Genomic DNA, 144,179 nt, shown 5'->3' with positions numbered 1-144,179 from the left:
ATTTTAACTAAAACTCTAATAAAAAAAATGTTATTTACATGGTTTACAAGAATAAGAGAAAAATAAGGTCTAATGAATCTGTTAAATGTTATACAATTTTATAGTAAATATTAAACACTATAATTAAATGTTATAGTAATGATGAAGTTTAAAAATAGTAATATAATTTTATAGTAAATTTTAAACACTACAATTAAAGTGGTAAATTCCCTCAATGTAATATAAAATAAAAATCATGTTAGCGACAATAGAATAATTGTATAGTCGCACCAATGGCAAATTGATACGTAAAATAAATTTAAAAAAATGCATAATTAGTATCTTCCAATAACAGTAACTTTATCGAATGAAAGTATAAAAACTTGATAGATTAGAAATGCAATAAGAAAAGAAAGAAATTTGAGGTGGTTTTATGTTTTATTTTTCTGATTTTAACATTCTGAAGACAGACATACCGTTGAGATTCGATGAAAGGGACCCCAGAGATTCCTCTGTCTTCCAGTCGACACTAATACCAAACTATTTTTTTATCTTTTTAAAATGTGAGTGTGACCATGTTACAGTGATTATTAAATAATAACAATAAAATAAGAAATTAAATAAGCACCCCTCGTGCACTACAGCACAAAATCTAGACTCTAGCCACCACAGCTACCCTATTGCACTTTGCATCTTATGATTTCATTTTTCAAATATAAAACAATAAAGTTGAGAATTTAGAATTAATAATACTAATTAATATATTTTTTTTATTCTCTTCATATTGATTCTCCGTACTTTAGCTATTCAATTTGTGAAGTCGAAGAAAAAGTGAGGTTCCATAGTCTCTGGAAGCCAATTTTTTGGAAGATTCTCCATCTCCACCATTACTTTATTTATTTATTTCCTTCATTCATTCTTTCGTAATTTGATGCATTATCATTACGAAAACGACAGCTACAGTCACAATCTCAAGTGGTAGGACTGTGCCACTTTACTTTTTGTTGCCCTCTTCCACATGATTCCTTAATTTGATTAATTAACGTAATTTTATTAATTAACTCACACATTAGTTCATGCGTGCAATCATTTGGTCATCTCTATGATTTCTTATTTTTTTAGATTTTTCTTTCAAATAAAAATACTTTTAATTCTATATAAAAATATTTAGGATGAAATACAATAGTAGTGATGGCTTCAATAAGCCCTTAAATATCTTTACTTCAAAATAGTAACACACACATTGAAACTTGGATGATCATGTAAATATTAGGATGATCATGTAAATAACACATAACATTATTTTACGTCATCATGCACATATCGTCATTTTTATTATTACCATCGATAATATATTATATCATTATGTATATATTGAGTTCATGAATATGAATATTTTAATATCACATTTAACCACATATCATATTATGACTAGATTCAAAACATTCTCTAAAAGACTCTAAAATTATAATATCTTAGATGTTATATGACGCAAAGGATATGCTACTAAACCATATGAACACTAGATGACATTGAAGTTGAAATATCTTTGATAATGTAAGTTTCATGTTTATCATTGTTAACCATGATATTATCATGACTATCCTACATCACCCATCTAAGACAAACCTTATAATATACATATATTTAAAATAGAATCCAGAATAAAGAAAAAGACGAGTATAAAAATGAGGTAAATATGTATATATTCATTTACGTCCATATACCTAATTTAAAAACCTAAATATTATCGATATTTATATTTGTAATTGTCCTCCTTTATTAATTTATATTTTTAATTGTATCCCATGTATACAAAATTAATAGAAAACATAAAATGCAGTTAATAACTTTTCACAAAGTAAGACAGCTTAACAAAGAACATCAAATTTTAAAAACAGAGTATATACATCTAATAAAGAGATACATATAAAGTGAGAAGAAAGACAAAAGTGTGATATAAAGTGATCGAAAAAAAAAAAGTTTATATATAGTGATTATTGTCAAAACTTATATAATAAGATTATTCTGTCGGAAAAGTTAATGCGTATCTCACTCCACCATAATGACTAACGAAACCCCGTCAAATCATGGTTCTCATATGAACCATCCTTTTGGAAGCCCTAGTTGCTTTTTCTTCAAGTATACATCACATCGTGCAATAAACATTGCTATATTTTTAGTTTAGAGCATGATGCATAAGAATATTCTAGTCGATTTTGTTGAAAATGAAACTAAAATTTCAGACGCAACATTAACGTAGTACGTGGTTTTGTATGATTTTGAGAAAGTTGCGACAGAAGAAGGGTTCCATACATTAACGAAAGCAATCTTAATTAAATGTAGCATAAGGCGGCTAGAGATCAATGCTAAATCTTGGTCTTTCCATTTGATAGCCAATGAAATGAATATTAAATGCAAGGTATCAGTGGTTACTGCAAGTCAAACACAAATACAAGAATCTTTCTCATTTTTTAGGTTTGAAGCTGCGGCTGCATAATCATGCAACCCATTTGAAAACTATCGTCCCATAAACAGAAATAGTATATAGTATTTGAAACAGAGGACCCCATACATGTGTGCACAGTTGAAATGGTCGACCATAGCAAAAAGGATTTCTGATGAGAAACAGAGGCCATTCACTTGTAGTGGACGGGGAAGGTTGGGGGCAATGCCCATTTCTTGCTGCAGGCTCCATTTTTGATGGTGCGCATGCATGTCTACCAATTTTTTTTTTTTTTAATTATTTCTTTTTCATGTACCTTTCAACTTGTACCTGTTTGCACTACAGAAAAAGTTCTTAGAAATATCTTATTGTTTATTTTGGACCTTGTGAAAGGTTTATTTCATCACTGAAGTAACACTTGTGAATTAATATGGAAACAAAAGAAAGTGTTTTTATATGGCCGCATGTGCTGCTGATATAGTTTCCCTTTATATTATGTCTACTCTTGAATATTTTTAAAGCATTCAAAAAACAAGCTTTTCTGTGGCACGGTAAAGATGATTCAAATATTTTAGGTTTATGAGACAAAGTGTATCACAAAAAAAAAAGGGTTTAAGAATAATGAAACTAGAACCTTGATATATGCGTAAAAAGAAGTGATTTTCTTATATATTAAAATAGTTTATTGACAAAAGTAGATGATTATTCAAGAGTAAATTTTGATAAGGATAAAAGTTAGCTCAAGTTTGTTTATGTATTTAATTAAGTTTTTTCTTTTTTTAAGAAGTCATATAAGTAAATAACTTAGAAAGTCATAAATCAACATGCATAAATATCATCCATCGAGGAAAAATTTTATTATCTAAAATATTATGTGATAATCAATTACCATTAATGATAATCAATTATTTAATTGAAATGAAGATTTTAGAAGAGATTTTATGATAATTAATTTTTATTGTTGATAATCAATTATCATAGTGAAAAAATGCTTTTAAAAAAATTTATCTGATAATTAATAATCTCTCAATATAATATATTAGTTTTGACTTGACATTTTAAATTCTTGACCTAATTTTCAAATAAGAAGTCTATATATTTTAGGAGACTTATTTTGAAAATAACTTTTTATTAAGAGATTTAGAGTTCTGACGGTTAAAGAAACTCTATGTATTTGTGAAAATGGACTTTGAAGAATCTAGTGTGGGTAGAGGGATAGCTTTCCTCAATTAGATTCTTGTGTGATTGAGTATTGCTGTTCATACTAGGAGAAATTGTTAATCATTTATGTGATTCAAATGAAGTGTTTAATTCCATGTGTAATTCAAGGAAGGTGCCTTCACTGTTGCATATAAGAGATTTTGCACTAGTTATGTTGGAAATTACACTTCTATTTTTTAATTGAAACATAGTCAAACGAGGAAAAAAAAATGTAAGAATGCTGGCTTGTTCTTTATTTCATTCAAAGTATAATAACAAAAGATTAAGAATGTAAAACAAAGCCAGACATGATGTTTGAACTAGGAATAGGAGATGGTACTTTGACACTAGAATATTTGTTACACCTATTTGACATTATCTCTCATTATTCTTCACTCTTTTTTATTTAAGCCAATTTTTATTAAGACAATTTTAATTCTATAAAAATTGTCAAATAGAAGTTAAATGATGTAAAAGAAAAATTTTCCTTATACATAAGAGCTAAAAGACTCTTTCTTTGCTTGTAGAATCATCACATAATATGAATTCTACTAAACTGTACTTATAAAAATGAATTGTACTTAGAAAACTACATTGAACCAAAATATAGTTTGTTTGACTAAATTAACTAAAAATTAGTTTAAATAAATTGAAACTATTTTTTTTTTGTTCTACAAAGATGTAATAATGCACTAGATTTGTTTTCTACTTTGAAACACAACACAAACTGGTAACGTCAGTCGTAACTAAAGTTTGGTTAGATTCGACCAAGACGATCATGGTCGAGTCAGACTTGATCGAAAATCGATCGAATTCAGTCCACTCGATCACGATCGAGAATCGTCCAAATATGGTCAGGATAGCCACGATCGAAACTCAGTCGAGTAAGTCTTGATAAAAATTTGGCTTAGTGGACCCGCTAAAAATCGATCGAATTCGACAGGGACAACATTAACCACTCTCAAAACTTGATCAAGTCAGTCCCAATCAAAATTCAACAAAATTAGGTCAAGATGCCATAGACGAAACTCAATCAAGTTGGCCTCGATCGAAATTCGGCCTAGTCAATCCCGATAAAAAATCAACCGAATTTGGTTGGAATGACCACAACCAAAACTCAACCAAGTCAATTCTAACCAAAATTCGACCAAATAAGGCTAAATTGTCCCCAACAAAAAATTGGCCAAATTCGGTCGAGACGACCATTTTCGAAACCTAGTTAAGCTAGTCCTAGTCAAAATTGGTCAGAATCAATCAAATAGATCCTGGTTGAAAATTAATAAAATTCAGCTCGGGCAACCACAAATGGTTGGGACAAATCCAATTGAAAACTGATTGAATTCGACCAAGTTAATCCCGGCCAAAAATTTGAAAAATTCGATCTAGTTGAACACGACTGAAACTCGATCAAGTTAGCCTCAACCGAAATTCGATTGCGTGGACTCTTGTCAAAAGAATTCAATAAATTAGTTTTAGACAAAAATTAATGAATTTGACCAAGTCAATTCCTACCAAAATTTTCTAAGACGATAGTAACCAAAATGAACTATATATTTAAAAACTCTCACATAAATAAAAAATATAAATGAAATTAGTTTTAAATTAATGAGTAATTAACTTAATTATAATTTTAAAATTCAGTTTTCTAAAACTGAATTATAAAATGTAAAAAGTTTAATTTTTTATTTAATAAATTATAATTAATTAATAGTTAAGTACAATTCAATTAAAACCATTAAGATTTAATTATAATATTTAAAAATATTCAAATAAGTACAGTTTTATATTTTAGTGAAAAAACTAGAGCTCTCAAAACGAGTAACCCAACTCGATCCAGTCCGGCTCACCATGGGTTGGTCGCTTAGTGAGTCAACCCAACCCAGCTCATTTATTAGTAAGCCAGAAAAATCTGAATCCGGCTCGACCCACCACAAGTTGGTGGGTAAACGGGTTCTCTCACTAGCCCATTTAATTAGAGTTTTTTTTTTTAAATAAAAAAAAATTACAAACTTTCTATATTCAAATTTAAACAAATTTCACTCTAAAAAAATGATGTTAAACTCAAGACAATTCAAAATAATAATAAAAAGTACAATATAAACCAAATGCCATCCAAAAACAAACACAAAAAACATACAAAAAAAATCTGCAAAAAACATACAAAAAAAAATCTGCTCCTTGAAGAATTTCAGTGAAGAAGTGAGAGTGACAACATTCCTTGAGAGTGATTTATGAAAACAGATGTTACTTTTTTGGTATAAGTGAATAAAGTATTTTATTTTTTAGAGTTTTATAAATAAAATAATAAATTAAAAAAAATTAGGTAAATGGATTGACAGGCCAACCTGACCCACCACAAGTTCAATTCGCATGAGCCGGTTTATATGAATCGAGTTAAAATCTGATTCACATAAAAAAAAATTCAACTTTTTCATACCCAAACCAGCCCGAATATATGGTAAATCGAATTGACTCGTGAATTATGACCCTTTTGATGGTTATAGAAAAACTTAAAAGATCCTGTTAGACTTTGCTTTTTGTATATATATTTAGTCGGGTAGAAATAATTCCCAATAACACGTTTTATCATTATATTTAATATAACTCTCTTTTATATAGGAAATATTTGTTATTTATATTCGCGCACTATTGAAGTGCGATTTTCGAAGTTTAACATAAAATTAATCAATGTTATTTTTATTTATAGTTTTATCTGATACTTAATTTACTATTAGTTTATATACACATACCTTTATTATCATATAAACTTTAGAAAATAAAATAAAAAGTTTTATAAATATTTTATTATTAAAGTCAGGAAAATTTATTACTTTATTTTATTTTATTTTAGTTTGGAACGGATGAAATATAGTTTATAAATGCTTTATTTTATTAGTCACAAATTAATCTTTGAGCTTAGTTCTGGCAGGGAAAAGCTAGTGCTTTGTTTATCATTAATATTGATGTTGTAACTTATTATTATTAAAAAATTATTAACTAATGACTTGTGACAAAATTATATTTAGAAACTAATTTTAGTTAGAAATAAATTTTAGTTAAAATTTATGAATTAATATTGATAACCAATTTAGAAATTACTTCATAACATAAACTATTTTAATTATTAATGTAGAGACTGATTATAATTTTTGAAATTATATTTAAAGATTACTTTATAGTAGAAGTTATTTTAATTGTAAATGTAGAGACTGATTATAATTTCTGAAATTATGTAATTATTAATAATTTTTAGTTTATAAATTGATATTTAAATTAGTTATTATAGTGATTAATTATTATCTTTTTTCACTAAAATTATTAATTATTTTAGCATTTTTTTGTAATATGCTTTTTTTTTTTTTTTTTATCTTTCATGAAGAATTTCTTATTGTATTCAAGTTATGACATCTTTATTAATGGTTTTACTTATAAAAATATCAAATTTTCCTCTCAAGATAAACGTCATATATGAACTAAAAACAGGTGAAGCACTTTGCCATTAATTTTTCTCACATCCTCTGTTACTAAAACCAAATTAGGTTTTTTTGTTAGATCTTTGACTCGGCCAAGTAGTTTGCTATTCCAATTGACTCTGGTTATGTATATATGACTAAGTTAGTGTTTCTGAGGATTTAAATGGTGGTTTGTAGTTCCTTTTCGTAATACACAAGTTAAATTTTTTCAAATTCGAGTAAAAACAATTATATTTGACAAAATTTAGCATGTTTATATATAGAAAGGTTGACTTACAAAAGCTTTGCTCCATTGACTCGACATTTGACATCATAAGATTCGTTTATCGTTTATAGCATATTAAAATAAACATTAGTAAAGATAGTTCATAAATTAATAATGAATTAAAAAATAACTTGCCTCGTCATTAGAAAATTATAGAAAAGGTGATATATGACGGATAATGTGGACTATGTACCATTATGGTGTAAATTAATAAAAATGACCATTTTCATTGAATGAAGTTTCTTGAATGACACAATTTTGCCAATCATTCTACATTGTGATCTACATGAAAGTGTATCCAATTGATCTCATTTCTTCCTCTCATATAATCTCTGTGTACTTGATCGAGGTTTATAGGTTTGAGAAGAATATTTTGTGTAGAGGTGAACAAATAGAACTGAACACTCCAAAAATTTGTACTAAACTAAAAACTAATTTGTCTAAACTGAACTGTAAAACAATTCAGTTTGTCAATTGTTTTTTGTTTTATCAAACTGTACTGAGCTATACTAAATTGTATTAAACTACAATATAAACTGAACTACTAACTATACTAATTTTAAATTGAATTGTACTATTTTAAACTCAATTATACTAGTTTTTAAATTGAATAGTATAACAATACGTGTTCTTTTTAATTGAAATTTATATTAATATTTATTTTATTTTATTGATAAGTTACAAATTAATTTTTTAATTATTTGATATTATTATTTTCTATTTTATTTATATTTTTTTATTATTATATGTGTATGAAAAGTATTTTATTTTTTATTTATTTATTTTATTTTATTTTATTTTTTATTTTTTAATTTTTATTTTTTTGTTGGTTTAAACTCTTTTTTGTCGCGAAGTTAAGTTTTGATGTTCAGTTTAGTGTCCGCTTTTAAAAATGTCCTTTAGTCCCTATGATATGAAAAATGTATCAAATCAGTTCTATTCGTTAACAAATCACAAGTTTTTGAGTAAATGATTTGTTGTTCATAACACCTTCCGTTAACAAATCACAAAATATTGAATAAAAACTTGTGATTTATTGTTCATTAAGTGTTGTCATGAGGACTGATTTGATACATTTTTCATATCATAGGGACTAAAGGTTGACATTTTTAAAAGCGGAGACTAAACTGAACATCAGAAGTTAACTAAACTGAACATCATAACTTAGCTTAGGGATCAAAAAAGGGTTAAAACCTTTTTTATTTTATATGTGTATATAATTTATTTTATCTTTTTATCTACTTATTTTATTTTAAAATAATTTTTTTATTTATATTTATTTTGTTGCCTCGTAAAATTGTTTTATTAATCAATTATATATTATTTATTATTTATTATGTAAAAATTAAACTAATATTTATTAATTATTATAATATAATAAAATATGATACTAGAAAAATTACTCTTAATAAACATTTGTTAATTTTTTTGTCATTTGATATTTCTATAATATTAATTATTTTTTCTATATTACTATTTTTTTATGATATTTCATTATATAGCCATTTAATAAAATTTAACGTTAAAAAATATATTTTAGTTTTAGTCTGTACTATCATTTAAAATAATAATATTGATATTTATTTTAAAGTAAGTTGATTTTTAAAATAAATAGTTATTTTAGTGTGTGTGCTTACACACATTTTAATATCATTAAAAGTTTTTTTAACATATTTTTACATATTTAATAATATGTTAAAAAATATGATATATTTAAAGTATTATTTTTTTATATAGTCTTTTTTTTCTTTTGTGATTTCTATTACTTAATCATTTAATGAAATTAAATTTTAAAAAAATATATTTTACTTTTATTACTTAAAATAATATTATTTAAAAAGTAATATATATTTATTGATAAAAAAATATAAAAATTTGTGATAAGAAAACTTTTTGTCTTAAAATATTAATTATTAATTTTTTATGTGAACGATTTTTTTTATTAATATTTTATTATTAAATAATGTTTTTTTTGGCAAGGAATTGAACGAGAACTAGAGAAGAAGGAAGAGTAGATACAATTTTCCCAGTTAATATAAGTTCAGTTTTTAAAAGTTTAACAGTATACTAAACTTTTAGTTAGAGTGGGTTAATTTTTTTTTAGTATAATATAGTATCATACAAATCAGTTATTTTTGCTCAGTCCTAATTTTATCTAAATCACTACAAAAAATCGTGTAAATTGTGTAGTTATTTTTGTGTACTATGATGATTTTAATCGTCATTATTTGTTTGTTATGATTTTAAAAACCACTGTATATAATTCTCATCTTCATAAAACAAAATGTGACCGTTTCAAATGAACCGCCACATAAACCACCACCAGAGTTTGTAATGTATAAAGTGATGTTTTTGGGATATAAAAATATTTAATTAAAAAGATAAATCCAATGTATATTACAGTATTTTTAACCGTCGTAATTAAACCTTTATACAATTTATAATTCATATGTACTATTTGTAATCCATCTATAATTTCTTAATTAATTTCTACATAAAGAACTCAAATCTTGACATGATATGGATTCATAATATTCCCAATGGACGATGTTTCAAGCTTGGTCTGCTCATGTTCCAAACAATCCATTATAACATCCTTATATATAGTGAAAAACTTTCGCTCATGACTAATCATCGCTACAAAATCGAAGCATCAAACTAAAATCAAGAAAACCACATATCATCTAACTATTTAACCATCAATATAAAACTTTGACCAAACTTCGCAAGGACAAACAGAAAAAAAAAAAAAAGTCTCTATAATAACAAAAGCCGAAGTAGTTTATTTGCAAGCATTTTTATGCTAGCTCATTTGTTTGAGCAAATTAAAAGTTCAAATTCCTACCTGATTTCATTTCATACACGGAATGTTAATGAGAAATGATATCTTGACATACATTATTTTTTTACATTCATTTGATATTATTTTTTTTTTATATATATATTTTTTGAAAAATTACAAAAATTTACTATTTTAAGATCATTTTATTCTTCTTAAATGTATTGCAGGAGGAATAGGTCGAAGTTCTCAGAACAACCGCGACCTATTCCTCCTACAATTTATCACAGGGTTGACTTGGTCAGAAGTTGCAGGGGGATTAGGCCGCGGTTGTTCTAAGAACCGCAACCTATTCCCCCTGCAATTTACTATGGTACTGACATGGCGTCAATGTCAGAAATTTGTAGGAGGAATAGGCCGCGGTTCTCCTCTGAACTGCGGCCGGCCTAAACGTTCGATTTATTTTCAGAAATGTCATCGTATAATATTATGTTGCGGTTTCTGATGAACTGATACATAATATGTGCAATAAAAACTCTATTTTTTACGAGTATATGCTATATTTTTTCTTTTATAAATTTATAATTTTATAATTTTGATTTGATTATTTAAAGAAGAAATTATTTTGTTCAAGGAGACGGTTAAAGATTTATCAATGTTTAGTAGTAAAATTGACTAATATTTTCTCGAGACAAGATAAAAGCCACATCACTCGGATAGCAATAATATCATCTTAAGTGAAAATTCTAATAATAGTGATTCTGATTAAAAGTTTTAAATTTTAGCTTGACTTTGTTTCTACCTATTTACTGTATGGGAGATGACGACAATGTAGATGAGTCTTGTTTATATCAACTGATTTTGAAAATTTTTGTGGAGTGGGAGAAAGAATGATCTTGAGGAGATTTGAGTGAAAAATTATTTCACTCTCATCACAATTACCATTTTGCCCTTAATTTTTTTTTTACTTTTCCACTTATCTAGTTTGTCTGAATTTGTTTTTGTACCTTTACTACATCTTAATTTAAAATAATTTTTTAAGTCAAATTATTACTTAATCTTATTTGAATTAATTCCCAAAATTTTATTTCATCTTAATGTCTAAAATTCATATTTCAATTTATTATATTTTTATCAATATTATTTTGTAATTAAGCTGTAATAATTTACATAATAGGAAGCAGAACAAGAGGTGAATATCAAAAGAGACATGTATCAAAGTGAAGTTCAAATTATTAATATCAACCCCATTATATTTATTTGTACAAAAAGAACATGCTGGCCCACTCTAGAGCTAGGAGGCATAGAATAAAAACTATTTGACATATATAAGCACTACATTTAAATATTATACACACCACATAATTAGTCAAATCAACTGATCACTGAGAATATCTACCCATTCAACATCATTATAAATACCCCATGATCCCTCCCAACTTGTCATATCATCTAGCTTCTCACATTTTCTTCCTAAATCTTTTCTAACTCAATTTCCCTTTGATTGTTCTCTCTTTATAGTCATGGCTACATTTCATGCCAAACCAAGATGTGTTGTGATTTTTCTAGCGCTAGTTGCCTTCAATGGTTCCCTTGTAGCTCATTGCAGGCAAATAAAACCATTGAACAAACATTCCTCGAAAAAGAAGGACACTGAAGAGCTGGAGTTTAAAGCCAGTGCTACTATTCCTACTACATCATCATTAGTTATATCAAAACATGATGTTGAAGGTTTTGGAGACACAAATGCCTTCCGACCCACAACACCAGGGAGCAGTCCTGGTGTAGGTCACCGAAAATTTGCAGCAGAAGATAAAGATGTGAAAGCAACTGTAGCAGTTCAAAGCCCTGATGTTAAATTTCACTTTACTGAGGGCACAGAAAGTGGTTTCAAGCCTACAAACCCTGGTCATAGTCCAGGAGTTGGTCATGCTCAGCAAAACCAAATTGGGCAGTAAATTAGCACTGTAAATAAGCAATTCCTGATAGGGTTCCAAAACTAGTTCAGCTGCACATCAAAGTATATTGTTCTCCTAAGTTTCATTCCATATTTCAGCTTCTGTATTATTCATGCATGTTGCATGAGCTTAGTTTATCATTGGTTGGGTTCAATAGGTTCTTATGTATTGTTCAAAATGCTTCTCAGCATTTGCTCCATTTACAATTGTTGGGTTATAGTGACTCAAAATGCAAATTAATAAACTTGTTACTTTTAGAAACCATTTCTTCTGTTCTAGACACAAACGCTGGTGAGTGCCTTTATGTCACTACTTAAACCCTAGAAATGGAAAGTATAGTTAGGCTGAAAATAGAAAGTATTCTATATTATTTTGTAGAAGACAGAAGACACATAGTTATTAAAATCAATAATAATATGATATTATTAATATATGTATAATAAATGTAATCTGTCTATTTCAATATTACAAAGATATATTTATAAAATTTAAAATAAACTTCAAATTATTATTGAGTTAATTACGATCAAAATCATAATAGTTTGACTTAAGTTTAACAATAATTTTAACATTAATTCCAGTTCAGCTCTTTTGTTCGTCAAGTTTCTTTGAGATCAAAGATTGGAAGAACTGTCTAGTTCATACTATAGATTAACCAATTCTTTATTCGCCTCAGCTATTATTTTTTTTTTCTAATTTATTACCTTTACCTGAACAACTCGATCGTGTTTAATGGGTCATAGTATTATTAACACTACAGTGCAGTGGAGAAATACTATTATGTGCACTGCATAAACACTATTATGTGTCGGTCAAAAAGAAATATTGTCCAAATTTTTTGAGTTGACTGTCATTGTGCAGTTTGTATGCACATGCACAGTATAATATAATAATGCACTTTAGTGTATATGAGTACTTTTAGATAGTGGTTTGCTTATGGTCATCAAGGTTAGGGGTCATACAAATGGGTAGGCTTAGTAAATATGTTCATATATCTTACAAGATAGACGAGGCAGAACATTAACAGAACTGTGATTTTAGGGATACAGATTTAAGACCCAACTTATCATTTTCAATAATTTCAAATAAATTATTCACGTAATCAAAGCAAGATCAAGGGTAAATAAATCACTCACAATATATACATTTAAATCACAAATTATAACTTGATTTCAAGATAACAACATGATCAAAATCTTCGACTCATCCGTGATCAAAACATAGTTAGTTGCAGATGATTGATTTTATGCGTAATATAGGATATAGGTTTGTGTTGGAGATCACTCAAAAATTCATAAACACTTTCTTTATTTTATTAGGTTTAACTAGGAGGATTACTAACGGGACAATGAGCTATTAATCATCCACTAACTTATTTATTTTAGTTTTAATTTTAATTAATATATGTAAAATTAACATTAATTTAAATAAATATAAATATATAATTAAATAACATTGATCTTATTTATTTTTAATTAGTATTTGATAAAATAATACTAATTTATTTATTAATATTTATTTTAATATTGATGTTTGATTCTAATCTAAAAAATTTAAATATAAAAATCAATAAGATTAATGATATTAATACAAATATTTATCTAATAAAAAATTAAAAAAAAATTTACGTTTTTTGTTTTTTTTTTAAATTAAGTTAATTGAGATTATATATAGGTAAGTTACCGATTTTCCCTTTATTAGTGTGTACCACCGAAAAATTCCTTGTTTAAAAACTGTAAATATCTTTTAAATGGTGACTTATACTCCCTTGATCCCATAACTTAAGGTTCTTTCATGAAAACTAATAATAATAACAAAATACATGTTAATTTTTGAATTAATGTAGTACAATAGCCTCTCAATAAATGCATTAAATTTACAGAGATAGATATGATATTTAATTTAAAGATATATGCATTATAGAAATAAAGATTATAATGCTTTACTGAAAACTGAGAGTTTATAAAATTTTAAAATATTTAAAAAAATCTAAAACTACAGTAATTAAGGAAAGGGAATAGAAAGTGTATCACAAAACTTTGCAACCTCTTTCTGGACCTTTATATTAATTTTCTTACTTAAAATTTTCTTACATAAAACTAGAAACAGTTAATTTTATATCTTGATATTACTTAATATCGATTATGTGGTTTTCTTTATACATTGTTATGTGCAACACTACACTTTTGAGATATGTAAGTTCTAAGAAAATCACAAAAGGAATCACACGAGTAATAATAGGAACTGGTTTTATCTAACAAAGCAACAAGGGTGAGCAAGGAATGAATATAGCCATAAAATCAGAACAACATATATAACAAGATACACCAGAATCTTCCTTCATGAATTTAATCATAGACAAGCCTGAGAACACTGCAAAGTCAAAAGTAGGCTACTACAATGAGTATTATCCTTTCAACTTCCTTCTAATATGAGACATTAATGAATGATTAAAGAATGACACCATGCACGTGGAAGCTAGCTGTGAACGGAGTGTCCTACACCAGGGCTATGTCCTGGAGTCGTAGGCCTAAAATCCTTAACAGCACGAGCTGGAGGCGGTGCCGCCAGAGTAACACCAACCATTGTTGATGGCGTTAGTGGAGCCACGTTTTTTAATGTTGCTGAAATCCCACCATGCACGTAATTATGGACTTGGTTGTGTTTTAGATGTCTTCCTTCGGTGGAATGGAATCGCTGGCAGGAAAGGACGAGTGAAAAGAAAATCATAGAGAAAATGAATTTGTTTTGTGCCATGTATTTAGTTTTGAAAAGAAAGGAGATTAATTAGGTTGGTGAAGTAGCAAACAAATATTTTCTTGGGAAGAAATAATGAGGAAATTTGCTTGACTTTGAGCTATAGGAAGCAGGAATCTAGCAGTTGAGTTGTTTGGAAAGAAGGTCATGGTGACTTTTTATAGGGCTGAGGGTGGCTCCTATATGCCACTGAACTCCTAGGTTTTGAAATAATAATAAAAAAATAATAACACTTTTAGCTTTTAATACTCTATCTTGGAAGAAGTGCGCACGCAGGCACATACCTTTCCAACCATCACTATATTACTTTACATTCTCTCTTTTATCGTTAAGCAAAGAAAAGAGATATAATTTTTATTTTCATCACAAGAGATGCAAGGATACTGAATACCAGTTGAACAATTTGAGTCATAGTTATATGCAAATTGAATAGGTAAAGTTCATTACAAAACTTAATCCTGAATATCACTCAAGTTGACAACTGATGTAGGTAAAATCCAATTTGAATCCGTTCTGCAAAACATTTTTAATAATTGCAACTATTTAGTGTATTTATGGGAAAACTTTCATGAACACTTATAATATTGATCAACATTTAAGGTATATTTACACTCTGTTTTTGGAAATGTAGTGAAAGAAAAGACGTACATAAATTATAAGAGGATTGAAGATTTTTGTTTCTTCGCTACTATGGAAAGAAATCATGGGAAAGCCACATCATTAAAAGTGTAATTACAAAGATATTCTTGTTTTCAGTGTGCCATCTAACATTGGGCGAGAACCACATCATTAAAAGTGTAAAAATGTGTAAGATTGTTCTTATCACAATATGGACAACCAGAAAAAGTGTACTTTTTGAACATTCCAACCTGGGAAGTGCATGTATAATGTCGGCTTTTCATTCAATAATAAAGTTGCAAATTGGAATATACCATAAATTATATGAATACATATAGTTTTGTTGAAACTCTAGAACATAAAGAAGCCAAGTTGGTTCTGTTATCACTACTTCCATTTCAGAACAATAATCTTTTATTTTATTTTTAAAGAATAATTCTTTTAAATTTTGAAGTTATTATAAGATTAATAAAGAATAATTATTGAAAATATATAGAAAAGTAGTTGAGAAAGGATGTTGCAGTAGCACAACTGTCATTTTATTACCTTTCCTTATATTTTATTGAGAATGGGAGAAAGGGACAAATAGCCACACCATGGGAGCTGAAGGTTGGTGGAGTGCTCAGTGTGTGAAGACAAAAGGAATAATTCATGGATTTTAGAGAGCATGCACCACGACTTTGGTAGAATATATAACACCATAAAGGTTCATACTTTCTCTATAATATTCAGTAAGAAAGTATATAATGTGTATTATGAAGTTATTTCTTTTAATTAAAATATTACAGAAAAAAAGTTTTGTAAGGGCATGCATGTTCCTTTTCATAATATAAAATAGTATGCTATTGAGACAAATGACCATAATTCTAAATTAGACTTTTAGCTCTAAGAGAGAACTGTGTTAACAATGGTTTTGGGGGACAATTCTCCCTTTTTAAGAAAATTTTACTTTTAACAATGACTCTCAAAACTTACACTGCTATTTTTATCATAACAGGGAGCTTAGCACTACTGTTAAAAGGGGTCGTTGAAGGCTTTTCTTACACTTGTAATAATATCTTGTCTTACTACAAATTTAAATAACTAATTTATTGAAATAAATATTAAATTTATTTGGTTATTTTTCATAAAATTACTAATTAAAATTAAAAGCATATTATAACATATTTTAAATTTATCAAGATAAGTATATATTTATAAGAAAAATTAATATTATCAACTGTTAAAATTTGTTAATAATATCTAGAATTTGTCACTAATTTTAAATTATTAACGATTGATTATAAAAATTTATGTGCAGTAGTAATTATTGAAAAAAAAGTATTTGTAAATTTGTTACTTATTAACAATAAAATAATCGATCGGTAAAATTTATAGTAATTATCGACAAAAATAAATTATTAGTAAAATTATTTTGGTAATTATTTCATCTTTTTCTTTATTTCTTTTTCATCTTCTCCCTTATATCTATGTCTTTCTTTTTTTCTTATTCCAATACGTCCTTACTTTATAATAAATTTAGGCTAACACAATTTATATACTTGTTTTTCATCGCTATGGCCATGCACAAAAAAAGAAAGATAAAACCTTCTTTCCATAAAACTTTTTCTCTCTTATTTCTTCAAATTGTAAAAAAAGCATCATCACCATATCAATTGTTATTGCAGCTTCCCATAGGTTGGGGAGACGGTGGGTGGCACCACCATCATGTGCTATTGCTTCTCATTGAGATTGGCAAACATGCATGGTGTATCTGCGGTGTAGAACATGCCACTGAGTTTATGTCAAAAGGTGTTGAAGTGACGACATCTTCGGAGCATGAGTGAGGTGTTGGAGATGGCAGTGCTCGTGTGGATGTTGTTGTGAAGCAAAGGGCAAGGAGGACGAAGTGGTGGTTAGCGACATAGTAGAGCTAAAGAAACAGATGTGGGAAGGTTTTACGGGTATGGGTTTTAGAGAAGCCCTTATCAAATTGGACAATCATATTTTGACAACACTTTTTGACAACTTTTTTTACAATGAGATACGTGTCATCATTTTATTAGTCTATTTGAATTTATGTTTAAAAAATATTTAAAACGGACCAATCACAAACTGTCACGTATGTATTGTCAAAAAGTTGTTAAAAAAAGTTTTTCCTATCAAATTCCCTATCAAACTTCTCCCTTCACATACGAATTATATATATTTACCCCTTTAATTTCTTGCAATATTTGGATGAAAAATTTGTTGCTTTTTATCAACAGATTTTATCGAAGACAAATGTTGGTAATACAAATTTTATAGATAGATTTTACTGATAAATCTGAACTACATAATGACTGCCAAAAAATATTCATCGGTAATTGAAATTTTTATTAATGGTGAAAATAAATTTTTTGAAAAAAATTGTTTGTAATTGAAATTTTAAAATCTATCAATAAATTTAAATTATCGACCACTTTATTTCTATTGTTAAAATTTCGTTGATAATTTCAAAAGCTATTATGGAGATATATAAAGGTGAAAAGAAACTTTGTCTCCATCCACAAGTCTATTCCAAAAACCCACCAACAAGAGGGGTCAAGGTCTTCCCACCTCGACGATCGTGCTTTAAAGAATGGGTAGAATTGGGCAACTCTCTTCATGCTTCCTCTTGCCCTTCCTTCTGTGAGCCTCTTCCTCTCGATTGGTGGGAGTGTAGAGAACGATGGTGATAGGAGAAATGTTGAGATTGGGCACAAGGGAGGTCATCGCCCCATCAGTAACACCAACCAGTGTCGTTTTCCTTTGGTTCCCTATGAAGATGGGCTTTCACTCATAACAGTCCCAGAATGACTTGCACCAATAAGATGCTTGTCCAACAACTTTTTAAAGAAGTGAGATTCCAAAGATTAATGCAAGCCATTGTAACTGTAAGACAAAAGAAAATTTAGCTAAGTTAAAAATCAACCAAAAACAAAACTGAACAAGGAAAAATTATTTACCATAAACATCTTGACCCAGTTTACGTTATTGAAAGCAATTAAGTAGATCTTTGGTCAGGAGTTTGGAAAGAAGCTGCTCCAAAATTTGATGAGTTAACCATTCTTCGGAGGTCATCATTGACGACTTCCAAGGATCCAACTAGGCAGAATTTTGGTTTAACACATGAAATTTTGGACAATTGTTTCTATTGAAGAATAACTTGCGACCCTTGGACAAAATGACGATATTAAAGAAGACTTCCTTAAAGTCTTTATAGAAAGCTAGAAAAAGTTGGAAGAGGTTCAGATCGGTCTTATTTATTAAAGAAATTCATCCCTTGCGAGTGATCAGACGAGTGTTGTTTAAGAGGTTTCAACATGATTCACAAGGTGATAAACCAGTCCATCGCCAACAACCATATTTTCAAGGGTGAGTCGAGCAACAGTAAACCCTTTTTGCTTGTGGTCTTTACTCAAACCTAAGGTTTGGATGACCTATATATTATATGTATCGCCCATGCATATCGATCAAAACAACCCGATTGGTCATCCAGGCTTGGAGAGACAAATCAGTCATAACCAAAATTAGCTAATCATCTAATTAAACTAAACAAGCTAGTAATCATGTTTAAAAAGAATTGACTGGTGATTAAGGGACCCTAAAAAAAAGTCCATAAAAAAACTATAAATATAGATCAAAGAATTTATTGTTATAACTTCTACAATACATTTACTATATTATTAATTACTTAATTGGTTGAATTTGTATTATAATACTAAAACACCTTTAATAAATACTTTCGATCAAAACTTACTTAAACGTAGAAATATAGAGACACTAGTGCAGCAAAGGGAAACAACCGCGGTTGTTTTTGACTATACGTTGCGGTTTTAGAACCGCGACATATACGGGCGAGGTAAAAAGTTTGGGACTTTAGGCCGCGGTTCCAACCGCGGTAATAACCTGAGGATATAACAGCGGTTCTTTATTGAACCGCGGTCAAAAGTATCCATTTTTTTAAAAAAAAAATAAAATCGTCTAACCTTTTGGCCACGATTTCAACCGATGTAATAAACCTGCTAGAACCGCGGCCTATTCTCCTGAATTTTTTAATAGCAGCTCTGTTTTTGTGATATCCAGTATCACAAAAACAGACCTGCTTATCAATGCAGATTCAACAGATTCAACACAATAATCAATATTTACATCCAATTTCGATCCTTACGTAAATATTCTGACTTTAAAATAAAAAATCATACTCTCATAAAAATTATACAATCATACAAAATCTAAGGATACAAAATTATATGATCATTGAATCACATATTCAATCATACAAAATTATACAATCTAATAAAAGTAAAATTTAAACATTAATATAAGAACTTGATAGTGTGAAAAGCCAATAACAATGAACAACCCGCGATCAAAACGNTAGAAAATTCAACTCTAAAAAATTCAAACCTGTAAAAATATACAAACAAATATTAGTTTTAGAAATAAAAACAAACATCAAAACGTAATTTACCTCTAAGGGGTAGAATCGAAAAAACCAATAAAAAGACGTTTCGAATGATTTTGATCGGTTAAAACTCTTTCCCAACATTGACAATGGCCACGACACCGAACAAAAATGGTTTTAAACAGTGAAAAATGATTGAAAATGGAAGCAGAGGATCGCGTGACGAAGAAGGCTCTGAAACTATTTGCGCGTGAAGAAGAAGGAAGATGATGACACTAATCCTGTGTCTTTTATTTTTGTAACTTAAGCAGGGGAATAGACTGCGGTTCACCGCTTAACCGAGGCCTATTCTCCTGAAAAAAAAATTCAAAATATATCTAAAATGACATTTTTGAAATTTTTTTCAAACTTTATGCCGCGGTTCACCGCCAAACCGCGGCCTATTCCCTTAAATATTCAAAATTTAAAATTTTGCAGAGGAATAGACCGCGGTTCCCCTTAGAACCTCGGTCTATTCCCCCTGCAAAATTCTGACATTCCCCAAAAGCAGTTCTGAAAAAAAATATTAGGGGAATAGACTGCGATTCCCCTCAGAACCGCGGTCTATTCCCCCTGCAAAATTCTGACATTCAGTAAAAGCAGTTCTGAAAAAAAATTTCAGGGGAATAGACCGTAGTTCTGAGGGGAACCGCGGTATATTCCCCTGCAATTGTTTTTTCTGCAAAATTCTGGCTTCTTGCCAAGTCAAATCTGAAAAAAAAATTGCAGAGGAATATACCGCGGTTCTGAGGGGAACTGCGGTATATTCCCTTGAAATTTTTTTTCAGAACTGCTTTTGCGGGATGTCAGAATTTTGCAGGGGGAATAGACCGCGGTTCAATGAGGAACTGTGGCCTATACTGTCGATATAATTTCAAAAATGCCATCACATAATATTATGTTTCGGTTTCTATTATAATGTGTGCGGTAAAAGATCGATTTTTTACTAGTGAGAAATCAACATTGAAGTAGACTATCAATAAAATTATTTTACATAGACATTTGACTTCACAGTCTAAAATTTAATTTATAAATAAAATTTTATATTTAATAAAATTTATAAAAAGGTTTGAAAACGCTACTCCAATATCGAACTATGGAGGACCAAGAGATGTTTTCTAAATATGAGATCCAATTACATTGATTCACTTACTAAATCTGGCCAAAGAAACTTTTAACACTAATATTAAGTTGACCAAATCGAATTAAGACAGACATATTTACTCCCATTTATCCTTCTTGTTTCTTTGCATTGATATGAATGCTATTTCAGATAGTAAATACAATCTACTCTACTTTTCAGTTAGTCTACTTTTCCCAGAACCTTGTATTTTCTTCGTGTGATTTTTTTATAGAGGAAAAATGTGTTAACATTACTGAGAATCTTTAACTCAGCAATTAATGAATTAAACGTTTTTCTATTAAAAAAGTACAACAATGTAAATTTTAATGTAATTTAATCTTATAAAGATTTTAATCTAAGCCGTCTATACAGTACTGTATATTATAATTATTCTTTAATCTTTATTCTCCGTACCCTAACTAATATTTTAAGTGAAGAGTCAGACGTGAGGGTTCCCAAATCCTAGGAGCCAACCAATTGGAAGATTCTCCATTCCGACCATAACTTTATTTATTTGCTTCATTAATTTTTTAACTTGTTTTTGACGGCCATTGATTACAGTGATGACCGGAAGGTGACAATTTCAAGTGGTGGGACTCTGAGATATGCTGCTTTTGACTTGACTTGTTTTTGCACCTTTTCAGCACAATTTTTTATTTCATTTCTTCGTTCATAGTTAAATACTCATTCAGTGCAAGATCTTTCGATGAACATAAAAATAAAAAGTCCCAGTCTTTCTATTTATTATTACTACTATTATTAATATCATATATTTATCTCCTCACAAGAGTTCTTCCTCGTTTTGAAATATCACGTTAATTTTTTTTTTCACTTAAAACTCCCAATATTGGAAAAGTTTATAAACTATTATGGGAAACCAGTTTGTAACAAGATACTAAAATTTGGTCAAATCATGTTTCTTAACTAAACCATCTATTTTGTAATCGGTTGTCGGTTTCCTTGGTTTCACGTATGATTTTCTTGAATTATTTGAGTTGTAAATGAAACCGAAACGATAGATATATAGCATTATAACGCACTAAGCTAAAGCAAGTGTTCCACTTTGAATTGTTTGGAAGGATTTTTTATTTGTTTTTTGGACGTTGAATACAGGTACATTAAAGGAGAATTTCAAGTGAGACAAGCTTGAAGATGAATGGCTATTCTTGGTCTCTCTCCAATGAAATGGACTATAAATGCAGTGCAGCAAGTAAAAGAAAAATACGAGTACAAGAATCTTTTCTGTTTGTTTATGATTGAAAGTTGGTGTTCCATAAAGAATAGAGAGGACCCCATGAAGATATATTTGTTTCACTTAAACTTGTCCACCAAAGTAAACAGATTTCTGAGATTAAAGAGAGGCCATTCACTTGCACTATGCTGATTAACTAATATTACTACTATCTAAATGGAGGGAAGGTGGGGAAAACCCATATCTTTGTGCTGCCTCCATTTTCATTGTGGCCGAGTTCGAAAATTCTTCTTTATTAGTTTCTCATTCTTCAACAATTCTTGTTTTGTATAGAACTAGAAGACTTACTTGATGATCATTTTACTTATTTTGACCAAATGGAAAGGTGAAAAAGTAGGATTGAAAAGTTGGAGACCAAGTGGTTTGACAATGTTAGACAAATAATATTAAATTTTGATATATCAGGTTTTAGTTTCTTAGAATTTTGAAAATGATGTAAAATTAAATTTATCTAATATTTTTAGAGTATATAGAGTTGCACATATGTTTAGGAACTACAAATTTTGAAATAATTTTTTCATCTATTGATTTTGCATAAAGATATATTTGTGATTTCATTGTTAGCTTTGTTTATATGTGTTTAGTTTGTTGATCGATGTTGTTATAATTGTAATTGATTTTTCTTCATAATGTTATGTATATGGTAGTTGTCCATAAATAATGTTAATCTTCAGATAATATTTTGTTAGCAATTGTTATTATACTTATTTTCAATTTAAAAGAGTGTTCGTCTTGTCTATCTCTTATAAATAAAAAGAATATAACATCTTCCTCGTGAAAGGTATTTTTCCTCTGTTATGTCTTTTTTTTTCTATTATATCAAACCCTTACGTGTGTCTATGGTTTAGAATTTAATTTTTTGTACATGCAAGTGAGCGTAGCATCAAACCCTTTAATACACACCAAATAATAGACATTTGATTTTTCTCAATAATTACTTACAATTTCACTAATATACTTTAATAAATTGAAAATTGATTCTTAACCCCAAAAAAAATAATGAAAGAAATATAGACTAAGTGATAGAAGCTTCCTCCACGTCTGTGATGGAAGAAACTCCTCAGTCCAGTGTGGCAGCGAAATTGGAAAACGTTTGCAGTGGATGAATCGCACGAGAGGTGTTTGATGAAAGGTTTGGTGGTGTTTGGAAGATTATGCAGTGAGGAAACTAGCTCAGATGGCTTTCCTAGAGGGAAAGGAGCTAGAGGAGGCTCTTGCTAAAGCAAAAGAAAGCATGAACCTGAAGGGTTTAGCAGCTGGAAGTATTTCAATAGCATAACACTAAATTCTCATTCAAGTTGACCATTACAAGTGGTGGTGCTCCTCTTTTAAAAGAAGAAGAAGAGCTATGAGGTGTGCAGAGCAAGCTATCAATTGAACATGTGCAGAAATGAAGTGTGAAAGGTGTGTTTCACGTGCCAAATGTGGAACATGAGCTGCACTAGATTACATGAGCTATACATTGTAAAAACACGTGAAGAATGCATGGAAATGGTGCTCCACATGTGAGTTTCGGCCAGCTCCTTTGTTGCAGTGGAAAATGGCATAAGTGTGGCTAGCTTGGTATTTTCCATGTGCAAAATGTGTTTAGCAAATCCTAGCCGTGAGTGATGCATTATTCTTCTCTTTGGTGATCTACAAAACAAGTAAACATATTTAGTTTTTGTAGAAGAAGAAGGTTTAATAAAAAATACTCCATAGAAGTAAAGTAGTGAATGCTCCCTCTTCTTCTTGTATTTTCTTCGACATGGCTCTTGTTAGAGATCCAATATGAAGCTTGGATGGTCCACCATCACTAAGCCCAAAATACAAACTAAAAAATAATAATAAAGTAACACAAGATAAATAACTAAAGATAAAAGATAAGTTTAAGATAACTAATAATCTAAGATATCTAAGACTCCCTTCAAGCTGGTACATATAAATTGTATGTACCAAGTTTGTTAAATATAATCAATTCTTAGTCCCATAAAGACCTAGTAAAAATATCCACTAATTGATCACTTGAGTTAACAAACTTAGTCTTGATATCTCCAAATACAATTGCTTCTTGAATGAAATGACAATCAATCTCAATGTGTTTGGTTGTCTCATGAAATACAGGATTATAACTAATATGAAGAGCAACTTAATTCTCACATATAAGTTGCATTTGAATGACATCTTGAAATTGTATTTTTCTAAACAATTGCTTAAGTCAAACAAGTTCACAAGTGGCTGAGGCCATAATGCCATATTTTACCTCTACACTAGATCTGGCCACAACACTTTGTTTCTTGCTTTTCCACGAAATCAATTTACCAACAATGAAGACATAATATCCTAGAGTAGATATTCTATTAGAAGGAAATTATGCCCAATCACATCTAAATAACAAAAAACTGGTGTATGGTTATTCAAACCACATAACAACCTTTTTTCAAGTTAATGTACTTTAATATACGAATAACTACATTCCAATGATGTTCACACAAATAATTAAGAAATTGACTTACCACACTAACTTCAAAGAAAATATCAGGACAATTAATCATAAAATAATTCAATTTCCTAACTAATCTTCTATATTGCTTAGGATTTGACATAGGCTCCCCCTGATTTGTAGGAGTTTGGTATTAAGACCCATGAGTGTGTGAACAAATTTTAAATTCATCAACCCAATTTCCTCAAAAACATCCAATGTATACTTACTTTGAGATATAATAATACCTTGGTTGGATTGTACCACCTCAATACCCAATAAATATTTAAGTTTACAAAGATCTTTGGTCTGAAAATTTCAACAAAGATGTTGTTTAATCTGGAGGATTCCATGGTTGTCAATGCCTGTAAGAAGGATGTCATCAATAAATAAATGGTACGTTTAACCTTTAGGCTAGGTCGACCCGTTTCAACCTTTGGGCAGGGTTGACCTGTCTCAACTTTTACCGGCAAACATGTCTTGAACTTTGGCTTGTGCAAGCCTATCTTGAGCTTCATCTTGGATTAATTCGTCTCGATATTGGGCTAGCCTTGACCTGACTTGACCTTGGGCTCGACTCGGCTATCTCGACTTTCGTCCCAACCAAGCCTAACCTAAACTTCGATTTTGGATGGTCTATCTCGACCTATGCCTCGGGTCATCCCATCTCGACTTTCGACTTGGGTCGGACTATCTCGACCTTCAATCCATGTTGTCCCATATAAACTTTTGGTCTAAGTCGACTCGTTTGGACATTCGGTCTTGTGTAATTTGTCTCGACCTTAAGCCCAATTCTTCTCAACATCCAGCCCGTGATAGTCTGTCATGACTTTAAGGCCAATCCATCTTGATCAACCCATCTCAACATTTGACCTTGGTTGTCCATGTCGGCTTTCGACCTAAGCTGACTTGTCTCAATCTTTCTATTTGGGTCGACCCGTCTCGACTTTCGATCAAAGTAAACTTATCACGACCTTCGATCTGGATCAGTGTGCCTCAACCTACAAACAAATTGTTTCGATCTTAGCCTGAGATCATCCGTCTCAAACTTGACTAGATTAGCACATCCTAGTGTTCAGCCCGGGCCAACCCGTCTTGACCACCAGCCTTATTGACCCATCTCGACCTTCAGTTCTAGTCGACCTGTCTTAACCTTATTCCCGAATTAGCTTGTCTAGACCTTTGGCCTTATTGGTCGTCTGAACTTTTGACCCAACTCGACCTTTCTCTACCATTTGCCTTGCCTGCCTGTTTCAACCTCGGTGTAGGCCAGTCCTTCTCGACTTTCAACTTGAGACGACTTCTTTCGACTTTTGACCTAGACTGAAAGTATTAACTTTAAAGGTTAATTAAAATCACCTATACCCTGATCTAACCCAGAGGGATTTAGAGATTGAGGCAATTTTTTTCCCACCCTCCCTAGATATAGATTTATTCAAAGAAAGGTTAGGCTGGCAATGGACAGTGGGTCATATTGAGAGCTCTAGGTTTGGATATGTAATATCATACATTACAAGTTCAATTAGAAAATTGGCGGTAATGTTTGACACTAACAGGTATTGTAAAAAATTGTCAGTAAATTACTTGTCACATATGTTATCCACAATTTTCACAATTATAAGTGTATTTAATTGGTTAAAATCACCGATAATGCAAAATAAACCCCCCCATTAAAACATAAATTATGGGGACATAATGGGGAATATAGGAAGATACACTGGATTACGAGAAAGTTCAAAAGAGTTTAGGGAACATGGAGTCAAAATATTAATGCCTTTAATCGGCACTTCTGGGAAAATGAAAATGTATGCTTCAAACTCGGTATAATAGGTTGTGGAATTGAACTGTGAGTAAAAATATGAGAACTGGAGAAACATTACGTGAGTAGAGTACACCAAAATGAACTCACTATGATGGAGGGATGTGAGAAGATATGTGGAGGATAAAGCCAAAACAGGTTGTATGACAATATAGTGTGAACAAGAGTAGGAGACAGGGCAAAAGCTAAATGTTTCAGTGGACAAGTGACAAGGGTAAACTTATTGATAGAAAAGTTTTCTAGACTGTATTGAGTGTCTGAACAATGGGAAGAGGAAGTTTGTAAGATGAGAATTTGGAATTTAAGGTGTGAAAATTGTGGTTCACTTAGAAGAGAGAACTATTTAAATGCATGAAGGTCTCTCAGATTCATGAAGTCTGTACAGGAACTTATCAAAGTGGATTTACCGGATGTAGTGGATAGTTTTCATAGAAGTGGTAAATGCCTTAGTGGAAGTAACAAATCTTTTATAATCGCCATCCCTAAGGTAAAAAATCCCTAAGATTTGGAAAAGTATAAACCTATACCTTTGGTGGGTAGTATATACGAGATCATACAAAATCCTAGCAAAAAGGCTGAAGAGAGTATATAAAACAGTAGACCAAAATTAGTTTGCATTTCTAAAGGGTAAAGAAGTGATTGACAGTGTGATAGTAGTCAATGATGTTGTGGATGAAGTAAGAAGAAAAAAAGTGTTGTAAAGGTTGATTACGAGAAATATGATTGAGTTAGATGAGGTTGATTACGAGAAATACATTTTGACAAATCAAAGTCTTACTATCAACGCAATGCTTTGCATGGAGAGTGCTATATAACAAAGTGGTTACATGTGTCTGCATAGTAGAAGACACTAGATTTGGTGTCGTGTGGATCTAATGATGAATAAGCAAACCACCTTAATAATGTAGAAAACCGTCACTTTTATCATTTAGGATTACAGTGCCTGAATAACAAAGCAAGGAGTGTGAAGAGGCATGTGGGTTCGATTCAAAGGAGTTATATTATCTTTAGTTACCATAAGTCTGATACGGAGGAGGAATTTACATCATGGAAAGTATGGTCCTAGATTACAAAATAAGCACTGAAAATAAAAGTTTTACATATTCCAATTGGCCTAAATCTAGTTATGTAACAGGTCCTGCGAATGATAAACTGGAGGGTTCGTTGTGACAATTTATGCAGTAGGTTAAGGAAATCAGACACCTCAACATCACGCAACAGCGGGATAAGCAAGGGAAAAGAACATCCAAATGACAGGCCTAAGAAACCAATGTGTTTCAAAATGTTAGAGACAGTATAAAGATTGCATATAGGATTGGTAGGGTAGGCAGATAAGGAATGAGCGAAGGGCAGGATAGAAAATAATAAATTGAGGTGAGTATATATAGAATAGCAAGGTGATGACCACAATGAACTGTAAGCATTGTTCAAATGGGTAGGAGAAAGGTTCGACGTATACATACACATAGATATTTTCACATTGATAAAATATTATTTATTTTGAACCAAATTCTCATGAAATTAATTTTAGTATTATTTCAAAAAAAAATTTATCAATTAAAATATTTTATATGTATATAAATTCACGTCCGATTTATATCAACATGACAAACGTTAACACAGATTATGCAGGTTTGAGTGTGTAAAATACTATGATTGAAATGAATTGTCCAGGCTACTTGGTGGTGTAAAAGCAATACCAAGCTGGAGGCCGTACAATCTTGGCATAATCCATTTGGCCGATGCAGTACATGAAAAAAACTGTCATAATCAAGGAACTGATATCTCCATAAAATCGGACATCCCGAGGGCATTTATGATAATGCAGAGACAGGGAATGCCATGGGTAGGTACAGGACATGAGCACAGGAACCTACCATGCTATTGTGGGGCTCTAAGCTGCAACTTGCAACTAGTCTTCGATTTGACCATTAAAATTATGTTGTTATAAAAAAGAACTAGAATGCAGACTTATTTACTTGGAGAAATTGAGGACAATCAGAGAAACTGACATCAAAAGTGACATTGGGGTTGAGCATAGGATGGAATAATTATGTAAATTAAATCCTAAGTCTTTAACTCTAAAATTAATTATGCCATGTAATCCATAGATGTTTGAGTGATAAATTTTGTATTTGTTACTTTGCATAGAATTCCGAGTTTCATCTTGTACGAATTTGTTTTAGTTTTTCTGTATAATTTGACTATAACAAAGTAATAAGAAAATAAATTGGTTGAACTGACATGAAAAAGAAAATAGATTTCTTTGATGCACGTACTGCAACATATTGCATGTTTTTCTTTCATAAGCCAATGAAAGACATATAGATGCAACGCAAATACAAATGGACAAAGAGTCATGCATCAAACAGTTGTGCCTATGCATAAAAAGAAACGAAATAAAATAGGTGCTTAGTTTTTCTTTATGTTATGTGTGTGTATGTCAAACTTTGTTGACTTTTCTTTAATACAAAGTCACTTGTAACAAAATTTACTACAATAGAAACTTAAAAGGACATTTGGGCATAAGGGAGAAGAGCTCAATTAGGGAGTTCTCTGAGTAAAATTAAATATCCTGGGGATAGGTGTTACAAAATTTCATCAAAAGTGTAGTGTTTTTTTTCCTATTGAGTGTTCCTTAATAGAAAACCTACTAGCTAGTACTAGTTAGAAATAATCTAATGAAAGAAATATTATGTTTCCACGTATGGTAAGACATTGTCCGCTTTGGGCCAAGCTTTCACAATTTTGCTTTTGGCACCATTTTGAAAGGCCTCTTATCATTTGAGGTATCTATGTGTATATATAAACGCTTAACCAGCCCTTCTTCTACTCGATATGCGACTTTGTTTGCACTCCAACATCCTTCTTCAAACAAAGGATTATGGTCTCCTTCCTCTCTCACTGCGGAAGTCTTTTCATTCCCGAGTATGCCATGGTCAACACGGAGTAAACCGTGAGAGCTTGGCCCAAAGTGGACAATTGTGAAATTCTATGTGTATGTCGAACCTCCCCAACACTATTAACATGTTCAAGGTCTTATACCATGTGGAGCAGATGTACTCTAGTGTAACCTATAGGTGTACTTTCACAACACAAATTGGGTGTGGTAGTTTTGAAGAAAGAAAGAGTGAAAATCTTTTGATCTGCTATTCCATGGAGGTTGTGGAGAGGAGGAAATGAATTTATTTTTCTACAGGGAGTGTTTAATTGTGACAATATGGTCTTTAGTTTTGTGTTATTTATTTTTCTACAGGGAGTGTTTAATTGTGACAATATGGTCTTTAGTTTTGTGTTATTTTACCTTGAAGATGATCGTTCAACTTTTTCTCACCTGTGGTAGTTATATGACATTAAGGACAAAAATAATTAGATTAATTGAACTTTGTATGGTAAATTAAGCTTCGAAAAAACTAAAACTGTTTTTAATAAAACTAAAATAAGTCATTTTGTTGGTCCAATTTTAAATATTGATCGGCTAAATTAGTAATTAGATCATGTTCAGCAGCACTGCTGAACTGAACTATTTTGACACTTAAAAAATTGAAAACGAAGACAGAATATGAACGTTTTGTTGTATATAGTAGTATTATATTAGATTATTTTCAACAACATGATATTAATTAATTCATTTCCTTGTTATATATCATGGTTATATTACTTTGGCAACATAAATAATTTTTTATTAATAAAACTTAAAGAGTATTTCTCTATCTTATAAATAAAGAAACATATAATATTATTATATATTATATGAATTTGTGTTACATTTTATTTAAATACATTACAACTCATTAAATTTAATAACGTTGACAAAATTTAAATTGAAAGAGTGATTTAAGCTGAAGTTCGAAACAGTTGACTCATGATAAAATTTTACATAGGTTGGTTCACATCAAAGTTTGAGATGAGTTTAAAGTCAAATCAAGATATTTTGATCCAAAGAATAATATGAACTGACTCAGACCAAAATTTGAGTTAAATCATCACAAGTTAAAGGTCGATTTGAATCAGCTTAAATCATGAGTTTATACGAGTAAACTAACATTGAGAATAAAGTTAAATTAACTAAGTCTGATCTAACCTTATTTATCTTAATATTAGACTAACTAATGTAAGCTTATCCATGAATTGGTTCAACGCATGAGACTTTTGACACAATTTTGATCCTTTGAGTTTTTTTTTTTTTTTTTTCATGTAAACCTTTTGGTCATGTGAATTTTTATTTTTGTTTGCTTTGATACTAGGACGAAGTCCAATGAGGCAACAACTCTAGTTCTACTTTCCTTTTATAATTTCTTAGCTTTGAATATGTGATTTTTTTTTTATAGTTAATGGATGTGCATTTGAAGACTATGAACAGTGATGTAAAAGTTGACAATGATATTGAAGATAATAAAGTGGTAAGTAAACTTGAAATCCGGCGAGATGATAAAGCTCCCAAGGTTTCTTGTGAAAGTGAGTGACAAGAGAAGAGAAACATTGAAGCCTTATAAACACAAGCATGTAGGACCCTCCACATGCTGTGAAACAATGAACTAAGGTTATCATATTTTGTGAGTTTTAGCAAACTCTAAAGTGTTTGAATACTCAAACTTTGACATATCGGCATACTCACACAACACAAGTCGACCTTTGAGTTAAACTTAGAGTGTCGACAAGCCAAGGTCCTGTGTACTCTGGTGTCGATTTTAGAGTGAGTCAAACATCTTCAAACTCAAAAGTCAAATCGGGCCATTAGCTTTTGTTTTATGTTTTTATATTTGTGAATGAAAAAGGTTGGTTGAGCCGCAAATCTGAGAGTGAATGGTGGAGATCCTAAGTTGTAGACTAGGGCATAAGCTAGATTCCCTGTTGTTTGGCAGCATGTTGAAGACAAGAGGAATCAAAGTGCAGGTGATGAAAAGAGTGAAATCCGGCACCATGTGCAACTCTGGTTTCTACTCAGTCTTTGCGTAGTTGCTATTGAGACACTATGCAACTTGCATTTAAAATTCCGAATATACCACACTCATTCTTTTCATTCTAATTTACTATCTCCTGCACGTGCGAATTTTGCCTTTTTATTTTCCTATTTAATAAGGACGATCTTCAGAATTTTAACAACTCATCATACGACCACTACCTACACAGCTTTATTTTACAAGGTTTCAAACTGTTGAAGAAACAACTTGATGTACTTTGGCGTCGGAAAGTTACAAGCTATATAAAAAGTACGTCTTTAAATTTCCTGTTAAACTACTTTTCTCACTTAACTCAATTATCTTCAACATTCATCGTATCAAAATCAATGTTACTTTAAAAACATGAATTGCGTGTGTCCTCTTTCATATGCCAAACTCTTTTTGCTATATATGACGATTTTTAAACTTAATACAATTTTTTTTTATTGAAATTAATAATTAGCACTCAGAATATTGTTTAATGTTATTCTTATAATTTACAATAATAATGTATTTTATTTAACAAATTTTGTCATTCTATTGCATTTTTAATATAATAATGATTTTTTTCTTTACTATATTAATAAATCTAGACATTATTGTAAGTTTTAAGTTTCTCATATTTTAGGAGAAAAAAATTATTGTAATAATAAATTAACTAATATAGATTTAATAAATTGAGAAAAATTGAAATAGTATTATGTTTTATCTTTTATAATTAGTTTGGATGTTTTAATTAATAGATATTAACTTTTAATGTATAAGGGAACTGAATTTTGATTTAAAAGTGTGTCATGTATTATTTGATTATGATTTTAATTTAGTTCGTGATTAGTTATTTTTTAATAATATTTTTATGTAATGAGGAATAATAAATGTGTATTTAAGATGTCAAATAACATATTAATACCTAGTATGAGCTTTAAAATAAATACACATTCTATGTTGTCAAGTAGTGTTTTTTTCTATTATTCTTTTGTTACTTTAAATTTAAAATTAAAAATAATTTTATAATTTTAAATGAAAATATTTTAAAGTCCTAGAAATTAAAAAGAAAATATAAATAGAAATTTAAAACCAACTTTTGACCTTTTTTCAATTTTTCTTTATTTTAATTGATTTACTTTTTTAAAAACAGTCCAAACCACCTTAATACATCCCATGGCTGCCGCTGTATTTTTAGAAATTGGAAGCGTGCTTTCAATTGTGCAATGACTGCCAACATAGAAGCAAAATAAAAAGGAGAAAATATTTGAAGCATACCCTCCATATATCTGCTAGCAGTTCATTTTCTACTTAAAACAAAAGGCAGTGAAATTAATTTTAATTAACAACTATATTTAATTGAATACGTTAAAAGTCTAATATCAATCAATTTATTATATATAGGTGAATATAAATTTTATATTAAAAATTATTTTTATGAAATTACTATTTATTAAATATATTATATTCATTGTCACGTTATTATTAAATTACTATTTTGATTATAATAATTTTTTTTTGTAAAACACCTCGTATCTGCTTTATATTTGCATATGTATTTTTCTGAAAAAAAAAACAATTTTGATAACAGATAAATTCTGAATAAAAATCTTACTGCATGTTTAATAGAGATTTCCCATTTCAACCTCACATTGTTTTTTTCCATCCCTAAAACGGAATTTGAAGACTTTGTGGTAAAATAGACAATTTTAGTAAGAACTCCACTTACAACCCCTTAAACTTTGTCAAGATGTTATTTAATTTTTCATTTCTCCCCCACAACTTTTTGGCTATATAATTCTTGTTATTTTTTATAATATATGTTCTAGTTGTTTTTCTCTTCATTTTTTAGTACATTTTCCTTTTTTTATATCCCGATGAAGATATTATAAAAAATATATATGAATTTATATTTTTAAACTTTTTACTCTCAACTATTCATGACTTAAATATTACAATAAAGTTGCGTGTATAGACAAAATAACTTGCAACCTTTAAATCTCTTTCGCTTCTCCCAAAGGAAGTCCTTTTACCTTTTTTAGGTTGTAGAGTAACAACCTATTGACATCTCTATCTAGTAAGCACTATAATTTTAGATTTTCATTTCGCCATATCACTTAGGAAAATGATATTTTAACAATTCTTATTTAACAATTTTTTTACAACAGGATACGTGTCACAATTTTATTGGTCTGTTTAAATTTATTCTAAAAAAATATTTGAAACGGACCAATCACAAATTGACACGTATGCGTTGTAAAAAAGTTGTCAAAAAAAGAATTGTTAAAGAGACTTTTTCCTATCACTTATATTCTTACTCTCTTTCTTCTTCACATGTTTCATTTAAATCGAATTGGTGTCTTCATCAATATGTTTATAGTTTTTAACTTATGAGTGATGTTCTATAAACACTTTTATGAAACAAACATTTTATCATTTTTTTTATCTTTCTCTTTCTATCAAGTTATATCCTATCTATATTTCTTGTTTCAATCTTTTTCCTCTCATAGTATTGAATAGCGTTTAATGTACACTAATTTCTTTCATATAAATTTTTTGCCATCTTTTTCTCTCACTATCACTAACTACTTTTCTTTTTCTATCTTATATTATATTTTATATATGATACGTCGAATTTTTTTTCTATTACTTTACATTACACGCGTGTATTTGTTGTTGAAATGTTAGGCCTTATGTGGAATCTCCATGATGCTTTACTAGCCCTTCATTCTTTTCTATATTTTTTTCCACCTTAGAATTTGGAGCACATACATGCTACACCTTTTCGGGTCTATAAATACTCTTTGATATAATTGACCTTTCAAGCAACAATCTCCCTTCTCTTTTCCTCTTCGAGCCACGGTTTCTTTTGCCTTCTTTCTTTACTTTCTCATTCTCACATTATTCATGGCTCGTCTCACTCACATTTGCGTGTTGTTTTTAGTCTTGGTTTTGTCCCATGAACTACTCGGTACTGAGGGAAGGAGTTTGAAACAGAGCATTCAGTCACCGGATGCAAACAAGGGAATAAGCATTGTAACAAGCACAGCAAAAAGAGCTATTGCAAGCCAAAGCTACCGTATCATTCGAAGCCTTGCGGGAGATGTTGAAGCTTTTAGGCCTACAACTCCTGGCCACAGTCCTGGAGTTGGCCATTAACAAACAGTTAGTACATATGCATTTGCAATAAACTACATGTTATCATGTCTGTTTTTTTCCATTCTACTGCTTTGTCATTTTTTTTTTAATTAGGTAGGTTTTCTGTTCTTTGTAACCACTATCTACTTGTTCCCATTGCTTAGGTTAAATATATTGTTATGCATGCATGCATGTTTCATTACTCTTTCTATGTTGTTCTGTGATTCATCAATGGTATAATTTGCTATATTCTACAAATATATATACTGTTTTTACTTTATCCCAGTTCGTATTTATAAACTTAAAGGACAACGCAAAAAAAATGAAAATATCAATGCATTGGTAAACGAGTTGGAAGCACCTTCATGGTAAGCCTTCTTTGTAAAATGATCTCATTATCACGGAAAGTATGTCACGTCGATTCACCTTAACAATGAGAATATATCAATCAACGCAGATTAATTTAGACAAAATGGTTCGAACAACTGAAAAGGAAAAGTACTTGAAACCACCTTTAACCTAAACTATTCGTTGGAAAAAATAAAAAACCTAATTTTAGGGTGATTTGGGCAGAGTTAATGGAAATGTTGGGAGTCAAAATCGATATACATCAACCACTATAATTCATTTTTACCGATTTTCACTACCAATCAAATTGAATGAACTTCTAAAAGTTTAGGTCATGTTACTTAAGCCGCTTCTTTTCTATTTGGATTGGTGCATTAGTACAGTGGATCTACTGTGCAAAGCTTTGACCTAATAGAAGTCCAAAACGTACACTGATGCAGTGTCAATTAATATTTTTATTGTATAAGATATTTTTCTTATTGAAGAAAGCGTTTCTGAATTTAGATATTTATTGGAAAAAGAAGCCTGGATGAAACATGCCAACCCTAATGAACAATATCACATCTAGCATATCGTCTGAAAAAACTACTGTTAACTTTATTCATGATTGTTGGATGCTCTATTACTATTTTCAAAACAACAGAAGATTCAAAATGATATAAGTATTCAATTATATGCTCTATCTGATGGCTTCATTCCGGAAGCACGGAAACAGCTTACCAATTGCATATCTATAACATAACTCTATAATAGAACACACACATCAGTAACAATTTACTTTTTAGGTGAAATAAAATATGGGAAGGTCATTATTATTGATCGGTGGTAATACTATACCACTATTCTTATTTATCTGAGAAGAAAAACTAAATTCATTTAAGTTAAAGAAATTGCTATAACTATATTAATTTTTATTAACCTTTAATATTTTTCTAATATATTTTTTTCCGTAAAACGAAAGGGTAAACATTAATTGAAATTAAAGTATTTTATAAAAAAAAAAATTCACACATAAAATAAAAATGGCCTTTGTAAATAAGATGGATGCATAAAATTAATATTGGTTCTTAACAGAAAGATGTAAATTTTAAGAGTAATGAAGATATTTAAAGTAATTAATTTCAATTTTTAAAAAAGGTCATATCATGTCTATATATATATATATATATATATATATATATATATATATATATATATATATATATATATATATATATATATAAGGAGAGAAATAGTACTTCTAACAATAAATTTTCAATCATTCACTAAAAGCATGTTAGAAATCATAAGTTCATCTTAATTATTCCTATCTTTAACCTTGCCTTTCTGATTTAAATAAATTTTCAGATAATAGAATATATTTTAAAAAACCTCTGTTAAAGAGTATATTAATATTACGTATCGTATCTAAGAAACACTTGAATGCAAGAAATTTTAGATTTGAAAATGTGATACAAATATGAAGAGGATTGGTTTAAAGTTTTCATCAAAAATCTTGAAATCTTATTGAAATGAATAACAAAAATGTTTGATTGCAGCACTTTTATTAGTATAATCAAGAGATTTTAAATTTCCTAAACCCTTCTTGTTAAGAATGACAAAGCTTAACAACATATTAGAAAGAAAATTCAGTCTTAATAAAATTATGAATTAATGATATTATAAAATCTCCGATCTAGTTTAGCTCAAGTTTAATCGGGAGTCAATTACAATTTAATTTCTTTATAAATTCTACCAAACCGCAATCCAATAATGGAAGAGGAGAATCAATCAATTTTTAAGGTTTTGAAGGTTTCACCGTGAGAAAATGGACTACGTACTGAATATCTTAGTTCACTAATTTTCTAGAGAACTTCAAACACAAAAAGCCATGAAAGATGTATCAAAATGGGGGTAGATTCAAATGTATGTGATGTGACTAACAAAAGGAACAAGTATCATCCAAGAAGACATTTCTAGATATATATTTGAGTTAAAATTTTAATGGTTTTCTAAAAACAATACAATAACAATGATATATGAATTCAATTAGCGTAAAAACTTTTATTACTTTCAATTTAAAATCTTAAATAAATATATTTATAAATCTTTTCTTTAAAAAGTTCAACTTTCTCGTCTTTATACAATAAAAGCTTAAGTTCATACTTAAATTCTAATTAATTTATAAGGTTAACTATATTGTAATATCAAATGTGGCATTTAGGAGACGAATTAATATGGTAGTTGTTTTATTTTAGCACGAGTAAATATATGCACATAATTTCAGGCTAGAAATGGTACATTGTACGCAATAATTTTCCAAGGTAATACTTTACATAATTTCATGACAACTAATCCTTATTTCGTAAGGATTTAGGTTTCACCTGAAAATGAGTATAGCATTTTTGTAATATATTATGTAGACTTTTATATTTTCTAAATGAACTAACTTAGTTCACGTTATTTACCAACTTATATATTATAATTTACATGTGTGATGATTAATTAAACCAACTTTACATGTGAATATATATTATGTTTTAAAACAAACAGCTAAAACCACACTTACTTTTATCTCTTGAAACAAATTACGGCTGTCTAATCATCATGAGTTATATATATAGAGCATGAATAATTATGAGTAAGTGTTTTGTTTTTCACTCATAAGAATTGAATAGGGATGTCAAGGTTTTGAACAACTAATACACAACCTAAGTAGATTCCTTTTCTTTATTTTTTATGTTACAACACATAATCTTTTTTTTTTCATCATCACTTTTTCTCTGTGCATACCTACTATCATTAGGTGCTTGCTTATACATTATTTTCCATAGAGCATTGATTTTTTGGAGATGCATTTGTTACAGATGTCCATAAGCAAGGAATTAGAATAGCATAGCATATTCTTTCTGGTTTAGCACTGCTAAATACTTCCACAAGCTAGGTAATAGAATAGCATAGCATATTCTTTGTAGTTTAGCATTGTAAAGACTTCCAAAAGATTGGAAATAGAAAAGCGTAGGAAATTGTTTCTAGGTTTCAGAGATTCATGCATTAAAAAACGTTAGCAAGTACAAACTGCAGGTGGCTGCTGAAGTGATTAATTTATTATTCCTAGCACTTCCATACAAATGATCACCCAAAGTGTGAGGAGCCACTTCTTGGTTTGTTTATTTATTAAACATAATCAAGGGAATCTCTGATTTAATTTATTTTGTTTCTTCTTGTTTATATTCTCTTTGTACTACTTTATTTGGCTTCTCTAGTTGCAATGCAAGGTTAGGTTTGCCAGCGCGGTGAGGGCACGGTTTTCGCTAGTCAACAGAAAGAAATGGTAGGTCATCATAGCAATCTTTGTTTATGTGTGCATTAATTCCAAAAAAAGTTTAAATTATTTAACATTAAGCTATGAGCATACAGCGAATCCCACATGAAACGGCCTAAAATTGATTTGCAAGTGGAATCCTTAGTGGGAAGGTGCATGTGGACGGAATAGTGACAAAAGTACTCATAATCTTTCAAAATTTAGGGTTCAGGAGCATCCCTTGCGTTGTATGAAGAGCAAAGGACGCTTTTCAAGCTCATAACTAACACCTTCATAAAGTTCAATCATCTTATGCAGTTTTTTTTTCTTTCATCAGCAGTTCTTGTATGCAGTTGTTTATCACCAACCACAAGGAAAAGTTGAGATAGAATTAATACAAGTTTTTTCTTTTCTCTTTATCATTTCACCCTATAAGTTTGAGATTATTTTTCCTAATATAACCAGAACTTAAAGGTTGAAGAAAAAAAAATATCTAAAGGCTTCTTTTTCATACACATGAGTCATGAAATCCAAAGACTGCGTGCTTAAAAGAATTCAAATTCCTTCACTCAAACCAAGAGTTTAAGTGCGCACGGGAAAGAGTGACAGAAGTAAAATATTGTCAATAAAGAAATGGTTTTTTAATATCTATTTTTAAATTATACTTATTTAATATTTCTTTCTTCTCTCTATATTTTATCTTATCAGACCCATCATATTTATGTTATTTTCTTTTATGCAAATATTAATTTTTTTATTAATAATATCTTGCATGATGATGGAGAGAGAGAGAGAGAGAGGAGACAAGAAGAACAATACAACTAGACAATGAAAAGAAGATACGAGTTCTTTAACTCGAGAGGTTGGGCTGAAACAGTTAATATAGTTCACAGGATGTCTGGAAAGAATATTTTCCCAGTGATGAGGAGTGAAAGACATCACATGCTGTGGTCTCCCAAACCTTAAAACCTTTTTTAGATTCCAATTTGCAGTTGTGGAGCCTCGCATATAAATACCAAGCTAGATGGAGAAACATTGCAGTGTCGATCATCTACCTATCTTCCCTCTTCCAACATCTCCATTTCTCTGAAAAACAATGGAAAACACTAGACTCCGAAACATTGCCTTGGTTCTGTTGTTGTTTTTCATTTTGCACCACCAATCTGTGTTTGTCGAAGGCAGGCACTTGAGGTCTCCGTTGTCTCATCAAAATCACACCATGAGTGGTGATGGAATGAGTGATGATGTGGTGCACCAAGAAGGGTCAAGACGTGTAGAATATGAAGTGGATGATTTTAGGCCCACAACGCCAGGCCATAGTCCAGGTGTTGGCCACTCCATCAACAATTAACGACCAACCGCATCCAACTCTGCTTGCTATTTCATCATATATCCTCCACATTCTGGGAACATCCAGTAAATACGGAATCGTAAACGTTTTAGTTCCCATCAAATTACTGCACTTTTTCATTTTGTACTAAACCACTAACATTTATTTATTTTAAGCTAATTACTTGTTACTTGATGGATCAAAAAAAGAAACTGAAATTGTACTTGTGTTTTACTCATTTTCAGTGTAGCATGCATGCAGTGTATTTTCTCTTAAATTTATGGTAGGTAGGTAGCAACAAAAAAAGAAAAAAAAAACAAGTACAGAAGCGAGTAATAGTTGTATTTCGTTGATGTTTTATTGACTGAATGCAGTTTATTAATTGATTGCCCTTTTCTTCGTAAGTTTTGGCCTTTGACGATACAAACTCAACGTACTTCTATTCAGCCGTAAGATAATGAAAAGTAAAAAAAAATGTTATTAAAACTTATATTGAATTGTTTGACTTAATAGTCTAAGACATTAAGAAAAAATATATATAGGTTGATATCTTAATAGATTAATATATTAATACATTTATATTAGTAAAACATGACATATGATGATAAAGCATTTGCTTTGATCTTTAATGTTTCTTAATCTATGAATATTATTGTTATTAAGTATGAAATAAAATGAGTAAATTAACATACTATGTTAATAGGAAAGAAAAACTTTGATTATTATTGAGAAGAACACTTCATATCATTAGTAGAAAAATAGTTTTCTATAATTACTTATTATGATAGATGAAAATCACTTCTCATAATTGGTTGACCGGTTGGTGATATTTTCATAATCAACATAAGATCTGTTATGACATAGTTATAGACACTAGTTATAATATACAATGCAGTGACAAATTCTTAAATAAATTCAAAATGTATTATCATTGTTAACTAAACACCTGTCATAATATATGAGATTGGTGAAAATTTTTGACAATGTATTATGTCTGGTTCTGAAAAACCTGTCACAATATCTCTTTAAATCTAATTTTCCTATTTTTCTTCCAATTTCAATCCCCGATATAACTATAGAGATTCATCAATTAATGTTTACAAGCTCTCAAGTCCTAATTTCTCTTCTCTTGCACCTCTTCTTCACTCTCGTTTGTGTTTATCACTATCATTTAATCATGCATTCATCACTCTCGTTCATCCCTAATCTCTAAGTTTTATGTTCCGTCGTTCATCATTTCTGATGACTAAGCCATCGAAGTGAAGTTGATTCAATTGTTCCGAATTTTGTCAATCAACAAAATAATAGATTCATTAAACTTTTTTCTTGTTATAGGTCACTTTTTAAACTTTATTAACACGAGCAGATTATCAATATTTTTTTTTTTCAAACTAGACTTGTTCTAGTGCACTTTCTTTTTGTGAAAGACTAGATTTTCATAATTTTTTTTTTCTAATTTTAGAGGTTGTTTGCTTTTGGAATTATGTTTGTTTGAAGAACCAATTTTGGCATCATTTTTTCTCTAGTTTTATAGATTTGTATATTTATTTATAATAAATTATTTTATTAAAAGTTTATATTTTTTTATAAACTTGTGTGAATATAAATTTAAAAAATATATTTAATTTAATATTTATAAATTAATTGGGAATAAAAAATTTTAAGAGTGATTATAACAAATAAGATAATTTAAATATATTGTAGTTATGGTAATAGAAAATTGATTAAAATAGAATATTGTAATTAGTGTTGTTTTTTGTAAATATATTTTGATAAATGTATATTTATTTGGTTAAAATAATTTATGTAATAAATTTTTTGAATAATTTGATTTTTTGAATTTTATATTTGAATTTGAATTTAAATTTGAACTTTTGAATTTCATACCTCTTGCATTATAATTTTTTATAAAATTCAATTAAGGATGTTAATATTTTGCTATATTTTAAAATTATAATTTTTTTCTAAATAAAACTTTTTTTAAAAATTTCAATACTTTTTTAACATTTTCTTTAAATAATTTTTTTTTATAAAAAAAACTAAATGTTTTCCATTTCTATTACTAATTTTTAATTTTACATTAAATTTATTTTCAAATTTTCCACCTAAAATAATATTATTATTTAATTTTGTTTTTCTAACTTATTATACAAAAAAAAATTATTATATAAAATATTTTAACCAAATAAATATACATTTATCCAAAATTAATTTTACAAAAAAAAAACCATAATTATAATATTTTATTATGATAACTTTTTTATTACCATATACATATAAATTATCTTATTTATTGTAATTACTCTTCCAATTTTTTAATTCTCAATTAATTTATAGATTTTAAATTAAATATATTTTTTAAATTATATTCACATGAGTTTGTAAAAAATTATAAGTTTTTGATAAATTAATTTATTATAAAAAAAACATACAAATTTATAAAAGTAGAAAAATAATGTTGCTAAGGATTAGTTACTAAAAAATCATATTTTTAACGGCAAACACCCTGCAAAATTAAAAAAAAAAATTATATATTATGAAAATTTATTCTTTCGCAAAAAGAAATTATACTTAATCAGTAAAAGGGACTAATTTGAGAAAAAAAATTCTGGATATTTTAATCACATCAATAAACTTCAAAAATGATGTATAACATGAAAAAAAAAGTCGATTTATTAAAGGCTATAAAGAACTATTTACATTACAAGAATGTTGAATATTAAATGTCATTAAATTACGTCAAAATATATTATTATAATTGGTCAAACCGAATTTAACATGACACAAAAACAAAATATAAAGAATAAAATACGTCAAGCTCACTTTATTCATGGATTTAAGAAATTTGTAGAAAAATAGTTAATTTGTTATTTTTATCGTGCTTATTATTTAATCATACGGTGGATTGGTTTTGGTTCTATATATATCCTATATTTGTAAGGCCATGTGGTTACACAAACCTAAGGACAATGGGAAGTGAGAAATGCATTTGTTCAGGAAGAAATGAGTCTACATGTAGTAATCATTCTGAGGTACAATTTAGCTTAAATAGAAATAGAAGTTGTAATTATTTATAATCGTGTTGAAGTGTTTCAATCCATAATGTTGGGTAGAGGGATTGAGGTTGAGTCTATTTGTACAAATTGTCTTCTAACTCTAACTCTAAGCTTACGTTATAATATGATTTTTAAATGTTTTTGTATTTTTGGTCCACCCGAGTGTCACTTTCAGAAAACCCTTTAAAATGTTTAAGTTAGTATTTGTTTAAATAGTTTAACAATAAATACAATAATAAAACGTTTCCAACTACTTGAATATTTGATAGACTTTCGTTATGGGTTTTTAATTAGAATTGACCTAATTACGATCCATACAATAAACAGAATAAGAGTAACAAATTATGATGTCGTGGATTGATAGAGATGAGAGAGAAACAAATTGGATGAATGTGAATTAGAGTTACGTGAGTGCTTATGATTTTTTCAATTGGAGTTACTGTATACATAATGAGTAAGGATGTGGAGGTTTATTGTTTTTTTAATTTTTAGAATGAAAATTACTCAAATATCCTTGACCTTAAAACTTAGAATTTATAATATATGAGACTATTTTTGTTTACTAAAAATCAGTACACTTTGCTAAAATATACCAATTAAAAAAAGAGTTTACGTGTGTGTGTATATATATTGAAATGTATTTTTTTTTAATTTATTTAAAAAATAAATTTCAACTTTAAAAAAGCTATTTAATTTTTATCTTTTTTTATTTATTTTTATTTCTGAAAATTATTATTCCAGAAATACTAATTTATATTTGGGCATCAGGGTTGCGTTGTTACTTTTGCCCAAGAATAGTGCTCTTTATTTAGGATGAGTTTAGGACTTCATTGTGGGCAAAAGAAAAATACAATCTGTAGTTCACAGATTTTGAAAAATAATTTTCCGTAAACAAAATTCATTTTTTTTTCAGCAACCGATTAAATGAAAATTATCCTTATTTTTCATTTTCTTAAATGGACAATTTACTCCTTTATTTTCATTCACACAAAAGTAGCTACTAAGGTAACTAAATTTATGTTTGACATGAAAATAGTAAGCGTAAAAAATCTTTTGTAATATTCTTGTAAAATGTAATTTTTACGTTTGAACGTTATAACTCGAAATTAAATTCACTTAGACGTAAAAAAAAAAAAAATTATATTTGACTTTTATAGGTAAGACATAAATTTTGTTTTAAAATTCCAGTAATGGATTTTTGTCTTCCACCTCTCTCTGTGTGGAAAAACTATGATGACTTATATATATATAGTTTACCTTTTAAAAATTCATAGAAAATACAGTAAAATTAATTATTAGTTTATATTATATGTGGTAGTTATTTAATTATAATTTTAGATAGTGACATTAAGAGAATCTTAATTTTTATTTGATATTTATTTCAAATAATTAAATAATATATGCAAAAAATGGATGACAAACTTACAAAGATGTGTTTATTTGTCTTAATACATTGAATGATTAGTTTTACTGAGTGTAAAATTCTTTTTAAAAGTTATGGTAATTATTTAACTTATCTTTCATTATAAGTCCCATTAGAAATTAATAATAATCATTCCTAAATATGATAAAGTTATCTCGTTTCATTTTCTTCATAGGAAATCTAACAATAAATAGAAGAACTCCAGGGTAAATATTACAATTTTCATATCACTCAATTAGTATATAACTCTTAACATGTGTGGCTGGCTCAAACATTTTATATGAAAGGAACATACAAAAATAAGTTCAAATATTTATATTCTAAGGTTAGATATCTTTTAATTCTTAAATTAATTATTTTGTGTATAAATTATATAATATTTATTTTTTCTTCCTTTTTAGTAGAATAAACATATATATTAGTTCAACAAATGTGGTTATAGTTCAACAAATATGGTTACTACATCATTCATGAAAATTGTCATTGAGGCAAGAATAAATTCATGAAAATTAGATAGAGAGAACACTTTTAACTTATCCATGAATTGTATTATACTTTTAATACTACTATGTAATAATGTTGTATCAATGTTTTAGGTCTTCAATAATCTATCACCTATACCAAAAGAGGATATAATCCAAATAAACAATAGAGAGCAGGCTATTTCCTCAAGCACATAGCTTAGGTTTTGATTATTTTTTTTTTTATTTTAAGTTAGATTACTCTTTTAATTCAATAGAAGGGTTTGGATTTTATTTTGATTTTAGAAATGTTTATTATGTAGTGGAAATTTTCTAATTAGAACGTATATTATGTTCTAGATAATTTCTGATTTACATGTTTTGGTTTAAATGCCAAAACTAATTTAATTTAAAAAAGCACAAAAATCTACATGATATATAATGTAAATTTATATCTTATCGTGGACTATCAAAAGTAAATTCATGTCCAACTATACACTACCAAACGTAAATTTATGTTTGATTACACATGGCCAAAGGTATTTATGTTTTCTTGCTTTTCAAAATGTTTCAAATTTATGTCAGAATGAAGAACTCTCACATAAATTTTTGTTAGGGTTATGAATTGTGTGATGTAAATATAAAGAACATAGTCCAACGTAAATTTATATTTTCCACAATTATGTCTGACATTGAACAAATGTAAATAAAAAAAAAAAATAAGACAGGTAAAAAGCTTTCTTTGTGTTAGTTTTTTCGTATTAAGAATAGAACTGGTTGAAAATGTAAGTATTAGAGAAGTAAGAATATAAGAAAAATGAATTTCCAAGTATGTTAATACAAACTATTAATGTTAAAATTATTTAACGTGTCTTATCAAAATCAAAATAATCAAACATTCCTTTAAATAGATTCAATACTAAGTTATTAATTAAAACAATTTTATAAGTTATAAGTTTTAAATAATGTTATTAATTTTTTATATAGATATCTAGGCAATAATATGAAAATAAATTATATAATCAAAACTAAAAAGGGCCTAGATACCCTATATATACAAGAACTCTAACTTGCCCAATGACTATTGTGTTTCGAAAAACATTAAAAAGAATGTGTCAAAGATTTAGAAAACAATCTTTAGAGAAATAGAGAGCTAAATCTAAGAAAGAGACAATGAAGGTGCATTATGGAGGTTGAAGATAACCATTTATCCTTTAGTGCTTAGGATTAACTATTTCCTCATTCATTGAGGTTAGACCTAATGTATTTTTATTCTTTGTGATTTTAACTATTTAATATTTTATTTATTCTTTTTCATTACTATTGGGTTATGTTATTTTTCTTAATTATATAATTATTTATTGATTATTTTATTGTATCTGATTAATTGTTTTCTAGAATGTTATATTTATCTTATTAAAAATTCAATTTTTCCATTATTTTAAAGTTCTTAATCTTAATAAGTAAATAATCATAATTTTTCTAAATAGTTAGTCTTTTTGAAAAATGATATCTAGATTTTTCACTATATGTACACTTGCTAATATCTATAACAAGTTTTTAGCAACATAGGTTGAAGTTCAAAAGACAATAAATTTATGTTAATTTTCAATTATTATTAGTTTAATTTTTGTTATTTTCAAGATTTCGTCCAAGTTTTGTATTATAATTTTTGTTAATGTATAAATAAAATTTAATTAGAATTTAGAAAAAGGAAGTAAAAATACATTTAAAATATTTCCAAACTGACACTTATTTTTTTATATTATTTTTAAATATATATTTTAATTTTATCAATTTTGTTTCATTAATATTTGCAAAACTTAATATATATTTTGGTTGTGAATAAATTTTATTTGATACTCTAATTTAAAATTTATATATTTATAAAATTTTTAGATATTTGACTTTAAAATAACAAAAGTATATTATTTTGATCTTAAACATTTAATTATTTTATGTTTTTTTAACATTTTTTATAAAATATAATTAATTGATATTAAAATATTAAGAAAGTTGATATAGATATGGGTACGAGAGTCCCAAATGAAGATGAAATAAAAATATTACCTATTAATGTATGAGTGTGAAAATGTTGATGAATTTTTTTCTTATGAAATAATAAAATTTATATATTATATTTTAAATAAATAGAGTCATTATAGTTTTTTTTATTAAATCATTGTAGTGTGCCAAATGTACCGTCTCGACAACTTACAGGGAATATTGACGGCTCCCACGTATCAGAACAAGGCTTTCCAATGTGTTTTATCCTCACTCGTACACTTTCTTTCTGGTAAAACTTCCCAAAAGGTTAACCGTGGAGTTCTTATGGATTATGTTACCAAAAAATAAATGCATTTTGTTAATATGAGTAGTCAAATCAATCCCTTTAAGTTATCCTTTAACTTTATACAATCTCTAGATCCCTCTCATATGTTCGATTCTTTCATGTGCCCCTTTCACTGGAAACCAGGAGCCGTTCTTTGTTTGTGTCTCTCGCACGTCGTGCCTCTTGCACCGACGATTACTCCCTCAGTGTCCGGGTATCACATGCCAAACTTGGGAGAAGTTTTTTTGTTAATATATATATATATATATATATATATATATATATATATATGGATTCATTTTGTTCGGAATGGAAAAGGTTTGCTAGAACCAAATGCAGTTTGGAGAGGAATGAATTAGGTCCATTGAACATGAGTGGGAAATGCTAGTGATGAATCCACTGAAGTTGATGATGAGACATGTGAGGCCACAATAGCTAGATATACCTTCCCTTAATTAAGGGTATACAATGCCTAAACATGGGTATGTTAGTTTAAGTTAAAGCCGCACACCTGTAGAATCCAACCCCACTTCTGTTGCTCCTTTTCAACTGGAACTATCTGCTAACCACCTTATAATATCAACTAATACAAATACTAAAATCATGTCATATGCTTTAAGGTAGCCAGATCCTCACGAAATTCTAAGATTGCCTCAATAGTGTCAAGTTGGTAACAGCCAGCTATAAAGTTCTCTTTATATTGACCTCGTTTCTGGGTTATGCATTGTCAATTTTCGTTTTCTTTTTGTGTTATTTCAAGCACATTGTTTAAGAATATATACTGAATCTAGCTAGATATATTCTGTAGGCTTGAAATATAAAAACAAAGAGAAAGAAAATAGTTAGGAGTAATGCATAAGCCAAGGTTGTAAGTGCATAATACAACTGAATCAGTAATATTAACCTAAAATAAGCTAATAGCCCGAGCATCTCACCTAACTATCACATATCATTTAGACCTAAATCTAACCAAACATTCTTGTTCTTGATGCTAGGGATTTTGCTTTTCATGTCACCTTTTGGACCATTTTCTTGATGTTGAAACCATGCCCTTCATCCAAATGCAATTTGTTTCGTGCTTCTTTGTTTCATTTTAAATTTTTCTTCCTAAATAAGCAAAGAAAAGATAAGGCCCAGATTTGTTACCCAACACAAGGAACAGTGTCAAGGTTTTGATGATAAATGGCATAAGAGGCCTTATGCATTTAAAAATAGTCTGCCATTTGCTAACACTTACTCTTATTATTTAATTTGTTCATTTTCTTTTTTATTATTATTATGTTGATTTAGTTAAAGTAATAAACTTGAATAAAGTTCTATTAATATTCTAGATTCTGTTTTACTATAAATATGATTACAAGGGGGTTCCCATTATATCCTATAAAAGTTCTTATGTTATTATTCTCTTTAATGATTTTGGGAAGAGAAGTTGACAGAATTCTAGTCATGAGTGTAAATAGAAAAACTACTGTTTAGATGAAAATAAAATGTGTATCACTTTACAATCTCAGAATTTTAAGTGTGAGAAGAAACTACCTATTAAGTGAATAAGATGTCTAGTAGTACATAATCCTAGGTGTGGTAAAGAAAACTATTACATGTCCTGGGATTAATCTGTTTTTCATGAATCATGTCAAAATATTGTCATTAAAAGTCAAAGAGTAACTATGTAACAATTTTTCTTTTACTATTTATTGTTTTATTTTTATTTTACTTTATTGCCTTCTGAACTTAAAGCATTCAATTCAATATAATTGTGTGCTTTCTCTTAGAGTCCTCTATTATATTAATAATAGTTTATTATTAGTTATAATTAGGTTTTCTGGAGTAGTAGTACCTTGTTTTTCCTCTATTATTTAATAATCTGTTTTTATTATTATTATTATGATGATTAGGGTACACACAAATAACTTGAATAAGGTCTTGTTAATAGTGCAACTCCTTGTATAATTTGCATTTAGTAGTGAATAAACCTATTTGAGAGGTTTTCTAAAAATAGGATTTTTTAAATAATGAATTGGGATTGGTCTGAAGTCATGAGTTAAATTGAAACCTCTAAACACCAAAATATATATATATATTATTGTCTTTATATTTAACAATTTCATCATAATTACTTATATCTCTTCTATACCAAAACATCACTCGAGACTCTCTAACCATATTGAACCTCTTCAAATAAAAGTGATTCCTAACATGTTTGTAAAACGATCATTAACACGTTTACAAGGATATATGTATTGAGAAAACACAAGCAATCACTTCAGCAGCTTAGAGATAGATCAGGAAAAATACTCACTAAGGATTTATGATTTTGCATTTTCGTATATAGCTTTCTATTGTATTTTGCTGCTGCTTTTGAATTTTATGTTGTGTATTAAAGATGCCTGTAGTCTGAATTTTTCTTTCTTAACTACGTTTTAAGTTCCTAGACAAATTAGAAATTTTCAATTAAATTTTTAATAAAATTTTATGGTCTAATAATTTATATTTTTTAATTAAATCTTTGTTAACAAATTTTTCTGTTAACGGGGTCATGTATCTGTTAAATGGTTGAACTAATTATTATTTTGTCAAGTTATCTTACTTACCTCTCGCCATATGTTATTTTATTATTTAAAAAAATCATAATTCAAGATTTTATAATTTATGATTTTATAGTTCTATAGTTTTATCATTTTATAAGTGTTTCGGGTATTGGATTAGGGATTACCATCAAAACATTCCTTCACACTTTTTCCAAGCCTCCTAATATTGTCTTCAGTTTTGGTTATACAGTTCTTCAAAGTCTTTAACACTTTGTCTCCAAGCTTTGTAGAGGTGTATTTGTCAAAGATACTCCTCAAGTCAGTATTACTGACCCTTTGATTACAACAGTAAAATCTCAAATTCGTAATAAATACAATCACCTAACTCCTTTTGAGATTGACTTATGATTTTTATAGACTTAATTATGGCTCAATACCTCATAAGCATATTTTACCTATTAACTTGATTATTAGTAATACTTAAGATTTTTAAGTGTTTATGATCTTTTGGTCATCTCGATATCCGACCCAATTGATGTGGACTCTCATGCATTGGTTCTAAACCACTCAGTTAATAGATAACTAGGTGGTCATGACCATACAATATAATAAGTTTATAGTTCTATAATTTTATAACTTTATAACTTTATAGTTTTATAAATTTATAGTTCTATAATTTTGTAATTTTATTTTTTTATAATTTTATACTTTTATAGAAAATTAAAATTAAATTAAAATAAAAAAAAAAATTAAATTCTATGAAATATTTATGTAACAAGATAAATAAATTGTGTGATTAAATATTGCTCCTAAAATTAATCTATCTTAATACAAATGCTCTTAATTATCTTATTTATCTTAAAAGCTTTAATTTTTAAGACAAAACTAACTATAATTATAAATAAAAAAATAAAACTCTAACAAATGTCAAATTTTAAAACTAATAAAAGTATTCTCAAAAATTGAAAAAATAATAGAAGACATAAAATATATTTAATTTAAAAAATAATATATATCACATACTTATAATTTTCCCTCATAATTTTTGGAAAATAAAGTTTTATTGTTTATCAAATCATACATTTAACAAAAGATCGGTGTGATTGTGTTATGGATTGTTCAAGCCAACAATATTTTCATCAAATAGCTTTTCTAAAAGGTAGGGTCTAAATAGTAACTTGGGAGTGCTAATAATAATGCCCATACAAAATAAAATAACAGATACTATCCTTCTAAAAACAATAAGGCCCATTTTAAAGTTATCACTGTTTTGTCACAAGAGAGCTCTGGCTAATTATGAAATGTTTACAGGTCTCTCTTTCTTATACCATTTTGTGTTGCTCTATTTTATTTTATTTTATAAAAGCCTCTTTTCTAGTAACTAATTTCTGGAACGTAGATTTATAATTTTGTAATGTTTTGAAATTTGGTTTGATAAATTTGGAAACTATTTTGAAATTGTTAAAGTCTCTAAAAAGAAAATAGTTATGTTCCGGAGTTTAATTCTGAAAAGTTAACATTTAATTATATTCCAAAATTAGTTTCTAAATAGAATAATTTTTCAATGATTTTGAAAACTAATTTCCAAAATAAAGTTAATTTATTTATGGTATATAATCAGCATGTTTGCTAAATAACTTGATATAGAAAATAAGAGACTATAATGTTTGTGAAGTAGAAATGAGTGACACAGTAATATAATATATTTTAAGAATTAAAAAAAAAAAATGATAGTACCTCCCTCCCTTTTAGTCGTGTGGTACGAGAGGTGCCTTCCACAGTCCCAGCAGTTGGGAAATTATTGGTACTTGATAACCCTCTATGACAGACATTTAATGTGATATATATTTTGTATAAAAAGGACCATAGTGGTTTTCTCTTTTTTAAGATTTTAAAATAGTTTTGAAATTTATATAATGTTTTCGCATTTCATTATGCTATTTTTAGATTGGAACAACTTTGAATTTAATTGGATAACATTAGGGGATTTTACAATCACTTTTCAAATTTAATTGGTACATCTTAGAATAAATTTTCAAATTGATAAATGCATTGTTGATTACATAGCTTGAAAATGCATTTTTAAATCGTGGAATCGAAAATACATTTTTACATCATACAACTTAAATATATTATCAAAGTCCCTCTAAAAAAGACATATTATATATATATATATATATGGAGTTTGCTAATTTATATAGAATGGTTTTTCAGTTGGTACATTTTAGCAAAGTGTATCAAGTTTTAGGTTACAAAAATATTCCTATTAAAAAAACAACAACTTTAAATCTAAGGATATTTTAATAATTTTAAAACTTAATTTAAAATAAAATAAATAAAAGGTAGTTATCAAAAATCTTGATTGGTCCACGTGTACAATAGAAGTTATTAGCTTTTATTATATATTTTTTAAAAGGTAATTGTTTTTTAAAATAAAAAATAAAATAGAAGTTAGTTGTTTTTTTAACCCACGGATTTTATAAATCCATACAAACTTTATAAACCTAGACGGGTTCTATAAACCCAGAAGGGTTCTATAAACCGGTTCTATAAAGTCATAGAAATAAAAATTACAAAAGATACCTTTAAGTAATGAAAAATATGTTGCTTATGGATGTGATCCACCCATTTACGTATCTATAAAAATTATATCTATTTAAAAATATTATAATTAAAAATATTTCTTAAATAGTGGAAAATAACTACCTTTTTTTTATATTTTATTTTAAAAAACAATTAATGAATAACTACCTTTTTTCTTTATTTTTTATTTAAATTAAATTTTAAAATTACTAAAGTATTCTTATATTTAAAGTATTTTTTTTTTAAATAGGAATATTTTTATAACCTAAAGTTTGATATATCTTGCTAAAATATACCAATTGAATAATCACTTTATGTAAATTAGCAAATATATATATATATATATATATATATATATATATATATATATATATATATATATATATATATATATTGAATATTAAATGCTATAAGTTGCTCCAGTAAATATACATTGGGTATTGGGCTGCCTAGGATGTAGGTCTCTTGCATGCAATAACTCAATCTCATCCAACAAGAACAGATGAGGATAAGACTGTTGAAAGCCAGCAGGGTGATCACGACCAAAGAGGAATCATCATGTCTCTATATTCTTCTTGTTCAACCTCCAATACCACAAAACAGCAACACATACAGGAGTTTCAGTAGTAACACAATGGGAGTTTCAGATTTACACAGTTTTGATTGTTGGGATCGTATCATCATTATTATGTCATTAACACGTCTTATTAAAAAATGACTTTATATTTAAACAATTGAGCAATATTCCTTTAAACAAGTTTGAGCAAACATCATGGGTATCCTATCGTATATGGTAGTCTGGAGATGATATTTCCCTTCTCTACGTAAAAAAATCCTTGAAAGTTTTCATGTTTTGGGACCATCAATTTCCTTTCACAATTGGCAGAAATTGATTTGTCATGTACGAGTAGGAAGACATTGACCTTGGCAAGAGTGGTGCCAAACAACTACATCCAAATTTAGCATTTGTGCACAGTTGTAGACACAGGTTAACATGTTTGTAGGTGAAGAATATATACACCAATGAGTTGCAGTTTGAGATGCAAGCGGTTAAAGTATTGTTGGTCGTCTCTGACTCTACACAGGTAGAAATCTTCCACTGGTTCAGTCTATTCAGTTGGACCATCATGCAGTTGGATTATTTAGATGCATGGGTGGTCCAAAATCTTTCTCAGGACCACTTTTGACAGCATGCGCAGACTATGACTCATGCGCTACAACCCACCCTTGTACTGTTTTTTAGGTCTAAATAGTAAAACCATTTCATTTTTTCAAACTCATCTTATTCTAACATCGTTTAAACTCCATCCCTTGCTAAATAAATAAATAAATATATATATATATATATATATATATATATATATATATATATATATATATATATATATATATATATAAACACACAAAAATTTCCTTAAAAAGGGTCTCCTGTCATTTAAAACCTAACTAGCTCTTTTTTTCAACAAAAAAACGGTTGATGTGAGTTCTTCCGAACATACTTGAGCAGTTGAAATTGAATTCATTGTACCTTCTGATCATATTTCACGTCTCCTCTGACTTTTCTTCCTTTTTGTTTTCATCACGTATATCTTTATTTAAAGACAAATTCAAGATAGTTGGATGATGTGAATAATTTTTCAAAACAAGAATTTGAACTTTGGTTCATCACTTTGATTCCAATCTTATGCTATTCTAAAATGAAATTTTAATATTTCACGTTTTTTTTTTCACTCGTATTACAAAAGATTGTAGGTTGGTTCAGGAGTTGTAATTTTCATATCTCAACAAAAGTTGAAAGCTGACTTTATATAAAGTGCCACACAAATCCGGTTTCTCTATGTGACACCAACAACAAGAAGAGCACTTTAAGGCTTTTTATTTTTGACATATAATCTTTGAATCATACTCATTAAGATAGCACATCCTGTGGTCAAAGATCTTTATACTTCAGGCTATTTTGGTGAGTTTAGATCCAAAACGTTATATCATCCCCATTTAATTTAGGATAATGATATTTAGATAACATTTTTTTGACAACATTTGAACATTGATTACGTGCTAATCTGTGATTGGTCGTAAATTACTCTATAATCAATAATAATAATTATAAACACTATTATGGAATAATTTACGACCAATTACAGATTGACATGTAATCAATGTTCAAATATTGTCAAAAAAAACGTTGTCTAAATATCATTATCCTTTAATTTATATATTGTTTTTAAAACAACGTGCAAACGTTGCTTTTATTGCATAATTCTTAATTTTAGAAGAAAAAGAAAAGATAAGAGATAATTTGAAAAAAAAAATATGTAAGGAAAAAGAAAAAAGGGAAATCATTATTTTCCTGTTGGTTTCATGTGAAAGAATTGATGATATGAAATCTGAGATATATTTTAAAGGGATAACATCAGTAACTTCACAATCACTCCTCCCTAAAGTGATAAAATCTAAGAAGTCAGTGGATGCTATTAAACAAGGAACTTTTTCTTTTTATTACATGTCATTATTATTATTATAATAGATACTATTAATGAAAAGCAAGATACGAAATTTGAATTTTGTACAACAATCTTTACTGATATCATACTGAAGTTTATCTCTTATAAAAAAAATATATAATTTTTAAACAAATAATAACCATGAAAAATTACTTATTATAATAAGGTACTGGAAATATATATCAATAAAAATAAATCATTTAGTTATTTTAATATATATTGGCATTAAACGTCCCAATCATATTGGCCACTTGCTGTCTTTGCACTTTTCACAAATGACATGAAATTAAGTTGTCGTGTTTGCACTTTATGCTTTTGGGTGTTCTAAAGGGCTATGTGTTGAGTGAATAGATAGTTCTGGAATAAGCCCTGAAATTTATGGTGGTGTGTGTGCTGGCTCATTTTGCCCACTCATCCCTCATCCATAAAGAATCAAACAACTTTCTTATATAGTCCATTTTTTCTAATTATTCTAAACCTTTTACCTTACTCATGTCAAAAGCCTTCGTTTCATTGCTTACTACCATTTTTTTCGTTGATTAGTGAAGTGTTTCCCAAATTCATGCTTTCAGATTCGAATCTACTCATTATTTAGGATCATAGATCACTTTTTTTAGTTCTCTTCTATGTAAATCGACCGACCAGTGAATCTTAAATTTAAACAAACAATGAATGTGTATGAAAAAACTGATTGGAAACTTCAAAAATATGTTAGAAACTAATAAGTAAAATTTGATTTAGTGAGTAAAAATTATTTAACCATGTGTTTCAAATATTAACCGTGTGTAGTGTTGATGCAGTGTTAATTTGTGAAAAGGGATTGAAATACGCTCCTGAGTGGCTATAGGAAGTGATGCACTATTTAGAATTTCAACTTCAAAATTTCATCATAATCTAGGTGCATCTTATTACTATTCTAATAAATAACTTTTAAGTCTACTTTCTTGGAACAATTTTTCAAAATTTTAGGGAAACAAGATGAACAATAATTTAGACTTGATATATTTTTTTAGGTATGAATACACACTTTTTTAAAAGTGTTTCGGTTGGGTTTGGAGGTCCCATGTAACCTTCCTAGTGGGGACGTGTTGGAGGCCGGACGGTCATCATGGTCTTCTTCAAACTCGAAGTTGTTCGTTCTCCCTCTTTCCTTCTTCTCCAAGCCGAGCGGGGCGGGTACCTGCCAAAGGCACTCCGACGCTCAAGTCAGCAAAAGTGGTGTACATCATATATATAACGTGTCTAAAATCATACCTGAGACCCTTATTTATACTAGCTGTAATGGGCTTTTACCTTTCGTGGGCCTAATGACGGTCTAATCACACCTTAACCTCCATTAGAGACTTTAATGAATTATTATCGTTTATAATCTATCCATGTGGTTGGCCTAGAAGGTCGTCCTGGCGGCCTGGATAGTCGGCCTGATGGTTGGTCGGCTTGGAAGGTCGGTCTGGATGATCGACCTAGTGGTTGGTCAACCAAGGTCGGCCTGGTGATCGGTCGGCCTAGATGGTTAGTCTGGATGATCGACCTAGTGGTTGGTCAGCCTGGAAGGTCGGCTTGGAAGGTTGGCCTGATGATTGGTCGGCCTGGAAGGTCGGCTTGGAAGGTCGGCCTGGAAGGACTGCACGGACGACCATATGGGAGGACCGTATGGTCATTGGGAAAGACCGTACGATCAGGTGGAGGGGTCGTACGGTACAAAAAGTAATATTTCGTTCCTTCTAAGAGTGAAGGAGATCATGAAATCCGCTTTTGAGATGCAAAGAATAAATACAACGATAATACTCACTCTTAGTATTAACGTTAAACAAGAATATGATTCTCAGGAATTGATTTGTGTGTTAAGAGAATGACCGAATCTAGAGAAAAAGTCTCCAAAGCCTCTTAAATTTATGCTTTCAACAAAGCACAAGATCCCTTTATATAGATGTTGATCAGGCATCTTTCAAATCCAACAGATACCAGATTCTAATTAATTACATTTCTTCATAAATGATTGTAACTTTTCATGAATGCTAACTCTTCATAAATGGTTGTAACTCTTCATGAATAATTGTAACTATTCATGAATCTCAAAATTTTCTCTAATACTCTTAAATTCCAACAATCCTCCACCATTTGAGAGTATTCTATAATTACTTAACACAGACATCAATTTAATAGTTGCAATCTTACACATAAATGAAAGTGTACATAGACTTGAACTTTCACTTAGTAGAATACACATTTCAGGAATTCGTATTTTATTGGTGTTGAAACGATTGAACCAACATAATACATAATGAAGTCTTGAAGATATTCTACATATAAGATAAACTACATATTCTTGTTATACTTGACACAATAGAGCCATGCGTCCATATCTATTCATAAGTGCAACAAAGTCATGCCCCTTTGACTTTTTGAAGCGGCCAAACATCGCACTTACATAGGTTGATTTATTAGGTAAACATGTTTCCGTGACAAAACATAAATTCAAGAAATCAATTAAGAATTAGTCAACCTCCTAAGCATCACAATTTTAAAACACTCTTGAAATAATTATTTGTGCTTTCCATCATCAAATAAGAGATTTAATCTTATTGAGCTTAAGACTCAATGTCATATTAAGCGTTAAGTTAAGATTCCCTTACTTGTGATTAATCATGGGCTCCATTCCTATTCCAATTTTCATTATGAAAATGGAATATTTAGCCAATGCCTTAGTAAATCCATCAGCCAAATTAAACTTTATTCGTGCGAAATCTATTGTGATAATTTCATCTTGGATGAGTCCTTGGACATAATTATGTCTCACACCAATATGTCTTGATTTGTCATTGTATACTTGACTATAAGTCTTTGCTAATGTTACAACATTGTCACAATGTATTGTTATTGGTGATATTGGTTTTGGTAACAATGGTATTTCGAACATGAGATTCCTTAACCATTCGACTTCCTTTCCTGCTGAGGCTAGAGCTATAAACTCTGAAGCCATAGTGGAATCTGTAATGCAAGTTTGTTTCTTGGATGACCAAGAAATTGCACCTCCCCCAAGGAGGAAAATCCAACCACTAGTTGAAGAGTGATCTGCATTTGTAATCCAATTTGCATCAAAATATCCTTCCAAAACTGATGGATAACCATTATATGTTAATCCATAATTAATAATTTTCTTTAAATACTTAAGTACTCGACGTACTACTTGCCAATGTGATATACTAGTGTTACTACTATATCTACTCAATTTGCTTACTGCAAAAACAATATCTGACCTTGTACTTGTCATTTCATACATTAAACATCCTATTACCCTTTCATATTCCAATTGTGAAACTGTTTTACCACCATTAGGTAATGTCTTTAAACTAGGGTCCACAGGGGTTGAAACAAGAGAGCATTTAAAATTACTAACCAGGAATTTCTTGCTTGACGCATCTTCAGAAATGTATTTGCTTTCAAGTTGATCCAAAGTTTTTTTTTTTTTTGCAAAATCCACATATTGATATATGTCAAATAAAGGATCAAACATACCGTTCAGAATGTGACCACGACATACATAATCATCATTCTCCCATTTGTTCCTTTTTCGTTGTTCTTCCAATGTCTCAGTTTCGCTTTCTTTGGGTTGGGGAGAACTTAGAGCATATGCCATGTTTAGAGGCGAGAGAAGGAAATGCATCTTCTTTTGCCATCGTCAGAAACCAACACCTTCAAACTTGTCTAATTTGTGAAAGTTAGCAAACATCTCGTGAATTGTTGTTATCTTAGAGAAGATATTGTTTTTAGACTGTTGGGACAATTTTCCAAAAACTTAGGGAAACAAGATGAATAACAATGTAGACTTGATATATTCTTTTAGTGTGAATACACACTTTCCTAAAAGCAATGTTTCGTCCCTTATAAGAGTGAAGGGGATCATGAAATCCGCTTTTGAGATACAAAGAAGAAATACAACGATAATACTCACTCTTAGTATTAACGTTAAATAAGAATATTACTTTCAGGAATTGATTTCTGTGTTAAGAAAATGACCGAATCTAGAGAAAAAGTCTCCAAAGTCTCTTAAGTCTCTGCTTTCAACAAAGCACAAGATCCATTTATATAGATGTTGATCAGGCATCTTTCAAATCCAAGAGATACCAGTATCTAATTAGTTACATTTCTTCATGAGTGATTGTAACTTTTCATGAATGCTAACTCTTCATGAATGGTTGTAACTCTTCATGAATAATTATAACTCTTCATGAATAATTGTAACTCTTCATGAATCTCAAAACTGTCTCTAATACTCTTAAGTTCTAACAAACTTCAATCTATTCTTATATCTAATAGTAGAGTACTTTGTCTATACTTGTTGAACATATTCTAATGTTCTTTGATAGAATGATTGGACATCATTAAAATTATACAAAAGTGGATTGAAGTTAAAACTAGGACATATTGAAGTTGAAACTAAAGTTAATATATAGTGGTTATAACATTTTACATCATCCAAATCACTTTTATAGTCGGCTTGCTCAATAGTTATCATTCATTGCATGACGTAATAGTCACACTCATAGCTCCTAGTTTGTTTATTGCATTAGACCAGTTGTTTAGATAAATTAAATGATAACATAAAAAGTAAGTCAATGATATACTATAAATATCTTGACGAAAATTTATGTGACCTTTTAAGTTGTGACAGTTGATCTACCACTCAATATATTATGTCCATTAAAGGCACTAAGATAAAAAAAAAAACATTTAGTGTTAGGAAACATTCAATTGTATATTGAATGTAAATTTATTATTAGGGTTTTCTTAAAATAGATTTACATGTATAGTATACTTTTCTAGTGAGGGAAAGACTTTTTATGCAAGGAGCAAAACCATACAGCGGTATAATCTGATACTGATAGGACTAATAGTTGTCTATGACGACTGCATTGAATATTAGTTAAAATATGTACCTTGCCAAAACTATAAGTTATTAAATAATGATAGACTTTTATATATATATATAGGAAGGTAAACTTGATTTTGTATTATGAAATTAGCGATGTACATTTTTGTTTATGTTTTCTTATTACTCGTTGAGATCATGAAATAAGGGTCTATAAATCCATATGTTTTATCATTTCCCTCTTCCAAACATAAATCATGAAATACCTAAATTTGATATTAAAAACACATTAAATAATCTAATGAAGTAAGGAATAAAAAATGTTATCATATTATTTTCGATAATAGATAAATTTAAAATCATAATTATATATTTTATAATTAATTATAAAATTCTCATCAAATCATTTTCTATAATAATTAATTAAACTATAACTATCATAAAAAAAAATCTGTCATAAAATCATTTTTTCCACTAGTATGAATTCTCTTCCTAAAACAGAGCTACATATTGTTTTTTTACCAGTTATGATAAAGAGAAAGAATGTAATAAAATATGAAGTTGTAGCTGTTAAAAACCGAATATGGGATGAAAATATAAGTTGTAAAAGAGCCCCACCAATCAGGTCATTATTCCATTCATAATAAAAATGTTTTAGACTAAATTTTTTAAATAGCTTCTTCTCTTTATCTTATCACATCGCTAATCACTCCACAAACTAGGAGAAATAAATATTATAAAGACTTTTCGATTCATCAATAACTCATATGGTCCCAGAGCTGCTTCTTATAAAGACTTTTCTATTTATGATACCTCCTCCTTCTCATCAATGCTTACACATTCACTACATTACACCTCCATTTTCTCCTTACATTTTATTTGGTTTAATTATTTCTTATTTTTCACCAATTTAAATTTTTTAAATTGTTTTTATTTTTTATTATTTAAATATAATGCTGATAATAAACAATTTTTATCTTTTAATTATAAAAATAAAATGATAATTTTATTTTAATCTATTAGAAAAATTTATCTATCATATCAGCTAAATTACTTACAAATTTATTCATTCTACTTCTAAATTCTTTAAAAGAATAAACTAAAAGCTGAGTTACATTACATTACATGCGTGGTTGGCTTACGATAAGGAGACATACTGAATGCAGCGTGCAACTTTGCCAGAAATGAACGGTCACATTAAATAGACTTTACAACAAAATGCTTAGCCCTTTGGTTTTGGCTAATAAATAAATAGTTAATATGTCTACTTAGGGGCATAACACGCCAATTAAAGAATGAAATTAATATATAAGTTAATAAATGGTTTTGGCTAAATATCATTATCCTATTTATATACATATATTAGTATTACTATTATTAACTTTTTAATATGTCTTTTATATGTATTTTATATGTATGAGTATAAAACATTTAAAACTTCAGAACAAATATAGGGATATAGGTAACAAATAATTAGCATTATAATAATTTTAAATAGGCATATAGTTAGAAATAAATGTATTTCGAAACTCAACAGATAAAAATAAGTCACATAAATGTAAAGTTGCATCATTAAATGTAAGCATCATATTAAAAGCAAGCATCTACCAATAAGTTCTTATGCTTTTGTCTTGTTGTAGTTGTTTTTGTAGTTTGTATATATATTTTTTGGTCTGCCCATATTACAGTTGTTATTGTTGACTGACTTCTTCTTAATAAATATATAAGTACATATGCCGTTTTCTCTCTATAAACCTTAAATGTTTGCCTTGGCAAAATTTTACATGAAAAAACAACTTTTAATGTCCCTTTGTATGTCTCAATATTTTTGTATATGTAAAAGGTTACAATTATAATTTTTTTCAAGTTACTTTCAGATATATGCAGAGGGATGATATTTTCCCTATTTCAAACATTATTAGCTACTGTTTCTTTAAAATAAAAATAAGGGTAGTTTTTTTTCCCTATTTTTTTAACCCTGTTTTTCATTTTCATTTCTTTCATTACTGTAAAAATTATATTTTACATCAATTATATAAAATTAATTACATCAATTTCGAATGTAAATACTATCGATAAAATAAGATTAATATTTTTATATCGATTGTTTCAACAACTTATCTAAGTGAAAAACAAAATATTAAGAAAGCTTATCCATTGTTGATGAATCATCATCTTCCTCAACTTTTTCCAATACTTGTCCTTTACAACCTTTTGCCAGTTTGCTCTTCAAAGATGGTCTTCTTCATATGAGATTCCATCTACGTTACCACATAAACATGCGTAAGGTTCCTTTAATAAAAATTCCATCTTTAAATTTAATATAATTTATAAAAAAATTAAAATTATAAAAATTACCTAGGGTTCCCTGCATCACAAAGAAAACCCCTTTGTTGATAACGAGTAGCATTGGTGGCGATCATGCAAACCCGCGACGATGACTTAGAAAGAACAACATCTTGGTTACCCCAACTGCGACCCAGCAAAATAATTGTTTGAAGAAAAACTGTGCTTTTAAAAAAAAAATCATTTTTAAAATCTGACTTAGCAATAAAAAATGATTTTTTAGATATCAGCAAATAAATAAACACGTAGAAAAAGAGAATTTGTAAAATTAATTTTATATTGATTTAGATAAAAAAAATTTACATTGAGTGGTTAATCTCTAACTCACATTAAAAATAAAAATATAAGATTAAATATGTTTTTAGTTTCTGAATTATCAAGCGATTTTAGGTTTCATTTATCTTTTGAAAGGTTTATTCATTTTCGTCCTTTTAGTTTGAAAACTCGTATTTTTAGTCTTTAAAAAGTAACAACGTTAAATTTTTTGTGAGGTAGCAAACGGCGAGCCACGTGTGATGTCACCTTCCCTTATTACTTTGTGCTACATTGCTTTTTTTTTTTTTTTTTCAAATCAGATTAAGTGATTGACACGTTTTCGTTTATGAAATTAGATTAGGGTTTTGAATGCCAGCAACGATGCATCCCTTCACACTGACCAGACTGATGCCAACATCTCTCGCCCCGTCTCCATCACCGACGAGTACCTTTTCCTTCCTTTGTCTCGTTTGTCCCTCTCACATTTGTCCTCCTCCATTGAATTGGTAGCAGTGATGGCTTTGTGTTTTGTGTGTTCTTGCTTTAGGTTTTGTAATCCTTTTTACCGTTTTGGGCATCAAGTCAAAAGAGTTTAGTCAAGGCACAATGGCACAGGGCGCGAGCCTCTCTCTCTTCCTTCGCTACCCCTCAACCTCAAGACTCATCCTCCAAGAGGCATTTCCATTGGACCAACAAGGTTGGAAATGAAGACATCCAAGTCCCCTCCTCCTCTAAAACAATGTCCAAAATCATAGAGGAAGACACACACACACAAAAGGAAAAGACAAACAAGAACAAGATTACAAGGGTCTTCTACTTCCAGGCCCTGCAACTGTTTGGAGTATATAACTCAAGCCTCAAGTAGTTAGAGTTTTACAAAATTCTGTTAATTTTGTCATTCACTCACACTGTTCGGTCATTCACTCACACCATTCGTTAACCGTTCGGTCATTCACTCACATTATTCGTTCAATTTCTCTTCTCTACTTGTCTAATAGCAACCACTTCCCAAAGAAGAAAGCTTCAGGTCGTGGCAATCTCAAGGCTTCGCTTTGTCCTCACCGTCTTTGGCAAGAACCGCTCCAACCTTCCCTTCGGCCTCAGTTCTCGAGTGGTCGACACCCTCTTCGGCTACCGTCGCGACCATGTCCAATGCGCCTTCCAGAAGGACCCAACTACTGCAATGACAAAAATTGTGGCTTTGCCACAAGAAAAGAACGTGGAGCAAAAGAATGGGAAATCCTGAAGGCCGTGGAGCCAATTTCAATGGGTGCAGGTGTTCTACCAGTGGGTAATAACAGCGATGGAGGTGATGTACATGAGGGCTAGGTTTGAGAGAATTGTTGATCCAAGGACTTTGAGGCTTTCTACATGATGAATCCTGACAGCACTAGAGCACCTGAGCTCAGTAATTGTTGAACATCGAGCATCATCAGTTGCAACAACTCCCACATCTGCTGAGAGAACCCTAATTTTTTTCAAGTAAAAAAACCCCCCCAATCTGATTTCAGAAAAAAAATACATGTGGCACACACCTAATATGATTTCAGCAAAAAAAGAGAAACGTGACACACACTTAACATGGAAGCTGCCATCACACGTGGCTCACCATTAGCCACCTCAGAGAAAATTTAACGTTGTTGCTTTTTAAGGACTAAAAATATGAGTTTCCTAATTAAGAGGACGAAAATGAACAAACTTTTCGAAGAGGGACGAAACTCAAAATAGCATGATACTTTAGGGACTAAAAATATATTTAACCCATTAAGATTACAAATAGGGATAAGAAAAATTTAAAATATAAAACATTTTTGTTAAAGTCACAAGAGATAAAAGACATTTTTCTTGAAATTCACAAGATGAACACTTTCTTTGAGTTCCACAAAGGATGAAGACATCTAATTTAAATCACATAAAAGATGAAAAAACATTTTTCTTGAATCCACAAAAAAGTTAATATCTTCTTTGAATCACATAAGGATGAAGTTTTTCTTAATAATAAGAACAACATTCAATCACAGAAAACCCACTAGTGAAAGTTAATGCTCTACTTATATTATATTTTTGAAAGTCTTTCCATAAGAAGTTCTCAAGTACTCAAACTTCTTTAACTTTTGTATTTTCAAATGAAAGCCTACCATTTTATTTATATAAGCCATTTTCGAAATTTGGTCTAGAAATTGAAGAGTTAAGTCACAACTGTCATGGATAATAATCGATTATCATAGAAACTTTTCTTAAAATAATTTTTTTTGCTATGATAATCTATTACTAACAGTGATAATCGATTATTAAAGAGACTCTTCTGAAGAACTTGATTTTAATTGAGTAGTGATAATCAATTATCACATAACTTCTTGGATAAATAAAATCTTTTTCCGCGTGATATTTGTGCATGTTGTTTTGCCTCTCTAAGCAAAGTTTTATACACAATTTATTCACCAATATATGACTTATTATAAAGGCTTAATGTCATATATAAATAAAACAGAAGTCTTCCAATATCTTTTGTCATTATTTAAAGTTCTTGGACTTGCTTTTATCTTCATCAAAGTTTACTCTTAAATAACGATCTTCATCGTCTTCTTTTGCTAACAAACCAATGATGACAAACAAAACAGTGATAGCTTGCAAAAAAACAAAAATATGAAAATAGAGCAGTGAGCCATTAGAGTTGAATATGCATGCCACCAAAGTTCAAGGGGGGAACCAAAGAAAAATATGGATAACAAACTAATAGAAAAAAATCTCTTTAACAACTCTTTTTCGGTAACTTTTTTACAACATATACGTGGCAGTATGTGATTGGTCCGTTTCAAATATTTTTTTAGAATAAATTTAAACAGACCAATAAAATGGTGACACGTGTCCTGTTGTCAAAAAGTTGTTATAAAAGAGTTGTTAAAATATCATTTTCCGCACTAATAATAGTGCTCGAGAGAATGTCGAGGAGAAAATATTTCTATTATTAAAGTGAATGGAATGGTCTATGTAAAGCGAAAGCAAAACAAAGATATATACAAGGCAAAGAAAAACAGAAACGTTTACAATAAGAAAAGTAGAAGAAGAGATCTATTATCTCTCTATCAGGAGGAGGTGTATGCACTAAAGGAGGGCATGCGTGCCAGGGAGATGGTGTATGCACTATGGAGAATGTGTTGTTGGAAATTTATATTGGATAGAAATGAGAGAAAGTGAAACAGCATATAAGAATGAAAATTCATTAACTCATTGTTTTAAAATTTTAGGTTAAGAGTGTTATCCGTACACTGAAATCTTATTGGTTTGTGATTCTTTAAATAAAACTCTTTCCTTCTTAATACCTTAATGTTTTAGATTGAGGGATGTCACATTGATGTTGTGCTTGAGATCTTCATCAGTACTTATCTTATATCTGTATTTTATACTAGTGTCCCTTTCTCTCTGTCTCTAGTTCCAATTTGCTTTGTCACCGGTAACCCCAAATTCTAATACTTAGACAAACCTGCCACTAGTTCTCTGGGCCACCACAAAATGTGACGACGACGACAACAACACATGCTAGAAGAACAACAAGCGATGCTGATGAAGATCTTCTTTCTCGGTTTGAGTTTGTTCTCATTTCTTAGTTGATCCAAGATGAGATAGAAATCATAGAAGGCCATTGTGGCTGGGTCGGTGGTGTCTAAGGCAGAGGAGGGCCTATACTCAAGGTGAATTTCCCAACCTCTTGTGCTTGAAGAATATGAAAACCCTGCCTTAATATATTTTGTGTTGTTTTAATATTACTCAATATTCATTCTAATATGATCAATGCAACTAGTAAATATACCATAATTTTTTTTTTATCTTTGAATACATATTATATATTAGAAAATTTATCATAATTTATACATTTTATTTTACTAACTAATATACAACTTTCCCATATAATATATGGTTATTCAAATAATATAATATATGAAAATATATTTAAAAAATATGGTCTATAATTAATAAATTACTACATAAAATATGGTTATTCAAATACTATTTATTTTCCTAAATGGGCATGTCAGCTATCAAACTAAAGTATAGATGTATTGTTCTTGAAAACAATCTACAACATTGGTATTTTCTTTTATTAATTTATAAAATTTCCTTTATAACATGAGTCGCTCTTAGTTTTTTAAAATATATAATATATTTTTTTTTCTTTTTAAAATTGGTTTTGTAGTAATCAGCACAGATAACAGATAACCAAACATAAAAATTTCCAGAAACAAGAAACGAGAATCTCCACCAGATCTTGCACATATATAATTTATAACATTAATATTAATTAATTGGGAATTCTATTTACTATAATTTCAAATGTAAAAATTTGCAGCATTCGAGTAGAGACACTGACCACGTTGCTTGCTTCTTAATCATGTCTTCAATCTTAATCACATGTTTCCAATACGAACGATAAATTAATTGCACTTTGACATTGGACAATAAGATATACGATAAATTAAATGGATTGGCTTCTTATGTTTCACTCACTATCAAGAACTCTAGCTAGTATCTTCTTTTGCAGTTTTATGTACCAACATTTTTTAATTATTGGTTGAAAAAAATATAGGTTTATAAAAAATAACCAGTTTTAATTGATCAACATTTAACGGTCATTTATATTAATTTTTGGAGGGTGTTGTTTAATATTTGTATTTTATATATAAAAAAAAATCATTTACAAACTATCTTTAATCACATTTATTATAGATGGTATATTTGAATTAACTCAGAGTATATTGGAAAAATAACATCAAAACACAATGAGTGAGTTAAAAAGCAATACAAAAGGAAGAACACAAGACTTAGGTATGGCAATGAAATGATAAGTCTTCTCAAAAGTCAATTTTAATTCTCATCCTTCTAATGATTGGATTTTTGTTTCACAATAATGATGTTATCTTTATTTTATCTATACCAAGACTTATAATCTTTTACATCACCTCTTTTAAGAGACATTGTTTGTGAGACAAATAACAGGTCAAAAGTCTTTCATGGATACAACATTATCCACCCATCAAAATTAAAGTGGGGTTTATATATAAGAAACTATGCATCTTCACATAATCTCCTACCAACAATTCCCACAAAAATTCCTATATACGTATACTTCTCCCTCATTAAACTTATAAGCTTATTATTCACTGCAAATTACCAATAATAATATATATATAATGATAGTTAAAAATGAACTTTACACCTGTAAATTATCGAATGAACAGTGTAAGGTTGTGGCAGAGAAAGCTGGAGCTTGGTTTGTCTCATAATTTATCATTAAATAAAGGTACTAAATGATACCAAAAAACTTTTAGTAAAATAAGTTAGGAATATGAAAAAAAAAAAAAAGTGTTTTGTTTGTTTAACCTACGTCTTTCTCTAATCGGGATTGATAACTAAGAATTTGTTCTGTAGTGAAAAAGTGTATAATAAAAAAATGTTTGTTATTAAGTAGCACGTTGGCTTGCTTACCTCAAAAGGCATTTTAGTTAATGCTTTTGAATAGGTATGAAGCAGATCGAGGATATAATAAGTAAGGAAATAGAATTGCATGTATAGTTTAATTAATGATTCTGCTTATGATTAATTAATATAGTTAATGAGATTTAATCTAATAAAGTATTTAGTTGATGATGGTCCCTCTAGACTTTTGGCATGGTACTTAAGGACGATGCCTTTCAAAGTTTGGTTGTTATCACATGCCCCGACAACCATCACTCAACTCTTTCATTCATTTCTTAGCAAAGCTAAAGTGAAAGTAGGGAATTTCACCTTTCACCATGGAAAGTGATCAGAACAAATGGATTTCAATGAAACTTGTTTAAACACTAATAATCGTTTTACCATGATATCTATGGTGAGAATTAACGATTGGTGAATCAATTAACAAAGTTGAATAAAAGGAAAGAGGAAAGAGAAGAATAGTAATATTTAAAACTTATGAAGTTAATGTGAGGAATGTGAGATAATAGAAGAGAATGAAAAAGAAAAGAAGAGAGAGAATAAGAGGGAGGAAGGTGGGTAGCACGTTAATTCATTATGAAAGAAGGTTGTCACCCTCACTTTCACGATTCACACACAATGCCAAAGGCAAAAAGTGTATTCATATCCTCTCTCTCCCTTTTCCTTTCCACCATCTCTTTCTTTCACACACAAAAACACAGTATCTGCCATGCATCAAATTCCATGCCCACTCTCAAAGCATGCTCCCAAAGTAAATTAAATATTCCCATCACAAACTATGCTTCATATATGAATAAAAAAAGGCATAAAGATCAACCCAAGATTTTTTTCACAAGTTTTTACTTCATTTTCTCATACTTAGTAGATAGAGTTAAGTATTTAGAAGAAGATGCCATAATAATATATTTGGTTTTGGAAACCAGTTATCTCCTATCAAAGATATCTACTATATTCTTTTTATATATAAAATGGAAACACTTTTTTAACAAGAGTATCTTTTCGTTATGAACTAGAGATTAATGTTTGAAGAAACCAACCATTATTCAAGAGTCTAACTTTCTTACCAGATATTCTTGGAGTTTAAAAATGGAAGATCCAAATGATATACCTTAAACAAAGCAATAAACTTTCATGCATGGGTGTAGAGAAATTTCACACAAGTGAAAATTTTGTCAACGAAAGTATAATTTTTGTGTATTATCAATTACTTTTTTATAATAATAATTATTATAAAAATCAATAAACTTATAATTTGTGATTCAACTATGTTTATCATCAGGAAAGAATGACCTACTATTGAAAAGAGTTGCAATTAATAAGTAGAAAATTGATGGCATGCTATTAATTGGTCCGGCGTTTTTATTTATTTATTTGATCTAAATTTAATGGTTAATTTGAGTGAAAAAGAAGTTGGTTGGTGTAGCTACTGAAACCAAGTGGAAGGCTTTACTTGGAGGAAGCAAGAAACTGGACAACCTCGTCGTTTTGCTTCTTCTTATGTTGCTCTGGCCCTTTCTTACCTTCTTTCACTCTGTTCGAGATTTGTCATAGCAACAACAGCAACAATATTATTATTATTATTCTGATTGCACACAAAAGCATAAGAAAAAAAAAATCCTTTTGCAGAAAACTCGCATTCCCCATTTCCCGCTCTTCAATTGTATGAAACTATCTTCTTCTTCGTCTCACAATGCTTCCAGCTTTTGCAATTTAGTAACCCAGTTTTTCAGATTTCATTTTTCTCTTTCTCGTTTCGCGAGAAAGTTGAACGAGAAATGAATAACAGAACACGCACCAATCTTCACTCAGTGAAACCTCCTTTAAATGAGTCTAAAGTAACTTCTTCTTCCTCTTCTTCTACTACATTCTTCTTTTTTATCTATTTTGGAAAACAAAAAACTTCATTTTGAAGCATAGACTAGAGCTTCTTTAACTGTTTGGGAATGATTCTTATTAACTGATGAAAAAAGGTGTGCGCTTTTGATCCAAATCTAAACTGGGTTCTTCAGCTTCTCTTACGGAACGAATACCTTATTATTTTATTTATTTGTGGTGTTTACTTTATTTAACTTTTTTGAGTTGGGGGGAATTGAGTTTTATGATGATGATTTACTTATTGGTGAATGTGGAAAGCAGGGGAAGATGGAAACTGGAGGGAAGAGAACAATGGGTGGGCACAAGAATGGGCGCCGATCCAATCGAGAAAGGAAGATGGCTTTGATTCAAGATGTACTTTGAATCTTCCTCAAATCTTGTTTTCACATTGTGTTCCCTTTTTTCTGTCATGGAATTTTTTGGTTCGTTCTGCAAAATCACTAGCCCTTCGTGTTTTCAAGTGCAGGTAGATAAGTTGAAGAGGAAGCTCAGACATGAAGAGAATGTTCATAGAGCTTTAGAAAGAGCATTCACTAGGCCTTTGGGATCTCTGCCTCGTCTTCCTCCTTATCTTCCTCCTTATGTTAGTTTCTCTCTCGTTGTTTAATCACACACACACATTAAGTGCATATTTTACTGTTAATACACATTCCAAGTCAATTGGAATGGAGACGTATGTAATAGGAACTGAAATGAACATAAGTCTGAATTGTTTTAACAGAAATCCAAACACCCCATCACTTAAACACGATGAGTTTGTTCATCGTATCAATCCCGATCAAGGAACTGGTTCCTTTTTCCAGCGGTCAGTCAAATATTAATTTCTCATGTCGAGGGATTGGTTCCTTTCGCTAGACCCAATTCCCCTTGTTTGAATTATAGTACTTACACACTATTTTTTTTTTTTTTATCATTAAAAGTTAATATAGTTTTTGTAAGTATTACTGGCATTATTTTTTAATTAGTATAAGTTTTATCTCAATTATATGTGGAATAAAGTTTTGCATTGAGTTGAACTTTTGTTACTATTTTTACCGTTGTTGTGCTGATTTATGAATAAAAGGAGAGTAATGAGGAATGTGTGGGCCTGTTGTAGACATTGGAGCTGTTGGCTGAAGTAGCAGTGTTGGAGGAGGAGGTGGTTAGACTTGAAGAGCAGGTTGTGAACTTTCGTCAAGGTTTATATCAGGAAGCTGTGTACATTTCCTCCAAGAGGAATGCAGAGAATTTGAATGACCCTATTGATCAAAACACCATCAGGAGTTCCAAGCATCAGAGATCAAAATCTATGTCTCAAAGTGAGTTCAATTCAACTATGATGGGAAGGCCTCATCCTTCTCTTGCCCGAAGTGCTTCCAGCAGAAAACTACTGTTCTCTTCTGAAACTATCAATGAACACGCTGGGAAGCTTGTCCATGGAAAGCAATTGCACAGAAAACAAGATTCATTCTCATCTATCCCAGAAGAGGGAAGGGGAAAAGAGAATCGATCATTTGGTAACTTTGCGAAGGATAAACAATCACCGGAAAAGAAAACAACAACCAAAGTTACTTCTCCAATAAAGAAATCTCCGCTCAAGCAAGAATCAGCTGAGAAGTGCATGGATCACTTGAGGTTACAGGTAACTAGATGATAACCTCACAAATACTATTTCAAAGTTATTTCAATTAGTCAATTGAGGTTTGGAACTGCTTATTTGTTATAGCTGACATAATAAGTGAATGTTTCTTCAAATTAAGCTGAACCAAACATGTACTTAGTGTTTATTGTTCTGTCCATTCAACATCATTGTTTTCTGTTTTACTTGCCCAGTTGGACTGGAGATTAGCAGACCATGAAAGGGCTCAGAGTTCTTCAAGTTCATCAGATGATAAGGTGTCAGAAGTTGATATGACACCCAATAGAGTTTCAGAGGATATTGTAAGGTGCTTGAGTAGCATTTTTGTTAGAATTGGTACATCCAAGGAAAAAATTGGGGAAGCAAAAACACCTTCGCGCTCTGCATCAGCTTTCAACCAATTCAGCAAGGAAAAGGATCAACTTTGTGATCCTTATGGTATCTGTCCAGAATCAAAAACAAGAGAAGTTGGTCCATGTAAAAGATTATGTGAAGTCAAAGCCTCCACTGTTGATATGAACCGGGCATCGAATGCTGTGTTTTTGATCCAAAGATTAAGGTAAGTAGTTATCGACTGCTATTAAGTGTTTTTGATTGAGGAAACTGGGTGTTTGTCTAATCTTACCGAAAAATTCAGGTTCTTACTTGGGAAACTAGCTTCTCTCAACTTGAAGGGTCTTACTCATCAGGAAAAACTTGCATTCTGGATAAACATTTACAATTCCTGCATGATGAATGTAAGACACCTTTGTGCTACTGGTTTATTGCATCTCATTAAAATGCAAGGCAGATGAATTGGGTCTTTTTGTTAAACATGTTGAGAGCAAACATCTTAAACGACTTGGGTTTCAATGTTGTAGGCATATTTAGAGCACGGCATCCCTGAGAGTCCTGAAATGGTTGTAGCATTAATGCAGAAGGTACATTTATTTGGGCTATATTCTCAACATTCATTATTATCATTACTATTGTTGTTATTGTTGCTAATGGTGACGTTGTTAAACTAGAATATTCAAAGCAGTAGAAGCATTGCTACAAAATCTTAATCCTGAGTCCTATGGTCACCTACCAAGAAATACAATTGACAGAAAGAAAAAAACGAAAAAAAGGAGTCATTGGACTCAAACTGACCATGTGTCCCTTCAAATACTATAATAGGTCCTAATGATAGGTCTGACATTAAACCAAGTTCAGAATGTTTCTCTGAAATTGGTTCATTAGCTAAATGAATGTAATGCTAAAGGACATTTCAAATTTAATTCCATTATACCTGTTTCCTACAAACACTGTCTAAGTATGTGATGTCCTTTCTATATATCTGCGTAAATAAAATGTCCAAGTTAATTAACTAAGAAAGGACAATGCATGTTTCAGGCAACTATCGTAGTGGGGGGCCAGTTACTCAATGCAATTACACTGGAGCATTTCATCTTGAGACTGCCTTATCACCTCAAGTTTGTAAGTGCTAAAATCTTGTGCTTTCTTTTGAATTCAGAGTTCATAGAAAATAAAGTTGACTTTCCTTCATTTTTTTTTCGTTCCTGTGACAGACGTGTCCAAAAGCTGCAAAAAGTGATGAGGTTAAAGCACAAAGCCTATTTGGCCTGGAATGGTCTGAGCCCTTAGTAACATTTGCACTTTCCTGTGGAAGTTGGTCTTCACCCGCAGTATGTTTTTCTATCTTAGTCTACAAGATTAAATTATGTGTTTTAGCTTTTGGTGACAGTCTAGATGAGTTTTTCCATAAACATTTCTGAAGGTGAAAAACAAGAAGGAAATGAAAAATTCACAAGTTAAAATTAGCTTACACAGTTAAAAATAAAAATTCAGAAAAATTATGTGAGAGAGCTTCTATAGATTAACTTACACAAGTTATTTTAGTTTATGAAAAGAAAATAACTTCAATTTTCTCTTCATTTTTCTCTTTCTGAAGTATTTATGGAAAAGTTTGTCAGATCCCAAATGCTTATGGAGAAGTTGGTAGGTGACCAATATCATGTCTTCTGCAACCAAATTTTCTCAAATCAATTTAGATTTGAAAATTTTCTGGCACAGATTGCCATTATCAGACGTGTTGATTCTATAGTAAGAAATCGGGAATTAATTAGTTTCACATTGCAGACAGTAATTATAAGGTTAGAAATAGAAGCTGTGATTACAAATTTCTGTCTTATACATCAAGACGTGATTTTGGTTCTACAGGAAATAAAATCAATCACACCATAATAGCGTATTTGGAAGGTCGTTGGGAAAAAACACCTTTTGGATACGGAAGTTATAATTAGTTTACGAACATCACATCCGAAACATGAAACCAAGCCCCTTATAAGAAAGAACATAGTGTTCTTCCAATTCCACTGTTCCATTTTACATGTAGGAGTTTGACAATGTGTTCATTAGTTAAGATGCATTTCATTCACCCTTCATTATCTTCACTCAAGAAAGCATATATATTACATGCCTTTTCTATTTCCATAAATATACGTTTTTAATAAAAAAAAATCCTTTTTGTTTTATTAAGCAATGTGACATGGCAAATCTTCTCTTTTTTCCTTTTAGGTGAGAGTTTATACAGCATCACAAGTTGATGATGAGTTAGAAGCAGCAAAGAGAGAGTATTTACAGGCTTCAGTTGGTATCACAAAATCAAACAAGTTAATAATCCCCAAGTTGTTGGACTGGTATTTACTGGACTTTGCAAAGGACTTAGAATCTTTGTTGGACTGGGTGTGTCTCCAACTACCTGACGAAATGAGAAAAGAAGCAGTTGAGTGCCTTGAAAAAAGGGGAAGAGATTCTGTATCACAGATGGTACAAATGATGCCCTATGATTTTAGTTTCAGGTTACTTTTACACCAGTAAGTTCTGAGAAGTGTTGTTCAGGTTACTTTAGTTTGATGTGCTGGGTTTTTTGTTTGTACATTGGTGGTTCACACAGAAAGTACATAAGCCAAAACACGTAACGTTTTCTCATTTGGGAATGGGTTTTGGCATTTGGGTCATTGCTGGTTAGTCATGCTTTTCGGAGATATACATAGAAATGGAGAGTTTTTAAATCTTAGACATTCATTTTGGCTGCAACTTTCTGGGTTTATAATAATATCGTATGTTGCTTTATTACCATGGCACCAAATGCCACTACACCAAATAGAACAACGTCAGCATACCATGGATTTTGGTTGGGGTAAGAATATACACAAAATCGACTAAAAAAATTAATTTATGATCAGTTTTATATTATTGTTTAATCATAAAGTTACAATTATTGATTTTTATTATAAGTATCCTAAAAGTCATATTAACTATTATAGCTAATTGTTCATCCGTATGTATGTGTGTGCATATATATATATATATATATATATATATATATATATATATATATATATATATATATATATATATATAGTGAGAGAGAGAGAGAGACTTCATGCATATGTAGTGATTCATTATGAGCTAGCTTGTATACATACACTCAATTATAAAAGAGTAATTTATCATTTAAAGCATACATCTTTAATTCTAAAAAACTACACGCAATTTAAAATAGGCAACTATAAAAATAACCGATATTAGCTTTTAAAGTTGCGAGAAATTTTAGTATAAAACAACAATTCATCGTGTATGCTTTCATTAGTAAATAAATAAGAAATGAAATATAAGGAAAGAAAATATCTAGAACAAAAGGAAAAATAAAAAATAAATATATTTTTTTTTAGTTCAGAAGAAAAGAGAGAGCAATAATGTTTTTATTAAGGAGAAATAACAAACTGTCGGATATATCCGTTATCGATAGCCTTAGATAATTCTTATATTCATACTGCTTTCCCTGGAAATTCAATGGTTAATCAAAGTAACATGAAAACTCAGGTTTATTTTACAAAAGACCGCTTAAGATACCTAAACAATATCTAGATCTAAACTCCAGGTTCATGATTTTTGGAATAAAAAAATGATCCATGTTAACTATACTCTGTTGAGTATCAAATTCTCCGAGACATTATTTAATGAAAATTGTTACATATAATAATTGTACAACTCTAATATCCAATCGAATAAACTCAATTTTTGATAAAGTTTAACTAATAAAAGAATACACTGACGTAAGTGTGTTAACAGTACTCCACTTAATAGTAATAGTTTAAAAATTAACTAAAAATTATTAAGCTGCTGCTTTCTAAAAAGCAAGATTTAGCTAATTATATTTTCCGTGTATTAAATGATCTTCAAATCCATATCCTTATAATAAATAATATATGATAAATCTAGTAATCGATAAACTCATTCAATCATTTCTCATCTGGTAAGCTTTCCAACAGTACATAAACACAAGTGCAACAACTCTTCCCTGGGATTTTCACATCATACTGGATAAAAATTGTCGATTTTCTCATATGCACATCAAATAAGATCCCATCTTAAATTTACATGCATAGCCGAATGTGTATACTGATCGTAAAGGACGAGAGCAATATTTACGAAATGCTCAACACAACTACATTACAGGAGAACAACACGCTCTGTAATCACAAGCAATGCATCATAGGAAAAAAAGGAGAGCCCACAATCGCATCAAAACTCGAAAACAGTGTTAGCAATAGATGATAAACCTTACAATCTCTCCAGATGTGGCGCAATATTTGATACCTCATAGTCTCTTGTATACTTTCTCTACAAGGTTGTCTCTATTTGTAATACTTTCAGCGGGGATAGCAAAGGTCATATATAACAAAGATTATAATCCATCTCAGACACTCAACCAAACGGAGAAGGAACTGGTCCTCCTCCGGCAAGAGCATCTGATCTCTTGATGCTTCCCATTCCGCAGACAATGCATCCAGGTGCAGTCACGGCCGAAAATTTGGCTCCACAGAGATCACAGACATCATATCCAATGGTTGACAGCCTGCTTAAGGTGGCAGCACAGAATTGTGAGGGATCTTCCAAAGGATCAATGGACTTGTTTGTCAAACCCCTCTGAACACACAGGTCGATCAGGCTTCTAAATTCCTCCTGCTTGTTTGAAGGTGCTTTAGACAACAGCAATTCTAACATTTGCTTCGAATAGGCGTAATTTTGTACATCCATGTTTCTTTTGATGGCAGTTCGAATGCAATTTATTCTGTGCTTAGCTAGAAGTGGCAGGGAACCAAGATGACGTGAAAGTCTAGCCATCTCATCTTTAGCACTTATTGCACTCGGACCATGGACTTTCTGCAGACGTCCAATTTCCTGCAATAATGAAGGTAATACAATTTATCAACCATCCACTGCATTACTAAACTATAGAGTCGAAGCAATTTTGAAGGTTCATGTCTAAACAGAGAAAGTCAACATTTGTAGACTGCAGGGTTAAAGTCTTTACTGCACAAGTTTACAAAAATTAGATTCAGCTTAAATAGTGTATATAATGTTTATTTTCTGTCTTGCAGCTTATATCCAACTAGTACCCGATCTCAACAAACAAGCTTGTGATTTGTGAACTGTGCTGTCAAATAAATAACAATAGATAAGGAAAAAAACATGACATTTTCTTTGCATATATTCAGATGAACTGCTTAGAATGTATAGTACAAGCCCAATAAGAGTTTGGATTGAGCTGAATATGTATCAAGCATAGGAGGTGTATCATTCAAAAAGTTTGAATCAATTGGACTTAGCCCCTTTAACCTTATAATGTACAGCGTAACCTGTCTTATTTTACCCTGCTTGGTACTTCAGCTATTCAACAGGTGTCACCTGACATCACTTACAGCGCATCAGGAGTCTTAATATGGTTTTTATGCTTATGGCCTAGAGAAAAAAAAGAAGCTTGTGTATATTTTTATAAGAGGTCCATCCTATCGTACTTGCGTTTAAAATTGAATAATTGTTCAAAATTGAATAATTGTGTTTAGTACCCGGAGAAGAGTGACTGCTATCTTGTATTGAGCACAGATTGTTGCTTGAGCTTTTATATCGATTCCACGAGATTGTTCCTTAGCTAAGGCAAGAAAAGCTTCATCAAAGCAAGACAATGCATCTGAAAGATTATTTTGCTCCAGGTGAGCGAGTCCAGTCTTGAAACATACAGAAGCAGCAGCTCCACGGGGAACCTGTCAGAAGATTCATGACATTTAGATTGGAAACAATGTATATACCGCCAGGTTCAGAGAAAAGCTAATTCCCTAGTTGTGTCATTATCCAAAGAAATAATCTATCATGTCCATAAGCACACTGGCTAAATCAAGATCTTTTCTCAGGCAAATTGTACTAATTTCTTCTCCAGCAACTGAAAAATTATGACATGAAAATTAAAAAGGGTGTATTCCATTTTGTTTTATCTAGATGTAAGTTCAATCCAGAACATCTAATTCTCGCATAACTACCCAATTCTTCCCTTGACACTCATGAACGAACAAATATTTCAGAGAACCATGGAACCTCGTGTCATTCAGATATCGCTGCATGTTTATTTTCTACATACCTGTCCAGGATGCACAGCAATTTGTTGAGAACCAGTTTGTGGAGGCTTCCCTGAATCGGGAGACTTTGGTGCTCCAAGTATACTAAGATCAAGAGGTTGGCTAGAAATTTGAGCCTGAGTAGCCTGTAACTGAGAGTCAGGTATGACCACAGCCTGAGAAGAGGATCGTGGTGGGACACCACCATCAGGAAGTCCTATGGACTCGATTGAAACAACAGGTTGTTGAATGGTTTGAGGGGGAATACCACCTTGAAGACTAGCATCAGCTTCAAAAGCACCAACTTGATTAGGTGTTGTCTTAATATTTTCAACCCCTGGAGTGTACTTAGAGAGAAATGTTCCAGCAGGAGGTAATCCCGCAGCCACTTGAAGGGATGGAATTGTATTCTGAAAGAAATCCTCGGGAATAGGTCCTGCTTTAAGTCCCCCACTCACAACACCACTAGTTGGCTGTGAAACGAGTTCAGGTTGAGTCAATGTATCTGTACCAAAAATGTCACCGGGAGTTGAAACAGTCGAAGAATCTGACCCTGTAGTTGCTGGAGGCAGGGACAAAATCTGGCCAAGATCCTGGCTTCCACCACCTGAGGACCTGGTCCTTGTAGGTGGAGCTAACGCTTCACCAAGTTTAAACTGTCTAGTGGCTTCCTTAATCTTATTCACATCCACAGTAGAAGAGGCAATTGGCTTGTCCCTTATTTTTATGTGTAACTTTTTTATTTTGGATACTCCTTCTTCATCACTACTGCTGCCATCGGCAGCAGTTCCATACATGGATTTCTTAAATTCTTCTTCTGCTTTGGCCTGTTCATCAGCAGAGGAACTGACAAGCTGTTGGTTAAGGCTTTCCAGACCCATCAATGAATCGCCTTTGGTATTATTACCAATCACATTCGACGGATGATTAGATAAAGATTTAACAGAAGATGCTTCAGGTCCATTTATTTTATTATCATTACCTTTAGGCATGAAGACCTTAACCAAACCATCTTCTCTCACCTCTACAATATTGCCCCTTCCTTTGATTGAGCCTAAATACACACCAATATGATCTACAATAATGGATGGTATTGTACCATCATCCGTTTTCATGTATGGTGTCACCTCTGCAGCAAGCTCCCACTGAGGTATATCCTTCGCAGCAGTAGGTGTTTTAATTTCCCAGTTTCCACCACCCCATTCAGGCCCTTTAGGAACCATACTCTCAGCGGCAAAGTTGGCAAATATACCTTGTGTCCATCCAGTTGATCGAACTCGTAATATCCTATCACAATATCTCCTCAATTCCGAGTCAAGACCTTCTTCTTCCAATTTCTGAGCAAGACGCCGCATGGCACTTGGATTAAGGTGGCATATAAACAGATCAAGCATACTTTCATGGTCTGCTATAACTTCAAATGTTTCTTTTGCACTATCAAATTGACCAAACCTGAAAATAACCTTCAATTAGAAAAGTAACAAACTTGTAGATCCAGCTGCACACAAAAACATAACTTACGGAAGCTCCAAGTTCCAACATTCACAAAAGAGATGCATGTCACTAGATCAAGCAACACATCTAAGCTATAAAATGAAAGGAAAAAGAACACTGATATAAGCAACATACAAGATAAACATCTAAAGCAAGACAAAGCCAATTTGAAGCATTATACAAGGAATTCCAGGCGATCAATAACAAAACCAAAAAACAAATCAATCTAGAAACAAAAATAAATAGAAATCATAACATAAAACCCAAACCCTTTCCATTTCATCAATGCTACTCATCTACAGGTAACAAATGGATGGACTGAATAACAGAAAAAAGAGAAGCATGTGCAGAAAATCAAAATCATATTTTGATGAATTCGCCTCCAAACTCATAGGCGCATGAACTGGAGTCAAATTGATACGGAATCAATGCAGATGAGGTCAATGTGGAGACGACCTTGATACCACTTGATGGCTCACGGTTGGCCATGGTACTCGTGGTGATGGATGCAGCAGAAGACCGATGTTGAAGAATTGGTTTAGTGGAGGTGATCGTATATGGAGATAATGCAGATTCCTAGAAGGATTAGACCTAATATGGGGAAGGAGGCTAGAGGAAGCTTCGAGGAGAACCTCTAGTAGGTGACTCTCAAGAAAAGCAAAATCTGGAGTGATTTCAACATAATTTTACTAAACATCCAAGAGTGTCTTTACAATGGTGGAGAGCCTTCTATTTATAGGAATGAAGGCTCCTCTCTACACTAACTACTTGCCCTAATTTCATGCCATAATTCACGGAATCAGGTAACAAGTGGCATACTTGTTTTAAATTGACATCACGTGAAAAAGAGGAGGAAGGTGCTTCTCGAAAGAAGACCGGCATCTTGGAGGAAGAGATCAACAGCCTGGCTTGTATAGTGAACTCAGCAACTCTCTTGTAAGAAGAGCTTGGCAGCTCGGTAGCTCGGCTGAAACAATAGCTCGGCAACCCAGTCATGAGGAGAACCAAGCAACTTGGCTTCAGGCAACTCGGCAGCTTGGTCTAGGACTGAGCCCGACAACCCACCTGAACTTCAGGGCAACTCGGCAGCTCATTTTAGGAGCTTGGCAACTCATTCCAAGAGCATGGCAGGTTGGCCTTGGAGCCCGACAGCTCATCTCAGGAGCCTGGCAGGTTGCCCTAGGAGCCCGACAAGTCAATCGGGAAGCCTGGATGGAAACAGAAGAACTCGGCCAAATGCAGAAAAGCTCGATTGGAAACATGTATGAGTCCGACAACTTATCCAAAAGTACTACAAAATACAAAGAATATGAAAGAAAACTTATACATTTCTAAATTATTTATATATTTAGAAACAAGGAGACTAAACCCATAAGTACAAAATACAAAGAATATGAAAGAAAACTTATACATTTCTATATTATTTGTATATTTAGAAACAAGGGGACTAAAGTTGGGTTTATCCATGGACCCATGTTGTAAGCCCTTGGGGTGATATTCATCATATTTGTATCCTTATTATATATTTCCTTGTCATATTTATACTTGTCCCTTTACCTTAGCTAAATACAAAAATAAATCGCAAATTGAAATAAATCCTTAGAGATTATAAGGAAATGTGAAAACTTTCCTAAGATAATCTAAGATATTCTAAATGACTCCAAGATATCATCACAAGAATGAGAAATGAAACATTCTAAGATATTTTTCAAATTTGGATTCTCTCCTGAGTTTTTTGTGTTGTCCCTCTATTGAATCTTTAAAATACATTGATGGACACTAAGTTTGATGTTTTAGAAGTTTAGTAGAGGGACAATACCAAAAACTGAGAATCTAGACTTATTTTACATACATTCTAACAAAAATAAAACCTTAACATATTAACAAAGATTAATGTTGTAATTTGACATAATATCTATAAAATCTTTCTAATTAGAGGAAATAGATGTATAATCTTTTATTTTATTTTATTTTCCTAGTTTCCCTATTTCCTTTTTTAGGAGAATTAGATTATTACAAATAGAGGGTATGAGAATGTATTTTTTATGATTCAAAATAATAAAATCGGTCCTATTTTCTACTTGGCATCAAAGCTCCCAATCTTGGGGCTCCGTTCCGCTGCACAGTCGCGCTGTCGCCGCTGTCCAACCACCGCCGTTGTCGTCATCACCTTGGGGTCGTTGATAGGGCAGAAAGGTGCACCCAACACTGACGACCACAACACCGGAAGAATGTCCAAGACCTGAGTAATGAAGCTACCATAGTCCCTAGTGAGGAAGAAGACAAATTTTTTGGCAAAAAAATATGAAAGAAGAGAACAACCCACTTTGACTCTCGAGCAAGAAAAATTGTCTAATCCAGAGGTGAGGATCCCTGAAGATATCAATGAGGAGGAGGTAAGTATTACTGAGGATTTACCCATTGCATTGAGAAAGGAAGAAGATCATGTGCTAAATATCCTATTTCTCAATATGTTTGCACTAACAATCTCTCTGATAAGCACAGAAGTTTTATTGCTACCATTGATGCCATAGAAATTCCTACCTCAATCCAGGAGGCCATGAAACTTGAACATTGGAATCAAGCCATGAAAGAAGAGATGAATGCATTAGAAAGAAATTCAACTTGGGAGATTTTTGATAAGCCAAGAGACAAGAAAGCAGTAGGGTGTAGATGAATATTCACAGTGAAACATAAGGCAGATGGGACAATAGAAAGATATAAAGCTAGATTGGTGGCAAAAGGATATACCCAAACATATGGGATTGACTATGAGGAGACATTTGTCCTAATGGCAAAGATGAATACAGTTCGAGTTATTCTCGCTTTGGCTGTCCATTTTGTATGGGACTTACACCAGCTGGATGTGAAGAATGTCTTTCTTCATGGAAATCTCGATGAGGAAGTGTACATGGAGATTCCACCAAGTTTTGAAGTGAAAAATGAAAGAAACAAGGTATGCCTCCTAAAGAAAGCATTGTATGGTCTTAAGCAATCCCTTAGAGCATGGCTTGGAAGATTTACAAAAGCAATGGTTTCCTTGGGATACAGACAAAGCCAAGGAGATCATACTCTATTCATAAAGCACTCTGGAGATGATGAAACAGAAAAATTGGCAATAAAAGATAAATTGACAGCTCAATTTGAAATGAAAGACCTAGGAAAGCTCAGTATTTTCTTGGGATAGAGGTTGCCTAATCCAAGAACAGAATTTTCATCTCCCAAAGGAAATACGTGCTTGATCTCCTCAAAGAAACGGGAAAGTTGGGATGTAGAACCTCAACAGTTCCTATAGAACAGAATCACATAATTGGAAGTGAAGAAAGTGCTCCTATAGAGAAGGTCCAAAATCAGAGATTGGTGGAAATATTGATTTATCTATCACACACAAACCTAGACATTGCTTATGCAGTTAGTGTAGTGAGACAATTTATACATGATCCAAGAGAGAGACACATGCAAGCAGTTGAAAAAATTCTCCAATACTTGAAGTCAAGTCCAGGAAAGGGGCTATTATTCAAAAAGGAAGACACATTGACTATGAATATATATACTGATGCTGACCATACAGGTTTTATTAATGACAGAAAATCTACTTCTGGATATTGTGTATTTCTTGGAGATAGTCTGGTAACATGGAAAAGCAAAAAGCAAGATAGAGTATCCCGTTCTAGTGCAGAAGCTGAATTTTGAGCCCTTGCTCAAAGAATGTGTGAAGGACGGATGAAAATCATTTTGGATGATCTTAAAGTCAAAGTAGAGAACCCAGTGCAACTACACTGTGACAATAAGTCTGCTATGAGCATAGCCCATAATCCAGTACAGCATAACAGAACCAAACACATTGAAATTGACAGACATTTCATCAAAGATAATCTTGACAGAAGCTTTGTGATTACAACTCATGTTCTTACAGAACTTCAAATAGCATATATTTTTACAAAAAGGCTTCCTCCGAGTAGATTTCAAGATCTTGCAGACAAGTTGGGAATGATTGATATTCATTTACCAACTTGAGGGAGAGTGTTGTAATTTGAGATAATTTCTTTATAATCTTCCTAATTAGAGGAAATAAATGTATAATCTTTTATTTTATTTTATTTTATTTTTCTATTTTCTTTTTTAGGAGAATTAGATTATTACAAATAGAAGGTATGAGAATGTATTTTTTATGATTGAGAATAATAAAACCAATCATATTTTCTACTATTAAAATCTTCAAGATATAGTTCAAGCTAATTAGGAATAGATGAAACGTACTTCGTAGTTCAATAATTCCTTTATGTACAACAGAAATATCAAAAGCACAATCAAATTTCCAACTTTGCCTACCTGATACAGGCATAACCCAACTGCCTGAACCTGTGAAATAAATGAGAAGTGGGGGGGCATTTTGGGTAATCTCTGGAACGCAGAAATTCATCTTTCAAAATAGATAAAGCAGTGGAAAAACGAAGAGCTTTCACAGCATAAACTCCACGCATCACCTGTGATGAGAAATACTCACCTGCTCATATGTTCAAATAAACCAAAACGAAAATGGTAAGAGCAAGGAATTATGTTGCTTACTTGAGTGAACTGTGGACCTGATTGTGACAAAGCCACGGCTAAATCTCCACAAACAGGAGAGCCTCTAGCAAGAATATCCAGAGACCTTGGTGTTATGCGCAAACTGTCAAACCTGCACTCCAACAAAAGATTACAGTGCAAGTGTTACAAGCTTTAATATAAATTTATGAAAAGCCGAAAAGTGTTTTTCAAGTCTACAACCCGGATTTTATACCCATTAGATTCGATTCATTATGTAGTGTGTGTGTGTGTGTGTATAACAGAAATTTGGTGCCACCTAAAAATTTATACAAAATACAGTATGAAGTGTCTCATTTTTCCAAGTTACTTAAGTCATGGCTTTAGGTCATGGTCAAAACTCGGGCAGTGCCTCCCCTCCTTCTAACCGCATCAACTATATGATTTTTATAATCTGTTGTAATGGTTAAGGTCTTCAACATCTTTAATCATCTTGTCTTGTGAAGGCATAGTAGGACAACAATCAGAAACCAATTAAAAAGCCAACAGTAGTCACGGCTCTCATCATGAACTAATATTTAAAAAAAAGTGAAAGATGGTACCTAGGCCTCGACTTTTATACATATAACTTCAATAACACAAAAATTACTAACACCATCTTGTGTTACTATTTGATTTAATTAAACCAATTTTTTATAAGAAGTAAATTTTAAGCCTAACTCAATTCTACAAAACCAACTTATAAAAGTGAAGTTTGCACTCATTTATATACTATTAAATCGTCTTATTTTTAGTTGATGTGAGACTTCCAACACACCTTCCTCGATGGTCTGATAACGGGTGAAACAATATGTCCAACCAAAAAAAAATCTCGCTAAGATAGGTTTTATCAATAACTTTGATACCATATTAAAAAGTAGATTTAAAACCTAACTCAATCTCACAAAACTGGATTGTAAGGTGAGGTTTATACTCACTTACATACTATAAAATCGTCTAATCTCTAATCGATGTAAGACTTCTAACACTAACTTTCAACAAAATGGAAATATGCACATCAAACTGCACCTGTTAGGTAAAGTTAACTAAATATTTCCACTATTAAAATATAAGTTGAAACTTTTTAAAAGTTTAAACGAAGAAAAGATGGAAACCTTGATGTTATTTGGTATAATATTTCTGACAGGTCAAGCTTCTGCTCAAAACTTAGCTGCATTGTGGCAAATCCAATAAGAATTGGTTCAAGAAGACCAACAAGGCAGCTTTTGATCTCAACCCTCTTCTTCTGTCTAGGATTTATTTCCGTGGGGTTAGCAAGCAACAATCGGTCATTCAAAGAACCGACCAACACTGCACGAGAAACTCATAAATAGATCAGTATGACTGCACAAAGAAATGTACAGTAGTTGAAATAAATAGAATATGCTTATCAAATAATTTATGGTTACAGATTATGACATCCTAGCATGCGGCAAGAAGAATTACCCGCATAAGGCATACTGATTGAGAGGATAGGCCTAACTTTTCCATCCCAACCAAGTATATTGATAGTAGTAGCAGTAGAAAAAAGGAGGGCCGGCCCAACCCACAATAGAGATCTAAAGTGAGTATGAGTTAAGGTTTCCACAAAGAATATGTGACGCAAAAAATTAAAATTAGGAGGGGAGAAATTTTACGAAACCCTTGGTCTATTAGTATGAAGCAGAGGCAGGGAAAAAGAGGTTCCAAGAAATCCTCCCCTTCATTAGAGAAGATGCTATGTTCCCTCCAATCCCCTTCAATAGATAAATGGTTTGTTCATGTTGTAGAGAAATAAGTATAAAGGATATTGGAGGAAGTCCCTTATCAAAGTTTGCAGAAGTGGCAGCAAGTATATCAAGGGCTGCTGAAACAATAAGGACTCGCTGTGTTGTTAATATTCCAGCAACATATCCCCTAAGAGTTTCTTGCCAGTGCACCTGCCAAATTTGAAGAAACACATATTAGCACCTAGCAGAACAATGTGACAGAGCTATTTGATAATATTTCCACAAACAAGGAACCCTATAATCACCTGAAGCAAGAATGAAGGATTGAAACAATTTTTTATTTTGGATGGGTAAGGGGAGGATAGAAAAGGCTCATTAGATCTTTATTGCTCCCATTCTTACTTTAAGAAATTAGATAAGCTTAATTCAATCTCACTTAACCAATTTGTGAAGTAAGGACTATGAAAGATTTATAAGTTTTATTTAAGTCACATCTCTAGTTGTTGTGAGACTAAACCACCACTATTAAGACTGCAATTAAGACAGTCCACAAAAGAGATCCCAAAGTTAACATCACTTTCTACCATTACCCCTCACCCCAAGGGCCACCAACTGGAGTGTGACAACTAGTAAAGTAAGCACTACCCCAGATTATAAGTTCTACTCAAATCATCTTGAAAATCGTCCTTGAGGAATGCCACCAGTGGATAAAGAGATAATTGTAGGAGAGCCAACATGACTATAAATAAACTAACAAAACCATCTTTTCACTTGATGAAAAACTATATTTGGGATTAATCTCCCTTGTGTTGAATATACACATAGGGTCATCTTTATAATAAAAGAAATATGGGCTAAGCCCAAAATACAAATAAGAAATAATAACAAACTAACTAAAAGATAAAAGATAAATATAAAATAAAGATAATATATCTAACACTCCCCCTCAAGTTGGTACATACATACAAATTGTATGCATCAAACTTGTTACTAATATAATCCATAAAGACTTAATGAAAATATTTGCTTCTGCACTCTAGAGACATCAAATTGCTAATGATTTGCAAGACGACATAAAAAACAAAATACCAACCCAGAAGACTCCCCTGAGTAACAAATTTGAGAGGTTGCTCCATGTAAATCTCTTCTTGCAAATCGCCCTTGAGGAATGTCATCAGTGGATAAAGCGGTAATTGTTGGAGAGCCACCACAACTAGAAATAAACTAACAAAACCATCTTTTCTATTGGAAAGAAAAACATATATGGAAGGGTCAAACGCAATGGTGATAAAAGAGAGGACAAAAGAGACAGTAGCGGAAGAAGCCATGGATGAACAGGAGAGAGAAACTATAAAAAGAAAAAAAAAAAATCTCCAATCAAGGCACCTGAAAAAGGAAAAAAAAAAAAAAAAAACAACCTCGATGCTCTGAATAGCTGCCTAGAGGAGATGAGACGTGTGACAATGCACCTGAAAGAGGAAAACGAACAATCTTGACGCTGTAAATTACTACTAGACATTCCACCATGCACGACAAAAAAGGGAGCAAATCTATAACTTTAAAAGGTGCTAAGAGCGGAGTTCCGATGAAGGCGTCGTTGATGACATGGTGGTCGTCTAGCCAAGATGATCAAAATCATGTGATCATCAATCGAAACTGAAACTCTGATAATGGCAGTAGTAGACAACAACAGTAGACGTCGGCGCCGACAGTGGTAGATGTAGTGGTAGAGGCACCATAAACTTTTTCCTCAAAAGAACCAGGCTCTAAATACCAAATTGAATATATTAAAAATTATATTTGGTATCTAGAGCCTAAGGTTCTTTTGAGGAAAAAGTTTATGGTACCTCCACCACTACACCCACCGCTGTTGGCGAGACGCCATCTACCGCTGCCAGCGGCGCCATCGTCTACCACTATTGTCTATCCCTGTCATTATTGGATTTTCAGTTTCGACCGACGAAGACACGATTTTGATCACCTCGGCCATGCAATCACCATGTCATCAATGACGCCTTCATTGGAGCTCCTACGCGCTCTCAGCACCTTTTGAAGTTGTGGATTTGCTCCCTTTTTCGTCGTGCATGGTGGCATGTCTAGTAGCAATTCAGAGCATTGAGGTCGTTCGTTTTACTCTTTCAGGTTCATCATGCGTTGTCACACATCGCATCTCCTCCAGACAGCTATTCAGAGCATCGAGGCTTCTCTTTTTCCTTTTTCAGGTGCCTTGATTGGAGAATTTTTTATTTTTTTATAGTTTCTCTCTCTTGCTCATCCATGGCTTCTTCCGTTGCTGTCTCTTCAGACCTCTCTTTTGTCACCATTGTGTTTGACCTGTCCATATATGCTTTTTTTTCCCATGGAAAAGATGGTTTTGTTAGTTTATTTATAGCTATGGTGGCTCTCCAACAATTACCTCTTTATCAACTGGTGGCATTCCTCAAGGGTGATTTGCAAGAGATTTACATGGAGCAACCTCCCATATTTGTTGCTCAAGGAGAGTCTTTTGGGTTGGTATTTCATCTTCTATGTCGTCTTGCAAATCATTAGTAATTTGGTGTCACTCGAGTGCAGAAGCAGATATTTTCACTAAATCTTGATGGATTATATTAATAACAAGCTTGGTACATATGTATGTACCAGCTTGAGGGGAAGTGTTAGATATATTTTATATTTATCTTTTATCTTTATCTTTTAGTTAGTTTGTTATTATTTCTTATTTGTATTTTAGGCTTTAGCCCATATTTCTTCTATTATATAAATAAAGAACCCTATGTGTGTATTTAACACAAGGGATTAATTTCATATATATAGTTTTTACTATATTTAACAATATCTATGGTTGATGTGGGACTATACCACTTCTATAGAGACTCCAATTAAGGCAGTCCACAAAGAGGTTGCAACCACAGTAGAAGCTACTGCAGTTAACATCACTTTCCAACATTCTCCCTCACACTTAGGACCACCAGCTTAAGTATGACAAATGTAGTAGTCCCAACAATGGATCTAAAATAATACATTTTATGATATGGGTGAGTCAATTTTATGTTTTCTTAGAAGTTGGACTTAAAGCTTAACTCAATACAATAATACTCACTTCGAAGGCGAGGACTGCTCAAGCCTTATGAGCTATATTTAAATCCCATCTCTAGTCAATGTGATACTAAGAGAGCCTAAGAGTTGCATCTTAGTGGCTATAGTTTATGATGCTTAACTGAGCCTTTCTAGTCAACCTTTCCATACGTAGCCCTTCCCAAACTAAGGGTGATCAAATTTCAGGCGGCTTTCCAACCTCCTAATGCCTAGAGCTATAGACCAGAAGCATTGAAAACTGGTAATAGAAGCGGTCAAACAATGGATCTATAAATGTCTATACATTGAAAAATCACTCTAAATGTCTACCAGTGACAACCACCTCAAAAAGTCCTTCAGCATAATTCTAGCACAGAAGTATAGAAATAAACTCAAAGGCCAAAGAATCAACCACAAAATTCTAGCACTTTTTTCCAACAAAATACCCACAGAACTACACATTGAAAACATAAAACCATTTTAGCATCTCTCTATTAGTTCCAAAAGTTCTAAAATTAACACTTTTGTTTGGAGATCCATGAGGCAAACCCAACCTTCACCAACACATAGACTACTAAACAATTTGTTTCCTCTTTTTCTAACTCATTTTCCAACAATTTTCACTTAACTTCAAAGATGCAGTTATGAGCAATTTGGTAAGCATAATTAGAAAACACAGTCCTAAATGATACCTGAAGCACAATCTCGTTTCTTTTCAACTTAATTGACTTTTTTCCCTCACTATTGGTTGATAAGTACTGGCCATTGGCAGTTGAAGTTGATAGACGGTACCCTTGTATGAGCTTCGCTATTCCAATTTGGTTTCCATGAGTAGCAAACATCAAAGATGAATCTACATTCACAGAAATCACTTTCAATACTTAATGCTATTCTAATTTCAACAAGTGACAACTTTGTGTCTGTTAACGGATAGATAAATGGATTCACATATGGTTGAGATATTCAAGGACCTAATGGAGTAGAAAAGATACGATCAACTTCAGTTTCAAACATATACGGTGTTGGCCCACGAATTGAACCAACAGTTGTCTCTGCAGTTGCACTTGCAGTTGGGTTCTCTTCAAAAACATTTTCATTGTCCTTAGCTTCTTGAGAGACCCCTCCTGGTAGAGTATATACACCCAATACTGTTTTGTCATCATCAAGGATTGCAAACTGATTTTCATTCGGGCCAACAAATGCTGCATCTCGACCTACAAGATGGATACTTGAATTATTAACATGTAACACATGACCGAAACCTGACTGAGAAAAAATTTTACTCCAGTTAGAAATACCTTTTACTGTGCTGCTTTTACTGTTTGCTACCTGGGCATCACTATTTTCCCAGTAAAGCACAACTTCATTTGTAGCACCACTAAATTCATAAACTACAAGAAATAACCGCTGTTTTTTACTGTGTATCAGGTATTTTGCTCTGTACTCCACATTTCCAGGAATCTATAGAAAAATAATGAAAAACATTACAAGGATAAATTTGCCAAATTTGCATAATTTTTTGGTTGAAATATATAAATACTTCCAGCATATCAATATTATGTAAAATGAAAATCTCCACAAAAAATCAGAAGTACAGAATGATGTTTGTCAAAAATATCTCTGTTACCGAAGTATATAGCTTCCGGTAGATAGTGTCAGATCCAGAAGAAAGATTATGTGCCATAAGGTTCAGTCCATCCATATAGTATGCCCTGACAGGATAATGCAGAACTCGGTTTGCTTTACTAAAGAAATTTAGCTCCAAATGAAAAGGCTGGCAGTGCACAAATGGTGTCAGTTTATTGAACAGAAAATATAATAAATTTTTCAAAACAAACTGTTACATGAATCATACCTCGTAAACTGGAAAGTCCTTCAGATGATGCTTGTTATCAAGAACAGTGATAAGGGGCAAGCGTGATATAGGAGAAATTTTTGCATGGCCTTCCATAAAATGCTACAAAAATATGTAAAGGTAAAATTCAGAAAAAACTGATGTAAGAAACAAAGTTGCAGACCTCTCACTTCTTTGTCTCATAAGGTGCATAATGTGCTGATATAGTATGTGGAAACAGAAAAAAAAAATGTTGCATTGATCTGCAGCAGATTTTCTCTGGAATACATTTTGTATAAAAATTGGGTCTGCCCAAAGGACTTCAATTTCTTTTCTCCTTATTCAATTTAGAAGACATGGCTTTAGTAAAGCACTGTGATGAACCAATACATTCATCAGGCCCCATCGTATCCGAAACCTTAGATACAATTAAAATATGTATCGGTAGAGTGTGTCAGTAATTAAAAATAAAAGAGTGCTTAATGTATGTGGAAAGTGTTTGTAAGTTTGAACTATTGCTTTTTGGTACAACTAATAATCCTGTATTGTTAATTTTAGTTGGCCTTTGGGTTTAACCTTATAAAAGACAACACGTACCAAGGATCCCACACCCCAACTCCTTTTACCTAAAATACCCTCATCTATAATATTCCACTATTATATATAACTATCATCATTTTTACTTTTATATATTTCCAAACATTAAACACACAAAAAATATACAATCTTTGTGATTAATTCCATGAAATCAATTTTAGGAATTGAAATTTGAGTACCATTTAACTAAAGAACAAATGTTGGTAGAAGAAACTCTCATTATATCACCACTTGCTTGTATAAAACTATAATTTGTATAGCAAAGTAGGCCTGGCCCTGTGGTTGGCCTGCCAATCAGCTAAAATTTGGCAGGCCTGGTTAGTGTTTCTAATCTGCCAGTCTGCTCTAGCCTGCCACATCGTCGGGCTAGAGGTAGGGAGTGACGTGGCCCACCAACCATTTTTTCAAACAAATTAAGATTAAAATAAAATCTAGTTTAAAAGATTATAACTTTTTTGTACTATATTATTTGAAGGAGGTAAATATTCAATAACATATTAACTTAAATCATTAACACTTATAAATTAAGTTCCAATTATTAATTATAATGGACTAATTTAACATGTAAACATAATAATCATTTTAATTTATCTAATTAAAGACATTAATTAATCATTTTAGATAATACTTATATGATTAAGTGTGTTTTTAAAATAAATATATAATGGAAAAAAAAAAAAAACAAAAACAAAAAAAACAGGTGGTGCAGTCCAAGATTTCCAGATTACTTTGGTATGGCGGTCCTGCCTGCCGTGCCCCATTTTTGGCAGTTCAGGCCTTTGCTACCCTTAAATATGTATGTACATTTGAGTTTCATAAGATTAATATTTAATGATGGTTTTCAATTTTGATATGGTTTCTTAAAAAAATACATAGTATTTAATTTATATTGTGATTATATACATGCATAAATACATATCGTTAAAATGTAATCAGCTATTACAGATTTCTTGAAAATTAACTGCTACAAAATCAGGGAAATTAGGATGATTGATTCCTAATTTTTGGTGCTTTTATTATAATTGATTTTGCAATAGACACATAACACATTCAGAACAGATACAATTCTATATGGCATCAGTAGCTCAGGATTTCAATCTTGGATCTTTTTTTTGGGAGAAGCAAGAAGAAAAATATAGTTGTCAAATCTAGTGGAGAAGCAGAATATTGTGTTATGGCAATAGCCACTTGTTAATTTCCGTGGCTTAGGCAGCTACTACTACAACTAAAAATAGGGGACATTCATGAAACAAAGCTTATTTGTGATAACCAAGATACACTTCACATTGCATCGAACCCGGTCTTTCATGAAAGAACCAAACATACTAAAATTGATTGTCACTTTGTTAGAAAAAAGGTGCTCTCTAGAGAAATCATTATAGACTTTGTCAACTCTAACAATCAGTTGGCTGACATGTTCATCAAGTCCCTTAGAGACCCTTGGATTGAGTACATTTGTAATAAGCTTAGTGCATATGACATATAAGCTCTAGTTTGATAGGAAGTGTTAGAATGTGATCAGTTGTTACAGATTTGTAAGAAATTAATCGTTACATAGTCTGGGAAACTAGGATGATTGATTCCTAATTATTAAGTGTTTTTATTATAATTGATTCTGTAAAATAATATAAATACATACTGTGTGGTCTACATCAAACATACTATACATTCAAAAGATATACAATTCTATACATACTATAAACGTATTTGAGCATATCATAACTTACATTTTTCAAGATGACACGAATCATAGTGTCAGATACATGTTGTACCCAATACTCATAGTATTCATGCATCATAGATACAAAAGCCAAACTTCTGTGGCAACGGTCTACTTTTGTGGTTCTCTGGTGTCTATGGTGGCAGAGAAGGAAAGCTAGAATTTTCAAAGGCACTGTGATCTCAAGACAATTTGGAATAGGATTACTTTCTTGACTAGTCTGTGGTGTTTTGCCAACAACTATTTGGAGTGTTTTCTCCGTTACACATCAAGAGAGATTGACAAGCCTATTAAATGACTCAATTCTAGATGTTTCTTCTGTTATTTCTTGTGAAGACAACTTATTGTCTTTAGTCTTAATTCTATAAGCGCACAAGATCAGTTCCATATGCAACATAAATTCCAATTCAACAACAACAATAAATAAATAAAATTAGAAACATACACTATAAAGAAAAGCCTTCCTCGCAATATCTGATATTGTAAGATGCCCTTGGCTGCAAGAAATAGTACAGATGTCAACAGTTACATAAGATCCTTACGGAAAAAATAATTAAGCACAATTTAGGGAAGTATCCAACCATTGTCAAATCTCAAACTGATAACTTATGCTTAAACTCAACAATTTTTTTACCAGAAGACTAAGTTTGGAGTGTGTATAGTGACTATGAAATAATAGATTATCTTGGACCCAACAATTTGACGGGAGCAGCAACTGATCCCACCAAGTTGTCCCTAAGGTAGCATGAACACAACAAAATAGGACCAAATGGAATGGAACACCGTCCTTTTGTTTATTTAGAACTATTTTTGGTATGCATAGAACAAAATATAACTGTCCTTTTTTTGCATTTGGTGCCTACTCAATAGAATAGAACACTCTATTTAGTTACATATGTTGGGGTGCCAAAGTGAGTTAACCTGACTCATTTCAGGTGAGTTCACTTTTCGGTGAGCCAAATGGTGGATTAGGTGGATTGATTTACTTAAAAATGTCTTGTTCCAATTTATTTTATATATTTATTGCATTACAATCAAAATAGATTAACTCGACTCACTTTTGTATAACAATACAATTAAAATGGTCTCCTATTTCTCTAAACATTATTATAAAGTTAGAAGTTGAAAATTGAAGTGTCATATTTTGCCAACAAATAAATTAATCATCCAACTATTCAAGCATTATTAAACAATATTCTAGTTTTGAAAAGATCAAATTGTCAACCTATATAATTATAAGTAGTAAATAATTATAATAAAAATATGAAAATATGGTGAAAAAAATACTAAAAGTTGTTAGTTGATTACAGATCAATTTACCTTTAACCCAACTCGAACCCACCAAGTTGGGTTCAATTTAACCTACATTTAAAAAAATACTTTTTTTCAACCCAACTCAGTTTGAACCCATGGTGAGTCGGGTTAATTCACGAGTTTAAATCTATTTTGACATCTCTATATATATGTATCTCCATCTTATTTAAGGTTGAGTATTTAAAAATCAAATAGAATAGACACTCCTTTTGTTCCACTTTACAATGATCATCATATAATTTGAAAAGAATGTCATAGGCTACTGTAACAACTTATGCATATATGACAACAACTTCTTGCAACAGGAAGAAACAAATTTAAAAGATGTTATAAAAAATATTCATTAATAAAAGTACTGGTTTGATTTTAGAACATAAATGCATACAACAATTGAATACAAAAATAAATACTCTAACATGTAAATATAAATGTATTAGGGAAGAGATGAGAAGTGAGCATCAACTATATTATTAAAACGGATAGTTAAGATTAAAATTCAAGAAAATAATCTTGACCATCTTTGTATGTTTGTTTGATCAAGATCTACTTCTTTTACCTCATGTTGTGATAGGATATAATATGTATGATAGAAGAAAACATTAAGAAGTAGCGATGAGTTAAATTGTTAGGGTGAGTGAGGTTTCCTTTATAAAGTTAGGGGGTCATGATATGGAAGGGACTTTTGGATAATTTTGTAGATTGAGCTTTAGCTCTTTGTGAAGGGGAAACCCTTGGAGGAGAGAGTAATCTCCTATTTTGTGTTCTTTTCAGTTATACAATAAAGAATATTACTCTTCTTTCTCTTTTCAATTCTGGATTCCTAACAAATTGGTCTGACCTATCAGACTCATTGAAGGGAGAAAGAAATGGAAGGAAGAGTCAGCATGTTAGAAAGAGAAATGGAGGAACTAAGGGAGGAAACCAGGGAAATTCATCAAGAACTCAAAGAATTGACTAAAGCTCTAGGGCGGAAAACTAGGAAAAAGGATAGGAGTTCAAAAGGAAGTGAGAAATCTATTTACAAAGCAAGAAAGGAAAGGATGAGATTTTTGTTGGGCGTATCCTGGTTAGAGTCTATCCTAGCGATATTTGTTGTTTGTTGGGCATATTGTTCCACCTGTTATCGAGCCGCTATTGAACCACCCATTAATGTATAGTCTCACGCTCGAGATGTATATACCTCGGTCGTGAGGGACGGGTGTTGGAAGTCCCACATCGACTAGAAATAAAGCCAATTTAAAGTATATAAGTGGGTGCAAATACAAGTTGGTTTTGTAGGGTTAAGTTAGACATAAAGTCCACTTATTAACATGGCATATAGAACCTAAGGTTCTTTTGAGGAAACATATTAAGAAGTAGTTGTGAGTTAGGTTGTTAGGATTAGTGAGGTTTCCATTATATAGTTCGGGGAGTTCTGGTATGGAGGGAACATTTGGATAATTTTTTAGATTAAGCTTTAGCTCTTTGTGAAGGGGAAACCCTTGGAGACGAGAGTGCTCTCCTATTTGGTGTTCTTTTTCAGTTTATACAATAAAGAATACTACTCTTCTTTCTCTTTTCAATTTTGGACTCCTAACATGCTGTCACTACAATATATACGTATATATGTGTTTGTGTGTGGTAAAAACAGTCCCCGTTTTAAGAATGTAAGAAATATAAATATAAGTCATACAACCATACATTATGATCAAGATTAAAAATTAGTTAGTGACCATAAGACTACTTAAGAAAACTATGTGCATATCTTTTAATCCATACCATTAAAACATGATACCTGGTCTACATCTATTGTTTTCATTTCTCACAGTAGCAAGAGTTTTCACTTGAGACATTCCTCCTAGATTTTGGGTTTAAGGTGTAATTTAACCTCACAAAATCAATGTAAAAGTTGAGGACTGAAAAAACTTTATAAGGACCGACAATTAACCATATCTCTATATGATACAAGATCTCAACCCCTCAAGAGCCTACATCCCAGCAGCACACTCCAGAGACATGCAGAGGTGCTTCCTCAAGTACATAAGAGCTTGCTGCCATGGGTCAGTGGTAAAAATGGCTGAACCAAAAATTGTGTTGTAATTAGAGGAAATATCTATGGAATCTTCTTAATTAGAGAAAATATCTATAAAATCTTCCTAATTAGAACAAATAGATGTATGATTTTCTAGATTATTTTTTAGTATATTATTTTCCTATTTTAGAAGATTAGATTGCTATAAATAGAGGAAAGAAGAATGTAATTCACATGAATGGAAATAATAAAATCATTATTTTTTTCAACTAATTGCACTACAGGTGTAAAACAAAAGGCAGAGGATTGAACAAGAGTAGCTCGGCAACCACAACTAAACAGAACAGTGAGTAATCTATAGGCCAAACCCATAGGCATATATTGGTATCAAGTTCCCTAGAAGGATACCCAATCAAGACCAAATTCTTAAGAGTAGATATAAGCCTAAGTGGTTTAAGAATAGAATAGATATAAGCCAAAGCGGTTTAAGAAAAACTTTTAATTCCAATTTCCCATATTCACATTATTTCCTATTTTAGAAGAGGAAATGGTGGAAACAAAAATGAACTTTGAAAACAAATTAACACGTTTTGTAACTATTAATGAAAACATGAAACCAAACAAAATAAGCCAAATAGTTCCTTAGTCCAAACAGCATAGCATAATTAACCTTATAGAACCTGACCACCATATTCTTATTAGAGACTATTGACATCCGTTCCTCTACATAGCTGCATGTTCTAACTTACCCTTTAAGATGATGCTCTTGTAGTTGAGATTGAAGTTGATGGTCTGCTAACACCCCAGAAGAACCCAACGCGGAAAGTTTTTCCCTTAAAACAGATGCTGCAAAGCACCTCTGCCATCAGCATATCTTTAATGTTAATTATATACAAAATTAAAAGCAATTTACCTGAAGATCCTCGTGCACTTTGTAAAACTGCAAAAAGTTGCTTTCTCCCTTCTCTACTGTATCTGGCCCTATTTTTTGAACTGTCGGCTATTGTCACATTCTGTTAAAATAAACACCAATTAATCTTCCACATTCACATACAAGCAACGTATAAACAAAGTAAGGTAGCACGTAACTGCAAAAACTAGTGCTGCTAAATTAAATTTTGGATGAAACTCTAAAGATTTGATGCGTGGCAATGGATAAACTGTTTCTCCACCCTGTTGAGAAAGGATGCGAGGGATATCAATTGATTCAATAGCTGCATCATAATTTAATACATATTAGCCAAACACTTAAAGAAGAGTACAAGAATGAAGCATGACTGCTGTTATTACGTTCTCTCACTATATATCTATCTATTAAAAGATTCTATAACTACAAGGAGAGAGGAAGAGTAGAAGCAGAAATATTCTGCATTGTAATTAAAATAAGCTATCAAAATTGAACACCAAAAGGAAGTCATCAGGTTTTCAGGGTAAAGGCAGGAAGAGTCAATATAGCCAACCTGCAGGCTCAAAAAAATTAGCCTGAGTAGGAGGTCCATTAGGATTAACTGCAACACGTGTTTCCCAAACATGAAGATTTCCATCCTTAGATACAGTTACAAGTAAGCGCAACATGGGGAGCCAAGCAACTGATGTTATAGGATGAGAGCCAACTTGTTTTCTGAAATTTCAATAGCAATAAATGATTACATATAACCACAACAACAAGCCTAAACTCAAATATCTACATATAAAAACAGGATAATAATAAATAAGAAACCATAGGTGACAATGATACTAAGCCTCAATCATGGTACAAGAAAAAAACCAGATCATAGTAAATTACACTCACATTCCAATCATAATAGGTCTCTCAGTTGATACATCCCATACCAGAAGTGTACCTCGTCGATCCCCAATAAAAATCCATTCCAGAGTTGGATGAAAGGCAAATGCACCAGCACCAACAAGCTTTATGGTATTGTCAACTGAGTAGTAAAAACAATATAAATACAGAAAATATTAATATAAAGCATGTCTATAGGAAATGAATATGTAAGAAATCATCTTACGTTGTAGTGTGTAATGAATAGCATAGGTATGAATATTATATGCTCGAATCAAACCTTCTGCATAAGCAACATACTGTGATGGAAAAACAATCCAGTCAAATTCAAAAAGCATGGGATTGAAGTATATCATTAGCATAAGAAACTCATCACTAGAAATGTCTTACACCAGAACAACATCACATGTACTTACAAGAAAACGTAATCTCCTAAAATAATGCACACTAAAACATTACCAGTACGGGGAGACGAGGATGACAAGCAAGGTTGACAACAGGCTTCTTCAAGTCTGTCTTAATTTTTGTGGGTGCTCTACCACCTTCAACAGTTCCAACAACTTCATTTGTGCAAAAAAAAAAAAATATTTAATAGAAACAATCACCATTAGTAACCAAACTAGTACAAACATATTTGTTTAAACACATTATAAGGCATATCCAACCTGTCACACTCATTCGTTTATGAAACCCAAAGAAAACAACAGGTTGTAGTGGGGTCAAAGCCATATGAACTTCTGTATCAGAAGAAATTTGCTCTGTCTTCTTCTCTGGTGAATGTAATACACATGTTTGCTCTAAGTCAAAATCACAAGACCGTATTGTACAATCCTACAGATGTAAAAGAAACCAACAGGCATGATAAGAAGAAAAGAACTACTCAATCATAATATATAAACTAATACAGAATACAATTGACGGGCATAGCTAAAAAATAAAACAGGACTAGCAAGTGGTCTTGCTTCCCAAGACCTAAGTGACAGAATATGAAACAAACGAAATTCATAAAAGATTGAAACGGATAAGAAAAAAAGCAAAAAGTTCAAATGATTAGGAGAATCTGTGTTTAAGCATTTTTTATATCTAAATGAGCAGTAATATTAAAATCAAAGAATAATTATAAACATTCTTTTAAACTTCTTAATTTTATTTTTTTTTTTCTGGATTTCATCAAGTCAAATGCTTCATCAGTTCAGTAAGATCCAAAATTCCTAAAATGTTGTCCAGACCATCCACAATACATCCATCAAGATTTTATTTGCATATTACCACCTCTACAGCAAAAAAATACAGAAAATAAAATCCTGAACATTTGTGTGCAAGAGAGAAAAAATTAATGGTTCTGAACAAACCACAATCTTTTGCAAAACTACATCCTTCCTTCATAGTGAAAGCATTTCTACACTTTCCACTAAGAACTTCAGACACAGCAAAGGGATTATTTTGAGGGAGGAATGAGAGCACATGAAAAGTTCAGGTATGGTCAACCTGGAGGATTGCAATCACAGTATGCCCACTTGTAGGACTATAAGACATTCGTACAACAGGTGCCCCAATGTCAAGAGCGGAAATCTTGCTTCCTGTTAATGCGTCAAATTCTGCATACATTGAAACAAACCATCAAGCAAAACAGTTAAACCCAAATCAAGTCAACAAAAAAGGAAATGCATCAGGAAACAACAATACGTCCACTCAACTCAAACTCAAACAAGACTTCTAAATATGGGAAAACACTTTATTTACACAAGACAACAGATCAATTAGGATCCCATCTAAATTTAAAAAAGAAAAGACAATAACATATACATTACTAAACCCATATTTTCTAAAAGTAGTTGACAATGACAGCCATTCGTAACCTATAAAGCTACAAACAGTAGTTCAGTCTCTTATGACATTCTTGCACTAATCTATTTGTCCTCTAATCGACATAAGATAAGAGGATTTGGTCTGTAAAAATCTAAGATTAATTTTCTTGCAAATCCTATTTCAGTTTCTCACTTCATTTCACAGCAATGCTTCCTGCCCTGTGAATAAGTTCTTGTGAAAATCATGCACTCCTTCCTGACCAAATCCTTTGTTCAGACTACTGTTCTTGATCAGATTAAAATCAATGATTTACTTCAGATTCAAAGATCCCTAAGTTTGTCTCCTGATTGTTGTGTAATGTGGACATCTATTTGTTCTTGCATTGTTTGGCAGCTTCATTTTTCTAGAAAAATAACTTGTGTTTTGATGAATATCAGGTTTATCCAAAGAATCTCCAGCAGCCTTCTGCGCATTAATGTCAAGGATTCAATAATGCTAGGCATACTGTAAAGATTTAGCATTGTTCTGAGTTGCCTATTTTTTACTGTATTTTATTAGAAAGATATGCTAGAATTTTCCCTAAACTCTTTTATTGAGCTCATTAGGAATCAAGAAGTTTTCTATCGTCTTTGCAGTATTGCATTTATATACGAGTATATTTGATAGACCCTCCTCAGGTGTCTGCCATGCAATGTTGCATGTTTATCATCCCTCTTTTCTATCTTTTCGTTTTTTGTGACATCTTTTTTCCTTCAGGATATTTTATCCGTTGCATTTGAATCTTTCTCAACTTTCATAATAAATCATTTTTTTATAAAAAAAAAAAAAAAAAAACATTTGGTTCCATGTCTGCTTGTCAAACCAGACCCAACATGACCCTTGTCGGACTCATCTGTGACATGCATACATCCGAAATTTTAAATTTTTTCAGCAATGGTTATGTTATAATATACCATTGACACTTTTAAAATTTGGCAATAGAAGGTAAAGGTTGAGTCTGTTTCACATTTAGCAACTTTCTTTGTAAAAAGAATATATATATATATATATATATATATATATATATATATATATAGGATTAAATATGTTTGTAGTCTAGAACTTTGACGTGAAATTGGAATTTGTTTCTGAAACTTTGATACATTTTGGTCTCCAAACTTTAAAAATGAATGGATATATATAGTCCTTTCAATCTAATTATGTTAAAAAAATTGTGTCAAACATTTTTTATGCTAGCATTTGAGTTGTTTATATCGTTTGACATATTTTTGCTTCAATGTCATTTGTTGAACGTATTTGATATGTTAAAAAAATTAATGTGGGTTAAATGAACTATATTTATTTATTTTTAAAGTTTGGAAACCAAAATGTATCAAAGTTTCGGTTGAAATCCAATATCATGCCAAAATTTAGGAACTAAACACACACACACACATATATATATATAAATATATATATATATATATATATATATATATATATATGTATGTATGTATATAATAGGAGTACTTTTGCCTTCATGCATAATTATTCCTTATTTACATGGTTGGGTTTATTAGGACAGGTTGATCTCAAGTTTATACTAATCTATAGCTTTATTTCTATGATTTTAAAAAATGTATTATTCATTTAAATAGAGAACATTTATTAGAAATTAAATATTTGCCCTCCATTCCCTTTTTTCCTCAAAAACCCCACTCCTCAGCATATGCTTATGAATTTCCTTTTGAAAGATGTAAGGAGAAATTATCTATATGTTGTTCAAGAGGGCTCAGTAATAGCAAGTGTTGGCAACAAAGTTTTAAAAATAGGTGCACAACAGGAATTTTGGCTGAGATGTTAAAGATCATGACAAAACCATTACACAATTTTTGACCTTTATAGGAAAATATTACATATACCAAAATATTACAAATCTAGGAGCTTGTGTTCGTTTGAGAGAGAGAGAGACAGAGAGAGAAAGAGAGAAAGAATGTATGCTTTATAGTTCAAACTTGGATCCGGTAATATATGTAACATAAGGTGATAGTATCTGCTTCATAGTTCCTAACGAGGTGATTATAGATATACAGTAAAAAAGTAGTTAATTAACAACAGCTCAGGTATGACGGATCCAATCAACATAAAAAATAGTTTCTGCTGGTGCGTGCCTTCAAAAACTAAAGTTTCAATTCAAATTAAGCAGCGGGAGCATTCATCAAACAACAAATATATATATATATATATATATATATATATATGAGCGTGAGTGTCTGCTTCATAGTTCATATGTAGGTGATTGTGAATACACAGCAAAACCGTAGCTAATTACCAACGGCTCAGATGTCACGGATCAAATCAGTACACAAGATTACTTCTACTATAGTGCGCGCCTCAATAAACTAGTGCTTCAAGTGCAAGTTAAGTACCATCAAACGACCATAACAAGCACACAGTTAAACAAACTGAATTGCGAATTAACAAGGTAAACTAAGTTCCAGGAACCGAAGAGATACGAAAAGACATAGTGGTTGGTGTCTCACCGACGATGTAGGTTCCTATGGCGACGGCGACAAGAGTTTGGTGAGGATGGAAGCAAGCAGCGTGAGGCTGCAGAGGCCTAACGCCACGGCCTACGTGGCGCAGATCCAGGTGCTGCAGCGTCGTCCACTCCATGGATCGCGTTCCCAAACCAGCAACACTACTTCACCACATTCAAATCTTGTTTGTGCTTTTCGAAAACGCGAAACTGTGCTTTCCAATGCAGCAATTACCGATCTGCAATGGAGTGTGGAGAATCCAATGAGAGATGAGCAGTGAGATCGCGGGACGGGGCGAAGTTGGGAAAAGCCTGGTGCAGAAGTTGGAGATGGTGACCAAAGGAGAGGAGAGAAAGAAAAATGTTTTGATTTTCATACGGGGTCAAGCGAATTTCCTTACCGGGCCTAATCCTGTCGGCTGCTGGAGTAAGGCCTTTTCTTTCTGCACCCCTAAATTAAGGAGTACCCATTTTATTTTACCTTTATAAATTATAATAAAACAGGTCAAGTCTTCACTTCATCTTCTTCCTTTTTACGTCCCCATCCAAAACTTTCTTCATTTTCATTTTTTTATTATAGTTATTTTGTTAACCACCGAATTGAATTCAAAAATTTTCTTAATTTTTTTAAAACTGTTTTGAACAAAATTTATATTATTTAAATATTAAAGAAGGAATTGAACCAAGAATCTCTCTCAACCTTATTTTCATACTAATTTTATAGTTTATCTTTATGTTTCTTTCTTCTCAAATTTAGTTAAGTATTTGTAATTCATGACTAAAACTCTTTAAGCCGTAGAACATTTGTACCAATCTCTTCATCGATTAAATAAATGCATAGGTTTTGTTTTTGTTTTCTTGTTGTCTATGGTATTGTTGATAAGAAATGAGTGTAGGCTCATTTGGGATTTCTAGTAGGTTCTGAATTGATCAATCTGGATATTTTACTAAATTCGAAAAGAATGTTGGACAGATGTTCTACAACTTCAAGAGTTTGAATGATGAATCAAAACAGTGAAGAAACACTCAACAAAGGCACAGAAGGAACCAAGGTGAAGAAAGGTTTGAGTGCAAAAAGGAAGAAAAAGTGAAGTGAAGACTTGTCCTATTTTATTATAAATTTATAAGGGTAAAACTAACTTTTCCTAATTTAGGAGTGCAGCAAAAAAAAAAATAGAGCAGGAAGAAAAAACGGTGGAGTAAATGAGCTGCATTTATCGTGGAGCAGGCCCAATCAAATATAGCTAGGGTGATTCTAAATGGACTCACAATTTATTTGAGCACCCTCACTCTCTCTTCATGCATTTTTACAAGTGTGGATAAGGTCCAAATTACTAATAAATTACAAAAACATTTGGTTGCATAATTCCAATTTTAGTTATAGATTTGTGCAAATCAGAATTTAAAAATGTGTTACAAATTGTATAAACGATTGTGTATTTAATATTGTACAATTGGGTTTCAAAGGATGTAATATAAAATATATTTTAGATTGTAAAATTTAAAATTTAAAACATTTTAAATTATGTAATTAAGAAATATTGGATATATTATCACACCTATATATATATATATATATATATATATATATATATATATATATTTCGAGAGAATTCACAAATATATTTACAAAATTTATGATTAAAAAAATTAAATATAAATAATTTAGACTTTTTCAACACTTACTCTATGAGAAGATTAAAAAAAAAAACCATGAACAGAGGAATAGATGTCTTATAAATATATTTTTATTTTTATGTGTTTCAAGATTAACCGAATTTAGAATCAAGTTTATTATGTTTCAAAGGTTCAATTAAGTTTTAAAGTTATTATAAAGTTGGACGTGAACAAATTTTTTTATTTCTATTAAGTCTAAGTAATTTAATTTTTCTAAGATGATGTGATTATTAGTTTACTTAGTTATCGCAATTGTATTTACAGAGTTTAAGATATCTTATAATTTTTTTCCTACTCACAAACTCTTATTATTCAGTGTTCGTTCTTCGAATTTTCTTTGTCTTTTGCTGAATAGTTTGGTATTTTGAGAAAATTCTCTAACACTAAACTTAGTGCTCTGGATCAAAGATTCTAGTTAAAGTTTGATTAATACAAAAGTGAAGTCAAAATATGATTAAAATAATATTTATAGATGTTTTTGCTAACCATGGACCCTTATCCGAGTGGACCTCAACTGTGGTCTCATTGGCCCACAAGTCCAACGGTCATCTTACCCGTTACGCTTTGCAACCATTTTTGGCTAAGCTATCTAATACGTAGATGTCTTCAATAGATAAAGGTATTGACAAGCGACACCCAACTTTAGTGAGAAGTGTGCTTTATCAGAGGATGGCATCTAACATTCGGTTTGAAAAACACTAAACTTGATATTTGGTATTGGTGTCTACTATGTGACACTAAACTTGTTCCTTTAGGTGCGTGGCTCTCAATATCCAATAGGTAGTTTATCATCTTCAAAATATTCAGTATCGGACATATGAGTTCTACTAGTAACAAGGTATTCGATATCAAGTATCTAGTATGTGATATCATGTTGATGTTTGGTTAACCAATCATCTTAAGATTGTATTTGATAGAGCCAAAGGATCTTTGGCCACAGTACAATATGTTATTATACGTTTTTAATCACCACTTATTTCATAACTTTCATCCCTAATTTCAATTACCTCTGTAACAATGTTGCAAAATGGAAACAGATTCAATGACATTTTTTCAAAAAAACTAATGTAACTTTAGTTAACTTTGTTCAATTTTTAACTAGTTCCTATTGTATTTTTTTTTTTTGAAAAATTGAAATCGGTCATTCAACGTTTGAAAATGAAAATTAACTAAAGTTAGGATGACTTTTTTTTTTAAGAAGACATTGAATTCATAAACTCAATACCTCTACCTATAAACTTGATATTATTCTTGGAAAGGAGAGCTATTTTCATGTTTTTGCTGCAAGAAGAATAGTTAGTCTTATTTAGAACTTGAGAGATGAAAATAAGACTTATATTTTCTTTGGGATGTAGATAAAAGGGGTTGGTGGGATTTGTTGACCCATCCATAAGTTCCATCACGCCAAGAACTAAAGAAAGAACCTACTAGTTCGAGTTAGAGGTGAAATGCGGCAAAAGCAAAAGTATAACAAGTAGTGAACTTGCTCTGACACCATATTAAAAATGGTATATGAGCACTAAAGTTGCAGTAGGAAGAATAAGACCTTCCATGGCTATCGCAAAAGAGAATAACACCAAAAGGAAAAAAGGGAAACAAATCAAAGGTAAGAAAGCACAACTCTTTTGATTAAATCTACTCTATCTGTTTTGTTACATGGAAAAAGGGAAATCTCTGACCTTAAATGGGATTTTCAAAAACAAAGGGAAAGGGGGGAAACACGAGAAGAAAACCCTAACAACCTAACTAACTTATTAATGCTTCTAAGTCATAATTTATCTGTTTTAAGAAATTAACAAACTCATTTTTAGTCCCCACCTTCATATTTGGCAAGGCACACCTAAGAAGCATGAAGCTTAAATACAATTTTTTCACATATTTTTCCTCGCCACAAGTAAGTGTCCACATGTAGTTTTTCTTTTAATTGACTTGCATGACAACATTGTTGAAGACTCGGACCTTTTGTATCTATTTTTTACTAACAAAGGGTTGATCAAGAATTTTTTCTATAAAAAGATTGTGAATAAGGTTGAAAAATTATTGATACTATGTTGAAAAAAAAAGAAGAAAATATAATAGTTGAGAGTGAAATTACAAAATTATAAAAATATAAATTTATGAAATTATATAGTTATAAAATTATAAAACTATAAAATTATAGAATTATAAAATTATAAAATATGAAACTATGAAATTATAAATTCTAAAATATAAAATTATAAAATAAAATGGGACAAGTAAGCAAAATTATGAAAAAAAATTTGAGTCATGTCATCCCTTTAAAAAAAATATCAACTCAGTTGAAAAGTTTAATTTTTGTAAGAAATTATTGGAAAAACATATCCAAATTTATCATAAAAATAAAATTTAACTATACTATTTCAAAATACATTATTTGAATGAACATTATCATTGTATATAACACCGAATCATTATCAAAATAGACTAATTATGTTCCAATTTTTTTAAAATACATATTAATATATAATTATATTCTAATACATTATTCTGAATTGATATTCCAAAATACCAAAAATATGGTCAGAATATATACAAACATGTTACGGATTATTCAATCTTTAAACTACATAATTGGAATAGAAACTATCCTATTTTTCGATTGGTAGCGCAACAAGGGAAGAGAATGAGCATAAAGAGTAAGTATAAAAACTTAGGTTTGTTTTAAGGTTAGAAAAGTGTGTAAAACGATTATAATAATAAAAATATTTTGAACTTAAATAATGATTAAGGATTACGTTAGTTATTTTTATAAATAAAAGTAATATATAATTATAATTTATAATTTTTGTTATATTATTTTGTTTATTTTCATGAGTATGGAAATGAATTGAATTTTTGGATTAATTATTTAACATGTTAATAAAGAAAGAAAGGCAAACGAGGAAAGAAAGAATATTGATGGAATGTGATGAAAATGACAAGTCGTGGATGAAAATAATATTTTCTCTTTATTATTTTATTTTTCTTCTTACTTTACGAACTCCGATTCCATTGCCAAAAAGGAAGAAAAGGAAACATGTCTGAAGGGACCGTAGCTTCAATTTAGTATCAATTTGTTCCTCTGATGTATGAATAATATAAGTTATAGGAACAATGATCTTAGATATTTCTATTTTTTCATGTGTTTCAAGTTTTAACGTAGGATGTGCCGAACTCTGGAACATACAGAGAACAGCAAAATGGCGCAGCCAGATTGGCTTACGGAGTAGTGAGTTGTGTTTCTTTACTTCCGAGGCAAAAGCATAATCATTGAATGCTTGTCTTTTTCTCCATCATGGATTCTGGGTTATTATTATTCTGAGTCCTGGGCCAAATAAAAGCATAAAATCTTAATATTGTAGAAAAACTTATACCCAACTGAACCTGAGAAGCACCCTAATTTAGTGGTTATGATTTTGAGGTAGTTTATGACCCTTTTTAGCTCTTTAAAACTTGAAAGGTCAATGCAAAAAAAAGCACAATTTTATGGTCAAAATAGAATTATATATGTGTAGACAGTAACAGAGGGCAGGTGTGTGGAATCTTATTCCTGTTGGGCTACCTAAAATTCCATCTTTATGGATAAACGGGTATCTGTATTTTTTTTTTCTGGATATATCTGAAAACTTATAATGCCCTTTGAAATTAAACATGTGATTTTTTTTTTTTACATTTGATATTAATATTTATTAGGTTAATTGTTTAACGGTATTATAAATATTACAAATAATATATAAATTTAATTATATTTTACTTTTTTTAATATTGCTGGAATTTAAACATCTCGTGAGAAGATGAAAATGTCAACTCTAAGGTTCATTAAGAACAAAGGATTTCGTAAAGGAACTAGTCACTCCAAGTTTATCCACGTTTGGAATATAAGTTCTCCTAATGCTTTTTTCCTTCTTCTTTTTTCCTGTGCCAATTGAAATTGTTGTAGATTTTTGGATTGAAAACTTCCAAATAATTCACATTACCATTTTTTCTTGGAGAGTAAAGTATGGTATAAAATATCAATTTTAACTTATGCTTTTACAATCTCACAAAATCTATTATTTAGTTGAATTTGAAGTTTGAGTTAGTTACCTCTTAATCTTTTTTATGCAATCACTTCCTTGTCATTCTTATTGATTTAGTTTTGTCTACGTTATTCAATAGAATATATGAGAGATGGATTTATTAGTTTGTATGTTCTTTCGCAAATTTATACAAGAATTTTAAGAGTGATTTTTTAAACTTTTTGTGAGTGATTTATTTAAATTTTTTTATATGAATCTAATTAAATGTAATTACTTTTTATGAGTGTGGAGTTTGTTTTATTGCACCAAAAAAAATAAATTTGGTGTAGTAGATGAATGAAATTTGAGATGATGTGAAAATAAGAAATTAATCACTTTTTTTGTCACGTCATCTTCCATCTTCATCTTAATGTTCTTTTAAATTACATTGTATGTGTTTATCAAATCTTAGAAGATATGGTGAATTGTATGGTTAATAGTACTTGGAAAGAGACTTGAGTTTCTTTGGATTAGATCTATTGTTAGATGTAACCTCCCAAAGAATTTGAGAAAAATATAATTTTTTTTGTATTATTAGAAAAGGAAATTATACTGTGTAAAATAATAATCAACAAAAAAATTGGACAACAATGAATTTAAAAACAAAGAAAAAGTGGTTGTAGAGGCCATCATGTATGTGATGCCAATTGGGGAAAAATCATTTCTGAAATAGAACTAGGAGATAAAGATAAGGTTAAAGAGGTACGTAAAGAATAGTAGAGAGAATGATAGAAGAGAAGATTCATACCACACACGCGTTCTCATTGAATGAATCCATGAAGTTTTATGCTCTCTCCTCATATGGGAGCTTTTACACACCTCTTCATTTTCCACACCGCTTATCATGTGGCCCTCATGCTTAACCAATTCTCCTACTCTTTTTGTATCCGTCTTCACGCATGTTACAATATTCCACTCTTTAACAACAACTTTGTCCTCAAAGTCGAAATTTGGATTAGATTTTTGCATTTCTTCCAAATCTTCTCACGAGTTGTCAACTAAACTTAATGAATCTCATTTCACCAGTCGTTGTTCAATTTCCTTTCCATTTTTGACAGTTGTTCGTGAGTCTAGGATATTAAATGATTATACTAGAGGTCCAAACTCATTTTTAGTAAGTGGTAATGGTAGGTAATGTTGTTGCTGATCTCCATGAAATTTTTTAGTAAAGAGACGTGGAAAATCGGGTGTATCTTTGCTGATTTAGGTAACAATAGTTTGAAAGCAACCTTGGTCAATCTTTTCAATGACTTTAAATGGACCAAAATACATTAGATTTAGTTCCTGGTTCTTCCTTAACACCACATAATGTTGTCTATAAGGTTGTAGCTTGACCAAGGCTAAGTCCCCCACTTCTAATGGAACCTTTCTTCTCTTTTATCTTCTTGGCTCTTCATGTAATTTTGAGATTTATGCAATTTGAACTTCAACTTGTTCAATAAAGAATAACGTGATCTCATGATATCCTGTAATGTGGGTGGGTCCTCTTCAGTGTATTTGTACTTGATGAGTGATGGTGAGCTTACCATAAATAACTTGATAAGGAGACATGCTCATACTATGACGGAATGTAGAATTATACCAATACTGTACCCATGGAATCATCTCAAACTAATTCTTAAGGTGATCAAATATACAATATCTTAGATACATCTATAAGATTTTATTGAGATTTTTTATTTGGTTGGCCGACTAAGGGTAGTATAAAGAGCTCATTGCCAATTTGTTGCTTATGAATTGAATAAATGTTTAATTAATATTTAGAAAAAAATAAAAAAAAATAAAAAGGAATTCAATATATTTTAAAAATATAACCTTTTTAAAGTTATTGGTTATTTTTTTTACAATTTTTATTTTGAGTTTTTACTCGTTTGTTAAAAATTAGACTATTCATTTATTTGTGAGAAAGGTTTTTGAAAAAATAATTGAAATTATTTATTTCCTTTTTCTGTATTATATTTTTTACACTACATTTTTCTAACTACCAAGTCAAATTTTAACTTTACAATGACCAGAGGTGGTAATCAAATTTAATTACAGTTGTCAAAATGGATCACAGTCTGCGGGCCAATCCGGTTCATCACGGGTTTGGGTCGGGCTGGATTTGAAAAAATTGTATTTTTTTTATGCGGGTCAGATCTCAACCCGGCTCATTTAAACCTAGCTCATGCGGATTGAACTCGTGGTGGGCCAGGTTGGCCCACCAACCCACCTACCTAATTTTATTTTATTAAAATTTAATTTTAATTTTTTTAAAAAATATTTATTATTAATTTTTTGCTTGAAAAAATTATTTAAGTTTCCTATTTTAAAAATTAATTAAGCATCTGTGTTAGGAGTGAAATTTGTTTAGATTTGAATTATAGAAAGTCTGTAATTTTTTTTATTTAAAAATATTGTAATTAAGTAGGTCAGTGAGCCAACCTGTTTATCCACCAGCTCGTGGTGGACCAGACTGGATTCAATTTTTTTGACTCGCTAATAAATGAACCGGATTGGCTCACTAAATGACCAATCCGTGATGAACTGGACCGGATCGAGTTAGGTTACCCGTTTTCACAACTCTAAATTTAGTACTCGTGTGATTTTTTTAACCATCCATACAATATAAAATAATAAGTTACATTACATTTAAAACTATTAAATTATCAAAACATTCATATCAACATATAATATAACACAGTGTATAATTAGAACTTATATTTTCCAAAAGCAAGTTAGTCATAAAATATTAGAATACTCCTTTTTTAATATTAAAATATATATTATAAACAAATACACACACGCCTGTTTAAAATCTAAGCAAAATGTAAACTATAAATTTGTTTTAATTTTATCAAGTTAAAAAAAATAAAATAAAGATAAAATGATAAATTTTAACTTTATTTTATTAATTACTTATCCTTTAAAACGTCACACAACCCAGTCTACATGACCTTTTTTAAAAAGTAACTTTTAATAATTTAAATATATAATTTAAAGTATAAAATCTTTAGGAATCATACATACCCATAAGATTTACTTCTCTTATGTTCCAGAATCAAAGGATTGGAATGATCAATCATGATCCAACTGCTGACGTGTTTGGATATAATGAAAACAATTTCTCTTGCATAAAAAATATTATTCGAATTCTCATTAAAAAATAATTAATTTTTTGTTTAATAAGATCGTGTGTTGTGTTTTTACTATGTCATTGCTATAAATTACTCGACTAGACCTTACGCACATACAAGTTGAGTGATAATATTCTTCTTCCCTCAATCATATCAACAAAAATCAAACTTTTGGGTAAAGGGAATTGGAAATTGATAGGAAACCATAATTTTTATATCAAACAAATAATAAATATCATTATAATAGATTTTAATATTATAATAAATTTTAAATCTAATTCAATTTTAAAAAATAAATTTATAAAATAAAATTTACACTCAGTTATATATTTTAAACATTTTTGTTTCTAATTGACGTCTACTTTTAATATTGAACTCATAGATTTCTCATTTTATCTATCTACATGAATGAATCTATAGGATTTATTGGTGATAGAAATTATATGATTGACATAAAATACAAACAGAACTGAATCTATACAGTAATAATCAATTTAATATCCATATGTTTTAAGCACAAGAGTTTACTGAGTATATTTAATTTGTTCACCAACTTTTGAAGAAGCTGAGTTCCTTTTGATTCTCTCTCCACTGTAATTCTTTTTCAAAATTTCCTAAATATATCATCACAAAAATACTCAAAATTAATATACCAAATTATTCCTATTTTAGTATGAAACATTTTCTTACATCATTTATAAATTAAGATTTTGGGATATAACAAAAATGTTAAAAAAATACCTAAATCTGGTTATAGAATGTAATAAGTTATAGAATTAATAAGCATAGAAATGAATACTCTGATGTGAATGTTGGATAATATACTGGAGTCGTGTTTGTCCAAGTTGTATGATAATATTTGTATGGAGCGAGGGCATGAACCGACAGTTCACATAACCGATACTTTCAGCGAAGTAGTATTGTCTTTGAGTTCCAAGACATGAATGATGTTCTGTTGTGAATAATTATTCAACAGGAACCCCGTGTCTGCAACTAAACACCACATCTGCAATGTTTCTGTCACCGAGCTGGAACCGCAAGTGGTGAGATATCTCTTACTAAATGAAAAAATATTATTTCACATATTTTTAAATTTATTTGATATTATTTTTACTTATTTTTTTTAAAATAAAAAATTATACTTTTATAATATTTTACTTTTATAAAATGTATCAAATAAATATAAGAAAATGCCATGATACTGTTATTCCTTACTTAGTTTACCAACTCCTGATTATCTTCAGAGTGAGCAAACAACATTTCAAACCAAATAATAACAACAACAGATGTAAATAAAAAATATAATAAAAATAATAATTTAGGTAATAATTGATAAATGTATTTTATATCTAATTCAACTTCACAAAATATAAAAATAAAATTTTTATTTATTTATATATTATTTATATACTATGAATTGACGTGAAATTTTAGATAAATCTAGTTCGAATTAATGTATTAATGAATGGTCCAGTAATTATTTATGAATGGAACAATGAATTTAACAAAAATCAGTTTCATTATGATAAGTTTTACCTTATGATTCTAACAACGTCTTTAGGACTGAATTTTAAACTAATTCAATTTCATAAAGTTTATAAAATAAAATTTATAATTTTTCATATATGTGAATTGATTTTATTAAAACCATAAATTAAAATCAATGTTTTCGATATTTAATATTTGTTAAATCTATTATTTCATCCATCCACTGTTAAACTAATTATTAACATCTAATCTTATATATACTATATTGAATAATATGTTAAAGATATGATATCAAAGAAAAACAAAATCTATTTTTAATGAATTTAAATATCATCTTATAAAATAGAACAGATGTAACCACACGCTCACCTGACACTCTCAGAGAATGAAGGCAATGAACAGGATATCACAAAAGAATAAACGTTGCATTAAAAGAAAAGAACGTCTACATGGCTTATATACATGCAGAGATACAAGCTAACAGAAAAACTAGAAACCTAATAACAGAATTAGGTATTTGAATTACAACCACTAATACTCTCCCGTAATTCAAAACCTAGAGAGATACCATTCCAATCTTAGTTCTCATGACTTCAAATTTGTCAACAGCTATGGATTTTGTAAACAGGTTCGCTAATTGCTCGGTGGATTTGCAGTAGAACAATTTGATCCTCTCCTTATTGACGACATCTCTTAAGAAGTGAAATTTCACTTCAATGTGTTTACTCCTCCCGTGACTTACTGGGTTTCTGGCAAGATTTATAGCAGAGGTATTATCCATCTTCAGCTCCACAGGATTCTCAAGGACGATCTTTAGTTCAGTTAACAATTCTTCGAGCCAGACTCCTTGACAGGCAGCGTAACATCCTGCAACGTACTCGGCTTCGCAGCTGGACAAGGCAACGACAGATTGCTTCTTGGACGACCACGACACAGGCGCTCCATTCACAAAATAGATGAACCCAGATGTGCTTCTTCTTTCCACAGTGTCACCTCCATAGTCCGCATCACAAAACCCAGTGATTTTCAAACAGCTTCTCTGGCTTCCGAAAGGAAACATTATCCCGTAACCCGTTGTACCCTTGATATACCTGAGAACGCGTTTTGTTGAATCCATATGACTCTTCTTTGGTTGGCACATAAACCTGCTTATTAATCCTACACTGAACATTAAATCAGGCCTGCTGTTACAAAGAAATCTCAAGGATCCAACAATTTGTTTAAACTTTCTTTCGTCTGCCTCCTCTTCAGCCTCATTTCTTCCAAGCTTTAGGTTGACTTCCAGAGGACTTCGTGCAGGGTTACATTTGTGCATTTGAAATTTTTCAAGTATTTCCTTCGCGTATCTCTGTTGGTGCATTACGAGTCCTTCCTCAGTTCGTGTGAATTCCATTCCAAGGAAATAATACAACTCTCCCAGGTCTGTCATTTCGAAGTCATCTTTCATGTTCTTCTTGAACTCATCTACGTCTTCCAATCTTGATCCTGTTACAAGCAAATCATCTACATATAAACAGACAATTAGCAAGTTACCTTTTACTGTTTCTTTTACATAGACCCCATGCTCCACCTTGCATTTTTCAAAACCATGGTTAATCAGGGATGAATCGATTTTCTTATTCCAAGCTCTGGGCGCCTGGCGTAGACCATACAGAGCCTTCCGCAGTCTGTAAACTTTCTCCTCATTTCCTTTCTCTTTAAACCCAGGAGGTTGTTGAACATAAACCTCTTCTTCTAACACTCCATGGAGAAAGGCGGACTTAACGTCGAGTTGGAAGATTTTCCATCTTCGAGCACATGCAACAGCAACCACCACACGTATGGTTTCAAGCCTTGCTACCGGTGCAAAGACTTTGTCAAAATCAATACCTTTCTTTTGCAAAAATCCTCTGGCTACGAGATGAGCTTTGTACTTTGATACCGACCCATCTGGATTCAGCTTCTTCTTAAATATCCATTTGACACCTATGCTGCACTTACCAGGTGGAAGATCTACTAAATGCCACGTACCATTTTTTTCAATAGATTTAAGCTCTTCAATCATTGCATTTTTCCACACCGGCTGTCTCAAAGCATCTTCAACACTCACAGGTTCTGCTTCAGCCATCAAAGCGATATGAATCAGGCTACCTTCTTCATCAATTGCTGAATCAGAATATACTTCATAGTCTAACAGTCTTGTTGATCTGATAGTTTGTCTTCTTGGTCGTTGATCTCCATTTCTAATGTTACTACCATTACACGAGACATCCTCAGTTTCAGATTCTGCTTCTGTTCCTCCTTCATCGTTATCATCAAAGGTTTCATGTATCAAGGTTTTCTTCGAACTTTCATACGTATGATTCCAGTCCCAGGATTCCTTCTCTAGGACAAGAACATCTCTACTTATTATCATCTTCTTCTTCTTTGGATCGTAGAGCTTATACGCCCCAGTAGGATGGTAGCCCATAAACACCATTGGCTCGCTTTTGTCCTCCAGTTTAGTGCGCTTCTGATCTGCAACGTGAGCAAAAGAAAGGGAACCAAAAACTTTTAAGTGTTTTTAAGGGTGTAATACCTGTCCAGATTTCCAGTGGAACCTTCCCTTTAATACGTTTTGTTGGACACCTGTTGAGAAGATATACAACTGTCGCAACAGCTTCAGCCTAGAAGTTTCGTGGCACGTTCTTCTCCTTAAGCAGGCACCTGGCAGTGTTCATGATGCTACGATTTCTCCTTTCAACCAAAGCATTATGTTGTGGAGTATAAGGTGCTGTAGTCTCATGATTAATTCCTTTCTTCTGGCAGAAGTCTTCAAAAGCATGAGACGTAAACTCTCCCCCACCATCAGTTCTTAATATCTTCAAGGTTTTTCCACTTTCTCTTTCTACGTTAGCAACATAATTCTTGAAAACTTCCAGTGCTTCTCCCTTCAATTTTATCATATTGACCCAGCACATACGACTGAATTCATCCACGAAAACGATGAAGTACCTGTTTCCTCCTAATGATGGAACATCAAGAGGTCCGCAAATATCTGAATGTACGATGTCTAAGCATCCCTTTGATCTCATATCCACTTTTGACTGGAAAGCTTTCCTTGGTTGTTTACCTGCCAAACAGGATTTACATGCATCAACAGGTAACGAAATGGGTGGCATACCTTTCACCATAGCCTTTCCTTCAAGCCTCTGTAAATCTCTGAAATTTAAATGTCCGAAACGCAAATGCCATTTCCAGCTTTCTTCGTTCATGGCTGACAGACATTGTACATTCTCTGCACCATCAAAACTTACCTGAAATGTTCTGTTCTCAGAAATTTTGCTGATCAAGACCAATCTGCTCTTATTGTCGTAAAGCTCAACACGATTTCGGTTGCCCATGATAACAGTAAAACCTTTCTCGGAGAGTTTCTTATCTCTTGAATCAGATGCGCTTGAATCAGATTTTTCCTCGAGTTCTTCAGTGTCTGCGCTACTGCCTTCTTTCTTCCACTTCCCTCGTCTTGGTTTTCCTTCCCATTTCTTGGGCCTCCTTTTCTCTTCTCCTTTTACATGCTTAACCTTTAGAGCTTGATCATCGCGCTTTGAATTTCTTTCACGCTTCCTCATCTCGTAGGCTTCTAACGAGCTCTGAAGCTCCTCTATTTTCATCTTTCCAACATCTCTAGATTGTTCGATGGCAACTACAATATGATCAAACATTTCTGGCAGCGACCTCATGATTTTCTCTATGATCATTGTGTCTGTAATAGCTTCGCCGTATGCTTTCATCTGATTGACAATCGTTATGATCTGACTGAAAAAATCACTTATTCGGTCTCCTTCTTCCAATTCCAGATGCTCATACTGTCTTCTAAGTGCTTGGAGTCGCACTTTCTTTACCTTTTCGCCTCCTGAATAACAGCGTTCCAAGATACCCCATGCTTCCTTCGCTGTGGTAGCATTCTGAATTTTTTCAAAGTGTGTGTCGTCCACGCATTGATGAATGAGCATTAGAGCCTTATCATCTTTCTGCTTGAGGTCCTTTTCCTGTCCTTCTTTGCCGGAGAGATCAGCTTCAGTTCTTTCTATAACACTACTGATGCCTTGCACACGAAACACCACCCTCATCTGAGTGCTCCAGCGATTCCAATTCTTTTCTGTAAGAATTGGAAATTGTGTAGACGTAAGATCAGCAGCCATAGAAAACAAACCAAGAACAACTTTCTTGCAAAGCACCAGAAGCTGACGACCAACAGAGCAAGTTCACCGGAAGAACAACGAGAAACACACATACACACCCAAGATACTGAGACCTTGGCTCTGGATACCACTAATAGAACAGATGTAACCACACGCTCACCTGACACTCTCAGAGAATGAAGGCAATGAACAGGATATCACAAAAGAATAAACGTTGCATTAAAAGAAAAGAACGTCTACATGGCTTATATACATGCAGAGATACAAGCTAACAGAAAAACTAGAAACCTAATAACAGAATTAGGTATTTGAATTACAACGCTAATAATAATTTTATGGAATTAAATTAAATAAGATTATAAAAAAGAAAGAAATATTTCTCTTTAAAAATATTCTCCCGTACCAGTTACTGGTGACTCGTATCATGATAAATACAATAGGAGTACATCTTCCTCGAGTGTCCTGGTATCAATGATTTAGTAGTGGAATATATTAGAATAAAAATTTGAATAAAAAGAAGAGGATTGTTTCTATCACAAATAAGAAAAAAAGCATAATAATATTTGGAAATGAGATGTAAGAAAAGATTTTGACATAATAAATTTGTAGTTGTTTGATTGTTTGATGTGAGATTGAATGGGAGGATGGAGTGAAAATGAAGATGAAAAGCAGTAATATTTGTGGTTAGGAATGGGGCAAGTGACGTTGAGAGGAAGTAGTAGTGAAAGAAAGGTAAGCGAATGCTGGTTGTAAGGGAGGCAATGATTCAGACACAACCACTACTACTCATCATCTTCACTCCACTCCACTACTACTTAAATATCTCACTCATTCATTCCACCCAACCAAACCCTTCCACAATATAATATTCCTTTAAACTTTCATTTCTTAACCCATACAGAGATGCGAAACATGGCCAGCTCCGCTTCTTCACGAGGCATTGCTGCCATCGTCGGTGTCGGTCCCAACCTCGGCCTCTCCATCGCTCGCAAGTTCGCTCACGAGGGCTACACCGTCGCCATCCTCGCTCGTGACCTGGGTTCGTAACCACTTTTATTATTCCTATTATTCTCATATCTTATATGCTACGTACCATAGATGCAAATCAACTAAGTAATTAACTTAAGTACAGGGAGGTTGTCGAGATTCGCGGACGAAATAGCTAGGGAAGAGAAGGCGCAGGTTTTCGCCATAAGAATAGACTGTTCCGATTCCCGAAGCGTGAGAGAGGCATTCGAGGGAGTGCTGTCTCTGGGATTCGTCGAAATTCTCGTCTACAATGCATACCAACCCCTATCTTCTTACCCCACCTCCTTCCAAGACCTTCGTATCGATTCCTTCCACAAATCTCTCGCCGTTTCTTCTGTCGGTGCCTTCCACTGCGCTCAACAGGTACCTACCTTTCTATCCATCCCTCCATCGATTAATCTCCACTCACTGTGTTTTTCTTTCACCGCGTTCATTCATGAACTTTATATAAGGTGCTGCCCGGCATGGTTGAAAGAGGAAAGGGAACCCTTCTCTTCACGGGTTGTTCCACTTCTCTCAACGGCATTGCTGGATACTCCGAACTATGTAAATACCAATTATATATCTTTTTTTTCTTTTTGCATTCTTCTTCTTCTTCTAGAGTAATTAAATCGAGTTGAATTAATTGAATTTGTGAGAACACTGGACCCAATGGGGGAGATGAGACAGGCTGTGGGAAATTCGCTTTGAGAGCACTATCGCAATGTTTGGCCAAGGAATTTCAGCCCCAGGGAGTGCACGTAGCTCATGTTATCATCGACGGCCTTATTGGCCCACCCAGGTTCCTTTCTTTTTCTTTACATACACACACCTTTATTTTCTTTTGGCAGCATTGCATACTAATTCTTCCATTTACCAAAATATACAAAAAAAAAAAATAGACAATCCTTACTCCGGAAAGTATAGTATATATAGGTTTGCTAGCTAGATAGATATATAGTCTGGTAAAGGCTTGATAACATGGGATGTAGCAGCTGAACTATGATTGTTTGGTTAATTTCTGATATTTGGAGAGGTTACACATGTATATAATCCTTTTAATAACTAATGTGTTTAGAAATTACATTGCTTAAAACTAAGAAACGATGTTAAAGGAAGTTGAGGTATTGATGGATGAATTTGCATGTTGTGGGGGCAGAGGAGGAACATTGACGACGTCATTGCAGAGGGGTAATTCATCGGGGGAGCAAAGCAGTGGAGTAGTGGGAGGAGGAGGTGAGAGTACAATGGACCCGGACGCACTGGCTCAAACCTTCTGGCACTTGCACGTCCAGGACCGGAACGCATGGACCCAGGAGATGGATCTTCGTTCCCCTTCTGTCAGATTCTTCTAGTCACTCCTATTAATTTCATGTCCCCCTCAATTATTTCTTTTGCACTCTCCTCTCCTACACTATAGTGTTCAATGTCAATCATTTTTCATGTATGATTTTCCAATCACCTGTTGGGGGCATCTCGGTGTGTTTCTTTTGCTAGCTAGCTACCTAAATCATGTGTACAGAGATTATAGGTTGTGTCGTTAATTTGGGTGAGTTAAGTAATTACTGTTTTTGTTGTAGAGATTGAGAAAAGAAAAAAAAAAAACAAGATGAAGAAAATGATGTATTATATTAGTATATGATGTCACCATCCCTTTTGTGTGCTAATTTGGTTTTGGATTGTTCTCTTTTGTCATAATATATTTGTCATTTATAAAATCGTGGTTAATGAGTAATTTGTCCGTAATGGGTCCCAGGTGTGGAAAAGTTAAGGGGTGGGATTGGGACATGATTGCATGGATAATAGCAGGAATTCGTGTTCTAATTTTGGACACAAAAAACTGTGTACGAACTGATAAAGTATAAGAATTAAAGGTTTTTGAAGTGGTGTTATTTTAATAGATAATGATACTTGTAACAACATTTGAATATTATTTATTATTTATGTGTTATTATATAATTGGTTTAAAATTACTTTACAACTAATAATAATAATCATAAATACTATCGTGAACTAAATATAAAAATGACATGTAAACGATGTTCAAATGTTATAAAAGAATGTTGCTTAAATATCATTATCCTATTTTAATTATTTTAACTGTGAATGATGCAGAGAATTGTTTGGTTTATGCAAGTGTGTGTAAGAATGAATAAAAAAAAGGACAATGATATTTTGACAATACTTTTTGACAACTTTTTTTACAACGATTGTCATTATTTTATTGATCTATTTAAATTTATGTTTAAAAAATATTTAAAACAGACTAATCACAAGTTGTTTGTCAAAAAATTGTTAAAAAAGGTTTTTCCTAAAAAAAAAAAAGTGGTGTTTAATTGATTTTCCAAAAAGAATGGAAATGAATTGGTGATGGGTGAAAAGGCGTGAGGGGGTAGGAGTTGTATTGACAGCTAGAAGGAATAGGAATAGGAACAGTAGTTGATGACGAGAAGCAGGGTTCCACCACATGAAATGGTTGGTGATGATGCGCGTTGCATGATCGGAGATGCTTTTGTATATTTGCAGAAGCATATGATATGATGATTGGGAAGGTAGCTATGAATCATGTCATATGCCAGGTCCCCAACTCGTATCTGAAAAGTTTAATTACAGCAACGTGTCATGCCACCCTCATTAATGCCGCTGTTGACTTCTCACACTATCAAATAAAATATCCACAACCACAAAACAAAATTAAACCCTAAACTTCTTCTCAAACTATAAATATTACCTCAAATCAAACATTAACGTCAAACAGTCCCCGTCTAGGCAATTCTCTGCGATTAATTACGGGGAGACGATTGTCGGATCATCGCCGCTCTATTATTCAGATCGATCGAGAGCCGTGAATTTAGTTTGATGATATCATATTAATTACAGACTACTCATAGTGATTTTGATATCATATTATATTTTCTAATATTATTTAATTATCCTTATAGCTTTATTGATATCGGTATGATCATGATTGATCTCAGAAATTAGAATAATTGTCTTTATTGATTCAATGAGTGAATTTAAAAACATTAGTTATTAATATCTTCAAACCTACATGTTAAAAAATTTGTAAAATATAGGAACATATAATTGTTTATTTGAAATATGAGGAAAAACCTAATTGAAATTGATGTAACTTATTTTCAATGAAGATTCTTATATATATATACATATATTTTTTTTTTGTTGTCTTCTCTGAAACAATAAATTTTAGTAATGAAACAATTTCTCGTATGATAAAAAGAATGAAAGGAATTAATTTTATAAATAGGAAAAAGAACAAATACAGTTTATAATTCAATGTTTTATTACTAGCTTAGTGTGTTTTCATATAAAACATTGTAACATGTAAAAAAATATTTTTGGAGGAAGATTATTGAATTTGAAAGCAAGAAATACACTTAGCCTTTTCTCACTAAATTAGTTCCAAACTAAAAAAAAAATAGTTAGTACCGAAAACTAAAATAGTACAAAAAAATAAACTTAATTTAAAAGAAAAAAAAACTAAAATAAATAATGTATAAGAAGGAAGTATCACTATCAACCTTGAATTACATATTGTGAGCATTTTGCTTGAAATTTCAATTTAAAATAAATAAATATTTAAAATGTACTTATAGAGCCAATTAGATATTTTGTAAATAGTTTTTTACTTCATGAGTTGCTTTTATGTGAACTTTGTCAATTAATCCTCCTTCGTCCTTTGGATACTCGTTTTCTACAAGATGAACTAGTATTGTGTTTATAGAAATATGTTAATAATTATGGACCTTTACTTGAATAGGATTGGATATGGGTCCATTGATCCAATAACCATTTTATATGTGGTGATGCTTAGCTAGTTTTGATTAAGTTACGTGGTTCATCCATAGACTCGGTTAGATGCCAATAGGCAACACCATGTTACAATGTATAACACTTATCTCATGGTTGAAGGCGTACCTACATCTATCAGTAGATGACACTTGGTCTTTGCTTGGGACACTCAAAACTCGACACTTGACACTTGGCACTCAGCACACCTAGTACTTGACATGTAGCCTATTGTAGTTAATTTCTTGGTGAACAAATGTTAGTCTTGCAATCTTCAGTCTTCAGTTACAACCTTTACAAAGTAATAGATGTTTGATAATCAACATTTAACCTCTATCTTAGAAATTATTGTTAACAAGGTTGGAAGATCTTCAACCATATATAATATACTAGTCTCAAGTCTTTCAGTATCTTGAAAACATGCAAAGTATTTCATTGAAAGAATAGTAATAGATTTTTAGTTAAGTTGTGAAATCATTTTACAACAAATTTTGCAAAAAATAAAAAATAAAAAATTATATTACTTTTGTTCGTAACCTATATGTTTCTTAGAAACTATATATATATATATATATATATATATATTAACTTTGCATGCACACCACATTCTGAATTAGATAAACGAAGAAAATAATTGAGTGGACAATAGTTGCTACTAAAATAAATAATGATTTTTATTACCAACTTTCTTTCCTTTTCCATACTAAACTTGAATAATTGAGTTTCTTTTTAAATAATTTTGTGAAAGTCAAAAAGTTTAAAATAGAATATTAGAACTCTGGCAACATATACCTACACACATCACATATGGTGATAGAGAAATGACAATATATGTGAGAGCCCCATGCTACACTCAAGAAAATAGTTCTTCAATGAATCCACTTGAGTGGAAAGAATTTTTTTCGATTCTCTTCTTGTTATAATATGTTATCTATAATTCTTATCTTAAAAACCCCTTTCAAGTGATGGATACTTTGAGAGATGATCATAATTTTTTTAAGAAACCATAACACTAATTAAAAAAATTCAATATTTTCACATAAATAATTGATATTACTTTAAATCAATGAGTTTTTTCTTTTATGTTGCTTAATTTTTTTTATCAAACTTAATGTAGGATTTAGATTCGTATTTAAATTTTTGACTAATCCCAACGTATATATTAACAAAACAATGCATTCGGGGAGTGTCTCCACAAATTTTTATTTAAAATAAAAATAAAACATGATTATTTTTTAGCTATTATAGACAATTTAAATTAAACTATTAAAACTTATTTCATAATTAGAAATAAAAGAATATATTGAAAGATTTTGATGGTTAAAAATACCTCAAATTAATTCATATTTTTTTGAAAGACGGAAAAAAATATCAGTAAATCATTATGTAGGCTGTTTTGTTTTTCGTTTTTTCTTTCCCATGATTAGAGGCATATCCAGAATTTTCTTGAGGAGATTTATGTCTAACAAAGAAATAATTAAATTTCACATGATATTTATAAGAAATTTAATATATTTTATTATAAGCAAAAAAATAATTATTATATGTTAGAAAAAAAGATAAAATATTATCTTTATAATTAAATATTACAATTGAAGATACTAAATCTAAAACAGAGTTAAAATATTAGGAGAATCATATTATATTTCATACATAATATAGTAAAAGAATCATAAAAATGGAATGGTTAGGATCCCTTCAAAGCCCGTTCTATGGTCAAAAGATACTGTAACAAAATTGTACAAATGTATGCAAAAAGATTTAGTTACTAGTATATGAAATTTCTAGTTCAATACAACATCGAAAAGAAATTGTACCGTAAAAATGTACGAGAGAGAGATAAGAAGAAAGGAGCAAAAAATAATATCATAAAAAGTGTGTATTCAACTATAAATAAAGAAGAAAGGACCACACTTTAGACTATTTGCTAAAATAAAGAAGAAAGGATGCAATGTGTTTGACTGACTACAAAGCAATTGGAGAAAGCTTTATGAGTTGGAGCTGAGAATAAATTAAAACCATCAACACACTCAAATAATGCATTGAGGGGACCATTGCAGTAATCCTTTATTGCAGAAGAACAAAACAAGAGGAAGATATTTAACATTCTCATCACAGTATGGTCTACATCAATTACTTACAATTATGGGAACCAGCTAATAAATATATGGATAATAATATTTTAATGACATTTTTTAGACAACATTTTAACATCATCTACGTATAATGACGACGCGATTGGTCTATGTTCATGATTCTGCAAAGCGACCAAAATGTTTTATGTTCAAGACTCGTCTTTTGTGAACTTGATTCTTTGTGAAAGGACTGAAACAAATGGTGTGGTAAAGGGCTTACCACTGTTTTAGGTTTGAAAAGTGAAACTGAGTCCGAATGGTCACTGTGAGAGGTAGATCTTGAAGAAACAAGTGAACTTTAATGGTGAACCTTGTACCCTCTTCTAAATTCAAATTCTTCAATTTAAACTTGTGACTGCTTAAGGTTTTTATGTATATGACTACTTAATGTTGGGATCTAGGTGTGCATTTAATCAATTGCCACATTATTCATTATAATGTCTAAGAGTTTATGATTGATTTTGATTTAAATTAATATGAACAAGTTCATATAATGACTTAAATCCTCAATTGGTCCCCATGTTAGGAGGGAATTTTCAGTTTAGTACCCGCTTTTAAAAGTGTATACATTGGGTCCCATGTTTTGCAATTTGTGTCAATTTAGTGAATTAATGACACTTCAAACAAGTTTGTAACAGCAATTGGAAGGTGTCCAAACAGTTAATAAACATGCTGCAACTCAAAATGACTTGTCCACTTGCAATTTTCAAACCAAATTGATGGTTCAAAAGGACTAAATTGACACAAATTGCAAAACATAGAGACCTAATGTATATACTTTTAAAAACGGGTACTACACTGAAAATTCTCTCTTAACATGGGGACCAATTAAGGATTTAAGCCCCACGTAATCTTATTTTTCTTAAGGACCTTCATCTCATGCAATATTAAGTGCTTAACTCAAGTATGAAACTTTATTCATAAATTTAGAGAAAATATCATAATATCTATATAAATGAACAAATCATATGATTTTTTCCAACTAAAATTTTTATTTTCTATGTATTATTTAATACAAATAGATGAAAAACTCAACTTAGCTCTCTTATAAAAATAATAAAAAGAAGATAAATATCAATGATGATAATACATATCAACCTGATTTCTTGTGGTCATGAGTCAAAGATCTTAAACATTTCTAAAATAATTACAGTTGCATCATCATCTTCTTTTATAATTTCAATGAAAAAAATTCTCATGTGTTACTACACTACTTTTGAGATAAGAAAATATATAATTTTTTTTTTATCACAGATAGAATAACTGTAACCCTACGATCAACTACTTCAATTTAATTGTAATAAAAATACATATTTTAGCTCCCAATACAAAATTTCTAACATTATACTCAATGTAGCATATAAAATTTGTAACTTCTTATCCAATAATCATAAAATTAGAAAAGAAAATGCTTAATTTTAGGAAGTGAATTTTGTGCGATGAACCAATATTCGTAACAAGGATAGTTTTATGAATTTCGCATGAAACTTATAATTTTAGGTTTAGACGAATAGCATTTATGAAAAATGAAAAATGATAAATTTTGTGTAACTTTATGAAGAAAACTTACATAATTTACTCACTGATAAAAAAACCTTCAACTGCATGTTTTTGATAATGATAAAGAATTAAAGGTGATGTAGAGGCATAGGGTTCTATATGGACCATATCCATGCAAAGTACAGTACTGTTTATCCAATCAATTTTAGGTATGGGTTGCTTACTTGTTTCCTTCCAAATGGATCACATTGTGAAACTCATAATCAAATCAGTACCGTATATAATTTTTTTTTTTCTCTCATGAAAAATAATTTTGTTTAGAATTATGATTGCTTAGTAGAACAAAATTGGGTAAAATGAGTTCTGACTTAATCGTAATTTTTGTTTTTGTATTTTATTAAATCCTTAATTTTTATTTTTATTTTCAGAATTCCTGTCATTTAATATTTAATTATATGTTTTTTTTATACAATTATTATTATTAGTTTTATTATTTTAGACACGTACTAGCAAGATGGAAGGGTAATAGAATTTTTTTGGTTTATATTTCTTTTAACACAATCTTCATCTCTTGATTTTTTATTATGTTTGTTTAAGTTTTAGTGATAAGGTGAAGCAGTGCTATTTTTTTCTGTTATATTAAAAAGTCATGAATGAGTATTAAAGGTTTTCACTCAATCTCACCATGTCATAAACTAATCAAAATTTATTAATAATTGAAAATTAAAAGAAAATTAGGAGAGACTATTTATTCGTGTTTGGAAGTGAACAGTGTCACCGATGCATTTTTTGTATCTGGAATTTCAATCTGATTAAAAATTGAAATATAAAATGCAAAGGTAGTGTTAATACTTGAGTCAGTGAGGATTTTAAAACTATTAGACATAATTATTAATATGATGCTTCAGCTAGCAACTCAATATTAGAACCAGCTCAAAAGCAATGCAATCAAAAACATGTTAGAATATCAAGAGTAAGATGATCTACAACAACCACAAAAACATAATACAACTTTACAGTGGAAAACATAATTTAATGCCTGTAGAAGCAAGTTTTACTCCGGCTTCAGTATAAAACAAGGGACAGAATCCCAGATGATTTATGTTGAGTGGAAGATATCCTTTACTGTGATGTGTGGACCAGTTTGATTGGTCAGGTTGATTATCATGACTATAACGTTTGGATCTTTCCATGGCACTAAACATGCTAGTGAGGTTTTGCAAGACTTCGAGATGGACCATGCAATAACTTAACAAATCCAAGGAAGCTCAACTTTCCATCAGTGTGCCTAATCCAGTCGTGAAGAACAGCATGAACAGGTACAGATGGACCAAGCCCAAGCTCCTGATTATTCAGTCAAAACCACACATGAGAGAAATGAAATGTGTTTTCTAACTTAAACAAACTGCTTGTCCATAAATTCAAACCCAAACATTTAGAGAATAAAGCAACATAGTATGCTTTACATTTATCCTTTACTAATTTAGAGAATACTATGTTGCTAGAAAACATAACAAACTAAAGTAGGGGGAGACTGTTAGATGTCTTCATTTACAAAATAGTTGATACAGTAAGATTATCCATATAAAGAATCCAAATTATTTTAAGTTACAGTCAAATCAAACATACCGAAGCTAGTTCCTCAATGACTATAGCTCTGTTTCCATCCTTTTCAAAAAGTTCATAGGCACAGCGTGCATGTTGGTCCCACCGGTCAAGTGCTTCAAGCTGATGAACACTGAGTGCAGCTGCGCAGAACTCATCAAAAGCCATCCTTCTATATTGCAATGCATTAAGCTTCCACACAGAATAATTTGTATCAACAACCAATATATTCACAAAATAGCATTTGAATCATATATATAGAGGCATTCCAAAGCTAAATCAAACCACTTACTGATGCCAGGAAATCTGGAATGCGTGATTCCTTCATGGCATCTGTTGCATTTTTCGTTAAGGCCTGACCAGCTCAAATTATGAGATTTCAAAACATCATTCTCTTAATATAGTGTATAAAAAGAGCCGGAAAGAAACCAACCGCTTTGATATTTTCCAAGCTAATGGTGTTAGTTTTGTTTGGCTCTAAAAGTGCAAACTGCTCCTTCAAATGCTGCAGCTCTTCGGTAGCCAATGTCTTAGACAAAGCCTGTTCCAATGCCCACCATATATATATAGCTAGTAAGTTATTGGGAAGCATACAGGAAGTTTGATCAACAAAAGGAATGAGGAACACCGCGGAACAGTACCAAAGAAAATAATTAGAGAGAAAAAATACTTAAAAAACAATACTCAAGAAGGCACACCTAGCAGGTCTAAAGAGAAAACTCTACATATATAGATTTTGGATAGAGAATCAGATCTTATGGATGTCTAAGTTTTACCTCGACAGTTATAAATAGAAACAATGTATAAGTAGAGTTTTTATAGGAACTGCGGTATTATGGTATGTTTGAATCTCAAGTACCATGGAATGTTGGGTGAAGACTGAGTATTTGTTTCTCTCCTCTCACCAACTGGGGTTTCCTAGCTTTTGAGTGATTATCAAGTGATATCAGAACCAATTTAGTCACTAGGAAAGGTTATCTATAATGGGTTTTAACTAACGAGGAAGTTGAGTGAAGTGTTAACAAGTATCGTAGAATGAAAGTCGTTGAGACGTCGATTTGTTGGTGGAGTACTCAAGTTTTTAGTTCTCTTCAAATACTTGGGTGCTTATCAAAATATTTTACTATCTTTAACTTCTAACTTCCAAATAGAACTTCATCAGTTCACTAAATTTGAGTACCTAGTTGGAATTGCAAAACAAAACTCTACTGGTTGATTACTCAGATTATTCACGCAACAATCAACTCAACCTGATTTTAAAGCAATTTCAGAAATATACATACTCTTAAAGCTGCTTTTCGTAGAGAGGAGGAACGCATGTATGTCTTCATGAGCTTGAACACTAGAATATCCAAAGGCACTTTTACGTCCTTATAATTTTTAATCCATGGATGACCTGCAGTATAAACCTGTAAGGAACATAATAGAGTACAAGAAAAATGAATACCCTGAAGTGATAGATGAGAAACTCACTCAATGCCTGCGCTGCAGTCATTCTTTTCCTTGGATCTTTATTTAGAAGTCTCTTAACAAAATCCTTTGCCTCATCTGATAGAGAAGGCCATGGAGGTTCATCAAAACTTGGAGTAGCTCTCAATACGGCACGGAATATCCCAGATTCAGTCCGTGCCCAAAATGGACGACTGCCACATAGTAAAATATAAGCAATCACACCAACACTCCAGACATCAGCCTCTGTACTGTAAGCTCTATGCAAAACTTCAGGAGCCACATAGTATGCACTACCAACAATGTCATTAAGCCTTTCATCTGTAAGGCGGTGAAAAACTATAATTTTAACCCAAACCGAAGTGGACTGACTGAAAAGCAGGCAGAATGCATAAAAGGACTCCAAAAATACCTGGTTTGACAAAATCCGACAATCCAAAGTCAATGGCCTTCAGCTCAGAGTTCTCTTCTTTTGATGTGAATAAGAAATTCTGACCCAGAAATAACCCATCGTTAGAAGTCATGCTCGATAAGATTTGATAAGACAAAGCCAAATAACCAAACTAAACTTAAACACGACCATTCCACTAAGTAGGATATCGGATAACATGTCCTTATGTTATCCTCTACCAACCCATTTCCAGCCTTTTCTTTTCACCAACCTTTTCAGGGAGGCCATGACATTCAATCTTATGATGCACATTAAAAACGTAAAAAGAAATTGCAAATACACTTCACCTCTGGTTTGAGATCACGATGCACAACACCCTGTAGATGGCAAAACGCAACAACATTTAGTATTTGTATCATGACAGCTTTAGCATCGTCCTCCGTGTATTTTCCTCCTCTGCAAACGGAAACAAACTTCTCAAACAGGAAAATAATCACACATTTTCCTTTTTAATCACTTTCATCCATCCCCTTTTCCCCATTAGTATCCGAACAATTCACATCCAAAGGAACAGACATTTTAAGTAACAAATACCTCGACAATATTCTGTCCAAAAGCTCCCCTCCTTCGCACAACCTGAAAACCACAAGAGCAAGAAAAAACAGTTACAACACTCACCACACAAAAAGGAAAGCAGCAAAAGAAAGAAAATAACACATTAATTCAACCTACTCCATTACTATGTAGACATTGTCATTATCCTCATACGCATCGTGGAACTGAATCAGATTTTTATGTCCTGTCAAAGCCCTCAATATCTTCACCTCCCTCCTCACATCCTCAATTGCAATTGCAGTTGTCATCTTAAATAAATTCAAATAAACTCATTATTCACTTCAAATCGTTACATACACCACGTTGACTAATAATACAGTCAAAGCAACGTATAAAAGTACAAGGAGATGAACTAGCTTTATGGGTTTGGACTAGTTAAAGCCAAATCCAGTTTATAACAGATATTTGAGATCAGAAACAGAGAATGATTATGTGGCAACCTTGGCTTTAGGGATGACCTTGACGGCGACGTGTTGGCCTCTGAGTTGGCCCTTAATGAACTTGGCAGCACAAGTATAACCAAAGTGTCCTCGTCCAACCTCGTCCCCAACCTCAAACTTTTGTTCAAACTGTTTCGAGAATCCGAAGTTCTTGTCAAGAGCAACCACTTCATCTTCCGGGATGGTAGCTTCGTTGGGCTTAACAGACCCATGACGACGGGCCAGCACGGCCCGAATGTGCTTGGCTGGCGAGGGAGGCTTGAAGAAGCGCCGGGGAGTCGGTGGCGCCGGAGACTTGCCGGAGAAAAAGTGGTGGGCCGGGCTCGGAGTGTAGAACGGGAAAAGGGGAGATTTTTTTGGAGTGGGAATAGGATTTTTCGGTAATTGTTGGTCGGCATTGGTGTCTGTGAAGTGGGTGTTGGAATTGGGAGAAGAGGAGAGGGTGGGATTTGCATGAGGCTTTGAAGTACAGAGACCCATTGTGATATGATCCGAAAGTCAAAGGAATGAAGTTGAAGAGTTGAAAGAGATTCGGAAATGAATGGGGTTCCGTTTTTGTGGGAATTAAGGTTGGGTTGGGTTGTTTTGGTGACAGAGTTGAAGAATGAAAATGGTTTGGGGGAGAAGAAAGGAAGATGAGTAAGAAAGAGAAAGAGATCTGAGGAAAGTGATAAGAAATAAAGAACTGGAGTTTCGCCTTTTCTGTTGCACCCAACGGAAACAACCAAATTAAATTTGTATCTTATTGTTATTATGGGAACTGTCGTACTTACATCCATAACTATTCTTCTTAACTTCTTCTTCGCCTACCTTCTGTAATTTTATTTTTTTTTCAATTGTAAGAAAGTACATGATGTTACATATTTTCAGTATTAGTTTTTAAGGTATACATGCCTATCATGCAGTCAATCAGGTCACATATATATATATATATATATATTTTATATTTTAAAATATTCTATTGATATTTATTAAGAAAATATTTAATTTATAAAATATATATATAAATGTAGAATACAAGTGGCATAGAAATATTGATTAAAGATCTGAAGTAATACATTTAAGACATTTTATTTGAGTGATAGGATTAGGGAAGGGTTGAAGTTGAAGAAGGTGGAAGAAAGAGAGCATGTGGGAACATTGAATGGTCCACTGTGTAACATCCATGTGGAAAGGATTGAGTGAAACTACTGCCACTAATTTCATTCATTTTATTTTATTTTTTCCTTCTGCTTTGAATTTGGAATTCGTGAAAGACAATCAATTTAATCACACAAAATTTCTGAAAATGAATTCACACATAGATTAATATTATTTTAATGAATTCCTTTGTTTACGATAGGAGTTTACTTGAATTTTAACTCCATGTTAATAGTAATAGTCTTCAAATGTTTTTAGTGTTTTCTAAAATATTATATACTTTTTTTTAATCTGTGTTTTCTTGCAGTTTTGTTAAAAGAAATAAGATATATTATTAGCCTCTCAGATTTAGAATAATTTTTATTTTCTCTTGTAATTCTAAAATTGATCTTTTGGAAGCTGCAGTTTGAAGGAAAAAAACAACTTTCATCCCTTGATTTAAGCGTAGTTAGAAATTTTGTTTATATGACCACTTTTAATTTACTATGTTTCTTAAAATTTAAAATTTTGACAAAAAAAAAAAACTTTATTCGAGAGACTGGAAATTTATGCAGCTAAAAATGATAACATTTTGTATTTAGTATATATCATTCAAATTTAAATACACATGTATTATTCATTATACGTTCTTAATTCAAATAACCAATATATATGCTTGATTTGTATGGATAAATTCTTTGATATGTGAAATTATTTGAAGAAAAGGTTCTTTCTATAAAAAAGAATGAATTCATTTTATTATTGGATTACAATATTATAAATATACAAATTAATAACCTAATTGTAAAAGTTCAAAGAGAATAAACTCCAACAATTTAATATCAATTATTATAATATCAATTATAATAATTGATATTTAACATTAATAATTAAATTAAATAAAGGAAATAAAGGCTAATTAATCCAATTTAAAACTAATTATTATAATTGATATCCTCCTGCAAGTTGGACGATCTGGAAGAGATATGCAACTTGGATAAGTAATGAGTCAAACCGTGGATGAAGCAGAGAGTCTTTGTGTTTTGCTTCAGTTGAGGAACGCCCAATCTGCATCTTTGGACGCCGAGTGGAAACGCTCCTTTAACTGCTTGAGGTGGCTGCGAGATATCTTGGCATAGGTGCGCTGGAGAAGAGTCCAGAGATCATGTGATGTCGTTGTTTGAGACACCAAGGATGTTACTTCAGGAGAGAGAGTGGTGAGGAGAGCACCGTATATAAGACGATCCTGTCGACGTCAGGTTTGATAAGCAGAATTCGAAGTTGGAGGTATAACTTGTAGTAGAGATTGTCATTGGCGGCGCAGGAAATGATCCATCTGGATATTTGAGAAGATCATAGCTATCAAGAAGAGCTTCAACTTGAAATTTTCAAGTGAGGTAATTTGATAATAGAAGCTTAGTGACACTGCTAAGGGTGATGCAAGTGAATTGTTGTTGACTATGAAAGACAAAAAAAAAATGATCAACATCTTGTGTTGAAGATGAAGTTAAACCTATCTTAATTTGTAACTGATAATATTAGAATTTCTTCTCAACAAATTTTTAAAAAAAAAAACTACTTAGTATATATTATAAAAGAAAGTATACATAAATAAGCATTTAAAAAAGTTAGTGTAAAAGTAAACGCACCTGCTATCATAAAAACCATACTAACATGCATAGTGTTGATGGTTCAACCTTTGGCACGGTCAACAACTATTAATTTGACTCTGGTTAATATTAATTGACGAAAAAGTATTGGTGAATTTCAATAAATGATAATTAATACTATTATTGTGGTACGTAAATTGAAGTCACTTTTCAGAAACAGAAAAGATAAATCCTAAAAAGAATCTTTCATTTTTTTTTAATCTTTTAATTTAATTTCTAAATGACCTTATTAGGTAAGGAGTGGCGTGTATCCAAAGGAAAAAAGCAACCCAAAAGTCAAAATACCTTTGTTTTCTTTATTATTTGTCAAATTGTGTTACTTTTACTAATATCCTCTTCAAGAAATTGAAAATACAATATTTTTTTTCACTTTTACATTACAAAAATTATATATAAAAACTAAGAATAAAAAACAAGACGGTTAAAAATAAATGAAGTAACAACCGATAATTTATTATGATTATCTACATACATGATAATAATAGACTAATAACAACCGATAATTTGGATATAATGTTGTCTTTTACAAAAAATAAAACTAAATTAGAGTGGATTTTTTTCTTTTTATCACTGGAAAAATAACTCCCTGTTTGATACAATAAGAAGACAAAGTAGTCCTAATTCTTTTTATGGTGTGGTGTAGAGGAGACAAAGAAAACTCATTGTCGTCTTATGTCATTATCCGTTAATCATTTGAATATTTGTTTGTCTTTATGTAAGTTTTAATTATTTATTTTATCAAACCGAAAGAGAATGGATGTATGCCACAATAATTGATCCATATTAAAAGTTAATTAAACAAAATAAAATTAATACATAGTGGCAAGATTTGTTGAAAATGAAGGGAATGCAAAGTAATTAAATGCTATAGTCACCTAGATATGCTTTGTCCACAAGTAATGGTAATCTAATTCAAAAACATAGATTTTGCTTTTAGAAAGCTGAATGTGTTTCGTTCATTTGGTTAAATAAAATCAACACAGCTTTTTTTTTTCTATATATATTTAGAATTTTTAAAAATTTCGATAATAAATTTTTGAAAAATTATAATGAACAAAAATATATTTAAGATTTTTTTGTTATGTTTGTTCCAATACATGATTTATTTTACAATCATACTAGAAAGTACAAAGGTTGATGGTAATAAAAGGTAAGGAGTTTAAACATTAATATATAAAAGTTTTAAAGAAATAATTGTTTTGATTATTGTTTCGGCGAGATTTAGTTCGATGGTCGGTTGATCTTTCTTCTCTGCTCTTTCTGGATCGTTCCCTTTTGAGAACACAATTCTCCGATGGGTAGTGGACTTGCAAAAGATACTCCGACGCTCAAGTCAGATATGTTGTATAAAGATGTCTATATATTTTATTTAGGATAGCTCAAGGTTCTTTTAGCTGAACGTCAGTCAATGGTATACTTATAAGGCTTGTGTTAATGGTTCATTAATATCATATTCTTGTGTAATATGACCGGTCAATCACTTCACTTATAAATAGCATATATTCACATTTAATATGACCACTGAACATATTAATTGGTCATTAATGACTTTTACCTTTTCTGATTGATGTTTATCTAACCATCGATCGGTGTCTGTTTTGGCCCCGAATTCTTCTTAGGTCGATTACCTGTTTTAGTTCCAGATTCTTCTTAGGTCGATTACGTGTTTTGGTCCCAGATTCTCTTTAGCCGGTCGGTCATTAAAATATAGTACAATTATTATTATTATATTAAAATTTTAATAATGCATGAGAAATTAATGTGAGACTATCCAATTGTGAGTAAGGCACGTGAAATGGAATGTTAAGGACATGTGTCCCTTGTCATCTCTCTCTTGCCTTTTCCTTTTCACCCAACTGTGAGCTCCAACCCCACACTGTCACACTCACATACTTTCTCCTTCTTTTTCTTTTTTCTTACATAAATTTATTATATATTTAATAATTTTATGCAAAATATAATATATATATATATATATATATATAATATATATATATATATATAATATAATATATATATATATATATAATATATATATATATATATATATATATATATATATATATATATATATGGTAGTCTTATGAAATATATGTCAAATTTGGTTTTATTAATTATAAAATATTCCTTTAATTTTTACCCCTAGGATTTAAAATAATTATTTTTAATCTTCCAATATTCATTTTAAAATAAATAACATTTAATTACAAGTTTTAAGAGTTTTGTTTAAGGTACTAACATTATATAATATTAGTAAAAACACATGAATTATACGTATATGTATTATCTTTTTTATAATAATAAAAAATAATGAAATTAAAATTATAAAAATAAATATAAATATTTTCTTAATTTAATTATAAATCATTTTTATTTATTTTATATATAAGTTTTATTTATTTAATTTAAAAATAATTAAATTTAACAAAACAGTTAAATTTAAATGAGAATAATTTGAAAAAAAAAGTGAATAGATAACACAGTACTCTCGCTGTATATTTTTGCAGATTTATTATACTAAAAGCTTTTATTATATATTTATTTATAAAGCAAAAAGTGTGTTGGTCACATCTTGTTGGAGGATTGCAGAAATTTGAACATACTCTTGAACCAAAGCAAACTTGAAATTTGATTATCTGATCAGTATAACACATAAATGAATGTACTGAAGATAAAGATAAAGAATGAGAAAGCCCTTTCTTTGATGATGGAATTTATTTATACTTTTGTTGTCAGATATTGCATATGGAATGGTTCATTCTTTTTATCAGAAACGGTAAACAGAAGAATCCTTAGACTCTCACTGTCACTATCCAAACTTTGAATATATATAAGAATCGGTGTGTATATATATATATATTATTACCATTATTGTTATTTTTTGCTTTGTTTTGAATTGAAACTTGATCACAGACTCAGTTGAAAGTTGAAAGTTCACTGTGAATTCTCCTGCTACCCACTAACTATGGCATCACCATAATTCAGTTCCCCACGTAAACATGTCTCTGCAATTTCATTTTTACTTTACACTTTGAATATTGATTTTTCAAAGGGATAAAGCAAACACAGCACACGAATCTGACCCTTGTGTATCAGTACTTGATGACCAACTTAGTCAGAACTTGATCATTTCTTTTTTCAATAGCTGTTTCTATGAATTACACCATTTATTTTAGTTCTTTGAAACAGACTATTAATATGGTGGTTGAATATGAAATGATACCATTCCATTATAACAAAAGCTCTACTTCAACTGTCTCCAATTAATTTCTTCCATGTTTGTTAGGCATGTAACAAGTGACATGTCACCTTCTAATCAGCACTTGGCACAAATTAACCTCTGTTAAAACAATGCACAATATTGTGAGTAATATTATAATATCATAGATGCAGATTCAGAATCATGCTTAGCACAATTCACTTTATCCACTGTTGATTTGCAGGGATGTTCATGTTGACAGTTGTTGCGTTGATTTAGAAAGATAATTGACACTGATATCAGAAACCCAAAAAGGTTTTATGCACTGCCATAGCAGTGATTATTATGATACTTAGTGGCTAAAGTCCTGCAGAATATGATTATGTTATTTGCTGCACTTGATTTCTAGTTTTGACTTATGGCTTATAATGATGATTGATAATGCTGAAAATGACTAGCTGAAAGAGCAGTGTCATATAGTATTTGGAGGCATATGAGTCAGATATTGTCATTTTGTGCCCACTTCATTTCTGTACAAGTAATATCCTGTCAAATATTGTAAATTTAATGAAATTATATTGACTTTTGTAAATATGGTCATGTGAAAAAAATAGGTAAACTATTAATACTAGATGGAAATAATTGACCTTCAACATGCTTTTATTTAAATATAGTTTGGTTGGATTGGGTTATTTTAATTGGTTTGATTTAAATTTAGTTTGGTGATATTAAATTGAATTAGGAATTTAAATAATTTAGGTAGGAGTTAGTTGAGTTTTGCTCTGTCTATTTTATTTAAAAATATATAATTTAATTTTTGTTTGGTGACCCAAAGGGTAAGAGTATATACAAAATTCTTCTGAAGGCATAATATTTGAAGGAATAAATTGGATGAAGTTATTAGATGACTTTCTAGGGAAAGAATTAGGATATATATATAATAATAAGAGTTTTGATTTGAAATAATTAGAACAAATGTTGGTTTATTTTTTTAATTCTTGGTTTAGTTTTATTTTAGATATATTTAAATAAAAATTAGATTAAACTTTAATCACCCTAATGACATGAAATAATAGAAGAAGGCTATATGATCAAGGAATTCAAAGAATGTTTCTATGTATTAGTACGAAACCAACATTTTAAAATACAAAATTTAGTTTGTATTTGTGGTTCAATAAAAAAAAAAGTTCTTGCTTTAAATTCTCCATATACTAATAAGTCATATTAGTTTCTAAATTGATTTGAAATTGGTGAACCCCTCAACAAAACTAGTTGATATTATGTTTACAAATGAATGAAGCTGACAATTTTATATTGATAGATATAATTTTAGGGTTATCAGATTCTAATAAACTTAATACTTAATTATTAATGGGTTGGCTCTATTTTCAAGCTTTTAAATATTTTTAACCAAAGTGAAACTAAATAATTTTTAACTCAATTTTAATTTTATTATTTTTACTATATTTAGTGTCATCATTAGTTAATAGAAAAAGTAATTGATGGAGAATAGCAACACACTAAAAAAAATCTATAGTGTGAAAATAATTTTTCCAAACTTGTAAAATTTTGTATTCTGGGAACAATAATAGAAAATAGTAGTAATAATTACTAAAGGCAACAAAAATACCTCTTAATATAAAACGTAAAAACCTAAAAACTCATGCACATAAACTAGTCAATATCAAATTCCACTAAAGAAATATAATTACGAAAAGAAAAGTACAAATAAATGTTTACAATTAGTCAATATATCATAGTAAACTATCGAATATGAACAATAAGAAAAGATTATAATAAAGCAACAATCAAAACTAATTTTTCTAACTATATTCGATTGACGATTTCAATAGTTAAAATAAAGAACTGTATGTTATGAACTTATTATCAAAACTTTAACTTGATTCAATGAATGAAGTGGAAATCGTGACTTTATTGAGACAAATTGGTGAATATGGTGTCAACCAATTTTCTCTCTTTCTTCAAAAGTAATGGATAATACTCTCTCGACCTAGAAGACTTGCCTCTTCGCTTAAATTAAATGAAACAAAATAAAGTGACAAAATAATAAACAATCAATTCATTATTACATGTGTTGGAATATTTTTGGAGGAAAATTAGTGAAGAAAATGATGAAATGTGATGAAGGTTGGAAGATGGCGATGAGATGTAGCGTGAGTTGATGATGAAATATAGAGATGACGATGGCAATGGAGGTTTTGTTTTCTCAATCAAGGTGGATGTTGAACCTTGAGTGAAGATGAATGAAGGTTAAAGATGATGGAAACAAAAGGAGAAGGAAGATTAAAGTCATAATGAAACAGGTTTTTTTTAATAACCAATCTATCTTTTTTTTTTCTTAATTATTGTTAGAATTGCGTAACGAAATAATTATGTTTGAGAAAAATCAAGAAGAGTGAATTGGTTTCTTTAATAAAATTGTGTTTTTTTTTTAAAATCCTTTTTTATAATTTGTCTTTACAATTAAACTTAATTCCTTTTAAAATGACAAATAAAGAGTATAAGGAAAGAACGAAAGAGAGATTTGCAATCACTAAAAATAAACTATACGTCCACTAGTTAATCTCTTTAAATAAAGATTAACCAATCACTAAAAATAAACTAGAACTTATAATATTAGAGAAGATAGTTTAGATTTATAAAACACTTGCTTTGATCTCACAAAGAATGAAGACACCTCTTCTTGAATCACACAAGACATGAAGAAATACTTTTCTTGAATTCACAAGGAATGAACAGCTCCTTTGAATCACACAAAGGATGAACATCTTCTCCTAGCAATGACAATAACACTGAATCACCCAAAAATCCACTTGTGCAAATTATCGTTATATCCATACTAGGTTTTTAAAGTCTCTTTTCACAAACACAGAAAGTTTTTTTAATAGCCACAACTCTAAACCTCTAAGTGAAAAGTTCTTTGCAAAACTACGTGTAGCTAAAATATATAGACTTTTATTTTCAAAAATTAGATCAAGAAACTGAAGAGTCGAATCACAACTACAGTTGATAATTGATTAATCAATTATCTCAAGTGATAATCATTCATTACATAAACTTTTCAAAAAACTTTTTATCGATGTGATAATCGATTATCATAGAATTTTTTCTAAAAATTATTTTCTCTGTGATAATTGATTACCAGAAGTGATAATTGATTATCACATGGACTTTTTCAAAACATTTGAATTAATTTGAATAATCGATTACCACTATAACTAATCAATTATCACATGATATTTTTGAAATATTTAAAACTTTCCTAAGTAATATTGTGCAAGCTTCTTTATAACTTTCTAAACTAAGTATTACATACATTTTATTCATAATAAGACTTATTACCAAAGCTTTAATTTCTAAACATATTAAATTGCAAATCTTTTAATAACTTTTTTGCATGCTTAAATTATTAGACTTATTTTTATCATTATCAAAATATCATGATCTTCATCATCTTCTCTTTTGCCAACAATTATTTCATTTAAAAAATAAAGAAAATAACACGTGTCACCGCATATTTTTTTTGACTCAGAATCATTTATAATTTTACATAATACTTCAAGGAAAAAAATATATTTATCTCTTAAAGTTATTAATAAGAAAATGTTAATAATTATATAATTATTTAACGCTTTTTTTATTTCTAATTTTTATTTAGACTTATAAAATTAAATTTTTTTCTTAAAAAATATTTCTATTTAAATGTATATCTTTGTAATGTAATTTACTTGAATGTTTTTTTTAAATAACTTTATTTGTATTAATATTTTATTACACAATTTCATTTAGATTGTATTTTAAAATTAATTTTTCATTTAATTTTATATTCCAAATAATTCATTTTAAATAGTATTATTCAAAATTTTCAAAAAAATAAAACAAAATTATCCATACATAACACCAATTTATTTTCTAAGACACAAAGTTTTTTAGTTAGAACAAATAACAAATAGTTACTATTTGTACCTGTCTTCAACATGTTTCCTTATCTAATGACCATTAACTACTTGCCATCCTCACAAGTACCACCATTATGGTATTGTTGTACTTTTGTTTCCCCTATTTCAACACTATTCTCCTTATTAAAGCCTAAAGAAAAATCTTGCTAAACAAAATAATAAATACTAAATATTTTCATTGTTGAACTTAATGGAAATTTCAGTGTTTAGATCCAACTAAGAAATGTTTAATAGAAATTGAAAACATGAAGCAGGTAATTGCAAGCTATATCAATGGCCACCAATCAAGCACCGCACCGCACTCTCCCACTGCCCAACAACACATGTACCATGAAACAAACTTAATAATAAATACATTCATTTCCTCGCACTCTCTCTCTTTTCCTCTTCATTTACCCCACATTAGACAACTCAAAACTGACAACATATATATATTTGAGATGTCAATAAAGGAGAAAATGAAAGTGCAATGGAGATAATTCCTTCTCAGTATTCATTTTAAGATTTCATTTCTTTATACCTTTTTTCCATCAACATAAGAAAAAGTGTATCATTAGTACAAATATATGATTTGACTTGGGCAAATAAAAAATAATTATTCTAAGAAATTCTAGCCTATATTGGAATATGTTACGATTTTATCTCAACAGTGATTTATATATACATTCTTGAATATGGTTATTTATTTCATTGTTTACTTGCTTGCAAAAGCAAACATTGTCTCTCGTCGTTGTAGAACTCGTTTTTTCCTCCTTTGTCGCAAAAGAGAGAATTTTTTCATTCCTTTGTTCTTCTTTATTTTGGTTTCGAAACATCCACGTTCGAGTTTGTGCTGATTCATATCGTTTCATTTCTACTATGTTAGTTTTTAGCCTCTAATGGACTTTTCTTTATATCAATGTTGTAGTGACCTACCAGAAAAAAGAGTAGTTTTTTCTTCCGTTGTTCTTCCTCAATTTGGTTTGAAAGCACTCACATTTAGGTTCATGCTGGTTCTTTCTCGTTTTCTTCCTTATATATTTGTTTCTAGTCTCTAACTGACTCTTCCTGTAATCAATGTTGCAGTGACCAACCATTGAAAAAGTGAATATTTTTTTCTCTTCTCGCTGAGCTCTACATTGTGACTAGCCTTTTTGTTTGGTTCTCCCATTGTTGTTGTAGCACACGAAATACCTGAAAAATACTAGAAGGGGTTGAATAGTATTAATGGAAAAATTATTTTTGCAACCCTTCTAATATAACACGTCGAGTTTTGTATTTTTCTTTTAAATGCTTAGATGCTCTACCTAATAAAAGATTATAACAAAAATTGTTTTTGTCGTGCTATTCAGAATATATACCGTAAAGTTTGTAAGAACTTCTTTTGTTGAAGAGTAATCATTTAGCTTGGAAGATTCTTGTATTTAGAAATAAAAACACAACTACAAGTTTTGTAAGAGAAGCGTCTAGTCAAGAGAAGAAATGAATGCACATATATTTTATATTGGTTCATTCTAGCTGAGTTATGTCTAGTCTCCTCTGTAGAGGGTTCCACTATAATCTTCAACAAGATTACAACTGAGTATTCGCACCACTCCTGGTCTCAGTCAGCGAATAACTTCATGTTACCCTAGACTGGATGAGTATTCTACCAGTCCTAGTCTTAGTCCGTGAATAACCACTTGTTACCCTAGTTTGGACGAGTATTCTCACCACTCCTAGTCTTAGTTAGTGAATAACCACGTGTTACCCTAGACTGGATGAGTATTCGCGACACTCCTGGTACTAAGCAACCTTGCCTAGATTTCCTTTAACTCAACCGAGTTCAACAAGTGTTTTAATTCTCTTTAAAATTGCAACCAAAGACCGCTTACAAGTTGTTTAAATTATTACTCTCGCAGAGAGGATGTAATTACATTATAATGCAGTCTAAACACTTGCAGGCGTTTTTCTCTTTTCTATTTCTCTCTTTCTTACAATCAGTGAGCAATATAACAATGAAGCTCGAGAGTATTTCTTTCTTTTTTTTCTTCTCTTCTTTTATTTTTCTGTTCAGATGTATTCTTTTTCTTGAACCTTTTCTTTTCTTTTCTTTTTGAACATTTCTTAGGATGAATATTTCGTTGTATGATATTCTCTTTATTCTTCATTTGAAAGCTCTTTTATTTATAGGTTTTTTTGGATAAATGTCTGATAGACTAAGTTTTTGGCCTTAATTTTTGTGTTTTATCTTTCTTCGTGTACAACAGTAGTTAGATAAGATCAACTTGCCAAAATAGGCATACCTTTTCAGTACTTAGATTTTGAGTTAAAAATATATTCTTATCTCTTATATTAATTTATCTATGACTAACTTAGAAAATCCTTAAGTGTGGGATTAGAGTTGATGAAATTTGTTAAGTCCATATAATCACTTTTATTCTCTTTATCTTTCCAAGTCTTAGTCTATCAAATTATTTTATTAAAAGTGCAGCTTTATGAATTGAACAATTATTTTGAGAAGAAAATAATGTGAAATGAGAGGAAAATATGAAAAGAATTAATGCTTCACGTACTTACCACATGCTGAAGAAAGTGGACAGCGAAATGCTGCAAAATAATTTTATTTGCGAAAAGCTTTTATGTGAAAGAGCTTGCGTATCTGATGACGAAATTCATAGAGTTTATTTCTCGTGAACTACCGTCCTTACTATAGATTAAGGTAAAAGGAGTTTTTTTTTTTTTTTTTTTTTTCTAGGACAATGAAGAAGCCGAAAATATATGTATTGTTTCTATCAATTTGGCAGCGAGTGCTTGACGTTTTTCTTTTTGGTTGAAAGCGGCACTTTTTTAATTTGTTTTTCACTCCAAATAAACTGAAACCAATAATACTCTTTTGATTATGGAAAGGATAATTCAAAATGTAAAACTGTTTTACATTATTATTATTCTTCTTCTCAGTATTAAAAGGGGTGTTGGGACATATTTTCATACTCTAATTTTCAGTTCATACAATAGTTAAATATTTTTTTTTAATACGGGAAGATGATTTTGTAGGGAGCTTTGTCCAGAATGAAAGAAAATATAAAATTAAGGATGTAATGTGAGAAGTTAGGAATACTAGTAATTTGTCATGCTTTTACTAGTTTATTTCATCCATCTAGTCGTAACTGCATAAAACTTTTCTGTTTTCCATATGTGAATTTTTAAACGGATACAAAAGCACTTCAATACAGTATTAATATCAATAACGGCAAGTATTTATTAGAATTGGATAAGAAGGAAATCTTTATACTAAAAAAATAGTTAGGTTAAATGACATTTTTCTCCGTCACGATTATTGAATTTTTACTGCTTTTCTATTAAATACATGCTGTGTTGAAAACCATAATTTATACTTTGAATCTTTCCACAAAATCGTATTTTTGGCTTACATAAATTATATTACAAATTCGAGTCACAAAATTCTTTAGGTCTTTAGTCTTTATCTGGACAATAATGTGCCATCCAAAAAAAATAAAATAAAATCTGAATACAACTAAAACTAATGATAATTTAGAAATCCTCTTTCTCTTAACCCATTTGAACCCTTTAAAGAGTATATAATTATAAAAACTCGTGAACGTAAGAAACAGGTAATATTTCAAATGCAAACAAAGAACTCAACGCAACAAAAAAAAGTTACCGGTATATAAAAACATTAGCATGCTAAATGTAGCATTGCATTCACTACATTGAACAGTCGAAATGATTTCAAGAGAACCTTCTGTGATAGAGATTGAAGCACCACCACCACAAAAATTAATTAGTTTAGGCATGTCCATAGTAAGCAAACAATTGTAAGCTAAGATACAAAATATAAATAGGGGCAAAAATCAAATTTAGCACCACTGTTTAATACATCAATTTCCGCTCCTACTCTAATCTTTTATTAACTTAAGATGGGAAACAATCATGGCCTTTAATGGGAAAAAAATGCTCTAACCAGAATTTTTATCACCCCCAAAACCAGACTCTAGAAATCTTGTTTTGCTCAGATGACTGACATCACTCCACACTTTTAAGGTCCATTTGTCCTCACCATACAGGTGAAAAACACTAACACTTGTATTGAGTACCTTCCCAGGACTTCCGTTTGGACATGCCCTCTTGTAAAGAGCTCTGATGAATCCTCCATGAGTGACAACGACTACTCGCTCCCCTGCAATTAACAAGTCTAAATCAGCCTACTGTAGCAGTGAATGGACTTGGAAAAGGGATAGCTACAAAAAAACATGCTATATTGATGTGTCAGAATGAGATTATTGCATCTCAAATCAATCTGGCTAGGTTGGGTGGGTGGCAATTGGAAAACAGGGTGTAATATACTGCGATTATTGCACGAACAAAAATGATTTCCTATCAAACCAACTATTAATCACAAAAGACATAATTTCCATGCTATGACATCATGTACCACTGGCCTACCTTTATGCTTTAAGCCAATTCTAAGCAACGCAGATGTGCTGCGATCAAAAAGTTGAACAAGGCTTTCTCCACCACCCTGTACAATTGTATGGATCAATGTTATGTATATGCAAAATTTAACGCATTCAGTATATTCATAAGGTGTCTGTTTGCATCAGGAGTCAAACGGAGTTTGCGTACAGCAGAAAACTTTTGCTTTAGGAAAGATTGACCTGGAAAGTGTGATTCTACCTCAGGGAGTGTGAAAACTTCGTTAAGAAAAGAAGACAAACAGAACCAAACTTATAATTGAATTACAAACATCATGTCATGAGAATCTGTTACCTACATGTATGTTTGTATCCACATTTCTCAATTGAGTAGCAGGTACTAGCCCATGCTTGATAACTGATTAATTTAGAAAAGAAGTAATCACTTATTTTTCAAAAGCTCTCTTGGAGAGTTTATAAAAATAAGTGATTATTTCTTCAAAATAAACTGAACCAAAATCACACACATAACCTTTATTTTATATAATCTCAA

At 31.1% G+C, this 144,179-nt stretch overlaps 6 protein-coding genes and 1 pseudogene across 14 annotated transcripts in view; 4 read left to right on the top strand and 3 right to left on the bottom strand.

Moving 5' to 3' along the window:
* Window positions 1-11,665: 11,665 nt before the first annotated feature.
* Window positions 11,666-12,233, top strand: LOC111241964 (precursor of CEP6-like). Its single transcript, XM_022782761.1, has one exon. It carries the CDS (start codon window positions 11,666-11,668, stop codon window positions 12,098-12,100), a length of 435 nt encoding a protein of 144 aa, XP_022638482.1. The 3' UTR covers window positions 12,101-12,233.
* A 50,690-nt stretch (window positions 12,234-62,923) lies between these two features.
* Window positions 62,924-63,384, top strand: LOC111241963 (annotated as a pseudogene).
* Window positions 63,385-68,810: 5,426 nt separating this feature from the next.
* LOC106765561 lies at window positions 68,811-74,050 on the top strand. Of its 7 annotated transcripts, none has more exons than XM_014650233.2 (10): window positions 68,811-69,100; window positions 69,577-69,669; window positions 69,782-69,898; window positions 70,412-70,936; window positions 71,128-71,492; window positions 71,571-71,670; window positions 71,794-71,853; window positions 72,308-72,391; window positions 72,484-72,600; window positions 73,493-74,050. In XM_014650233.2, the coding sequence occupies exons 2-10, from the start codon at window positions 69,583-69,585 to the stop codon at window positions 73,793-73,795; spliced, it is 1,758 nt and encodes a 585-aa protein (XP_014505719.1). In that variant the 5' UTR covers window positions 68,811-69,100; window positions 69,577-69,582; the 3' UTR covers window positions 73,796-74,050. The 7 variants fall into 7 exon arrangements, with proteins under 7 accessions (XP_014505719.1, XP_014505720.1, XP_014505718.1 ...); XM_014650234.2 differs by having other exon boundaries at window positions 69,574-69,669; XM_014650232.2 differs by having other exon boundaries at window positions 68,811-69,275.
* Window positions 74,051-75,202: 1,152 nt separating this feature from the next.
* LOC106768157 lies at window positions 75,203-102,173 on the bottom strand. Its single transcript, XM_014653138.2, has 24 exons — window positions 101,814-102,173; window positions 98,971-99,080; window positions 98,148-98,313; window positions 97,942-98,042; window positions 97,709-97,781; window positions 97,489-97,624; window positions 97,157-97,317; window positions 96,786-96,910; window positions 96,610-96,709; window positions 96,446-96,542; window positions 92,817-92,868; window positions 90,076-90,177; window positions 89,848-89,994; window positions 89,519-89,681; window positions 89,192-89,434; window positions 88,913-89,073; window positions 85,227-85,355; window positions 84,883-85,000; window positions 84,552-84,747; window positions 83,440-83,551; window positions 83,203-83,357; window positions 77,400-78,828; window positions 76,834-77,028; window positions 75,203-76,165 (listed from the first exon to the last, which is right to left on the bottom strand). The coding sequence occupies exons 1-24, from the start codon at window positions 101,944-101,946 to the stop codon at window positions 75,689-75,691; spliced, it is 4,881 nt and encodes a 1,626-aa protein (XP_014508624.1). The 5' UTR covers window positions 101,947-102,173; the 3' UTR covers window positions 75,203-75,688.
* A 14,725-nt stretch (window positions 102,174-116,898) lies between these two features.
* On the top strand, window positions 116,899-119,017 carry LOC106765653 (3-ketodihydrosphingosine reductase). 2 transcript variants are annotated; one of them, XM_014650340.2, is made up of 5 exons: window positions 116,901-117,350; window positions 117,444-117,703; window positions 117,793-117,886; window positions 118,010-118,121; window positions 118,479-119,017. In XM_014650340.2, the coding sequence occupies exons 1-5, from the start codon at window positions 117,215-117,217 to the stop codon at window positions 118,672-118,674; spliced, it is 798 nt and encodes a 265-aa protein (XP_014505826.1). In that variant the 5' UTR covers window positions 116,901-117,214; the 3' UTR covers window positions 118,675-119,017. The 2 variants fall into 2 exon arrangements, with proteins under 2 accessions (XP_022639047.1, XP_014505826.1); XM_022783326.1 differs by lacking the exon at window positions 117,793-117,886 and having other exon boundaries at window positions 116,899-117,350; window positions 117,979-118,121.
* A 6,669-nt stretch (window positions 119,018-125,686) lies between these two features.
* Window positions 125,687-130,018, bottom strand: LOC106769484 (CDPK-related kinase 5). Its single transcript, XM_014655124.2, has 11 exons — window positions 129,265-130,018; window positions 128,942-129,072; window positions 128,804-128,845; window positions 128,557-128,665; window positions 128,231-128,309; window positions 127,843-128,139; window positions 127,653-127,765; window positions 126,803-126,910; window positions 126,662-126,724; window positions 126,394-126,561; window positions 125,687-126,108 (listed from the first exon to the last, which is right to left on the bottom strand). The coding sequence occupies exons 1-11, from the start codon at window positions 129,742-129,744 to the stop codon at window positions 125,971-125,973; spliced, it is 1,728 nt and encodes a 575-aa protein (XP_014510610.1). The 5' UTR covers window positions 129,745-130,018; the 3' UTR covers window positions 125,687-125,970.
* A 12,864-nt stretch (window positions 130,019-142,882) lies between these two features.
* Window positions 142,883-144,179, bottom strand: part of LOC106769439 (phosphoglycerate mutase-like protein 4) — a 5,297-nt gene continuing 4,000 nt past the window's right edge. For both annotated transcript variants that reach the window (XM_014655060.2, XM_022783325.1), the window contains exons 6-7: window positions 143,658-143,733; window positions 142,883-143,391 (exon numbers count right to left, since the gene is read on the bottom strand). In XM_014655060.2, coding sequence (XP_014510546.1) covers window positions 143,171-143,391; window positions 143,658-143,733 — 297 coding nt within the window. In that variant the 3' untranslated portion in view covers window positions 142,883-143,170. The remainder of the gene's footprint in view (window positions 143,392-143,657; window positions 143,734-144,179) is intronic.

The sequence above is a fragment of the Vigna radiata genome, chromosome 7 (genome assembly GCF_000741045.1).
Source record: "Vigna radiata var. radiata cultivar VC1973A chromosome 7, Vradiata_ver6, whole genome shotgun sequence".
In the NCBI taxonomy this organism is placed as follows: domain Eukaryota; kingdom Viridiplantae; phylum Streptophyta; class Magnoliopsida; order Fabales; family Fabaceae; genus Vigna; species Vigna radiata.
Note: the sequence above shows the minus strand (reverse complement) of the source record. Positions and strands in the feature narration are given on the sequence as shown.

Coding starts and splice junctions, on each gene's coding strand:
- LOC106769484 (XM_014655124.2), bottom strand. CDS start 129,744: ATGGGTCTCTGTACTTCAAAGCCTCATGCAAATCCCACCCTCTCCTCT. Junction 128,846..128,941: donor AATGTCTACATAGTAATGGA/GTAGGTTGAATT, acceptor TGTGGTTTTCAG/GTTGTGCGAAGGAGGGGAGC. Junction 128,666..128,803: donor TTGGACAGAATATTGTCGAG/GTATTTGTTACT, acceptor TTCCGTTTGCAG/AGGAGGAAAATACACGGAGG.
- LOC106768157 (XM_014653138.2), bottom strand. CDS start 101,946: ATGGAGTGGACGACGCTGCAGCACCTGGATCTGCGCCACGTAGGCCGT. Junction 90,178..92,816: donor GGAAGGCTTTTCTTTATAGT/GTATGTTTCTAA, acceptor ATATTTTTGTAG/CATTTTATGGAAGGCCATGC. Junction 76,166..76,833: donor TAGCAGTCACTCTTCTCCGG/GTACTAAACACA, acceptor TCATTATTGCAG/GAAATTGGACGTCTGCAGAA.
- LOC106765561 (XM_014650231.2), top strand. CDS start 69,216: ATGAATAACAGAACACGCACCAATCTTCACTCAGTGAAACCTCCTTTA. Junction 71,671..71,793: donor ACAATTCCTGCATGATGAAT/GTAAGACACCTT, acceptor TCAATGTTGTAG/GCATATTTAGAGCACGGCAT. Junction 71,854..72,307: donor TTGTAGCATTAATGCAGAAG/GTACATTTATTT, acceptor TGCATGTTTCAG/GCAACTATCGTAGTGGGGGG.
- LOC106765653 (XM_014650340.2), top strand. CDS start 117,215: ATGCGAAACATGGCCAGCTCCGCTTCTTCACGAGGCATTGCTGCCATC. Junction 117,351..117,443: donor CATCCTCGCTCGTGACCTGG/GTTCGTAACCAC, acceptor ACTTAAGTACAG/GGAGGTTGTCGAGATTCGCG. Junction 118,122..118,478: donor GGCCTTATTGGCCCACCCAG/GTTCCTTTCTTT, acceptor TTGTGGGGGCAG/AGGAGGAACATTGACGACGT.
- LOC111241964 (XM_022782761.1), top strand. CDS start 11,666: ATGGCTACATTTCATGCCAAACCAAGATGTGTTGTGATTTTTCTAGCG.